Source organism: Amborella trichopoda, chromosome 8, assembly GCF_054954075.1.
Source record: "Amborella trichopoda isolate Santa Cruz 75 chromosome 8, AtrichopodaSantaCruz75HAP2 v2.0, whole genome shotgun sequence".
NCBI lineage: Eukaryota > Viridiplantae > Streptophyta > Magnoliopsida > Amborellales > Amborellaceae > Amborella > Amborella trichopoda.
The window spans coordinates 1,103,059-1,247,237 of NC_142343.1; the positions used below are offsets into that span (position 1 = coordinate 1,103,059).

Below are 144,179 nucleotides of genomic sequence, written 5' to 3' on the forward strand. Positions count from 1 at the left end.
ATAAATGACCATAATATATCTTTTCTGAATACGTTCTCTTAGCTAAGAGATGTTCATCTCAACCGTCGGATGTTTACAGTGGTCGGCTCAGGTGACATGTAGTTACTGTTGCTAAACTACATGCACCATTGCGTACAAACATTTAAAAACATATACATTATGTGCTTCCACTATTAGGTTGCTCTGCTACACACATGTGCATAGAGAAGAATGTCACATACAACGGGTGATCCACCATCCATCCTCGATAACAAACGACAGAGAAAACGAGTTTTAGTGTTGCATTTGGCTAGTTTCACAAATCAGCTTTAATTTTTCTTTATGCAAAATGATAGGTGATGCAGTACAGGCATTCGGAAACTTTCTCAGAGGAATTTGAATTTCCATCCCACTCATGAAAAAGCAAAATTTTGACGGCTTGGCGCCAATAGTTGAAAAGAATTTTACTGTCTGTATTGACTGCCATTTGTTAAGCTCCAATGTTATGTATGTATTGCAATAAAGGCGCTTGGGAAGTTTCGCATCGGCGACAATTATTCATTGCGTTAAGTTTCATTCGCACATGGCAACTTCCGGTCCGATTAGTTTTCAAGTTGCATTTCGACGAGAATTAGCTTTTCCCGAAGTAGGAACAATCCAGAAAAGCCAGTCTTTTAGTAGATAGATCTGATTGCACAGGAGTTTCTCCTAGCCCAAGGGGGGCCTTAGGGGCAACACACATAAGGCAGTGTCTTTGTAGGTGGATTTGATAGCATAAGGGTTGTCTAAATGCCAAACAGTGCCTTAGTTTCCAAACCTTTTCTTAGTTTCCAAACCTTTTGACTTTACAATGCTCATTGTACAATAAAGGCAAGAGGCCCAAAGGATCTACAATCTACAATAGAAATGTCCCAAAAGGAAATAAATCCCTAGTCTTTCTTATTGTAGGAAACTCCTACCAAAGGGAAGGGTAGAACCATCAATTCTTTTGATTTTGAAAAAGTATTTTATGAACTGAAGTATTAAACTTCAATTGTTGCTTCCACTTATTGTTCTCTTATATTTGAAATATCCCATCAAATGTTTAAAAAATGCTCCTCACTCATTTGAGTGCATAGGAGCTATATGAAGTGGGAAATTCTCCAATAGGAAAATAGTTCTGTTTTTGGACCATTCAAAAGTTTGGGTATTCAAATAATTTTTTAAGATAGCAACTGTTGAATTGGCAAATACTTAAGGGTGATTTTGGCAATTTTGAGCACAATAATAGTCGAGTTTGTATACAATGAGATCATGATGTTTCGTGTACAAAGATCACAAACATCTATAATCATCAAATGTAAAAGCAGACAATTAAGATGTGTCATTTCTTTACACAAAATTTGAGAATTTTTTCTTAATAAATTTTTAGGTCTTTGAATATGGTCAATAATACAGCCCCAGTTGGCCCATTTCATTTCTATCAGTTTAGGGTGATTGTGTTCATTTATACCAAAATAAACTATCTCATTATATCTATGTTACAACTCCCTACCAAGTATTTTACTTGCAAGGATCTTTAGCCATATCTACAAAATAAAATAAAATAAAATTAAAAGTCATTTTCATAGTAAAAAGGATTTAAGGCATCGATGGTATTTTAGTCATTTGGAGAAAAACCATTGATATAAATGAGCTTGCTGTTTTTAGGGCATCCAAGTCAATCACCCACCCATGCCTCTAGTATATCATGTCTATCTAAATAGGCTAATATTAGATACATTTTAATGAAAGCGTTATCTACATAAATCACTATTTATTCTCTAAACATATTTGCTTATCATGCAGCATAGCTTTTAAGTCTTCCTTGCATGTGTATGAAATAGCGGCTCCGACCAAACCTCAATTGTGTAAAGTTTATCCAAGGACTTGAATTGTTACCTATATTTGTAATTACTATTTTTAGGAACTGTTATACAATTCTACCATCAATAAATGAATATCATTATAGTTTTTTTTCAATTAATTGTGGTCATTTACACGAATTATGGTCCATCATTTTGCTTTATTAAATGCCTCAATGATGCCATAAATCCCCAGTATAGATAAACGAATACTACTTATTCAAAATATAATATCTGATCTCTTTCATTTATGCTACATGATCCTAAATAAAAAATAATTAAATGAGTTTCTAAGAGAGACAGTAATGCATATGATAATGTGTTAGTGAAATATTATTATCTCTTAGTGAAATTTTATTGTCTCCTTTATCTCAATTTTCCCAATGAAGAGTAGGTCCCCCAATGTGTATTTTTACAAAGTACACACTGTGTATGAGCATAACTAATGATGTGTGTTCCACGATGCTCCTATTGAGAGATAAATATGAAAAGTCTAAAATAGGGAAATTTATCCAAATAGCTAAAACAGTTAAACTATTTAATATTCTACGATATCTTTTGATTAAATTTCTAAACACCTATCAACACCCTCATGATCATGGATTGGAATAGTTTCAAAGGGGAAAAATAGTTGCTAGTGCAATAAGAAGATCTAATACCTCTTGTCGTGCGCGGAAGCTTTAAATCTGACAGGTTGAGTTTGGGCAAATAAAGTATAAAAAAAATAGAACATGCAACAAAAAAGAAAAATAAAGCATAAAAGAATATACAGGAAAAAAAAACAAACAGAATTTATGTGGTTCTTCACAGATGTGACTACATCCACAGGCGATGACGATCTACGTTTTTTCCACTAAATCAAAAAAAAAAAATTACAGGGCATTTAATTAAGAGAATTAAAAGCATAGAATTCAATCTCCTACAAATCATTTTTCTCTTTGCCATATTCTCTCTCTACCAGATATCCAAAGACTTTTATCTATTTTTTTGGTATATTTTTTCCCCTACAAAAGCTCAATATAGCGAGAAAAACAAACTCAAAGAACACCCACGTGATGGCCCCTATTTTTTCTGTTCTTTTTATTTCTCTATCTAAAGTACAATGTTATATAAAAAAGGAAACCCCAAAAAATAGGTAGGTGAGGCTCTATCTTTTCCTTAATTTTAGGGAAACTCAAATTTGACCATATCTATAAACCAACATGTCTATCCTAATCATATAAAGATAAGAAATATTGATCTCAAATACTATTTTATTCGTGAGATAATAGCTGCAGGTGATATATTATTACTGAAGATACTAAGAAGAATGTTACAGATATGTTGACAAAGTCAATTCCTGTTAAGTTTATGTGGCCTTTAAAGGTCTTATGAGTGTGTATTGAAATACTTTTATTATAGTGAAACATAAACTCAGTGGGAGTGTGGTCCCTCGAGGACCATACTAAGCAAATGATGTTTGCTTAATCCGGACTGTGCTTATTGATCTAAGCCAGTCGGTTGAAAAACCCAAGGTACCTGGGCATAAAGAATTAACCGAGACGGGTTTTGGGTTAGCCCTTGATGAGATCGGAGCTTATGCCTAGATGAGTGAGCCGAAAGACTATGTGACCCTTGTGTGTGATGGTATGCATACTGAGACGGGTCAAAACCTCATCCATGTTCTATCACACGGCATGCATATCGATAGATCATTCGGAAAAGCAAGATATCCACCTTTGGGTGAAGTGTATGCATGTGTGAGAGATACCCCTATGCGCCATAGAGTTGTGGTCGCATTAGGTCGTGGTGACCTTGACTCGTCTCTAGGGGAGGACCTGTAATCCACAAACTGGGATTGCGACCCCTTGAGTTATCGACCTGACTTTGGTGACCCGCTAATGAGTCCCTACTTGGACTGTAGGTCATGGGAAACGCTAGGTCGGTTCAATGAAGCTAATGTGGTCTATAGTCCACAGTTGAAGGTGGAGTACCCCATATTTACAGATTGAATTCCTAAAATCATATGGATCATTTTTTCATCATATTAATTTAATTGTGTTCATTTTATTATTGAAATGATTTTAGTTTTATTATTTGAATTTTTATGAATATCTCAATATTTTATTTATGATTTTTGGACTTATAAAAATACAGTTATTGATTTTACAAAATAATAAAAATTCAAATATATATAATTGTTTTATTTAAAACTATTTATAAAATTCCATGGGGGCTCAAAGTGCACATGGGCCCACCATGTAGCATGTGGGTGGGGGCTCCATGTGCCACGTAGGGGTGGCACGCCCTACCCTTTGGATTCTTGTTTTCTGTTGCTTTGTGTTCAAGATTTTAATATATGATAACTTTGATTTGTGGCATGTGGTCAAATCTTGGAAGGGAAATATTGATCATAGCTTATTTTGTTTTATAGCAAGTTTGCTTTAAAGAGACACAATCAATTTGAATAGATAGTAAAAATTGACCTTATCTTATTTATATTTGATAGTATTTATTTGCTTGACAATTTTTTACATATCCTTATGGAATATGTGAGATGGATCATGCAATTTTATGGAATGTATGATATTTATTTTATTTAAATATATTGATAGAAAACTTGTTTAAAGAAAGGGGGAATCACCTTTCATAATATTGATGGGCCATCTATGGAATGGATGGCTCAGATCTCTCACGCCACAAGTCACCTTGATCAATGGTCTAGATTCAATCTCATGAAAGAGGCAAACTATGGAAAAATCTTAAGAAACACTAAACCTAAATATTCACTATAACTAAGGGTGCTCTCTCCCATCTCTACACAACCACTCTCTCTCCTAGAGGGGCACGTCTCACTCTCTCATCCATATTTCTCTCTCTAACTTTCTCTCTCTCCAAAACCCTAGGTAGTACTCTGTCTCTCCTCGCTAGACTTAAGAGGAAACTAAGGGTTGGAAAAATTAGAGGGAAGTTTAAGTTAAATTTAGGGGTTAAGGTTTAGTAGAGATTTTAAGGGTTGTTACCTAGTTTGGCCGAAATCAACTATCCAGGTTTGGGATTGAAGCTAGATTGCTAATCCCGAGCCATTGGATGTGGTGACTCGGTGTGGGGTGTAAAAAGCCCGATTGAGGTAATCTCTGGCATTTTTTATTTTATTTGCTTGTTTTTTTATTTTATATTCTCAAACACAGTATTAGGTTGTATGAATGGCATCAAGTAGTTGAGATTTATTTTATTGATGTGTTATTTATTTTTGGAATTTCTATTGTTTGTAATAAGATCATCTATGAGTGATCTTGTTGCCAAAAATTCTAAGGGGTGATTATTATTAAAAAAAAAAAATTGTCTTTCCCCGGCAAAAGATCACATAGGTCCTTCTTTGAGTTCCATCACAGAAGCTCAAGCTATGTTTGGACTTAACTAGTGTGTTGCCAAGGTGAGCACCTATGGAGGCGTGTGGAGATGACGATAGATAATAATATCATGTAAAATTCAAGCCAATGTAGAGATTTGTTGATAATTTTTTTTTAATCCCTCAAGGATTGATTTTCTTTTTAAGTTGGGTTCACTATTTTTTATATAGTTATTATTATATACGATGATTATCTTTGGGTTAGTCCTTTTGGATTAAGATAGACATATAGGTCTATAAATAAAAATAAAGTTAAGTTTTCATAAAGTTTAAGGAAACAAGGAATCTCACTGGGTTTCTTTTCTGTATAACATTATATTTTTTATAGAGAAAAAAAGGGGAAAAAATAGGGGTCATCACGTTGGTACTTCTTGGGTTAGTTTTTCTTTCTATACTGGGGTTTTATAGGTTGAGAAAGTGCCAGAAAAACAGAAATTTTTTTGGCTGTTTTGTAGAGAGAAAATTGGTGCTTTTGGGTTAGTTTTCTTTCTACATTTAGGATCTTGTAGGTTGAGAAACTGCCAAAAAAATAAAAAAAAAAATTCTAGGTATGGGTCTAAATTTTGGACTAGAGTACTATTCCTGTGTAACTACGAGTCCGACTGAACCTGACTTGTACCCATAACATAGGGCATATGTGTCATTAGGAGCGTGCGACGTATTCATATTGTCACAATGTTGGCAACATTTACAGTATTGTTGGCAAAAAAAAAAAACTCATATGGTATATGATGGTAAAGAAAAAGGACCAAAAAAAAAAAGCTCATAGTCATAGGGTGGGTGGCAATGGATCTGACCAAACCCAAGACGCGACAGGTCCAAGTGTGAGTCCAAATTTTAGACTGGAATACTATTCGGGTTCGGTTCCGAGTCTGGGTCCAGCTAGACCCGACCCGTTGCCACCCTTACCCGATGAATATTTTGGTAAGGCTGGAGCATCATTATACTAATATTGAAAGAGAAGATTTTTCATACCAGTCGAGGAGGAAATCTAGGATACAGGAACCCAGGTTCCTTGGGAGGATTTCAATATATTAAAATTAATGTAGTCTTAGGGAAAAATCAGACCAAATGTTAAAAGGGAAGTATATAAAAATGCCGGAATTTAAAAAAATAAAGCTTTCTATGTTCTCCCTACAACATAGAAGTTTTATCCTCCACCTACCATCCTGCCATCCATTTTTTATCAAGAGAGCCACTCATCGTTTGATCTTAGATCCGACGCCTCGAAGTAAATTTTTTTTAGTTTTTTAATACAATTTTTCTGAATATGAAATTTGGTACGTGCCATCTTCTCGTTGGTACGCACCTGTAAAAAAATAAAAAATATTAACAATAATTTTTTGATAAAAAATAATGATCAAAATACCCCTTGAAACTTTTAGGGGTATTTTGGTCATTTTAGTTCATTGAAAATATGTTTTTTATATTTTTCGTTGGTGTGAGTTTAAAAAAAGAATGGACATCCAAAATTTGGTGTCAAAATAGTTTAGAGAAAAAAATTAAAAATAAAACAGTGTAAAGACGTGACATTGTGATTGGGGCAATCTTAGCCCTCCATCAAAAATGGACGGTTGGATAAAGAGGAGGATAGAACTTCTATGTTGTAGGGGGAACATAGAAAGCTTTCCCATTTAAAAATAGTCACGTGTGTTTCATATTTTACATTCAAGTCCTATTTTTTTTAGTGTTTATAGTCATACTTTTATTTTACTTTTTTATATATTTATATATATATTGGATTCATTATATTTTACAAATCCTACAATATTGGGTGATTTTGTTTAAGTGGAAGGCTCTAAAAAGGTAAGAGAAAAGCCCAAAAAAACGTGGATGGAAGTAATGAGAAAATGTATGGTGACCTATAGTTCGACTGAAGGTATGGCTATTGGTGGAGCAAAATGTTGGAACAAGTTTCGTGTAGCTGACTCCAAATAGTTGGGATAAAGCTCTAAAGATGATGATGATGATGATATCAGATTAAGCTCAAGATGTTCATACTTCTCACTATCACACACCTGTAAAATACATAAAACATATTTTGATAATAAAAAATCAAAAAATCGCCCTTTAAGATTCAATGGTATTTTAATTATTATTTTTAAATTATTTTTGTTGTATTTTCTACAAGTACTTGATGATGAGAAGCATGACCATGCTAAATTTAAGCATAATCTGATGTATAAACAATATATTAAAATAAAAATTCAATATACACTCTAAAAAATGGCTGTTGAGTATCAAAAAAAAAAAAAAATTCAATGAGGCTTTTATTTATTATTCAAAAGTATATATATATATATATATATATATATATATATATATATGGATTTGTCTAGAGTTAACAACCCCTCAATACAAATGTTCAAGTTAAAAGGGGTTGTGATGAGTGTATTTATCAAAACAATCATTACTTTTTTAATAAAAAATTATTTAAATAGGTAACTTTACTATTAAACAAGAGCAAATTTGAAATTTTTACAAAAGTACAATGATATTTTGGAAGTTAGTGTCTGAAACTTAATTTGTAGAATGCCCTTGTCTTTTAGTTAAAATTTCAATTTTACCCCTTATAGATATGACAAAAATATCCTTTATTTTGTAGTAATATTTACAAATTTACCCCTCAAAAGTAACTTTTTTTAAAAAATAGACAACAAAATTAAGAAATCCACCCTTCACAACTCTCTCTCTATATCTTGAACCTTTCTAATTTGATGGGTCGTGAAGTTTAGAATATCCATATATATATATATATATATATATATATATATATATATATATATATATATATATATATATATATATATATATATATATATATATAGGTGCGGTTTGTATAGAGTCGAGGTTTTAAATGATCAAAGTAAAGCCCACCTTCAAATAGTGTTGAGAATGTGGTTTCAATACTGGAAAACTTTGTAATAGCTTTAAAATATATTTTCATATTTAACTATAAAATTTAAAGCTTTAAAAATAGTATAAATCGAGTAGATCTATAAAATCTTGAAAATTAACAATCCAAAATATGTTACAAGATGCACTATTTTTAAAACTTGAAATCCATTTTTTTCTCATGCTCATGTATCTTGATGTCGAGATGATCAATTTGATAATATTTGGGCATCAAAACAACCACTTCTAGTAAATTTTTTGAAGTGGGTTCTAATTTAATCGTTTAGAGCTTCAGCTCTATATAAACTTTTTCATATACTAAAATGACGTCTGCATGAATAAAAACCTCAACATAGTGACTAGGGTGTGGGGCCACGTCAATTCCAACCCCTTTCCCAACTTCTGATAAGGTTGTTGGCATTCAAATTCACTCCAGGGGGATTGAGAGTGATGTTATAGAGCAATCCATTCCAAATAATAAGGTTCTTGATATCATATATTTAAAATGGAGAGAGAGAGAGAGAGTCGACTTTTGGAACATGAATTAGGACCCACTAAAAGCTAATTGGTCGACGTTCCATGCATGAGAAAGGATACAAATGACTTATTTTGGACTTACATATTATTCCAAGTTATTATAATAGGATTGTAGAGAATTTAATAAAAGGTGTGGTTTGTATAAAGTTGTGGCCCCAAATAATCAAAATAATTCAAATAGTTTCGAAATATGTTGTTTTAGAATTAAAAATCTTTATGATGGTATGGAAATTTACTTTTATCTTTGATTATAAAATTTAAAAAATTTAAAATAGTGTAGATTGAGTAGGTCTATTAACGTTTGAAAATCTTGAAAATTGAAAATGCATTACAAGATGCCCCATTTCTAAGATTTGAAATCTACTTTTTCTCGTGTGTATACATCTGGAGGCCAAGATGATCAATTTGAGGATTTTTTAGCCTCGAAACAACCGTCTTTTCGTGAATTTTTTATCTGCGCCTTAATTTAGCCTCACCCTTATATAAACTTTTTCCTTTAATAATTTACTAATAACTTTTTTACACAATAGTCATGAACACCTCAAATTGACCAACGTAAAATTTGGATCTCTCGGCACAAAATTTTTCTTTAAAAAAAAGAAACAAAAAGAAAATTAGACTTTAAATATGGTAAATAGCGCACCCTTAACCGTCCGATTTCGCATCTTAAAGCTAAATGTGACTGTAATACACAATTTCGCATCTTATCCGCACCCTAGTTTCTAATGCTAAATAATTTAAACGTCAGAAAGCTTCTCTAGGGGTGAGAATCAGGGCGCGCCCAAAAATATACCCCATGTGTCGGCTAAATCCAAATATAGGGACCAGTTAGTGGACCCAAGACGGTTCCAGGTCTATTTAACTAGAACTAACCTGTCTGGTTCCGGGTCCATCTCAAACCAAATCAAGTCGGGTCAGGGTTTGTCCGAGGCAACCCAATATACTACATAAAGGATATATGTTTATACATAATTATATATAAAATATACTTTATAGATAGACCCGGACTGTCCAGGTTATGTATAGTATATGTGATTATGCATTATTTTGTTTATTATAAAACAAATAAAATGCATTTTTATATAAAGACCCGGACCCGACTAGTCTAGGTCTGTCTCCTGGTCCAACTAGGACTCGTCAGATCGGGCCCTAGCTTCCCCCATATAAACGGGAGAAAATCTTCTCATTTATTCGAAGCGATAGAAGGATATAAAAAAAAGTCACAATGTGGGGTACCCCTTCTTTATCAGTAGTCGACTCAGGACATGTTTTCCTTATTCTTTTTAAACTTCTATCACACATTTTTCTTCCTCAGGAACTTGTTTTGTTTTTTCCTCTTATGTAAAAAATAAATAAATAAAATAAAAAATAACTTTCAAAAAGCTCTGGCATGTTGGCTTCACCTAGTTTGATGCCTAATGTCCATCAAATTCTGGCATTTTTATGCAAAAACTCTTTTTACTTGAATATTGAATATTTTCGTGAAAGTTTATCACACATCAGCCAGAGCACATGGATTTTATTTATTTTTTTCTTGTTTGTTGCCAAATGTCCAAAGAGTACGATAAAAATCAAATAAATTTTTTGGTCAAATTTTGAAAGGAAAAAAAATAAGCTATACAATTGTCATGCATGCATGGAGTACACAGCCAAGCGTTCGCTTTTAAGTAAGCCATACAATAGACATGCATGCGCACTGCAAACTGTTGGCCTTATTTTGTTTTTTGCCAAATGTCTATTGAATTTTGTCATTTATATCAATTATTTCGTTATTTAAATTTTGGCCAAATTATATGAGGGGAAAAGTATATCTCGTAAGTCGTAATGAAATAGCTTTCGACACGTGTAACTTTTTATTCATATGCATTTTATCCACAACGTGTATCTGGTGGCTGGATTGGTCACTAGCTGGACTGATCTGGATTGTTGTTTTGCAGAGGATCAAAATGGAATTGGCCCATAAAAGATAAATATTTTTATTTAAAAATTAAAATTAATAAATAAAATTGATAGGAATTGGGCAATTTGGCTGGGCCAAATTGTGCATATCCCTGATAGACTTGCCCGCTTCTCTAATAGTTATGTACATGTACCACTAAATCAGACCGATTTTCCAACTAAGAATTGGGTAGGTCCTTACTTAATTCTGATCTAGGTAAGTGATTTCCAATCTAAAGTTTTGCTTTTTCTAATCAATGGGTTTGCATAAAAATGACGTATGTCTGTTTAGTTATACACTAAGACACGACACCTCTGTAAAAATACATAAACATGTCTTCTTCTATAAGTCGATTTTAAAATTTACATTTTTAACATAGAATTTCATGCATTCAAGTACTCAATTTGAAGATGTTTATAGGATATACAGCTTTTAATCCACACATTTTCTAGATTAAGTAATTTAAACATCAATGTGGTGCCCAGGACTCTTGAGGAATTTTGCTTTTCTATTTAAGGTCGCTTTGGTACTTACATTATTTAGTGATTATTTTGATACTTCATGTAATTAGAGTTTTATTTAGTGATTATTTTGATACTTCATGTAATTAGAGTTATGGTTTGAGTAGGTTAATTAGCAATTTATAGTTGGGTGCAGTTGGCATACGGATGCATCCATGGGTGTAGAGGTAAGGTGCACATTAAAATTTTATCATGGTATATAATTTTGATGTAAAATGTTCTTAGGATTATCTCAAAATCTATTTTTATATCTACTTATAAAATTTTAAATTTCAAAAATTGTTAAAATTAAGTAGATCTATGAACATATGAAAATCTTGAAAATAGATGGTGTAGATAATATGTTGTAAAATACACTATTTCTTAGACTTAAAATCTTTTATTTTTCATAGTCATACATCTCGTTGTCGAGATGATCAATCAAAGGTTTTTTCAATATTAAAACTACTTTTTCCGATGGATTTTTAAGGGGCATCCGTAGTTCTACATTATAAGTTTGGGTGTGGTTCCAATGTCATCTTCTCCTGTGTTGGTTTTGGAGCATGATACTTGGCGTCAGCTCAATATCAACACGAACTTTTTAGTTACTGGGTCGTTTTCACCACCAATCTCTGATCGTTTTGGGCTCTCGAAATGAGTCCAGAGGGGGTGGCGCTTGTCTTAGTCACCGAATTTGAATACGATAGGTCCTAAAAAGATAGTGTTTAAATTACGTTCTAATGAAGAGGTCAATAGGGCTTTGACAAACAGATTTTGTAGGGTGAGAGGTAGCATGTTTTCCCTTGGAACGCATCGAATCACTCATCCTACATTCCTACGGAGAGGGTTTAGCTGAAGTTGGAGGGTCTGCCCCTGTCGGCGTAGAAGTTAGCTGTCATCAAAAGGGTAGTGGGGCTTTTTGGAGTGTTTCTTGAAATGGACTGGGATTATTTTCTGAGCCTGGTCTGCAAGTTTGTTCGAGTTAAGGTTGGGAAATGCCCTGGCATGATGTTCCCTAGGAGTATCTCCCTTTGTCTTGATGCCAGCTTTTTCTTTATTTCGATTACTGATGAGAAGGGTAATCGACCTGAATGCGGGCTCGTGAAGGAGTATCTTCCGTCGGTATCCCTTATCGGAAAACTTTATGTTTCGCCTGATTGTCTTCCCTCCATTAACTGCTCCAACCGTGAATCGTGTCTTAAAAATAGGAAATTCAAAAAGTAGGCAACACTGAAGGTTACTAAATGTTGGATTGAGGTGGGGCGTTTCCCGAATTCGATGGAGGGGTTCTGGCATGACGCAAGTCGGCAAGTTGCTTCCTCATCAACTCTGTTTAACGAGGAGAATTTTGCTAACCGTCGCGATGGTTATGCGCGGTCTTTAGCCACTTTTCGCAGTCCTGCGGGTGTTCCTAATCCATCTGCAAGGAAATCTTCCCAAGAGGATTCGCTAGCAATTTTTGCTCGTCCCAAGTTACACTTTCCCGAGATCCGCGAGGCAGACAGAATGCTCTGCGTGACGCGCATAAGTCGGTGGAGTACAAAGATAGAAAGTTGTTGCCTTCTCTCCATTCCGTACTGCGTCCTCAAGGGTTGCTTTAGAAGGATTCTTTGTCCCTGGTTCTTTTACTGTTGCTCCTTATCAGAGCAAAGGAACGTAGTGGGGGTGTTTCTTTGGTTCAGAGCTTTTTACTGGTGGTGGTGGCAGTGGTTCTACAACCTAAAATGCATCCCCTACCTACTAGTGTGACAACGATAAGTGGTCCAAGTGGATCTAGGACAAGATAGCTATTTCCTCTTTGGATGATGCTTCAAGCTTGGGGTTCGTGGTACCTGGCTCGGAGTCCAACGAAGCCTTGGATACTCTTTCGCCTCTGCCACTGTCGATGATTGTCTCGGCCACACCTCCTTTGGTAGATTTTTCGACTGTGAAGTTGCCGGACGATGGGATTTTGGAGGCTGGCCAGTCATTGAAATTCTCACTAATGTAGTCAACAAGTCACGTGATGGAGGAAGATTCTGTAAAGTTGGAGGCTCCTGTCATCGCAAAAATGATAGAGGATAAGGGTATGGAAGACATTCCTATCTCTGTGATAATGGAGGAGATTAAGGCTCGACGTATGTCCCGATTTACATACAAAAGAGATATGATTAGCGGTAACTTGCCAGATGACTTCAGGGGCGTTCCTAATGTTTTCGACTCACCAACGAAAGGGGTGGCGACGGCTAAAGGGATGACAAAAGTTAAAGAAGTGGTTGTCGGGAAGAAGATTAAGATACCAAGTATTAATGTTCATTCTTGGGCGAGAATTAGGGCTCGGGATTAGATCCATGCCCTGCTTGCAAAGCGATATTCTTTCATGATCCACCGGAGCCAACCAAGAATTCCTCCTCCTCCAATTCATCTGACGATGACTCAGAAGTGGCGATGTTCAAGGAGAGTGCAGCTCGTTGCGGTCCACTCGGACCAGGTTCCTCTTCTTCCTCTTTTCATTAATTTTAATGAATTTTATGTCTTGGAATGTTAGAGGATTGGGGCATCCAAATAGGAAAAGGATGTCAAATTTTGGTTTCAAAATTTAATCTTGGAGTTCTTATTTTGCAAGAGACAAAGCTGCCTAGCCCCAGTGTTTCTAGGGTGAGGGAAGTCTGGGGTAATAGTGCTATGGCTTTTTATGGTATCGATGTTGTTGGGACATCTGGTGGGCTTTGGATTTTGTGGGACCCTTTGGTGTTGGTTAACTTTGAGGTCATTGTAAGGGATCATTTTATTCTTCTAGGTTTTCAAGGGCCAAAAGCGAGGTTTTCTTGGGGGTTTTTTAATGTCTATGGTCCTTGCTTGTCTGCTCTAAAAACCCTTTTATTAATGATTTAGATTTCGTGATTCGTTCTTTTTCTTTTCCTGTGGTGATTTCAACCTAATTCGCTGGCCTAAGGAATGTTTATCATCCCCTCCTATAAATCTTGCGATGAGATTGTTCAATGGTTTTATTGTTAATAATTCTCTGGTGGATCTGCCTATTAGTGGTGCTAAGTTCACGTGGTCGAATAACGGTTTTTCTAATTTGGCGATGTCTAAATTAGACTGATTCCTAGTTTCACCAGAGTGGATTGAAGTTTTTCCTCTTTCCTCTGTCAAAGCTTTGCCTAGATCATTGCCCAATTCTATTGACCTCAGGTCGATTGGATGCTGGTCTAAGGCCTTTTTGGATGGAGGCAGGATAGTTGTTTAAAATAGAGGTTGTGGAGTTGATTAAAGAACCTGGGTCAATACAATTGTGGAAGGTACTGTTGATTATTAACTTCATAAAAAACTCTTAAATGTCAAACATAAATTGCTAGAATGGAAGAAAGAAAATTAGTTTAACATTAAGAGGAAGATTGAGGTTGCTCTTGCTGATTTAGAGATGGTAGATCTCAATGTTCAAGTCATTGGGATGTTGTCTGAGCAATCTGCGTTCGTTAAATGTCAAAAGTTGAAAGAATTGGAGGAATTACGGAGGTATGAAGAGGTTTATTGGCAACAAAGGTCATGTTCAAAATGGCTGAAGGTAGGGGATCTGAACATGAAATATTTTCACGCTATTGTCAATGCCAGAAGAAGGGAGAATGATATTTCTGGGTTGTCTTTTCCTAGGATAGATTATGAAAATGCTGATGCCATGAAAGGGGCAGCCATCAACCATTTCAATAAAGCATTCTTCAAAGAAGTTAATATGTCCCCTTCCTTTAGTAGAGTTCTTTTTAAGACTCTTTCGAGTGATTTAAGATCCACTTTGGAGCGGGACATTTCTTTGAAAGAATTACATAAGGCGGTATTTTCTATGCTTGAGGACAAAGCCCTAGGTCCAGATGGCTTCCTTTTGGCATTTTTCCATATGTTTTGGGATCTGGTAAAAGGGGAGCTGTTGGAGTTTGTTAGAGGCTTCATGATCATGGGCGATTTCTTTAAAGGGGTGAATTCGACTTTGTTGGCTCTGACTCCTAAGAAATCAGTGATTTCGAGCCTTTCTGATATTCATCCTATCAGTCTTCTAACCAACCTTTACAAAATTTTAGCGAAAGTACTGGTAGAGCGCTTGAAAATTGTCTTACCCATTTTGATCTCGGCTAATCAATCGACTTTTATCAAGGATAAGCATATTACAGATAGCATGTTTATTGCTCAAGAGTGTATCTCCAGAGTGCTGAGTAGGAAGCCTGGTATTCTGTTGAAGTTGGATATGGAAAAGGCATACGATCGGGTGGAATGGAGGATTTTGTTGGAAATTTTGAAATGTATGGGTTTTGGGGAAGGTGGCACAGTTAGATTTATGGTTGCCTTTCTGCCCATTTTTTTATGATATTCAAGGGTAGTCCTATCGGATTTTTCGTGCATCTAGAGGCCTCCATTAGGGGGATCCCCTTTCCGCTTTTCTATTTACTATCTATGCAGAATGCTTCAGTTTGATTTCTTAATGGATTTCTTGTGGGGTTCTAGCAGCGAGCATCGGGAGTTCCATTTGCTAAGATGGGATAGGGTTTGTACACCCAAAAAGGATGGTGGTCTGGGCATAAGGAAAATCAAATTGGTAAATCAAGCATTGTTGTGCAAATGGTGGTGGCGTAGTCTCCATCTTAAATACCATATTTGATACCAAGGACTCATTGCGAAATATGGCATTGGGCGTTTGAATGTCTAGCTCAGGAAAGGGGAAGGTAGGAAAACCTCTCAATTATGAAGTAACATTGCCAGTTGTAGACCAATTATTGTTGGTTACTGCAGATGGTCTCTGGGATGTAGGGATTCAAATTTGTTTTGGCATCACATATGGGCTATGGAATTTCCTCTTAAGTCTCTATTCCCAAAGTTGTTTGAAATTGTCGTGATGCCAGTTCAGAGAAGATGAGACAATTTGTCTTGGAATATTCATCTGGCTTATAACAGGCTCAACAATACTCGGCTTGTGCAATGGTGTGCATTGATGGAACTGCTTGATGAGGTCCATGTCGCTCCAAATGCAGTAGATGAGATGGTTTGGGTGTTGGAGAGTGATGGTATTTTCACTGTTATATCTTGCTACAATCTCCTTTTTAATGATCGATGGCGGTGGATTATCGCCAGATAGCCAAAGTTTGTAAATGGCCCATACCTCATAACGTTCAGGTCTTTATCTGGTTGGCCGCTAAGAATAAAATCTTAACCATCGACAATCTGTTCAAAAGAAGTAAGATTCTTCCTAATGTTTGCTTATTATGCCAAACTGATGGCGAATCGATTGCACACCTTTTGGTTCATTGCCTTTTTACAAATCAGATTTGGTACTAGCTTTTTGGTTTGGTCAACATCAGCCTCACTCTTCCTCCTGTGGTGGACGGGATTATCCCTCAACTATCTTTGCCTTATCTGCCTAAGGTTGGTAAAACCTTGTGGAACATAGCCAAATGGATTATTCTTTGGGAAGTTTGGAGAGAAAGAAACAGAAGAACTTTTGAGGGTGTCCCTTACATTGGACTGTTTGATTTATGCCATTAAAATGTCTATTTGGTCGTGGTTTTCTGTTTTAAGGAAAGGTGAGGAGTGTCTAAGATTGATGTGCTCTCAAATATTAGCAACCTTTTTCTGCTTGGGGTCAATAGTAGTCGTCCTAAATCTTTTTGGTTGCCACTTTTTGAGGGTACATTGAACCTTCACTTTGATGGTAGTTTCCTTGGTAATCCTGGAATTGCAGGCATAGGTGGCGGACTAAGATAAGGTGGTGGCAATGTTATCTTCTCTTATGCTGGTCCTATTGGGTGTGCTACTACAAACAGGGTTAAACTAAGTGTGTTATACCACGGTTTGAAGATCTTTAAGGAGAGAAACTGTGGGGATACTATCTGCATTGAAGGAGATTCTTTGAATGTAGTCAAGTGGTGCAATAAGGAGCAGTATATTTTATGGGATCTCCGTTCTCTTTGGTTACGAGTTATGGACTTATCTTTCTCCTTCACGGTCACTTTCGCTCATGTTTAACGTGAAGCTAATTCTTTGGTTGATAAATTGGCAATGGGGGGGTTCTCAGCTTTCTTCTTTGTTCATTTCTAACTCTATAATTGAATTTTTCTAGATTCTAATAAAAGTAGTAATATTTGTCAAAAAAAAAGAAGGTAGCATCCTTATATAACTTTTTCTTTTATATTTTGAGGGGCATTTTCTAAGTTCGTGAAAGTCATTTAATGATGATCAATTGATGATGGATATTAATTGTACGTCAGACTGGCAAGGGGATAGGCCTAGATCCAAACAACCTTGGTCCTAGCCCGAGAGTGGTCCACATGGGGAGGGCCCAGGCCTTACTGATGTAAAAAAATAAAACCAGAAAAAAATAAAAATAAAAGGTTGAGAGAATATACCCTCTCTCAAGGTCTGCAAGGGAATTCACCTCAAGGTTGAGATAATATACTATCTCTCAAGGTCTGCAGGGGAATCCATCCCAAAAATCTCTTCACAAGACCAAATTTTATTCAACTCATCAACTTTTTTTACAATGAAGGGAAACCTCCCTTTAAATAGACTAAAAAAATAAGATAAACATTAACAAGAAAAACTCTCTCTATACTTTTCCTATTTTATCTCTTCTTCCCTATTTTCTCTCTCTTCCCTTAACTTCACATACCATCCCCTTTTATCCAAAGCCTAAAAACTACTTTTTATTTAACCTTATCCTTTTACATTCCTAAACTAGCTCCCCTAATTTAACATTATCTATTTATATTCCTAAACTAACCTAATCCAATTGATCAATATGCACAAGATAAATTCGATAAATTCATGCTCACGTAATTATCCCTGCGCACCCTATTCCTAAAGAGATAAACAAAAGAATAATTAAAAATTAAAATAACTGTAATATTATTTGCGTCATTCTCCCCGGGTAAGGAGAAACTCGATCTCGAGCTCAAAAGTTGATGATGAAGTCCCACCATGAGTTCAAAAAGTTGTAACTGTGTTCCAAGAGTAATTGTTGAATACGAGCTTGGGCTAATTATTCCTAACCTGGAATGGGTCTAGCTCCAAAAAAACACCAAGTTCAACTGATGAACACGTTTAACCATGAAATTTTGAGAGATAGATTTTAATGTCAAAATCTCATGGTGGTTCTATAGGACGTGGTGGATATGGCGTCTCTATAGAACACGGCAGATCTAGCTTGTTAATTTCTTCTTCACGAGGAAGATTGTTCTCCAACCGCTGCATTTCTTCTTCACGAGGAAGATTGTTCTCCAACAGCGGCATTTCTTCTTCACGAGGAAGATTGTTCTCCAACCGCTGCATCTCTTGTTTCTTCTCACGTATTTTAGTTCAAACATCCTCTAGGATGTTAGAAAACTTTTCTATAGCTCGTTTCCAACGATCCCAAGCTTGTTCCCAACGATCATCCATAGCAAATCTAACTTGCTTTGATCTAACTTGGTTTTTGTATATCTAACTTCTCTAGATCTAACTCGCTTTCTAGATCTGACTAGCTCTGATACCAATTGATGTAAAAAAATAAAACCAAAAAAAAATAAAAATAAAATGTTGAGAGAATATACCCTCTCTCAAGGTCTGCAAGGGAATCCACCCCAAAATCTCTTCATGAGACTAAATTTTATTAACTCATCTACATTTTTACAATGAAGGAAAACCTCCCTTTAAATAGATTAAAAAATAAGATGAACATTAACAAAAAAACTCTCTCTACACTTTTCTTATTTTATCTCTTCTTCTATATTTTCTCTCTCTTCCCTTAACTTCACGTACCATCCCTTTTTATCCAAAGCCTAAAAACTATTTTTTATTTAACCTTATCCTTTTACATTCCTAAACTAGCTGCCCTAATTTAACCTTATCTATTTATACTCCTAAACTAATCCAATCCGATCAATATGCACAAGATAAATTCGATAAATTCATGCCCACCTAATTATCCCTACGCACCCTATTCTTGAAGAGATAAACAAAAGAATAATTAAAAATTAAAATAACCCTAATATTATTTGCATCACTTACCAGTCCAGATTGGGCCAAAGAGGTTCCAATCGTGGGCATGGCCAAGTAGAATCAAAAGGATAAAAAAAACAAAGGGTCAAGCTGGACCAAGCCAACTCTGTTGTGGCCCCAACCTTGTCCTGACCCTGCCCTCGACGCATAGAGGCCCGGCCCTCGAGCCACACTTTGTGGCTCATACCTCTTTTCTAGGGTTGGGTTACTAGGCCCATTGTCAACCTTCCATACCTATGCAACTACTCTTGGGTCTAATCCCTACCATCCATCATAAGTAATAATGGTAGATGTCCCTGTGGTGCTCCATATACTACTAAGTACTAACCATTGAGGAAAGGTATTTATTTATAAAGAATGTGGTTTATACAAGGAAGAAGTTTATATAGAGTCGAGGCTCTAAACAATCAAATTAGAGCCCACCTCAAAAATTCACTAGAAGAGGTTGTTTTGATGCCAAAATATCCTCAAATTGATCATCTCGACATCAAGATGCATGGACATGAGAAAAAAATAGATTTCAAGTTTTGGAAATAGTATATCTTGTAAAACATTTTTGGACCGTCAATTTCCAATATTTGCAAGTTTACATAGATCTGATTGATCTACTCTATTTTTTAAGCTTTAAATTTTATAATGAAATATATTTTAAGGCTGTCACAAAGATTTTTACTATTGAAGCACATTTCTCAACACTATTTGAAGGTGCTCTTTACTTTGATTGTTTAAAGCTTCGGCTCTATACAAACTGCACCTTTTATATAAGGGTGCAGTTTGCATAGAGGCTAGACTCTAAACAATCAAATTAGAGCCTACCTTCAAATAGTATCAAGAAATGTGGTTTCAATACTGGAATATTTTTTATAGTCCTAAAATATATTTTCATCTGCTTTATAAAGTTTAAAGCTTAAAAAATGGTGTAGATCGACATATCTATGACAACTTGAAAATCTTGAAAATTAATAGTCCAAAATGAGCATAACAAAGTACACTATTTCCAAAACTCGAAATCCATTTTTTTCTCGTATCCATGTATCTTGATGTCGAGATGATCAATTTGATGATATTTGGGCATCAAAACAACCTCTTCTAGTGAAATTTTTGAGGTAGGCTGTAATTTGATTGTTTAGAGCCTCACCTCTATATAAACTTTCCCTTTATATAATGTTCTAATCTTATTTGTAGAGGTGAGGTTGTAGTAACGTGCGCCATCCATGCTTAGTTAGACATTGTAGATTTGGCACATCAGAATAAAAAAAACGATATCTTTTTAAAATAGTGTCAAATTTATACCATTTGAATAAAATAGATGGTAGAGATACTGCAACCTTATTTCTACAAGCAAGACAACTATTTTATATTTAACATTTTCCATTTATAAAAGGAAAAGGGTTTGATAGGACTGCAGTTTTATTAAAATAAGTTAAGCATCACCTCAAAACTCATCAAAAATTGCAATTCAAGCATCGAAAACCTTTACATTGATCATCTTGGCTTCAACATTATGGTCGTGAAAAAAAATTAAGATTTCAAACTCTAAAAATAGTTCATATTTAAACAAATTTTCTAGACCATCATTTTCGCCTATTCTAGAAAGGATAAAGTCAATCACATTGCATATTTTTATTACGAGGTCATAATTATATCTAGCTGTTAGATAGGAAAATATATATTAGGAATTTAGTATTAGCCATACTTAAAGTCAAAAAACAATTATGAGATTTGTGACATATTCCTAAGTGCCCTTTTCACGTCCATCTGCTAGGATAGATTACTACATTCTTGTATTAAAGGTAAAATATTTATGTAAATATCTTTTATACTTTGTCCAATTTAGAAATTGTTTTCAATATTTCATATTTTATGCTCATGGCCCATTTTTTAAAGTATATATTGTATTTTATTTTATTTTTTTTAACGTATCGGATTAAGCTTAAATTTTAGATGTACATACTTTTCAATGTTATGCATTTAAAAATACAAAAATTAATTTTGTATGTATCTGATTAAGCTCAAATTTTGGATGTGCACACTTCTCAGTATTATGCATTTGAAAAAATATAAAAAAATAATTTTAAATGAATAAAATAACCAAACTCCCTTAAATTTGTATAGATATTTTACTCTTTTATTTTGAAAAAGGTTTATATAAAGTTGACATCTTATATTGTTGAAATAAGGTGCACTTAAAAAACTATAAGAAAAGATGTTTTGCTTTTAGAAAAAGATCTAATCAATTATCTTGATAGCATGATATATGGAAATAGAAAAAAAAAAAAAGGATTTCAAGTCCAAAAAATATTACATTTTGTACACATTATCTAGATCGCCATTTCAAGATTTTCATGCATTTATAATCTACTTGATTTGAGCTATTTTTGGAGTTTAAAATTTTATAATTAGAGATAAGAATAAATTCTTGAGCGGTCCTACAAATTTTTGATACCAAAATTGCATCTTATGACGGACATTGGAGGTGCGCATTACTTTGATTGTTTAACATTGTAACCTTATGCAAACCACATCATTTAATTATTTTCTGTACTTTTGACGGTTGTGTGATGGTAGGAAGTATGACAAATAAGATTTGGGCTCAATCCAATCCATTGAAATTTGATAAATTGCAAGGGCACATACACTATATTCCTTGGGGAACATAGTTTGCATTTACTCTCTCGGTCAAAAGACCAACGTGAGAGGATTTTTTTAATTTGAAATTTTGGGATCCATCTAGAGACAAATTGAAGTTTGATTTTTCTAATACTTAGATCTCACTTTCTAAGAATTGAATAATCTCTATTCAATCTTGGGACCTTATTTTTTCTAGTGTGCAAAAGTTGCAATTAATAAATTTTTTTATTGAGATTAATCTATAAGTTGAAGAGATTATACCTCCAAATTTTGAGATCCTAAAATTAATTCTACATAGGATTTTACCCTAGGGAGTAATAGATAATATACTCCCGAAGGGAGTATAACATGTTTTAAGCCAACTGACATACTAAAGACATTCTTAATATATATATATGAAGGTAACTTATAAAATATTGATGATATTTTAAAATTTCAAAAATTATTATTTTTGGGTAAATTATTAGTGGAGAAGGACCGTGTTTCATTAAATAAAACTAGATAAAGCGCAAATCATAATGTTTCAAAGAGAGATTGAAAGAAAGACAAAGAGAGAACAATGTAGAATCGATTGAAAGAACAATGTAGAGAGAGAGGAAGCACTTGCAGATTAAATCTTTGTTTAGAGTAAGAAGATGAAATGCTCTGACATTATGTAAAATTTCTAAAACGCTAGAGAGAGAAAGTGAACCCTCATTCGTTCATTCAAAGCCACGAACTACTATAATATAAAATAAATACTCTATACCAGTGTTTTAAAAAACGCCCAGTCGAACCGGACTCGCCCGGTTCGACTCGGAAAATAGTGAAAAGGGACCGGATCGCCCAAAAAATCGGAAATCGTCCGGTTCTAGAGAGAACCGGACGATTCTATACAGTGAATCGCCGATTCACTGTACGGAATCGGCTAGTCCGAACAGTGAATTGGCGATTCCATACGGTTTTTTTTTTTTTTTTTTTTTTTTTTTTTTTTTTTTTTTTTTTGGTAATCCATGATAGATTTTTTTGTAATACTTGATCGATTTTTTTGTAATCCATGATCGAATTGTTTTTGTTTTTTTGTAATCCATGATTGAATTTTTTGGTTTTTTGTAACCCATAATAGAATATTTTGCAATCCATGATCGAAATGTTTGTTTTCTTTTCTTGTAATCCATGATCGATTTTTTTGCTTTTTTTTTTTTTTTTGTAACCCATGATAGAATTTTTTGTAATCCATGATCGAATGTTTTGTAATACATGATCGAAATGTTTGTTTTTTTTTTGTAATCCATGATCGAAATGTTTGTTTTTTTTTTTGTAATCCATGATTGAATTTTTTGTTTTTTGCTTTTTTTGTAACCCATGATAGAGTTTTTTGTAATTCATGATTGAATTTTTTGTAATCCATGATCGAACTATTTTTTTCTTTTTTTGTAATCCACGATTGAATTTTTTGTTTTTTTTTGTTTGTTTTTTTTGTTTGTTTTTTTTTGTAATCCATGATCAAATTTTATGTAATCCATGATCGAATTTTATGTAATCCATGATTGAATTTTTTGAAAATTTGTGATTTTTTTTGTTTAATCCATGATCGAATTTTTTTTTGTAATCCATGATAGAATTTTTTAAACCATTGGTTTCAACCCTATCATAGGTCAATTGAGCCAATTTAAAAAAGTATTGGGAATATTTACGTAAATGTCAATTAAAGAAATAAAACCTACAAGATTGAAATACATTAAATTCTCTGAACTTCCTGAAAATTTCAATTCTAATTCTTGGATACATTTTTGCCATCCAAACTGATTTACATGAAAATTTCGAAACAACAAAGAAACCTGCGAGCCGTAAAACCGAAATTTCGACGGTCCGAAATTCTCCCAACTTTCGTTGGACAAATGAGATTTCGGTCAGGGAATAGTGAAGACTTTATGAGTCAAATTTTAGCCAAAGAAAACAGGAAAATGGAAATTAAGAAAAGTAAATGAATAAATTATGCAACTTTTTTTTTTCTTTGGTTTCTCTATATATACATCAAAAAATAAACTTTTTAAGATGAGCTAAATTTACCAAATCACCCATGAGAGATGAATAATTTAACACTTTTCTTTTGATTTCATTTCATTTCAAAATATTCATAGAAAAATACATAGTCTTGAGTTGAAATCGTTGCAAATGAGTAACATAGTAAATACTTCATCTCTAACGAATTCTTTCATAAATTTGCCTAAAAAACCTACCTGAACCATAGGGAGGCCATTAAGGGCCCAAATTTGGGGATTCCTTGGAACCTAGAAGTCTATAGAAGTTGAACTGTTGATACCAGGAAATAGTGTTAAAGAGTATTTGTTTGGAAGCCCTCGAATACAGAGATCAGACTTCACAATGATCCTAAATGGTTAGTGCTTGACGATTTACAACGCTACATCCTAAGCTCAATTTCTATCAAAGATAGGGTAATGCTACATCCTAGATTCAATTTCTACGAAAGATAGAAGTCCTCTCCCCATTGACTGCCAAAAAAAAAAAAGGAGAGACAGAAGAAAGACTATAATTAGTAAGAGATGACTTGATTAGAAAGAGGAAGAGTTAAGAGAGATAACGAACACAATGAAAGATGATTTAGAGAGAGACAAGAACACCATTAGAGACAAAGTTAGTAAAAATGATATATTTTAAGAGAGAATAGAATCAGCAATAGAAGGCCCACAGAGAGGTTAGAGAGGAGTTATAGTGAGAAAATGTGTAATTAGGGGGAGGAGTTCGAGAGAGAAAAGAAAAAAGAATAGAGACGAACCTCCTAAAAGCCTGGATAATTGAACTTCAATTACAATTCAGTAAGATGGTAGAGAGAAGCAATTTTTCAATCAATAAGAGAGAACTGATGCTTTTAGTCAAAATGGTATAGAGAGGGAAACTATTAAAAAAATCAAAATGGTGGAGAAAATGGTATAGAGAGTGAAACTATTAAAAAAATGAAAATGGTGGAGAGAGAAACTGTAAAAAAAGAGTATAAACAGAAAAGTAGTGTTTGTCAATTAAAATCATAATGGTAGAGAGAGCGCCAATATTTCCAATCAAATGTTGCCAGCAAAGAGCCTGTGATTAAGTGGCTCAAGCCTGTAGAAATGAGAGCTTTTTAATAAATCTAAATCTATTTTTGAGAGGATTTTTTGATGTAACTTTTAAAACCATGTAATCTTTAACACGAAGATTATGAATATGAAAAATAAATAAATTTTAAAAATTAAAAATAATAATTTATTTTAAAAAAACATTTGGACAGTTAATTTTTACTTTTTTATGAAAAAACTATTAATTTCTTCTTCTTTTTTTTTTTTTTTGATGAAATACCTACTTGCATCCATCTTAAATATGAATGCTTTATATTTTTGGACCGCATATGTAGTCATGTTGTCCGCCCGCATGAAACAATTTTCTAATTTTTTATAAATATGAAATTTGAAGCCCCTATTTTATTTTTTTTTTAACTCTTTTAGCTTAGACAAGTAAAGAGAGAGACAGAGAAAAATTGTTTCATTCGGGCTACAGACCGCATAACTATACGATCCAAAAAAAGTCACAGCATCGATCTTTAAAAAAATAGGTGTTTCATGTAAAAATAATAGAAACTAATGGTTCAAATATAATTTTTATAAAATTATTATTTAGGTTTTATGTTTTCATATTCATCATCTCTCCATGTTAAAAAGTACATGTCTTTAAAAATTAAAATCCAAAAATCCATCTAAAAAATAAAATCCAAAAAACCATCTAAAAAATAGATTTATTACGAGCCCACATTTCTAAGGCTTGACCGCATAGAAACCGGGTCCGATAAAAAATGGGCGAGCCTGTCCTTTCGGCATCCTTCCAAAAACGCGTCATTTCTTTTGACCCAACAAATTCCTCACATCACCTTAGTCTCTTTTCTTTGCAAAAAACCAAAACAGCATCAAACCCACTCTCTCTCTCACTAACTGTCAATTCATCTCTCTCTCTTTTTTTTCTTTTTTTCTTTTTAAAAATAAAGGGTAGCCTCTCTGTTTTTTACTCCTGTTCAAGTCCAATGCGTTTCATATTTCTGCTTGGAACCGTATCTGTCTCTCTCTGAATCAAAGTTAGTCAATTATTTCTCTTGAGAAGTTCTCAACGAATATCTCCCCTCCTGTTTATCTTACCTATCATATCTCTCAATCCATTACTGTACTCAGGTTCCAGGTTTCCCATTTTTTCTCTCTGCTAATCTTCTCTCTCTCTCCGTAACTGTTCTCAGGTTCCAAGTTTCCAATTTTCTCTCTCTGCCAATCTTCCCCACACGGCCTCCTTGCCAAACCAGTGGTCGGCCGGTCGGCCACAAACCCACCCCACCTCTATTTCAAGACTTTAAACTGAACCACTTCCAACTTCCAAAAGGTAGGAACTTTGTCTCTCCCTAAACAAGCGTCGTTCTATCTTCCTAATGTCCTCCCTGATATGGCCCTTTTGCTTCTCCATTCTCTCTCTAGCCATAGCCCAGGCCCCATGCCCAAAAAATCAGAGCACCCCACTTCTCCAGTTCAAGCAAGGCCTAATTATCTCTCCTCCAAGGCTTCAGTCATGGATACCCAACTCAGATTGTTGCAAATGGGAAGGCATAGCCTGCAACAATCTCACTGGCTTTGTCCAAAGACTTAATCTGTGCAGCTTAGGGCAACTGCCAATTTCTGGTAATATCAGTTTTTCTCTCTTCAATTTAACCCACCTTGAATACCTTGATCTGAGCTTTAATAACTTATCTTCCTCTTCTATACCTCCCTCAATTGGGCAGCTAAAAGGGTTGGTTTATCTCAACCTCTCCAATTCTGGTTTTTCCGGACAGATACCAAAGGAAATTTCAGAATTGATCTCACTTGTTCATCTTGACCTCTCCACCTCTCCGTTGTTTTCTTCTCTCTCTTCAACCCCATTGAAGCTCGAGGACCCAGACTTCAAAACCCTGGTTCAAAGCCTAAAGAGCTTGAAGGAGCTCAGGCTTGATCGTTTGAATCTTTCTTCCTCGAGTTCTCAATGGTGCCAAGCCTTAGCTTCGCTTCCTCGCCTTACTATTGTAAGCCTGCAGAGGTGCTCTCTATCTGGTCCCTTTGACGAGTCGCTCCAGAAACTTGTTTCTCTCTCTGAGATCCACCTGGATGGCAATTCTCTTGCTTCCACGATACCTGATTGGTTTGCGAGTTTCTCTAACTTGAAAGAGTTGCATCTGAGTTTATGCGATTTAAAGGGAGAATTCCCAGCTCAAATTTTCCAGCTTCAGAGACTTCAGATGCTAGATGTTTCCTACAACATACGCCTCTCCGGATATTTCCCATATTTTCCCCCCAATAGCCCAATTAAGAACCTGTTGGTCTCAAATACTAACTTCTCGGGCCCTTTGCCAGATTCCATTGGTAACCTGGGGTCTTTGATCCAATTAGAATTGAACAACTGCAGTTTCAATGGTTCAATCCCAGTTACTCTCTCTAACATCGCAGACCTGCTCAGTCTCGATCTCTCTTTTAACCAGCTAAGTGGTGGAATTCCTTCATTGGGTTCTCAGCGAATACAAGAGATCGATCTCTCTCACAATTTATTGACAGGCTCGATCCCAACATCTCTCGGTAAGCTTCGAAACTTAACGAGACTCAACCTCAAGAACAACCAGCTTATCGGTTCAATTCCTTCCTCTCTCTTCACTCTTCCATCTCTAAAAGTCCTAGACCTAAGCGAGAACGGCCTGGATACTTCTGTCCCTGATTTCCAAGCCCCTCAATCCAAGTTGGAAACCTTGGACCTCAGCGAAAATGGCTTAAATGGAGAGATCCCTGGTTCCATATTTTCTCTCTCTAACCTGAAAGTCCTGATTCTCTCCTCCAACAAGTTCAATGGCACCCTTCACCTTGAGTCATTCCTCCCAAAGAGTGTGAACCTTTCCAATCTAGACCTATCACGAAACAACTTAGTTATTGAATTCAGTTCTTTGAATAGCAGCAATGGCAATGAATCATTCCCTCACTTATCCACACTGAAATTGCGGTCATGCAACATAACCAAGTTCCCCGATTTCATTAAAACCCAAGAGAGATTAAAGTATTTGGACCTCTCTGATAACCTACTTGAAGGGGCAATACCCAACTGGTTATGGAAGTTGAGTCTCAATCAACTCAATCTTTCTAAAAACCAGCTCCAAGAACTAGGGCAACTGGCCAATCCCTCCTCCAGTTCCTTCACCCTTGACCTACATTCAAACCACTTTTCAGGTCCCCCCTCTCTCCCCTCAGCTGCCATTTTTTTGGACTACTCCAACAACCTTTTCAGCTCGAGCATCCCGGAAAGCATTGGCATTTACCTGAATTTCTCCATCTTTCTCTCACTTTCTCATAACAATCTTTCTGGAAAAATTCCTTCCTCTCTATGCAACAGCAAGAATCTGCAGGTCCTCGACCTTTCTCATAACAACCTCATTGGCTCGATTCCGGAGTGCCTCTTCGCAATAGACAGCCTGATCGTGCTGAACCTAAGGGAGAACATGCTGCAGGGCTCAATTCCAGATAGGTTCAGATCCAGCAGTGACCTTCGAACACTAAATTTCAATGGAAACCAGTTACAAGGTGAAGTCCCCCTTTCACTAAGCAAATGCAGCAACCTGGAGATACTTGACTTGGGTAACAACAATTTTTCTGGGACCTTTCCCTCGTCACTAGGTTCCTTAACCCACCTTCGAGTCCTGGTTCTGAGATCAAACCAGCTTCATGGACCCATTTCAGATACAGGGTCCCCTGGTTTCTATGCACTTCAAATCTTGGACCTATCAGGCAACAACTTCTCCGGGCCCATGCCTAAAGAATGCTTTCAAAACTGGAAGGCCATGCAAGAGGAGTCACAAACCAACTCAACCCAAATTCTACAATATGGGTTCCTCTATCTAAGCAGCTTGTATTATTTTGATATGGTCACAGTCACAATGAAAGGTCAGGATTTGGAGTTTCAGAAGATCTTGACAATCCTAACAGCCATTGATATTTCCAACAATGCATTCGAAGGGGTGATACCAAGCCAAATAGGAGGGCTCAAGGGCCTCCGTGTACTGAATATGTCAAGAAACACTCTGACGGGCCCTATACCTGATTCTATTGGAGACCTGAGACAGCTCGAATCCTTGGATCTTTCAAAGAACCATCTCTCAGGAAGCATACCCTTGGGGCTTAGCAAGCTTAGTTTCCTTTCAGTTCTAAACCTGTCTTGGAACAATCTCTCAGGAACGATACCCAAGGGATACCAGTTTCAAACCTTCAATGCTGCTTCTTTTGCCCATAACCCAGGGCTCTGTGGATATCCATTAGATGTGGCTTGTGGACAACAGCAGAAAAATAGCACAACTAATGAGGAGGCGAAGGCCACTTCATGGGAGTTTGTTTTGGGGGGTCTAGGATTTGGAATTGGAGGTGGTGTAGTGGGCAGGCTTCTAATGGCTTGGAAAGATGAGAGGCTATGGTATTTTGAGTGTGTGGATCGGGTTCTGGGTCGACTGATCTCAGAAATTGGACTAAATAGGATAGAAGCAGAGGAAGAAGGAGAAGATGGTGAGGAAAAGGAAGGAGTAGAAGAAGACAGCTTAGATCAAAGGTTTTGTGTTTTTTGCACTGGTCTGGATACCAGTAAGTGGAAAGCGGTGCACACGGAGTGCTCTTGCCGGGACAAGATGAATCCCATTGACCCCATCTGAGAGGCAAACATATGTTTTCTTTTGGAGAGTGTCAAAAACATACTTCCCTTGAAAAGCATGAATGAGAATCAATCAGTGCTCTAAACTGATGAGGTTGCTGGTCAGATTTGAACTAGCAGGTGGTGGGGCTCTTACTGTTTGAGCTGGTCTATACTGCTCTCTTCAGGTTGACTCATTGCTGATTCTGGACCAAGCATTTGATGAGGTGATTTATTTCATAGTTTGGAACACAGATGAAAATGAATCAGGTGGGTTGGATCAAAATACTCAAGATATGAGTAGAAAAATAGTGAAAATATATGTGCTCGTGGGGCCTATACTCCCAATCACTTTCAAGCAGAGTGCGATGGTCACACTTCCAACTGAAATGGATGACGATAGGGTTAAATATCTGGTACCGTATGTGAGAAGCTAGAATGAAGTGTCGAAAAGTCATTGTTACGATTTTCAATTTTTTCATTAGTTCACTTGCGCAATTCATGTATAGCCTTTGGTTATTTGTATATTTTGATTTATTGAGCAACTGTTAATGAAAGAATCAAAATTTCATACTCTTTTATCTCTGACTCCTGTGAAAGTTTAATTTAGCTAAAGTTAGAAGTAGATATGAATTTCTATGGATTTTTGTATCTCCGTTGAACAGTAGATAACAGTTAAGAATCAGGATTACAGAAGATGTACATAGCTCACTTGATGCAAGTGACAAAATTTCAGAGCCTCCTATCTAATTATACAAAGGATATTATACTATAGTCTAGCAGAAAATGCCACCCTGAGTTAAATTTCTAGACCATGCTTTCTGCTGTGAAAGAAAGTGGATAAGGTACAAGTATAAGAAGTCCCAGGAGAAGAACCGTCACACCAAGAGCTACATATTTGTCTTCTGGATCAGTGATCTCCTCTGATAAAGGAGCAATTGGCCCTCTCTGCAAGAAGAAAATCAGAGCAACCCAATAGAATGCGACATCATTGAATAATGCGGAGAAACCAAGAAGTGCAATAGAGACCCCAGTAATGCGAGACCACGGCTGCAAAATACAACAGTAAAGACCCCAGTTAATCTCTTCTCAATTTCACATATAAACAAGCCAGTATGCATACATCAGCAGTATTTTCTAGTTAATGAAAAGAAATAGGAACTATAGAAAATTAGGTCACCATTACCCATTGACATGATGGATGGCAATAGAGAGTAAGGCGACCAACCATTGGGGAGTGGGTCCTACTTTCTACCCAGGAACTGTCAATCATTTTTGTCGATCAGTCATGACCCTAAGCTTTCTATGGTCCATTGGTCTATAGTTTAACCAAAAACGTTCACAGACATATCCAAAAAGTTCCTACTGTAAAAAGTGTATGTATATAGAGAATGCATATGTAACATTTTTTTATAAATAACAGGGATGTAACAAGAAAAAATAACAATGGACCAAGATATTCCATAAGTACCTTTCTTCCCCATAATGCAAAGGCAATACGCCCACCATCTAGCTCCCCTGCAGGGATGCTGTTGATAGCATTAATGAGAAGCCCAGACCATGCCCATATCACTAGTGGGTTGATGGATAAAGGAGTACCTTCTTTTAGAACGTCCCCAAGAAGGAGTTTAGCTGCAAAATCATGCTATTTCAGAACCCAGAAAGCTTTCTTTCATCTCTGAACTTAACATCATGAAGAGTCCACAAATTCAGTACGCATTGCAGTTAATATTACAAAATCTCCCATGCAGCCTGAATCAGTCTTTGCTCGTTGCCTGACTTTATCTGATAAAAAGTTAATAACTATCTTTAACCCTATTGGCTGTGTTTTAAATATCAATATGATCCCAAGTAATACCTATTGCAGTAATATGCAGCAAGGTAAGAGGAATTTGGGGAACAAACTTATCTACTTAAGTCCCAACCTCATACAACTAGAGCCTGTGAGCACGTAGGTTAGTTACTAGATCGGGTTTACCACTTTTCTCCCTAATAACATCAACTACGCCCTTGCAAATGAGAAAACTCATAGAAAACCTTTTCCGTATCCAATTAACTTTCTGTTAAAGAAAAATTTAAATGAAATATGTTGAATACAATTAGCGAACTGAATACACTATCCATATCCCATAGGGTTTCTGTGTAATAAGCAAATCAACTACAACAACTAAGATACAGCATTTTCCTACGAAGCACATCAAATATAAGGATTCCAGAACACTTGTTCACTCTACAATAGCGCTTAGTAAACCTTTTCCATGGAGGTATAATTGATTCTGCTAAGTGTATATGTATATATTCTTTTGAGCAATTCAATGGGAACGTCAAAGCAAATGATGGTTCATTAAAGAAGAACAATGCTCAAACAGACCTCAGCCCCACATGATTAGAAGTTCATCAGAATTTAGAAATGAGACAGAGAGATGGAGAGAACAGGAATGGCGATGAAGCATGAGAAAAAAATGGGAAGAAAGAGAGATAATAATTTTAAAATGAAAAAACTAGGGAGGAGAGAGAGAGAGACAAAGGGAGAGGATGGGGGAGGGCAAAGAACATCATAAGAGAAGATGGAGGGAAAACGTGAGATAGTGGTATTGGGGGAGGCCAAAGTGTGTGTGTGTGAGAAAGAGAGAGACGATGGGGAGAGAAAGACCCCCAAATTCAAAGTTCCTCACTCTCAGTTTCTTATTTTTAAACAAAATATCTAAAATGCCCTTCTATGTAGGCTTTGGCTTCTAACAATATAGAGGCAATGACGGTTAAAATGTACTTCACAAATGATTTTAACTTGAACCTATGTTTTTTGTGGTTATTAAGTATAAAAAAACCATATAGATACATATATACATATATATACATATATATATATATATATATATAGGAAAATGCTGAGATTAGCCCACTAGCTCATATGAAAATATGAGCCCAACAGCTCAGATTGAATCTGGGTCGATCTGACGGTCATGACCTCATTTCGTGTTTGAATTTTAATTTGTTTTCTACAAATCCAAATAACTTGAAATTTTTAAGCGTTCATTCTTCTCATCAAGGCGCACCTAATAAAAATATTTGAAAAGTAATTCGCAAGAAATAAATTGACCAAAATACCCTCGAAACGTTTCAGAGGTATTTTGGTCAATTTATTTCTTGTAAATTATTTTTTTGATATTTTTATCCGATTGTCCTATTTTTGAATAACACATTCCTAAAATTTCAAGTTATTTGGATTTGTAGATAGAAAATTCAAATTCAAATACAAAATGAGATCATGACCATCAGATCGGCCTAGATTCAATATGGGCCATTGGGCTCATATGAACTCATATGTTTATTTGAGATAGTGGGATAATATCAACATTTTCCATATATATATATATATATATATGTGTGTGTGTGTGTGTGTGTGTGTGTGTGTGTGTGTGTGTGTGTGTGTGTGTGTGTGTGTGTGTGTGGTTTGTATAAGGCTGAGGCCCTAAACAATCAAAATAAGGCGCTCCTTCAAATAGCATCGAAAAATGTCGTTTCAGTACCAAAAATATTTATGATGGCCTGAAAATTTATTTTCATCTAAAATTGTAAAAATGAAAGCTTCAAAAATAGTGTAGATCAAGCAAATCTATGAACACTTAAAAAACTTGAAAATTGACGGTCTAGATAATGCATTACAAGATGCACTATTCCAAGACTTTAAGTCCATGTTTTTTTACATTCATGTATCTCAAGGTCGAGATGATCGGATTTGAGGGTTTTTCGGCATCAAAAAAAACTTTTTCTAGTGAATATTTGAGGTACGCCTTAATTTGATTGTTTAGGGCCTCAACCTTATATAAACGTTTTCCTTTATATATGGGTATGGTTTCTATAAGGTTGCAACCGTAAACAATCCATTTAAGGTGCACCTCCAAATTTGATCATCATATATAATTTTGGTGTAAAAAATTCTTAAGATTTTCTTAAAATTGCTTTTCATATCTAATTATAAAATTTGAAACTCTAAAAATGGATAAAATCAAGTAGATCCATAATAAACATATGAAATTCTTAAAAATGAACGGTCTCGATAATGTGTTGCAAGATGCATTATTTCTGGGACTCAAAATCTTTTTTTTTTTTCATATTTCTACATCTCAATGTCGAGATGATCAATTAGAGGGTTTTTCAACATTAAAACAACCTTTTCCGATAGACTTTTTAGGTGCATCTGTAATTCTACATTTTAAGGTTGCAACCTTATATAAACTTTTTCCTTTATAAATATATATATATATATATATATATATATATATATATATATCAAAAAAAAAGTAAAAGAATAAACCTTTTCATGGAACCCCTACCTCAACACCTTAGAATAAAATATCATTTTTATCTGGAACAGACTGATTCATAGACAACCTACAATCCATATTATCAGGACCAAACCAATCATCAAACTGGTGAGGGCACCAGTTCCATCCAAACTGGATCAGCTCATAGGTTAGAGATCTTAAACGTATAAAGATAATAATAATAAGAAAAAAGGGCCTAAAAACCAATCTGAACAAACAGGTTCAGCCAATTCGGTCACTCTAAACCGGCTGGTTCAGATCAATTTTGACCTGTTGCTAATTCAGTTGTCAAACTGGACCAGTTCCCTGTCCAACAGGCTGGGCCAGTTTGGTCTTAATTTCATTGTTTGAGACACATTGGAAGTAGGAAGAAGATCTCACCAATACCCCCAACAAGAAACGAATCATGGAATACTGTGGCATCGACGACAATACCAAAGCCATCACTTGGAGGGAGAACAAACCCCAATAGAAGAATTAAGAACCCAATTGAAAATCCAGCCAGAGGTCCAGCTGCCGCAATCTTCACCAGATCTTCTCGCTTAGACATGATGCTGATGATCCTTGTTATAGCACCAAAAGAACCTATCTGCAATCAAACCAAATCCATAGATATTTGGAAAGAGAAGAAAACTAATCAGTGCAACATATTTATATGGAAAATGGTTTCACGCGTCGTGTCCCACATATCTACATTTGCTCTCCTGCATTATAAAGCATCAATCTTAAAGATGGATGCGTATGGGTGGTTCATCTAAAAACAATTGACACTAACAGTCCAAATGTTTTATTCATAAATTTATTATTTTTATTTTTTAAATGTTTTATTCATAAATTTATTATTTTTATTTTAAAAATTTATTTATTTTTTCATATTCATGATCTCCATGTTAGAGATTACATGTCCTTATAAATTGGGTCCGAAAATCCATCTCAAAAATAGATTCAACCCATTTCTACATGGACTCATATAAACCATGTCCTATGTATATATATACATTATATGTCAAGTGTTTGCGAAAATTGATGGAGCACGGGACCAACCCGAGATCAAAGAAGAGATACCATGAGGCTGGTGATCGCAAAGCCCGGATTTTTCTTGCCCTTTTGAGAGAGAGAAGAAGAGTTCTGTGTTTACAGATAAACTCTGTATATCTTTCTTTCTTTTTTTGTTGCGTTCTTCCTCTCTCAGGCTTCCTATTTTATAGGGAGAAGAAAAGCTATCCGTTATACTTCTCAACAGGTCTCTGAGAAAGGGTCTTCCCTGATCTTAGGGATATCCATCTAACGTTCATATGGACGTTGGTTCATATCAACGTTGGATGTGATAAGCATAGGATTCCTTCCACAATTGTACGCCTTCCAGCCCAGGCAAAATCACGCTAGGCCTTATGGCCATACGTATTAACATCTCCCACTTGGCCATGACGACCGAGCGTAATAATCAGTCACATGCATACTCTCATTTTTTAGTATGACCTTTAAAAAAACTTCTTGTCATGAGGCTTTTCTCACGCTTTCGCGAATATGCCTCTCATAACAAATGTCCATCATGAGAATTTTCACGCTAATGCGGATTTATCACTCATAAAAAACTAACTTAAACATTTTTAAGTCCCATTAAACTAGTGTGCTTAGACAATAGACCCTTAGTCAATGGATCAGCGATCATATCTAATGATGGCAAGTAACTAATAGTTACTTCACCTTTCTCAACTGCATCCTGAATGGAGTAATATTGAACATCTATATGTCTTCCTTTGGAGCTATTTGCTCCACTTTGAATTAATTTAATTGCAGCTTGATTATCATAAAATATTTGGATCGGTCCGTCGATTATTTGCAGCTTCAAATTATCTATGAAGCGTTTTATCCAGATGGCTAAAGTACAAGCAGTGCTACATGCAATGTATTCTGCTTCCTGTGTGTACCTAACTACACACCCTTTGTTTCTTGTTAGACCAAGAAACAACTGCCCCTCCAAAGAGGAAAATATGCCCTGAGGTGGACTTACTATCATCCTTATCCTCAGCAAAATCTGCTTATGAATATTCTATAACTTCAAGCTTATCTGCTTGAAAGCACAATTTTAGATGCTTTGTTCCCTTAATGTACCTTAGAATTCTTTTTACTGCTTTTCAATGAGCTATGCCGGGATTACTTAGATATCTACTAACAAGTCCTACGGCATAACTCAAATCTAGTCTTGTACATCTTACTATATATATCAAGCTACCAATAGCTTGTGCATAGGGAACATTAGGCTTTCTTGTCCTTCTACTAGACAATCATTTCTAGACAACTTTACTCCTTTTTCAACAGGAGTAGACAATGGCTTACAATTTTCCACTTAAAATATTTTAAAAACAGAGTCAAGATATCTCTCTTGGCTCAAGCACAACATTTTTTATTTTCTATCTCTAGTTATTTTTATGCCTAGAACATAAGATGTTTCTGCCATATCTTTCATCTCAAATCGAGAAGAAAGCCATGACTTAAATTTATCAATCATTTCAAAGTCATTTCCAACTATCAGGATATCATCTACATATAATGAGACTATTGTGAATTTACTCTCACTCTTCAAGACATAAACATAGTGGTCCAATCTATTTACTTCATATTCCATCTGTAGGATGGCATCATGAAATGTTAAGTACCATTGTCTTGAAGATTCTTTTAAACCATATAAAGACTTATTTAATTTGTATACTTTATTTTCTTGACCTTAAATTGTGAAGCCCTCAGGTTGCTTCATGTAGATGGTTTCCTTTAGTTCACCATTCAAGAATGCAGTCTTTACATCCATTTGGTAAAGTTCTAGATCATAATATGTAATGATTGCCAAAATTATTCTAATGGATATAAACGTTGCAACTGGGGAATAAGTGTCGACATAGTCGACTCCCTTTCTTTGGGTAAAGCCCTTTGCTACTAACCTAGCTTTAAATTTATCAATTGATCCATCAGATTTTAATTTCTTTTTAAGTACCCATTTAGAACCTATAGGTTTCGTATCTGATGGAAAATCACATAGATCCCAAACTTTATTTTTCTCTATAGAATCTAATTCTTCTCTCATAGCATTAAGCCATTCTGGAGATTCTTGTGACTTCATAGCATCATTGAAATCAAAAGGGTCATAGATTTCATGTAGGTCAATAAGGTTGTCTGTCTCCTCACTCATATAGACATAGAAGTCATCAAGGGATGATGGAGGAGCCTTATACCTCTTTCGACCACTTAACATTGGGTTTGTGGGTACTTCAACATTATCATGCTGATCAGGGTTATCCATATCTACTATAGGTAGTGGTTCTAAGTCATTTAGGATATTAAGTGGATTATCATTATCCACTACATGTATGCTTTCTTCAATAAAATCTTCTAAGAACTCAGCATCTCTGCTTTCAATGAGTCTCGTACTCTATAATAAAATCGATATCCCTTTGATCCTTCGGGGTATCCTATAAAATTACAAACTAGAGTTTTCTTTTCTAACTTAGTTCTATGCTGATATGGAATTAGGACATGTGCAATCAATCCCCACTTCTTTAAGTTGGATAGACCAGGTTTTCTACCTGTCCACAATTCATAAGGGGTAGAATCAATTACCTTAGATGGGACCCTATTAAGAATATACATAGATGTGCTTATTGCTTCTCCCCAAAAGGTCTTGGGTAGATTGGCTTGAGCCATCATGGATCTAGTCATTTCTAAGAAGGTTCTATTACGTCTTTCAGCAATTCCATTTTGCTGTGGCGTATAAGGCATAGTATTATGTCTTTTAATACCATATTCTTGGCAACAAGTATTGAAAGCTTCGGATTTATATTCACCTCCCTATCAGTTCTAAGAACTTTGATGTTCCTATCCAATTGGTTTTCTATTTCCCTTTTATATATTTTGATTTTTTTAAAAGTTTCTGATTTTTGGTGGATTAAAAAAATGTATCCAAATCTAGAAAAATCATCACTAAAGGTGATGAAGTATGACATCCCTCTATGAGTTTTAATACTGAGCGGCCCACAAATGTCTGAGTGGACTACATTCAATAACTCATTAACTCTCTCCCTTTTATTGAATGATTTCCTAGTCATTTTTCTTAACAAGCAGTGCTGACAGGTTGGAAATTCCACATTACCTAGATTTGGAATAAGAACATCTTTTATTAACCTATTTATTTGTCTTTTCCTATGTGGTCAAGCCTAAGATGCCAAGTATATGCATCAACAACCATTACACAATTAATATAACCAAAATAAGACGAAATTTTATAATCAACTTGCTCATTTACATGAAGAAAGAATAAGTTGTGGTCATCAATTAAGTGTCCCCAAGCATAAATTTGTCCACGCTTTCTGATTGATACTTTCAATGATCGGAAGCAGACTTCAAAGCCCTTTCTTATAAGCAAGGGGAAAGATACAATATTTCGTCTCATACAAGGGGCAAAATATACATCAGTTAATACAATCGATTGTCCCTACATACGACCTACAAGTTCCTACACCTAATACATCAAAATAGGTGTTGTTCCCCATGTAGATGCGCTTCTCCCCGGTTTTTATTTCTTTAAAGTCCTCGAAGAGGCCTTTTGAGCTTGTGATGTGCCGATTAGCGCTTGAGTCCACCCACCATCCTTTGATATCGTGGTCTGCCAGCTGACACTCAGAGACCACACAAATAACTTCACGCCTCTTGCTTCCATTCCTACTATTCTTTGGATTTTGCGGGTTTCTATTTTGTGGGCAGCGGTTCTTGAAGTGACCTGGCCGACCACATAAGAAGCATTTTAGCGGTCCATGTTTAGTTTATTGGTTGTAGGGCTTAGTTCCTTTATTTTTTTAACCTATTGTTCCTCTTGTTAAACTTCCGTTAAAATTTCTGGTTATCAGGTTTATGTTGGATAATTTTAGGAGGTCCTTGAGCAAGCATGAGTTCACTCCTTTTATCTTTGTTCATGTGCTCTTGCTCTAAGGTTAGTTGCATAGGTAGGTCTCCTAATGTAAGAGATTTTGCATTCAACCTAAATGCAATTGTTACCATCCTTTATGAAGGTGGAAGACTATTTAAGATAGTAGAAACTTGCATGCGCTCGGAGACTTCATTCCCAGCAACGGATAAGTCTTTAGCCATAACGAGCATCTTGTTAACATGTTCCACTACATTATTACCCTCCTTCATCTTGAATGAATTATATTGCTCTAATAGCAATTGGAGGTATGTTTCAGAGGTTGAGTCATATTTAGTTTTTATTGCCTCTAGCATTTTCTTAGATGTTTCATGATGCTCGAAAACTTTAATAAGGTCATCTTGCATAAAAGTTAATATAAATGTTTTTGCTATGAGGTCATCTCCTAAAAAATTTTCTAGCCTTTCCTTTCTTCTTCAGTTGGTTTATCATCAACTTCTGGTGGATCTTCTCTTAGTACATATATTATTATCTTGGATGAGAAGATATTCCATCTTCCTCTTCCACATCCCAAAATTATTTCCATTCAATTTTTCAACTTTAGAAAGTTCAGCCATTACAATTCTACTGGCCATTTGTTAAGTTTTGTGTGAGCTTTCTAAGTTCTAAAGAAGCTAAACAAGGCACCAAAATTTAATATGTGGTCAATACTTGTACAAAGAGAGCTGCAATTATTTCATAAACAATATCAGTTATTAAGTAATGCCAAAAAAAATTGAAATAGGCAATCTCTCAATTTATAAGTAAGCACTACAATTATAATATAAAATTTCCCCTGTATATTATTTACTTGGGGTGCAAGAGCAATATCAAGGGAGCCCTTATAAAAATATCAAGTAGACAAATCAATTTCTATATCAGACCAAGTAAGTGCATCAAACATCAGCAATACTAAAATTGAGCAGAATAAGTCTTCTATAATCCCTTTTTTTTTTGTTAATAAAAATATCAGCAATATATAAGACAAGATATATGCTTAGAGTGACTATATCTCTGTAACAGATAATCCACCACAAAATATTTATCAAAGATGCGATATATGTGCGATTTAATGGGCGGGTTGCAATGACTTGCACGCAACTAATACATGAGGTTGGGGCCCACCAAAAATATTTTCAGCTCTCTTAGTTTAAAAAAAATGGGTGCTGCCCATCGTTTTATATTTCTGTAATCATAAGCAATCTCTTAAATATAGCTGCATGCAATAACGGAATTATCCTAAAAATATGGTTGCATGCAATATCGCAATATCCTAAAAAATATGGCTGCATGCAATATCGCAATATCCTAAAATATGGCTGCATGCAATATCGCAATATCCTAAAAAAATATGGCTGCATGCAATATAGCAATATCCTAAAAATATGGCTGCATGCAATATCTTTAAAAAAAATATTTCGTTGCCAACTAGATATTAGTTTGTTACCAACTAGATATTGATGGCAATTTTGGTTGCCTAGAAACAATGTAACAACAAGATTAGCAAGTGACACTACGTGCTTATCATAATGTAAGATATTTTGAGTATGAAGTCAAAAAAAAATAGCAATTCACTTTACGTGCTTATCAGAATAGCAAGCGCCTTTTACGCTTGCAAGATATTCTACGAGTATGAAGTCAAAAACAAAAAGAAAAAAGAACAGCAATGACATTCAGTGGAAATTCACTGCAATATTGCCAATAGGAGTTTACTGTTTTGTAAACACAGTAGGACTTTCCTAAAACAGAGACGATAATAGAGCAAAATTTGATGAAGGCCCTTATGTAGATGACCTTCCGAAAGGGATAATAACAGATAAATAAATAAATAAATAAAAGATCAAGGAAGGAACTCACGACTCAGGCACACGAGATAGAAAAAAAAAAGCCTAATTGAGATTGAGAAAATTACTATAGCACCAAGATCATCATAACAACCGCGCTCTGATATCAGTGTTAGCGAAAATTGATGGAGCACGGGGACCAACCCGAGATCAGAGAAGAAATGCCGTGAGGCTGGTGATCGCTGAGCCCGATTTCTCTTACCCTTTTGAGAGAGAGAAGAAGAGTTCTGTGTTTACAGATAAAACTCTGTCTATCTTTCTTTCTTTGTTTGTTGCGTTCTTCCTCTCTCAGGCTTCCCATTTTATAAGGAGAAGAAAAGCTATCTGTTATATTTCTCAATAGGTCTCTGAGAAAGGGTCTTCCTTGACGTTCATATGGACGTTGGTTCATGTGAATGTTGGATATAATAAGCATAGGATTCCTTCCACAATTGTAGGCCTTCCAGCCCAGGCAAAGTCACGCTAGGCCTTATGGCCATACGTGTTAACTACATTGAACGTGAATGAAAAGAAAGGAAAGATAATTAAAACAATTTGGGTATAGCTATTTCAATATTCCAGATTTGCACTTCTTCAAAAGATGAATATGTTCACTCACAAAAGTAGCAGCAATAAGTAATATAGCCATGATACAGCTTTCATCCTTTCACGTCCAATGATGATAAAATCCATATAAAAGCATCAAATGACTTAAATGCAGCATCACTGCACAAAACTGTAAAGTACATGAATTGCACCACACTGAAGATTCCCAAACTTTGGGTTTTTTTTTTTTTTTTTAATTGTTCTTGTGGGGTTATGCCTGTAAACCAGTTAGAATAATATAGGGTTCACATTCCAAGAGTTTAAAAAAGTATTTTTCATATCAGGATGCAATGATAATGCTCTAACAATGGATGCTATGTTCCTTGCATTAGTGAAAGTTTGTTTGCAGTCCACATTCTTGAGTCAATTAATTAGAACGAAAAATTTGCAAGAGTGACTTTCAATTTTGAAAACTACATGCACCAAGGTTTTGCCTAGTGTCACTCCTTAACAAAGGATAATTTTAGGTAGGTTGGCTGGGATTAGAACCTTGAAGCCTAAATCGTACTAGAAACGGTAGAATACAATTTGGAAACAAACTAACATACAATACGGACAATAAAATCTCACCTGCCAACTAGGAACAAAATAAGGTACTCCAAGCTTGGCTCCAACATATTTGGCTACTAAAAGGTGGCCAAGTTCATGTGCTGCTAGCACTCCAGCCGTGATAAGGGCTCCAGGAAGACCATCCTTCAACAATTGTAGATTATCAAAAGTTGACCTGAAATGTTAGAGTACTTGGTTGGACCCTAAGAAAAGTTAATTTTTTTCAAAATATTTGAAGTAAATAACTTTAAAAAAATGTACAATGTGCAGAAGCTAATAACTCAGGCATTATGAATAGAGTTTGTGTAGAAACCAGTGTTATAGGATTGGACCAACCATCGAACTGGTGGAGGATCTTGTTTGGTCGGGCCATTCAACCAAAGTGATTCACCAGTCAAATCAGCCAAGTTTTAAAAATAATTAAAATTTTAAATTAAAAACAAATAAAAAAAGGAAATATATAGAAAGAAATCCAGAAATATACTGGAAAATACTAAATATAGAAAACTTTAGGAACCACTAAGAATAATAAAATAATAAATAAAGTATTAAACAAGATTAGAATCCAAGAAGCCAAAGAAATACAATATAATCAAGTATACATAAAGCACTCCAGTAATTCATTACGCAATAAGCATTAAATTTGAAGGGCATTAAGCAAGCAAAGCAATTCATATCCAAACAGCTGTCTAAAGACAACAGAAGCAATATTTTTTCCTTTTTCCAAAAATTTAACAGCAGAGTAAAAGACAACAAAAATATTTTCCAGGAAGTTGGGAGGTTGAAACAGTCCAGAAAAGGTGGCTGGAATATCTCAACAATCCCCCAACCGCCTTCCCCACACACACCCCCCCCCCCCTTCCCCCATCTTTTTTTATCCCCTTCTCCTCAAATCTTTTCATGGACCACAGCATCCCTATTGATAATGCCTCAAAGGACAAAAGAACAAGGCCAAAATCGGCCAAAATTGCTGAAAAATCACCCAAAACAAAAACATTTCCACCCAGAAACACTGTACTAGCATTTTTGGACTCGCCCAAGTCCACTCGGACTCAAGCAACTCGGCCTTGCCCTAGTGGCAAGGCGAGTTAGGTGTCAAACTTGCCTGGCCCCAAAACCTCCAAAAATAAAAATATAAAAGTTAAATCGTTACAAAAAAAAAATTTGTTAGTAATATTTTTTTAAATGATTTTAATTTATTTTTATTTTTTTATGATTTGGGAACTTTTATATTTTTTTCTTTTTTCAAAATTTTTCTAAAATTTTCAAGTTATAAATCAATTTATTTTATCTCCTTTACTATTCTAATGCACTCTATCATCTCTTTTAACTTTTTTTCTGATTTGTAACTAATTTTTACATGGATCCGATTTCTATGCGGCCAAGCCCGCATATGTAGAAATGCGAGCCTCTTAATAAATCTATTTTTGAGATCGATTTTTTGACTTAATTTTTAAGGACATGTAATTTCTAACATGGAGATCATGAATATGAAAAAATAAATAAATTTTAAAAACTACTAATAATAATTCTAGCAAGAAAACATTTGGACCGTTAGTTTCTATTGCTTTAAATGGAACACCTACTTGCATCCATCTTAAAGATGGATGCATTACACTTTCTGGACCACATATGTAGAAATGCAGTCCAGCCCACATGAAATAATTTTTCTTTTTACACATTCCTTTTTTTAATTAGTTTTTTACAATTTCTTTTAGGGGTGCATGAATCAGCTGAATCAACTCAAATTCGGCTGAGTTACTCACCTCGGCCAAAGGCCGAGTACATTGGCCAAGGCGATTTCCTAACCAGCGCATCGTACATCAGGACCAGGCAGTCCAGTCTGGATTGGTCGAACCAACTGAGTCACCAGATGAAATGGATATTCTCCAACTCAATCCGCTTTGGTAGACATACTGGTCCAGAAACACCCACTCACCTGGTATACCCACCAGTTCCCAGTACGACTGAGCGGACCAGCAGGTCCGGTCAAGTCCTGATTATGCTGGTTAGGATCCATATGAAAGATATGATGATTATTTTCTTTCTTTCTTGGTGCATGAATATCCATTTTGTGAATTATGTATAAGCGCATTATCAAGAATGAAAAGTATATTATAATAAAAGGAATATGGAAAACCCTAGTTCGTTGGCTCACAACTGTCCATTGAAGTGATGGAAATTACTGGAGAGAGTGAGTGGCACCCGGACCCACCATTGCGATCATATCTTGTTCTGGTGGGTCGAACTCTCTCTGTGTAAGCCTTGATCGCTTCAACAGACATGGATAACCAAATGGAATATGGATTTCCATGATCCGCTGGATCATATTATGTTTCCCAGAGCAACAATTTGTATTCTGCTCTATATCAGTATGAGAACTGTTGCTTTAGTTCCTTCCTCTTTGGAACGTAAATATGTCTCAAATAATTATAGATGAAATGATAAATCATCCTATTCTGTCCAATTTACGGATGCAATTCTGTCAAAAATATTACAAGGAGAGAAATCACATACAGTAAGTTTGACTGCAGACCAGGCACGTTTCGGAGGAGTAAAGTGAAAATGGTGACTAAGCCAAATGCACCAGCAGCAAACCATTCCGGAACAGCTGCAAATAGAAGTGCACTTCTGATCACCGTTATTTAAAGAACAATTTTCTGGTACTCAGAAGCAAAAAAAAAAAAGATTGTGGAAAATATCAGGATGCGAACACCTGAAAAATTCATGCAGGTATTCCAGAACTTTGAAGTATCAGGGCAGAACTAGGACATGTCAATTTTTAAGTGATAATGTTAACCAAGTGATCAGTACCAAGGGCAAAAACATGCTCGTCCATAATATAAACATAAGACTGGGTAAAAAAATCAACTAATGAATATGGATTCAAGCATTGTCCTGATATGTCAGCACGTCACAGCAGATTGCCTAAGGTTCCTACAGATAACCTACACAAAAAGCAAAGAAGCAAAAGATGCCCTTTCCTAATATTTCAACTTCTGCACCCCCTGCTTGATTGCTGCATATATTCGAGGTATTGGCCTGATATTTTCTCAATTATAGTTGTTTTGTGCTCGTAATTTAGAGAAGTAACAGTTAATGCGAAATGAAACCCATTTATAATAAAAATCAAGCTTCAACAGAAATTTTTAATGCTTAAATTCAGTATTAACACACCCAACAAGAATTTTGAGTGTTTGTTAATAGTATTAAATTTGTGTATTTAGCCCCATGAAATTTCAAAAAATTCAAAGGATATGACAGGAAAAAAACACAATTACCTGTTGTCTCAGGCTGCAATGTTTCCTTGGGGACAACTACAGCCACTGGCTTATCATCCTCTGGATTTGCAAGGATGAAAAGCTTGTATTGATCCCCAAACCTATCCTGTGGTAAACATTTGCTACAAATTTACACAAAACTAAGACTATATAACTGAGTTTATTCATGGTTTATATTGTAAATCCAGAACTAAGAGCACCTGCATCCGTTTTGTTATCTTTTCATAGCTTCTAGCAGCTAGTCCTCGCAAGTTCCCTTTGAACAATACTCCACCCTGTTGGCAAAAGGAAAAATATTAAAGTTTGCAGTATTGGGGTTCTCTAGAGAAATTAGGAGGATAACCAACAATAATTTTTGGAAGACGATAATTTGAATAGTGAATAAACCTTGTGTTGTAGCCCAAAATACTACTCCTAAGTATTTAGACAAGAGAGATAAGCTTCAAGTTTACAAGAGGAACCGCAGAAGGGAAAAGGAGTCCTTGAATCTTTTTATGTCTTTTATTTATTTCTTAAGTTAGTTTATTCACTTAGGGGCATGAGTACTAATTTCTAGAGTCTTCTATGCTTTTGTATTCATTATCATAAATGGCCATGATTAGATTAGATGGATGGCCAGAATTAAGTCGTATTTAGGATTTTGCTTATTTAAGAGATGTACTCAAGTATAATTAAGAATCTTGTTATGGACTTTATTCATAACCCTAGAGCAGCCAGTGCTCCTTCTATCTCTAGTTTTTAAATCTTTCTCTAAATTTGGATCTTCCCTATCTTCTTCTTTGCTAAACCCTAGCTCCAAGTTGTTAGGCATGCGCCAACTTGGTGTCAGAGCTACTGTATCATGTACTGTAGCACAGTACTGTAGCATCGATTTTTGTGCCCTAGATCAGCGGCCATGCCCTCACGCAGATGAAAATGAGGAAACACGACAACCTTAGAAGAATTTGATGCTAGTTCACGAGAAAGAATTGTTGATCTGAGGAGATTGGTCGAAATCCTAGCTCTTTGTTTGGCACATATGGAAGCCCGATCTCATGAGTATGAGATCGACGCAGATGAAGAATTCGTAAATCCCTTCCATGATAAGCTCCAAGGAGAGAGGTAGTTGATCGTGCGGATAGGGATATAGGTGGTGGGAAATCAGTTTCAAGGTAGAGATTCCGAAGTGTTATAGAAATCCATTTGAGGACAAGCATGGAGAAACTTTGTTCTCATCAAATGGTTCTCAAGATCAGTGGGACTCACTGCTAGTCTTTGTGATGTAAATCACACCAAGGGGCTGACGTGAACAAGTTTCATTTCATTTCGTAATTAGCCCTGGGATGTCTCCATCATTTTCAAGATCTTTTGGTCACCGGGACCTAATCGTCATTTTCAGGATTTGTTTTAGTCACCGGGACAAATCTGCCATTGTTTCTTTGTTTTCAGCGTGGGGATGAGTTTGTCATTTTCTATTTGTTAGTTGGTCATTTTGGGATTTGTTAAGGTCTAGGGAATTGTTTGTAGAGATGAGCAAATTTATTGTGCGAAAGTTTCCATGAGTTTAAAAGTCAAAGATGTATAGTTTCAATACATGGGAATTGTATTGTATGAATGGGGACTTGTAATATGGGAATTGGGTTGCATGAAAGTTGATTTAATTTTATGGGGAATAGATATAGGGGCAGTTTAGTCATTTCATGATTTCGTTAGGGGTATTTTAGTCATTGTCTAGCTCCAGTGAATGGATTTGTATTTACAATGAAATCTTCTTCCTCCTCCTTGGTGTAGAGTTGGATAGTTTTGTTAATAATTTGAAATTTTGATAATGAAATTATCAAATTTCATTATGTAACAGTTAGATAGTTTTGTTAATAATTTGATAATGAAATCTTCTTCCTCCTCCTTGGTGTAGAGAGAGAGTGTGAGAGAGTTCCCATCCTTATTTACCTCAAGTACCTTGAGTTAGAAGGTCATCCTTGTGTACTGTGAGTACCTTGAGTGGCAAGATTTAGGGCTGAAGATGCCTTCCGCTTCATTCCTTTGATTGAGATCAAGGAAGCCCAGTCGTCATGCACAATCAACCTTGGGTCTCTAGTTTTCGGTGCCGGTTTTGCACCATTTGGTATCAGAGCAATTTCATTGGTGGAAGACACCATTTCTCTTCTATAGACAGCGATCGACAAGTTTTGTTGCTTAACTGAACTCAACCTAGTCGGTTGGCACCCAATTTTGCACCACTTTGACAAGTCCCTAGATGAAGATTTAGGTGTCGAGAAAAAGTAGGTGATCATAACTTTAATGGTGATCCAATCATCAATGAGGATCAAGAAGAAGATCTTACCCTTGGAGGGGATCATGTGGATGCTCCTTTCCTTGATGAAGAATTGGGTGAGAGTGCCAAACTTGCTCCCGAGATGTTCTAATTTCTTTGTCCTTAAAGGAATTAGTGAGAAAAATGATGATGTTGATGGAGGTCATGATAATGATGTTCTTTTTCGAGTTTTACCTGAATTTAGGGTGTCCCACAAGGTACACACCAAAGAGGTCAAGGTATTTTCCCCTGAACTCTCAGCTAGTGAGTTTAACAAAGGAGATGCTGACCAAAGGGTTGCTGAAATCATTCTCTTTGAGAGAATTCAGGATGAATCGTCGCTCTGCTTTGATGGAAGAACCAAATCTATTCCTTGTAATCTTCCCCCAAAACCTAGATCTAAGGGGCCTAATATTTGCATCTCGATCTAACCAAATTCAGCAAGAATGAGCCTCCGAGTTCAAAGCTTTTTTTGCATCCTAATAGAAGAGTTTTCCTCAAGTAGGATTATGATTGATAGTGTTGCGAACTTGCATGGCAGCAGTGGTAGTTTTCAATGTGCACAAACTTAATGGATGAGATGTCTATGAGAGGCACTATGACCGGGAAAACATTGATCTCTAGTTATTTTGAATTGTATATCTGTAAGGTTGAGTTACAATATTTCCAAGAGATGAAAAACTCAGGGTTTTGGTCTTCTCAATTTGTCCTTGCTAATATTGCTACATCAAAATGTAGTGAAAGATTAGAGAGTATGGAAACTGCTAAGCATATCCATGCTAAAGCTGGGAAATGTGGGTTTGACTGTAATCTTTGCACCGGCATTGCACTCTCATCAATGCATTGCAGGATTGACAATCTCCTTTCAGTGGATTCAATGCTCAATCTTACAAGTCATAGAGGCAAGATTTCCTACAAAATTATATTGAATGGATACCTCTGAGGACATATGATTAGAAGTGATTCAAGACTCTTCCCTCCTATGCTTGGTCATGGTTTTAGACCAAGTTGTTCTGAATATCATAAGTTGAACTAGCGCAAGATTGGACCATGTAAAGTAGGGAAGGAGATCAATAAAAATGCCTACAAATTGGAGCTTCTCAACCATATTTGCACTTCCGATGTTTTTAACGTCAAGAATCTACCTCCAACAACGAGCTGCCAAATTTGAGGACAAATTCTTTTGAAGGAGGAGTGATGCAGCCCAAAATACTACTCTCGAGTATCTAGACAAGAGAGATCTTGAAGTTTACAAGGGGAACCGCAGAAGGGCAAACATGTCATTGAATCTATATATAATTTTATGTCTTTTATTCATTTCTTGAGTCATTTTATGCACTTAAGGGCCTAAGTAGTAATTTCTAAAGTCTTTTATGTCTGTTTATTCACTTAAAGTCTTATATTATAAATGGACATGATTAGATTAGATGGATGGCCACGATTAAGTCTTAAGCCGTCCCAAGCCCCGGTAAAGGGAGTGAATTGTGTTAGGTAGGTAGCCAACATAAAACTTTACCAAAACTTTCCATAATGCTGAATCTACGTTATCTGCTTATATTAGGGCATTTCCCATAAGCAACGCGCCATATTGGAATCCGAGTAAATTGAGAAATGAGCAAGGGTTAACTAGGGCGTTCCCCAGAAGCAATGCGCCGCAGTACCGTCCGATTGCGGTGAAAACTAGTCAAGGGTTCCCACAGCATTCTGGACGAGCATAGGTAAAGACGCTAGTCCAAGAGAATAGGATTCATCTAGCCACATGGAATATAGGAACACTTACAGGTAAAAGTATGGAGTTAGTGGATACCATGAGACGAAGGAGAGTAAAATAAGCTTGTCTACGGGAAACAAAGTGGAAAAGGGAAAAAGCTAAGAAAATAGATGGGTATAAACTTTGGTATATAGGAAAGGATAATAATAGAAATGGCATAGGCATAATAGTTAAAAAAAATTTAAAAGATAAAGTAATTAACATCAAGAGAGTAGGTGATAGGCTCGCGTTAATTAAAATTATATTAGGGAAAGCGATAATTAATGTAATTAACGTTTATGCATCACTAAGTAGGACTAGAGGATAGAATTAATAGACAATTGTGGGAGGACATAGATGGACTAGTCCAAAACATACCAAATGAAAAGAGGACCTTTTTAGAAAGAGACTTAAGTGGTCATGTAGGGAAGGATAGTAGAGGATATAAAAGGATACATGGGGGGTATGGGTTTGGTGAAAGAAATGAGATGGATAAGGCTATTCTAGATTTTGCTATGACCTACGACCTATCAATAGCAAATACTTACTTTAAAAAGTGAGATGAACATTTAATAACCTATAAAAGTGGATCATATAAAAGCCAGATAGACTTTAGTTAAGAAGGTAGTTCAACCATTATGTAAAGACTGTAAGGTTATCCTAAGAGACAGTTTGATTGCGCAACATAGGCTCATGATTATGGACATCTGCATAAAGAGATGGAAGAGAAAGGGCGATCAATAGGTAACCAAGAACCAGGTGGTGGAATTTAAAAAAAGAAAAAATAGACTTATTTAGGAATAAATTAATTAAAAAAGAAAATAGAACTCTGAAAGTGAGGTCAATGTTATATGGAATGAAATGGCTGACTGTATTAAGAAAGTGGCAAAAGAAATTTTAGGAGAAACTAACAGGAAAAGAAATTCTAGTTAAGATGGTAGTTCTAGTTGAGAAACTTACTTTAAAAACTGAGATGAACATTTATTAACCTATAAAAGTTGATCATATAAAAGCCAGATAGACTTCTTCCTAGTTAAGAAGGTAGTTCGACCATTATTGCACAACATAGGCTCATGATTATGGATATCTGCATAAGAGATGGAAGAGAAAGGGTGATCAATAGGTAACCAAGAACCAGGTGGTGGAATTTAAAAAATGAAAAAATAGACTTATTTAGGAATAAATTAGTTAAATAAAGAAAATAGAACTCTGAACATGAGGTCAATGCTATATGGAATGAAATGGCTGATTGTATCAAGAAAGTGGCAAAAGAAATTTTAGGAGAAACTAACAGGAAAAGAAATTCGGATAAAGAAACTTAGTGGTGGAGTGATGAGGTTCAAAAGACTATTAACGAAAAACAATCATGTTATAAAACTTGGAAAGTGACAGAAATGATCAAAACTTAGAATAATGTAAAAATGCTAAAGAAATAATAAGTAAGGCTAAACTTAAGGCATATGATAATCTCTGAGATAAATTGAGAACAAGAAAAGCTCAAAAAGATGTCTACAAATCAACAAAAATGAGCGAGCAAAATGTACGGATCTAGACCTTATTATGCATTAAGAGTGAAAATAAAAAGGTCTTGGTGAAGGATGAAGAGGTCAATGAAAGGTGGAGAATTTTATTTTCAAATATTATTAAATGACGAAGACGAACACAATGGGACCACAATGATAGAAGAAACCGTTGGCATAAATGAGGGCAGAGATCATAGATACGTTCGTAAGATAAAGATGAAATGAAAGAAGCTTTAAAGATGATGAAGATAGGAAAGACTTTAGGACAAGATGGTATCCCAATAGAGGTTTGGAAGTGCATAGGGGAAATCGGCTTGACTGGCTAGCCAAGATGTTCAACAAGGCGTCGAGAACAAAGAAGATGTCAAATGAATGGAGGAAAAGTACTATGGTACCTATTTACAAGAATAAATGAGACATAGAATTGTGAGAATTATCAAGAGATCAAACTTATGAGCCACACTATGAAGCTGTGGGAAAGAGTGATTGAGCAACTACTAAGGCATAAAACGAGTGTACCAGAAAACCAATTCAGCTTTATGCCAGGGAGGTCAACAATTGAGGCTATTTTCCTACTTAAGCAACTGATTGAGAAGTTTAAGGTGAAGGAAAAAGACCTCCTCATGGTCTTTATTGATCTAGATAAGCTTATGATAGAGTACCTCGAGATTTAATTTAGTGAGTGTTGGAAAAAAAGAGTCTTCAAATACTATATCAAACTTGGTGAGATATATATATAAGGGAGCACTAACTAGTGTGCGAACAACTAGTGGAGAGACAAGTGAGTTTTTAGTGACAATAGGTTTACATCAGGGGTCAACATTGAGCTCATACCTCTTTGTCTTAATTATGGACGACTTAACTAGGCACTTATAATATGAGATATCGTCGTGTATGTTGTTCGCGAACGACATAGTTTTGATCTATAAGACCCAAAGCGGCATCTCCACAAGGTTTGAACTTTGAAGGGATGCTCGAGAATCTAAAAGTTTTAAAATTAGCCGGACAAAGACAAAGTACATGGAATGCAACTTTAGTAATAATGAGAGTAAAGATGAGGAAGTATTTAAGATCGACGGCCAAGAAATACGAAAAGAGCGCACTTTCAATATCTTAGGTCGATAATCCAAAAAAATGAAGATAACGAAGAAAATGTCGCACATAGAATTATAGCTAGTGGGTCAAATGGAGATGTGCAACTAGAGTTTTATGTGATTGCCGTATATCACTAAATCTAAAGGGGAAGGACAGTTGTGAAACCAGCTTTGCTTTATGGGGCGGATGTTGGATGGTCAAGAAACAATATGCCGATAAGATGATTGTAGCTAAAATGATGATGTCAAGATGGATGAGTGACAAGACAATAAGGGTTAGAATTCGAAATGAATACATTATGGAAAACTTAGGTGAGGCTCCAATAGGCGATAAGATGAGTGAATGTAGACTTAGGTGGGCCTAACCATGTGCAGCACAGACCCAATACAACACCTATTAAGAGGTGCAAGTTGATTCAAGTACAAAGCTCAAAAAGGGCAAGGGGTAGGCCCAAAAGGATGTGGTTGGAAGTAGTGAAATGGAGACTTATGGCCTCACTGAGGGTATAGCCCTTGATAGAACAGAATGGCGGACCAGGATTCGTGTAGTCGACCCCAAATAATTAGGAAAAGGCTCTGATAGTGATGGTGATGATGATGATGATGATGTATATCTATATGCATGAATGTATGTATGTATGTATGTAATAGATACATAAATGTATGTGCACATATACATATATATCGTTTCATCCTTGATTTTATATGTGTGTGTTTATATAGCGGAGTGATTTCATGCAACGGTTCTATACTAATATAATGAAACAATCTTCAAAAGCCATGTTAGAGCCACTTGTTTGACCCCAATTCTTAAATATACAATTTTTTCTTTATAATGAACGATCACAAAAAAAGTAAAATTTGAAAACACATTCTAGAAAGTGTTTTTATAGCCCAATTGATATAAGCCCGTTTGTTTTAGTGAGATGCTTAGATCTAGGCCTTAGAAGGATTTTTTTTTCCTTTCCAAATTTTTTAGATAGCTTTATTATCATTAGATTAACAATGTTAAAAAAGAAAAAAATGATTTTGAATTCTTTGAGGCCTAGATCTTGAAATTCACCAAACAAATGATCAAGATTCATTGCTAGAGAGCACTCATTAAATTGAATTTCATTTTTGTTAGGATTGATTATTAGGACAAAGTGTGTATGCAAAATTTAGGTCATACAAATGGCACAAAAATAGCCTTCTAGAAGTGTAGTTTCATTATATCACAATGACACAGTGACATGAAATCATCCCCCTACCCCAAACACTCACATACACACACATACTAGTGTGTGTGTGTGTGTGATCAAGAATGAAGCAATATCATATGACGGGATAATTACGATAGCAACTTTAGCGATATCACCACCAGCAATTACCTCACATCCTATCAAATTTGTTACAAATCAGTAGTTTTGTAACTCCTAGAACTTTGGTATTGTTCACTTATCATAAAAGAGGAACGAAAATTTGTCCATTATATTGACTAGCATCAGTACACTCCAAACTATACTTTTAAGAACAGATCCTGCACTACTCAAGATGCACTCATGCATGCACATGAGAAAGCATATCATAAACAAAAGCACAAGAACATTAATACAAACAAATTATCATTGGCGAAAACACAAGAATAAGTGTTGGATGCACATACATATGATATGCATGTCAATAAAATCAAATCATTCAAACCTTTCCCTATGGAAATTAGAAATCTCACCTCGTATGGTTCTTGGCTAGTGATAAAGAATGTATCAAAACCAAACACTTGATCCTTCAAAATATCAATAGATGCCTTTGGAATTCTGATGAGTTCACCAGGTGGCTAAAAGGTAGGGCCCAATGCCCCGAGCACCAAATGTATAGCAGCAAAAGAAGGGATGCACTTTAGTCTAATAAATAACGACGTTGACAATATATCTAATAGCTAAATTAGTATCAGCGCGCAACAAAAATATACTCTCATTTGCAAGATTATATAATTTCAAGATCCAAATCCATTGAAGAACAATACCTTCAGACCGGGTAGAGGGGAGCCACTTGCTACTTCTGAAGTTTCATTCATATCCTATAAGACATAGGTTATTTCCATGAGGCATCAATTGACATCGCGAAAGTCTTCATTGCACACATCTACCAATGGTTCAAATGCCTATTTTTATCATAATTTAAAGACGACATTGAACTCCACAGAACCAAATTACTTGTATAGTTGCTTGATCATTGACTTCCTCAGAGGTTTCCTCCCCTGGCTCTGAAGATTTTAGCAAATCCATGTCCGTGGGCTGAGTCTTATCCCACAAAAGGTTCAAACGAAAAACATGTCACTAGAAAATTAGACTATAATATTGGTTATAATACAGAGCAGGTAATTATATCAGTACACAATGAGAAACAATCATATGAATATTTATTGTCTGATCAAATTACAAGTTTGGCCATAATACCCAAAAAAAAATCAGAAAACTCAACTAAGAAAGTCAACTAGAAATTCCCAGTGGGAGAATTCAAGAATCAAATGGTACAAAGAAATTTTAATGTAAGTGTTACAATTTTCATCAAAAAATTTCTCAAAAAGGGATTGTCAAATCACAGTCAAACTCTTTCATAAGATATGTCAGTTGGAAAATTAGTGTGTTACCACTAATATAATGAACTTACTTCCCCAATGGAAGGTGGAGGACTAGGACCCCGATTATTTTGTTGAAAAGGATCCAAAGGAGGTGGCAGTTCCCCATCCTTAAATTGTTTGTTCCCCTGACAAACATGTTTAAGTTTGAAACTACGAATAAGAATGGACTCCATAAGCAACATCACAACGAGCAATTTAACTAAGTTACAGTAGGAAGATGAGAACTTACTTTAATCATAGATCAACATCACTAAACATAAGCAATCAGAATTTCAATTCACAATGGAAACTATCAACGTGAAGCACCATGATACATGTTGTGACAAGTAATAAACAACAGGTTTAGGTTACTTTCTCAAAAAAATAAACAACAGTATTAATTATAACGACTCATTCCTGTCAAATTTCCAAGCACCACAAATTTGTGATGGAGCACAAGGTATTCCAATTTTGGACTTCAGGTGTTCGTCTAATTATTTCACAGATTTTCCTTCAAGGTAATGTTTTCAAATTTTAAGGTGATAATGCCCATGCCTGTTCAAGAGATCTGCAAACAAGATTATTTATTTTGTCAATAACATTAAATATAACAATGTTAACAGTGATCTTAGTGGAAGACAATAGCTCTGAGATAATTAAGTATCAACCATGTGGAAACTTCATTGCCTGTTACAAAAGTAACGACATTTTGAGTAGTGCCTTAGAAGTCACAAACGCTATCATGGGTGACACAAGATATGCGATATCACAAAAATGGCAAGAACCACAGAATAAATGGACAAACCTAAATTTCTTTGGGACTCCAAAAATACACTCTTCAACTCTTGCAACAGGAATGTAGTCAATGCACCACTTGAAACAAGAGCTTCTTTCCCTTAGGGAAAAAATTTATATAACCCAACAAGCTTATTCTGCAGCATAAGCCACTTTGGAAAGCAGGTGTCCATTGGACCTCAAATTCTACATACATGTAGATTTCATCTAGGCAATCAAAAAAGTGCCCCAAAACATGGGGTTAAATGAGTCCACACTTTTCAGTAAATGGAGGCCTTCCATTTGGTTGACGGTTGATCTGAGATCTTTTTTCCTTTTCTTTTTTTTCTAGTCGTTTTTTCAAGAATCAAAGATGAGAAAATGTTCAACCGAAGAAAACCCATCTAGCCATGTGCTTTGGAGTCCGCTTATGCTGTAGCTGTAAACCAGTTGGCTTATAGAATCTTATTCCTTCTATCAGTGATGTTAAAATATGCTGCGTATTCCTTTCTCTTGCATTCACAACAGACAATTCTATACTATATCTTTTATTATTTAATACAAGGGATTGTCTACAAAGAGACCATTTATCTTTTGTACATGGAGGTCACAATCATTCCCACTCAATAGATGTCAAATTGGATGGGGTGGGGTGAGTCATGAAGTCCGAGAATTTTTTTGTGGAACTTTGTGTCTATTCAATGACACTCTTACAACCACCCATTTTGAAATTTAAGAGACAAAAATGATAGTGACCATGTACAAAAGAGCGATAGTCTCTTTGTAGACAATCCCTTAATACAATAAGTCAATCTCATCAAAAAATAAATTTAACTACAAATGTCAATATTCAGTCCAAAACAACAAGCACGGTTTCAACCAATTTCCAATACCCAACCCCTTCTATCAATATTAATACAAAACACCAATTATAAAAATATGATTAATTGGGGAGGTGAGTTTAACATGTGAAATTCAACAATCATAAATCAGAATTGTTATAACCAATTGCATCACAATTCCTCAAAATAAATGGAAGCAATTAAATCAATAAGTTACCCATTCACTTGTCCTTATCAAACAGTAAATAGTAAGGATGCTGAAAATAAGTTCAAAGCTCCAAACCCAATGCAGCACATATCAGGAAATATGACAAATACATATGTAATGATTTGACTGCCAGGCATCTTGATCAATTAACAAACGTGTTCCAGTGATTTCCTAGCAAATGAATAGCAGGCAAATAATCAACTAATCACCAGTCATTCCCTCTGTGGAAAGACCAGCTTGAACTCTACGCAATTTATTGAAAAATATATCAATGACACCGTACATTGTCGTTATTGCTTTCGGGCTCAGTTTCTGTTTCGGATGGCATCGCTCTAGTAGAAATCCTTTGCTTCCTTGACAATGGCACCCTGGTTCAAGACAATTACCATAAAAAAAACACATTCAAAGTTGAAGCTGCAAATTCCATATACTTGCAACTTATCTTCAACAAACCACAACCATTTCAAATGCACCATATGAGGCTATTTCTCGCTAGGCGTAAACAATTGAAAAGCCAAAAGTATCGATCGAATTCAAATATGAGAAATGTTACCTTGTGACTGGAATAGAGTTCGTATATGAGGAACACGCATGCATGTGCAAATTATCCTTTCTCTTCTCCCCGGAACAATTCAATGAAATCACAGAGCATAGAACCGACGGAAAAGCTCCATTGAACCAAGAAGCTCTCTGCCTAAAAATGAAAAAGCCTTCCCGTAAGGCCACTGTAGACTCCATTTCTGGAAGATAAGCCAAGCTTTAATGGCCAAATTCTTGTACCACCATAACAATTTCACAATAAAACTCTAAAACTTGGGTTTGGACCAAGACCAGAAGGAGCAGAAATTGAGTTTTAATGCACAAATTGTGAATGGAATTTTGCTGATAAAAACTCGAAAATTAGAGTTTGCAAAAGAAATTGGGGTTTTAATGGCGGCAAAAAATATGTTCGAATGTTGGGTTTCTATATTACTCACTCATTGCCTGAAACCTTGAATTATCCTTTAATATTATTTTTAGAATAAAAACAAAAATAATTATCCTTGATTTTATTTTTATGGAAATTTAGGAAAAACATTTTTCAATTTTTATTTCTTCAAACTTTAAAAAAAATAACTAAAAATAATTAATGAAAATAAGCAATAGATGAAATACTATTTACAAATGACTAAAATGATTTTTTTACAAGCAAAGGAAAAACCTTGAATTTATTTTGAAAATCTGATGTATGTTACTCAACTAAAATACATTAGATTTTCAAATTTTGAAGTATTCTTAGTCCGCCTTAAAATATAAATGTTAAACGTCATGTCCTAAAAATTTGAAGTAAGAGCAATATTATTATTTTTTTAAATTATGAAAAAATTCGGTACAAACGTAATACTATTGAAGTTTTGAACAATTTTTAACAATAACTCTTATTTTTATAGAAATACAGGAAAAACCTTTTTAAATTTTTCATTACTATAAAAACTGAGGAAAAATGGAAAATACAATCGCTTTTTCCTTTCACCTGTTCATCGACATTGGAGTCTCACTGAACCAGTCAGGGGAAATACTTCTTACATGGAAATATGGGCCGCTCAACCAATGATGATCTGACGCGTTTTAGCTCTGTAGCATGATCCCATGAGAGCACAATGTACAACAACTCCCGCTAACAAATGGGGAAATTAAGAGAAAGAATTAACAGTGGTTTTTATTTAGGGAAAAGTTTATATAAGGTTGGAACCTTAAAATGTAAAATTAAAGATGCATCTCAAAAATCCATCAAACAAGGTTGTTTTAATGCTGAAAAATCTTCTAATTGATCATCTTGACACCAAGATGTCCGAATATTAAAAAGAAAAAGATTTTGAGTCCCAAAAATAGTGCATCTTGCAACACATTATCTAGACCGTCCATTTTCAAGGCTTTCATATGTTTATAGATATGCTTGATTTTAACTATTTTTTAAATTTAAAATTTTATAATTAGAGATGAAAATATATTTTAAGATAGTCCTAAGAATTTTTTGCATCAAAATTATATGTTATAATAAAATTTAGAGGTATACCTTAATTGGATTGTTTAAGATTGCAACCTTATAGAAACCACACCCTTTTGTTCATCTGAAATTTTGAGTTCTATCCATACAAGATTATTTTCAAGATAGGGTTTTGAGTTTTTAAATACCTTAATTGTTGTCTAAAATTTGGACTTCTTGTTCCAAATTTTAGCCGAGGGAGCAAAGCCACAGTATGTCAAGCAAGAGTAGTAAATCACTATATAACTCATAATCAAAAAACCTTTACATCCATCATCTTGAACATTATGGTTGTCGATTCCAATTAGAATTTTAAATTCTAAAAATAGTATATATTATAATAAATTATCTAGACCCTCCATTTCATCCTAAAAATACATATTAGTAGAACTACAAGATCTTTATTATTTTTTAGTTTCAAATTTCACTGTTGATGTTAGAATGGAGATTTTCATTGCCTTTCCATACAAGGATTTGAGACGAGGCTGTTTTCATAAAACCTAAGCTTTATAGAAACCTCATCCTATACTTTAATACCATGTTGTCGGAGAGAAAAAAATTTATCCTGCAAAATTCGATGGCTTGAGGTAGCTCCACAAAGTTCAAAAAAATTCATTTTAAACTTTAAGCCCAATCAAGAGTGTGCCTTTGTCACCCTATAGCTAGAGGTGTCTCATTTTTCTGTATAAAATATGGAAAAAAAATTTCTATGATTAAGAATATGATCAAACGCATTACCTCAAGCAAAGACACTTATAAGCGATTATGATCTTCAACAAAAAATAAATGGTTCGCACTAATTTCTTTCTTCTTGAGTATTTGAATATACATATATATATATATATATTCCAAATATAGAAAAAAGGGATATGGTATACCTTCACATACAAATCATGCAACTAACAACGAATTTGATTAGACAAATAAATATTAATCACATACGAATAACATTTTTATTTGTCCCGTACCCAGTAGTATTGATCAGATAAATGGGTTTTATAATCACACATATACCGCTCAAAATTAATGGCTCCAAATCTCTAAATACATATAAATTATATGGAACAAGTTGAAAAGCTCTAAATTCATATCATGTTTTTCAAGTCCTTGACCGTTCAGAAAAATTATATTTTCTAAGGTTTGAATATGATTATTTGGATGATTCATCAAACATGCATGGTATTGGCATTACAAAAAGCAAGGCCCATTTCATTTCTAGCTCTACAGCTATCTAAGGAGTTCTTGAGACTTGAGACTTGAGACCCCTCTTTCTGTCTCTTGCTTAAAAGACGCGATGGTTCATCTCTTTCTCTCTCTCTATCTTTCCCTCTATTTCTTAAAAGATAAGATGGTCCATCTCTCTCTCTCTCATGTACAGTGCTAGAGGTCAGATTAATATTTGAATTACCTCTCTCTCAACAATATTCTTAAAAGACAACAACGACCCCAAATTGTAAACCCCACTTTCTCCAATCAATTCTTCAAATAAATATTCTCTCTCTCCATTGATTCCAACAGTCCAAGGAATCACGTGCAGGAAACCATACATTTCGTCAGTTTCATCCACCAAAGCCCTACAGAAACATAACCATTTCAAGACTAGAATATACATGAATTATAAAGATCCCAAACAGATGTATATGAACATCTTAAGCCTCAAATGTGTGTGTGAGAGTAAGAGAGAGAGAGAGATCCCATCTGTTTTTGTGCCTTCTATGGTACCCTTCGTCTGTTCCCAGCTTCTTGAGAGAACAACCTATACAAAATTGTCCTCCCACAAAGCATGGTTCTCTCCCATCCGCATCGATCATAGAAACACCAAAAATATGTACAAGAAGTTCCCTGATACAAAACCCTCCTTCCCATATCGCATGGTTTCTCTCCCATCACACATCAATAGAAAAACTCTGAGAAGATGTTCCTGAACATGTTAAGCCTCAAAATTTGAGAGAGAGAGAGTCTAGGTAACTTCATCTGACCCCACATCCCATCTTTTTTTGTGCCTTCTTCAATCCTCTTCCTCAACTCTCAGCCTTTTACAAGAACTTCCTGAATCCCTACCATGTGTGGTTTCTCTCTCATCGTAGTCCCTAACCCAGTAACGATTAGTGTCATGGTACCTATGCCTCCTCTGAGAATGCCTATGGCATCTCCTCGTGTGATCATGACTTCGATGGCTCCCAGGAATTTCTCTCTCTTCATATCTTCTCTTTCTTTCAGCACTGCTATCACTCCTCGCTATCTCTTCCCGAGTTCTGTCTCTTGTGCGATCACTTTCCCTCTCGTAGATAATCTTCCCTCTACAATACATTTGCTCTCTTCTAAAGAACTCATCTATAGTCTCTCCCTTTCTTTGTTGACCTGGTTTTTCAGTCTCAGAGTTCTCAGCCATCACTGTATCAGATTCAGTGCCTTCTCTCCCTGGAGAAGCAGATTCCATTGGTACAGGGTCTCTCAGCATGGGCTCCTGAACACTTGTGGCAAGAGTTTTGGGGCACCCAAGAAGAACTGAATCATGGTTCTCTCCATCAAATTCACCAATTTCCCTCTCAATCATATCCTTAGGTGTAGATTCTAGGAGCACTAGTGCCTCACTAGGAGAAACATGGGTTTTAGTCCCTTCATAACCCAAAACTGAAGTATGGGTAACAGATGCATTGAGTTTTCTTTCAATAGCAGGTTTTGTTGGAACAAAGCTATCCTCCTCATCGAGCCAACCATAACAAGGTGCTCTTCTCCGCACACCTCCACTTCGTGAATCATTGGTTTCTCTCTCTAAGTGACCAATTTCTCTCTCTCTATGCTCATTAACATTTCCTCTCACAAGCTGGTCAGTTTCTCTCTGTATTTGGTCAGTTACTCTCTTTATATGGTCAGTTCCCATCTCCACACTCGGTGAAATTGGACCAATTTTTCTCTCCACTCTTGGTGCAACTGGACCAATTCCTCTCTTCACTCTTGGTGCAATAGGACCAGTGTCTCTTTCTATACTTAGTGCACTTATATTGGTATGTTGGGTGTTGACTGTACCTTCCTTTTCGCAGAGAACCTCCTGGATGGCTGTGTTGGCATTTTCTGGTTCAGAAGGAGCTGCTATAGAGATGTGAACCCAATTGATACTATCAGTAAATATTTTCACTCTCTACACAGCAAACAGTAGATATCAATCAAAACTAGAGACCAAAACTTCGGCAAATCTTGGCCAATTCAAGCTAAATTTTGGTTTTGCTCATGGAAACGAAGTTTGCATATTACCCATTGTGACAAAATTCAGTTTTGGAAATTTTTCACTGATGATCAATCACAATACTTTCAAACTTTTGGGTTTTCTCAGGCAAATCCAAAAAACAATTAAAGAAAATAACAAGGGATAAAATCACAAAAAGTAGGAAAATTGTAAAAGAATTACGAGATATTTCAAAAAAAAATATTGTTTTCCCTGTACATTTTACTTTTTTTGGATAAAATTTCCCTATACAATTTAAGTTTCAATGAACTTTTTTCAAAATATACAGGAAATAACAAAATGTCAAATCCCACATATTTGAAAAGTATGTTTGTTTTTTATATTGAAATTTTAGAGAAATTTCCAAACAAAAAACAGGGAACATTTGTCACTCTGCGCATAAGTAACTTCCAGCCGGAATAAACTATAGCCCACCTTGTTCCTAAAACACAGTGCACCTTCTCAAATTGGAATCATTAAAGGAGCTATAATTCCACCACAGTTCCAAGTATTTTGCAGTTTAAATTTAGCAAAACTAAAAGCAACCCCTAAGAAAGTTAAAATAAAATAAAAAATTATTGCAGTGCAGTCAGAAATCCAACACTGAAACTTGGCGAGGAAGGAACCATTAATATTATATGAATAATGACATAAGAAAACTTAAGAGGAAGGAATCATTGATATTGTACAAATAATGACATGAGAAAACTTAAAAACAGAGACAGAGAGAGAGAGAGAGAGAGAGAGAGAGAGAGTTGCCAAAGTAACTAACCGGAAAATCTGGAAACGAAATATGGGAAGTATGCTAAATCAAATGGACGATACCATAGTCCACTAGTATCACCACTGTCCAATGAAATGAGGAAAAGTGATAGGGAGAGTGGATCCACCAAAACAGGAAACGACCCCAAAGGAGGGTCTTCCTCTCAGTGTCACAGCTCATCATTTCAACTGAACCGTAACCCCAATAGACTAGTGTTTCAATATTCAATTGGAATATAGTATAACTTGGCCAAAAAAAAATCGCCTGAAGAATCAGCAGCTTGCAGCTGATCAGATTGATTTTTCTTGTGGTTGTAAAAGGCTCACCATGTTTAATTTCTCCATCCTCTTCTTCACTTGCATCCTTCAAAACAAAAAAATCATGAATGTTTTACGCACCAAAAGTATTGATTAAATCTAATTCTACAACTTGATGTCAAAGCTCAAAGTTAATTCATAAAAAAAATGGATGTCAAAGCAATCCATAAAGTACCTCAAGCAACAGGACATCAAACAACTCAAAAAAAAGAAAGAAAAAACATCCATTTAATATGCATTTGGTACTGCAAATGAAGCGATCAGGGGTGATTATCATATCAAAATAAATTCAGCATAACAAGTGAAGTGACAGGTACGAGGCCCTCTTATCTGTCCTAATTTTTACCTCTAAGAACCTTAGCTGTTGCAAATTTCCATACGACTAGACTTACAAAAGAAATAAGATAAAATAAAAGGAATGCTAAAAGGTGATAAAAAACCCTTGATATTGGGAATAATTTCTTTTTTGAAAAATAAACTAATATTTGCTCTATAAATATTTTGGAATATATAAGGACAGTAAATTTCCTAAGATCAATTCTAAGCTTCCTTGTGGTCCAAATCTCTCCACCCCAAAACTAATCGGCTTTGATGCATTGATTGTGGGCACAATAAAACAAGCAAAGAGTAGTCAATAATTTGATGAAGGAATATTTCAATCAGTTCTGAAACAGATGCGTTCTTTATTTTCAAGATTCCAAACCAGTCAAATACAATTCTGCAAGCTATGCTTTCTGATCGGAAATCTCTGTTTGCAAGATTGTTAGGTTCAAAGAGAAGTTAATAAAGAGAGACAATTAAAATCACAATCTCAAATTAAGCAGGATAAATCTCTTAGTCTTCTCTTCTTCCCCCACAACTATGTTCAATATGTGATGAGAGAAAAAATAATGTATTCATTAAAACCAAAATAGGAATAAAAAAATGTTTGATGCATTATCAGGAAAGTCGCAGATAATTTGAGTGAATCTTATATGAGTAGTCTATTTAGTAACTTCCGAAACAATAATTGTTTGCATCATCATGACAAAAACATTGGCTTTTGATGAGCGTTATATGGTGCCAGTAACAGTTTTGAACTTCAAGGTATCCAAATTGCTAATCTCAAAACTGAATTAATTGTTAAAACTAAGATTCTCGTTCCAGCAAACTTCAAAAGAATTGGATCGAAAGGAAAAATGACCATATAGAATGAAAAACGTTGGTAAATGATTGCCCATTTATTGACTGTCTCATTTGTAGGACACTGTCCCCCCATGCGACATTTATGTTTGCCAGCAACTAATAAATGTGATGTACCAATATTCAAAAAAATAAACGTGAATGTACCACTATTCCAAAAAATAAATGTAAATGTACCAAAAATTTAAATTACATGGCAATAAATCGTATATTCAGATATGTAGTTAAAAATGTGTTGGTAGTCAACAGATCACCATTTGCCAGCTACTTATACATAGGGCATGTATTGAAAATATCACTCCCAGCATTGTTTTATGATTAGAAAGGAAAAGACCTCATGAGGTCCTTTTACTATTGTATTATTTACAATTATATGTGATGGGGCAATGAACCCCACTGGCAAATGAAGGATAAATCTAAAACATATCATTTCCTTTTCTAAACCCTAGAGGGTTTTCACTGGATATGTACGTCCATCTCAAAAAAAGTGTGCATGCAACAGAGCTTGCAAAGATATTCCCCCGAGTTTTCCGAGTTTTGTTATCCCATTAAACGACTGGTTCCCATTTTGAATCAGGAAACCAGACTTTGGTGGCATGGTAATATTGAACACACCTCAAACCCTATCGGTTTTTGTTCGAGTCCCAAAATCCTCATTACCGAGATGGATCAATGGACTTCTTTTCTACAATAGAAAAATCAACAATGTCTAATGTGTATTCTTTACCCATTTAGCCCACCATCTCCAGATCACTAACATGGAGAAACCTGTGTGAGTTGACTTATACTGTCAAAGGACTACTTTTCTAATTTCAACAGATATTTTAAAGATCCTTTCTGCACACTGTCATTGCCCCAGTTTTAAGTTTTAACCAAACATGTGCATCCTTTTGATCTAAGGATCAATGCCTTAGAGCCATCAGGATTAAGTCTCTTCAAGATATGAGTTTGCACTTCCCACGAGAGATATCTCTGCATTTTTCTTCTTAGAACTATTGTGGAATTTTGGGAGACGATTAAATTTTTTAACTAAAATTTCAGCACAGCCTGGCTTCCTTTGAAGCGTACAACATGCATTTTATTTCTCTCACAAGCCAATACATCTATTGGAAGTAAAGATCAATATACAAGTGTCTATACATTTCTCTTGACCAAGTTTAAGATGAAAATTTATGCTGGGTGGTCATGCATTCTAACACGTGCTAACAAGTATGAGTTCATTGAAGGTACAGTTGAACCTTAGAAGTCCCAGGCATGCATGAACATAAACTACTTCAAGAACAAGACACACCATATCCTCCTCTCTCTCTCTCTCTCTCTCTCTCTCTCTCTCTCTCAAACCATCATCATCCACCATTTCCTTGGGTGGTGATGACCAAATGGACAATGATTTTTCCATAGTCATTAGACTAATAACACACACATACATACATATGCACATGTTTCTATTACAAAGATCAATGTGTTTGCACACACACACAGAAGTTGTAGCACAATGCTCAATGTGTTTTGAGCATAGTTACCAGAAAAGGGAGCGAGGAAAGCTCCAGGATCGAAAACCGGAATGAGGAGCAGAGAGAGGCTTGAAAATCCATCATTGAGGGAATAAGTTACATATATCATGAAGTCAATGGATCAAGATCCCTAACATGAAGGGAGCAAATCCCAAACTGAATGGCATCGCAATCCGTCTAGCTTAGGATTGAGCCTTCAAATGTCACTTGTCCACAATATTCTACTCTGGGGGTGAATCCCATTTTATTTAAGCAAAGCTTCATTCCAAAAAATTACACATGAGGATCATCATCTTCATCATAATTAGAGCCTTTTCCCAACTATTTGAAATCGGCTGCACAACTCCTGGGTCCACTATTCTGCTCTATCAAGGATCATACCCTCAGTGAGGCTACAAGCCTCCATATCTTTTCTCACTATTCCAACGGTGTCTTTTTGGGCCTACCCCTTGCCCTCTTTGAGCTTTCGTATTGAACCAACTTGCCCCTCATAACGGTATTGTACTAGGTCTACTCTGCATATGGCCAGCCCACCTAAGTCTATTTTCTCTAATCTTATCAACTACTAGAGCCACACTTAAATTCTCCCAAATATAATCATTTCGAATCATGTCCCTTCTTGTCAAGCCACTCATCCATCTCAACATCCTCATCACATCTACACTCATCTTATGGGTATGATGTTTCTCAACCGCCCAATAAAGCAAAGCTGGTTTCACAATTTTCCTATAGAACTTCCCCTTCAGCTTCATTGATATGCGGCAATCACATAAAAATCTTGTTGCACATCTCCACCTTGCTCATCCTGCTCTAATTCTATGTGCAACATCTTCCTCAATCTTCCATTTTTCTAGATTATTGACCCAAGATATCGAAAGTGCGTTCTTTTTAGTATTCATGGCCATCAATCTTAACTATTTCCTCATCTCTACTCCCATTATTACTAACTTACATTCCATGTACTTTGTCTTTGTCCGCTGATTTTAAAACCTTTATTCAAGTGGATTCATTGAAAAAATTGAACACCTACTTGCATTGGTTTGCCTGCTTACACACCTAACCCCTTTTGGCACCAATCAGTTGGACTGGACGATTCCCCCTCGAATATCAATTGATGATTACATTTAAGAATGTTGTGACAGACTGTTTTCAAAAAGGAAATATTGTGATTAAATAAGCGTTCCTTTTGGGGAAAAAAGGGAAAGACATTGCTATATATAATTCTCAATAGATCTCCATTAAAGATTGCTAGGGGCTCTAGGACATATAAGTGAGAGACTCGTCAAATTTCCAAGCATACATGTTATTTCATTGCCTTATAATTTCATCACTCATAACTCCATCATCATCATCATCATTTTAGCCTTTTTCCAATTAATTGGGGTCGGCTACATGAATCTTGGTTCTTCATTCTGCTCTATTAAAGGTCATATCCTCAGTGAGGCTATAAGTCCCTATATCTTTTCGGACTACTTCCAACCATGTCCTTTTGGGCTTACCCCTTGCCCTTTTCAGTCCTTCTATTTGACCTATTCACTCCTCCTAACAGTTGTTGTACTTGATCGGTGCCACCCATGGCCAGCCCACCTAAGTCTACTCTCTCATTTTATCGCCTATTGATGCCACGTCTAAATTCTCTTGAATAGATTCATTGTGAATTTTATCCTTTCATGTCTTGCCACTCATCCATCTCAACATCCTCATCTCCGCTACACTCATTTTATCACCTATTGGTCTCACCGTTGTCCTATAGAACTTGCCCTTCAGCCACATTGGTATGCAGCGATCACATAAAATTCCAGTTGTACATCTCCACTTCATCCACCCAACTCTAATTCTGTGTGCGACATCTTCCTCGATCTCTCCATTTTCCTAGATTATCGACCCAAGATATCGAAAGTGCGGTCTTTTTTGTACTTTCTGGTTGTCAATCTTAAGTTCTTAACTACTTCCTCGTCTCTACTCCTATTATTACTAAATTTGCACTCTATATACTCTGTCTTAGTCCGACTAATTTTAAAACCTTTGGATTTTAAAGCATCCATCCAACGTTCTAACTTTGTGTTGATATCGTTTCGAGTCTCATCAATCAAAATTATGTCATCTGCAAACAACATGCACCACAGTACCTCATCATGTAGGTGCCTAGTTACGTTGTCCATAACTAAGACAAAGAGGTACAGGCTCAATGCTGACCCGATGTAAACCTATTGTCATTGAAAACGCACTCATTTCTCCACTAATTGTTTGTACACTAGTAACCACTCCATCGTATATAGTCGATGTAGTATCTAGAGACGCCTTTTTTTTCCAACACCGCCAATTAAATCTCAAGGTACTCTACCATAAGCATTCTCTAGATCAACAAAGACCATGTGGAGGTCTTTTCCCTTCGCCTTAAACTTCTCAATCAGTTGCCTAAGTAGGAAAATAGCTTCAGTTGTTGACCTTCCTGGCATAAAACCAAATTCATTTTCAGATACAATCATTTCATGTCTCAGTCGTTGCTCAATGGCTCTTTCCCAGAGCTTCATAGTGTGGCTCATAAGCTTTATATATATCTCCTTTGTTCTTGTAAATAGGTACCACAATGTTTTTTCTCCATTTGTTTGGCATTTTCATTGTTCTCAACACCTCGTTGAACAGCTTTGTCAACCAGTCAACGCCAATTTCCCCTATGCACTTCCAGAGCTCTATCGGATACCATCTAGTCCTAAAGCCTTTCCTATCTTCATCCTTTTCAAAGCTTCTTCCACTTCCGACATCCTAATCCTACGAATGTATCAATGACCTCCATCGCCACTTGTACCAACAGTCCCTTCTACTACTATGTTTCCATTTTGTTCGTCATTTAATAATTTTTTAAAATAGACTCTCCACCTTTCGTTGACCTCATCATCCTTTACCAAAACCCTTTGATCATCACTCTTAATGCATTTAATATGGTTTAGATCCCTACATTTTTTCTCTCTTATTTTTGCTAATTTGAAGATATCTTTTTCACCTTCTCTTGTTCTCAATTTATTATATAGATTATCATATGCCTTAAGTTTTGCTTTACTTACAATTTCTTTAGCATTTTTATATTCTTCTAAGTTTTGACCGTTTCTATTACACTGCCAAGTTTTATAACATGATCATTTTTCGCTAATGGCCTTTTGAACCTCATCATTCTACCACTAAGTTTCCTTATCGAGGTTTCTTGTCCCTCTAGATTCCCCTAAAACTTCTTTTGCCACTTTCTTGACACATTCAGCCATCTCATTCCATATTACATTGACAACATGTTCAAAGTTCCATTTTCCTTCTTCAACCCATAAGGTAACTCCAATAGAAGTCCTTCGAGAGATGGACAGGACCCAGTGAACTAGCCCCAAGGAAGTCAACCCTATTGATCGCGATCTTATTCCTCGATTAGAATTGCAACTCAACTATCTTGTTTATCTCCCTCCATTTTCTTCCTACTCTCTCCCTACACTCTCTTATTGCCCTTCTTTAAAACTAATCATTTGTAAAGTTGTAAACTAAAAAATATATACGAAATCAAGGCCTTTAAATATGTGTAGGTCATAAAAGTTTGGAGATCCACACACCATTCTATAAACCTGCACATGTGCTAGTGAAACTCACTCCCAAATGAGAAGATACTCGATTCCAAGTTCATCCAATTGCAGTTCCAATTACTCATGGAACCGTGGTTTTTGGCATAGGGATTTGGATACCATTAACCTGGGATCTTGTTCCTTGATTTCATGGATCAAGATCCCTAAACCAAGAAAACACAAGGAATCGAGATCCCATGTCTCAAAGTGCGGGATCGAGCTTTCAAACGCCCTAATGCACCAACTGGCTAAGGATGGGGCGGCTGCTCGTGAAGTGGATCCTTGAGTGCACGGGGACTGGAGTTTCTTACCTTGGTGCTTCTTATTTGTTCCTTTTTTGTGGTCTCGACTTTTTGGATCCACTATTCTCAGCTGTATAATTTTTGTACTTGGCATTTTTTATAAGCCCCACCCATTGTTTGTATAAGGGCTTCTTGGGTAAAGCCCATTTTTTGACGAGAAGTCCGGTCTGTGAGTTTTCTCGCTAACCTTTTGTAACTCCTCTTTTATTAATACAACAGTTAACAACTTCAAAAAAAAAAAAAAAAACAGAACATTCCAATTTGTGTGTGTTTGAGTACATCATCTTCCAATGGACAAATTTAAGCAAGGTCTAGTAGTAGCTCGATTTATTGCCATTATATTCTCATCAAGGTTAAATAGTTATAGAAAAGTCACATCACACATTTGAAAACACCAATAAAGTGCAAATTTTAAACCCTTGAGGATAAAGTTTGTACTAGTTAAGCACAAAATAGCTCTCGTGACACTTATTATAGACAAAACATTACTATACATATGGAAGAGGTTTTCAACAATCTGTGGATTTGGCACCACCAAGTTGTTTGACCAGTGTATGTTCACCTTAAATAAATGTTCATTGAGAAGGATAGGAAGGATACAGAGTATGAAATAATTTTATTCACAAAAATGACACATTAGCAGGAGCACAGAAAAGCAAGCACCAAAAGAATAGTTTATCACAGGCAACGATTGCTAGAAGATTCCATATAATCGTCCCACCTGAAATAGATTCATGCTCATATCCATAAGGGCACATGTAGACAATTGGAAACTTTCCAAATATATACATTCAATCACATCTGGAAAGAGAGTGTCCAGTAGTCCAACTTCCTAGAGTATGCCATACTCGAATGCCGAATCCAACACCATTCTCACTATCAGATGGATGAGAGGAATGACACAAGAACATTCACAAAGCTAACAAACTGTGGATGTAGCCATGGAGCATAGTACCCCATACTCCACTAGACTGGTGTCCAATACTCAGGTTTAGGAGTAGTGAGTCACTCAATTTGACTCACCTTTGGTAACTTCCAAGTTCTAAAACAAGTGGACTCAGTAGGGGTGAAAATGAGCAACTCTTGTAAAGACTCGCAAATTTTCCATAACTTGGGCGCAGTCCAAGTCCTAGATAAGCCCAAGTCTTATCTGAGCCCTGTATGAAACAATAAATATTCCAAGCAATATCTGAGACATTGGTGCATAAGAGGTCAGTCCACTTTGATATAGACCCACTCGAATCTCAAGTGAACTTTGAGTTCTCAAACCTTGCAAATGACTTTGGCATACTCTCACCTTTAGCAATAGAGGTGGGGACAAGAGTTGAAGGAATCATTGTCAAAGTACTAAACAGAAAGTTGATGAAAATATCGAATTCAGGAAAAAAAAACAATTCTAAGATAGGAATCATCCTCAATAAAACAGGATACATGCATAATGCAATCATAGATTGCATATTACAAAGAGGTGAAAAAACTCTTCTGCAATTGAAAACTGCAGAACGAACTTCAACTTTTAGCTTAGACCACCAAGCGGCAGTCATTTTTTCCTTCTTGCTGCATTCCCACATGATGGGGCGTCTAGGAGTTGTAATGCTGCCTCCTCCTCCTCAACCATCCATCCCACCCCCCGATCCTCCCAGCCTCTTCTAGTATTTCCCTTGTGAAGACCAAGGCAAGTTTTATCATCAATGCCTCAAGAAACACAAGGATATACGACTGAAAACAAACCTCCCATATTCAAACATTGAGATTATCTCATTCATAGCATTCCTACATACTCCAATGAAACACTGCATGTTACCACTATAATATACCGTCTTCCTTTAAAGCTATTTCTCCCACTCAAGGGATATTTGAAAGGAACTATGTTTAAAAAATTATTCAACTACTTTTTAATGATTTGTCTGCTTAAACATCCTTGCTCAAAATGTTGATTACTTTCCCATACATGAAATAATTGTGTTTGAATTGACCATTGTTCAATATTCTAAACATTTCAGCATAATTTAAATGGTTTGGCACATTTACTCTAACCTCCCAATGTTACAATTATTCTTCCAAAATGAAACTTTGAATCCAATTTCCAAGTAACCAGAACTTTACATGCAACATGTTACTTTTAAGGTCCATAATGGAGCAATCAAACCTGCAGCCAAGGGAGCAACAACAGAAGCCCCAAACCACAATGAGGATGATCTTATAAGGCCACAATATGTATCTGAACATGCATTGAGTAATGATTATAATCATAAAAATATTATCTCGAGTGAAAAGAGAAAAAAAGAAATTGACATTTTCAAAAAGAAAAAGGATTTCCCATATAAAATTCCAAACATAACAATAAATGAGAGGCAAATTTCCTAACCCAAACAAGTACCAAATTCTCACCAAAAAGCAGCACTACGCAATCTCAGCACTGGGCGACATCAAGGCTGTAGAGAAACACTAAAAAGAAAAGTGCACAGCAATATGGCATCTTGCTTGCTACTCTAAACATGCATTAAAGCACATGAATCAAAACCCTCATATTGCATAACACCAAGAAAAATCAGCCAAAAATATATAACGAATATAAAACATGCATATTGCATAACACCAAGAAAAATCAGCCAAAAATATATAACGAATATAAAACATGCAAACCCTTCAGAAATCCCAACCCAACCCTCAAGATGTACATAGAAATGCCTTAAAACATTAAGAAAATAAAACCCAGTATAAAATAACAAAATTGAAAAGATGGGTTACCTTTGGTAAACACTTTTCTTGATCCTCCAATATAGTATCAATAAGCAGCCTATATGATGCTTCTTCGATGAACAGCCACCCTGAATCCCCGCCGTAAACCTAAGAAACAACCAAAATTCGAAAACTCCAATATATCATTCTCAAACTAAAACTACCACTCAAAAAGAAATGCACACAAAAATAACTACGAAAAATCCATAGAAACCTAACTTTCATTCAAAAAATTAAGAGAAATATACCATTTTCTTTTTTAAGAGAAAGATGCCATTAAGAGAAAGATACCTTTAGAAGTTTATTTACAGTGCAGGTTATAGTGGACTTAGAAAACCCAAATGGAAGCAGTGCATCAATGGCTGCATCGACCCTCCTCGATCCCGACTACACAAAAAATATTCAGATAAATGGTAATTAGAAAAAAATAACCCACTAAGAGAAAAGTAAAGATAAAATGACAGACGTAATAGAAAGAAACAACCCAGAAGAACAGAAGTAAGAATGTAACTCAGGAAAACAAAAAACCAAGAATGAGAAGTGACAGGAGAAGAGCGAAGGTTTCAGAAAATGAAAAATAACATGGTCTTGTTCATTTACCCTTGAACTTCTTCTGTTTCGGGTCATTGCATAAATGGATTCTAAGAAGTGGAAACCAGTAGGGTTTTAGCTCCGTTTGCAGTCACAAGTTTAGAGAGAGAAAGAGGAACAATTTTAGAGAGAGAGGGAGGGAAAAGGGAATCTGCGCCAATTTTCGAACGGAATTACAGTCACATAAAAGTATGAGCTAAGTATTAAGGACTTGATACGACACGCGTTTAGAAACTGCGACACTTATTTTCCAACCTTTTTCCTGATATCACGACAAAATTACTTCTACTTAAAATACCCAATTTGCTCCTCTTTTCAATGGTTCCATGGTAACAAAAATGCGATTTTTAAAAAAAATTACAAATAACCCTCGAGGCTATACTTTTTATTCAAGTTACCTCAACTAAATTTCTAACTTTCTACCCCAAATTATATAGCAAATACCCCAATTAAAAATAAATAAATAAATAAAATCCAAACTACTCTCTCATACTTTTACCCACGCCTCTCTCCCTCTTTCCCACGAAAAAACGATCTGGCCTATTTTTAGGATTGTCCGACAGTATAATGCCGATCCAATAAATAATAGTGACGGTTCGACAGTAGGTACAAAGAATGGTCTAGCACTACAGAGAAACAGTCTGATAACAGGCCCATGCGGTCCAGTAACAGGCCCATGCGGTCCAGTAACATGCCCAAAGTGTTATCCAGCAATATCAAATAGCGGTCCAGCATTTTTTTTAGTTTAATGGGTCAAGCAATGTCAAAAAACGGTCCGACAACTATATAAGCTCGCGTAGATGTCCAGCTAAAATTAAATTTTTATATACAAATGAGGGTATTTTTATCAAATAAATATACTTTTTTTCACTTTGGAGGGAGGATACGTGCTAGAAAAGTGTATTTTAGGGAGAAAAAAATTTTGGTTGAGGTAACTTGCACAAACAGTCTAGTGTTATATGTTATTTATAGTTTTCCCTTTTTTGAGAGAGAACATATAAATGTGATGTTAACACCAATACTATTTTTTTTTTATACTAGAGAGGCACGGTCGCTCTTAACTATGCATAAAATTTGGTAGATAAAAGTATTTTATAGAATTTGATAAAAAAAAATTTCAAAAGTATGGTGCATTTCGAATCTGGCTAAAAGATGCATTCTAGTGCTAAAAACTCTTATGATGGCCTTAAAATCTATTTTTATATCTAATTATGAAACTTGGACCTCACAAATAGTGTAGATCGACCAAATCTATATATTGCTTAAATTTTTGAAAAATAGATGGTCTAGATAATGTGTTACAATTTATTTTTTAGGAATTCAAATTTTTTTCTTCAAGTCCCTATATCTCAATATCGAGATGATCAATTGTAAGGCTTTTAAATGTCGAAGCGGCTTTTATGGGTCGGTGTTGATGTACAACTTACTTCAATAGTGTAAGGTTAACAGCTTATTTAAAAGGTGTTTGAAGTACAACTTACTTCAATAGTACAAGGTTAACACCTTATACAAATGTTTTCCAAAGTAATTATCCTTAAGATGATGTTTCTATACGGTGTCAACCCTGCACTATTGAAGTAAGCCACATTTTAAAACTATGCTGCAAAATATAGTTTTGGTCTATGGAAGTTTTGCAATGGCATGAAATCTATTGTTACCCCTAACCATGAAATAAAAAGCTCAAAAAACAATGTAGATCAAGTAGGTCTGTGAACAGTTCAAATTTTTCAAAACAAAGATAATACATTACAAGATGCATTATTTACAGGCCTTAAAAATTTTAATACGTTCGAATAGGTTTTTGATTTATGTGCCGTGTATTTGAAGAATGAGAAGTTATCTGCTCCAATTTAAGCAACCAAAGGTAATTAAATTGAGTCGTGCCTAGTTCGTATAAGGGAAATTGTTTTGTTTGGTTATGATTTTTTAAAACATTCTTCTCAAATATCATTAAAAAAATAAAAATAAAAAGTAGTTATGATGTTGAACAACCTATATATCAATAATATCGACTTTGATAACCATGGATCTAAAAAATAAAAAGATTTTAACCCCTAACAATGATATTTCTTGTGACACAATTTTCGATAACTTTTAGTTTTAAGAGTTCACAAATTTGTCATATCCGCACCATTTTTTCGAGTTTCAGAGTCTAGCCAGCTTCAGGAATATATTTGCACGGAATTATAGTATTGGCACTTTGCAATGAGTTATTGAGGTGTGGAGTTATTGAGGTGTGGCTTTAACAAACTTCATAAAATCACATTGAATCGTTATGTAAATAAAAAGCCTTAAAAATGTGATTTTAATTGGAAAAAAGTTTATATGATGTTGTGACCTTATTTATGCACTAATCAACATTATCAAAAAAAAATTGCAGTTTAAATTTGGCACAATCTTAAACAATACCTTACTTTTTTACACTATTTTAAAATACTTGTCAAATTTACACCATCAAACTAAAATAGATTATGTAGAACATTTTCCATCTAACTAAAATAGATTATGTAAAACATTGCAACCTTATATTTTCTAATAAGAAGATTGTCACTTTATGCATATTGTACCCTTTTAACAATACATATACATTGTACCCTTTTAACAATGCAAAAATATGTACCAAATTTACAGGTGAGGTTTATATAAGGTGTTGACCTTAAACAATCGAAATAAGACACCTGTAAAATTTGCCAAAACATGCATTTTTGGTGATGAAATCTTTGTGATGATTTTAAAATCTATTTATGATCATCTAAAGTTAAAAAACTACTGCAAATCAAACAGATATATAAACACTTGATAATCTTATAAATAGATGGTCTACATATGTTATAAGACATGCTATTTTAAAAACTTTAAATCAAATTATTCTTTCATATCCACACACATTAGAGTAGAGATGATAAAATTTAGGGGTTTTTACATCAAAATAGCATTTATTGTGTTTTTTGAGGTGTCCCTCATTCCCTTACTAACGACACCTTATATAAACTTTTTCTTTATTTATTGTACTTTTACATCACCACCTCAATGCCTTCCTCCAAAATCGTCAAGGACTTAAAAAAGTAAAATAAATGGTGTAAAAACTTCGAAATATGATCTATTAGACATGTTTTTTATGAGTCACACGACTCATATTTAGGAATGAGTCCCCTCTTAATAAATTATATAATTGACATGGATATTTGATCAATTTTATTTTTAGATCAATTTCCTTTTTATGAAGATGCAATCCATGACGTGAAGAACATCAATATGTAAGAAAATAAATATTAAAAACTACAAATATTAATTTATGAATAAAATAGGGACAATTGCAAACCCCGAGACTTTTGCGCACTTTACCCCCACCCACTTTTCCTATCAACTTCTCACAAAAAATAATGTTTTCTAGCCAATACCCCTTATACACAATAGTTTTTTTTTTGACGAAAATACCCTTCCGTCATGTAACAAACCATTTTAGATCCCAATAAAAAAAACGCTCGACCACACTTGTACAAGACTGGACTGCTCACTTCAAAACGCTGGACTGCTACTTCAAAACGTCGGACTGCCCCTTCAAAATGCTGGATTGCCAATACCTGACTGGCCATTCAAAATGCCAGATCGCCGACACCTGAGCATCCCTTCAAAATGCCGGACTCCAACTTCAAAATGGTGGACCACCCATTATAGCAAAAAATAATAATAATCGTCGGACCGCCACGACCATTCCAGCAAAAATAATCGCCTAACTGCCTGTTCAAAATGTCGGACCGTCGTCTCCAATGAAAATATTTTGTTATGTGAGGGAAGAGTATTTTCGTCCAAAAACAAATAAACTTTTTTCCAGGGTTATTTGCTAGGAAAAGCCGGGTGGGGTAAAGTGTCAATTTTGGAGGGTTTTTTGCAATTTACCGAAAAAAAATGCTTACACAAGTGGTTTTAAATTTTGAGATTAGATATTATGAGACCATATTTGGTTTTAAATTTTGAGATTAGATATTATGAGACCATATTTGGTTTTAAATTTTGAGATTAGATATTATGAGACCATATTTGGTTTTAAATTTTGAGATTAGATATTATGAGACCATATTTAGTACGAAGAAATCACAAATCACTTTTCACCACTAGATATGAAATTCAATAGATTAATGTGTGTCACATTGTTTGTAACATTTAATTTTAGACTTTGTACCAAATCGATGATTATAACTATCGGTAGCTATTGCGACCTCTTGGTATCATTACATCCATCTCCTAATTTTGTTGGGAAAAAAAGTACTAATTTTGTTGGGGAAAAAGTTTATATAGAGTCGAGGTTACCTCAAAATTTTTATTAGAAGAGGTTATTTTGATGTTCAAATATCCTCAAATTGACATCTCGACATCAAGATTTATGAACATAACAAAACAATGAATTTCAAGTTTTTGAAATAGTGCATCTTGTAATACATTTGTGGATCGACCATTTTCAAATATTTATAGATCTCCTTGATATACACTATTTTAAAGCTTTAAATTTTGCAACTAAAAATAAAAACATATTTTAAAGCTATCACTTTCATTGTCCAGGGCCTCGACCCCATTTGCATGCACACGTATGTTTAATGACTTAGGGGTCGCAAATATAGGAATGCGCCGCCACACCAATTTTCCTTCTCTAGGTATCTGTAAGATTCAAATTAATTTCAGTTTCGCTGTTCCCTGTCGATGCCATTGAAGCTCTTGCATGTATGGTGGTCCTTCTGAAGCAGCCTCTCTGTATAACCCCAGTTTTTTAGGGTTTACGTGTATCTTTGTGTTTTTCCCGCTTTTTATCTCTCTCTCCGGAACTTCAAAGGAAAATCTTATATCTTGGAACACCTCTGGCTTCTTTTAATGGAGCCTTATTGATATTTTGGGTTTCATTTGCTCGGAAATATGTGGGCTCGTCTTAAGGTTTTTCGCTCGGACGCTCTGAGATATTCTAACAAGAGTCGTGGGTCTGCATGGAATGTGGCTTCTTTCCACTACTTAGATGTTCCAAAGAAGAAGGGCAAGGTTGGCCCACTTCAGGTGCTTCTGTTTTTCCTTCTTTTATTATGTTCAAGTGCTTTGCTTATGCAAATTTATTGCCATGATTTGTTGATGTTATATAATGCAGGATTCATTGTTGAATCAAACTTTCACTTTAGTGCTGCTTTTGCTAACTAAAGCTTCGGACTTTCTTGATGGGGTCCTTCATTTTCATTTTTTCGTTTCTCCCTCTCTCTGTCATTGCAAAATTTTCAGATTCTTGTATTAGTTCCAGAGTGGGTTTTTTTGATAAGTAAAACATTGAAATAGTTCGCAATTATCATGCTTGGTTGCAGGAGAGGAGGATGGTGGATAGATCTACGCTTTGGGTAAAAGGAGGAGAAGGGGGAAAGGGGTGTTGGAGCTATCGACGAAGCCGCCATGATCGCCGAGGAAAACCTGATGGTACTCTCTAATTCTGCATATGTTAGCATAAGTTGAATATTGCTCCCTTGTTTTTCTTTTTCTGGCTATTTGCTCATTTTGTATCACAGTAATAATTCGAGGGTAGTTTTGATATACGCCAAAATTGAGATGGAATTATTGATGTCTGTTTTTATGTACTGCAGTTGTTGATTAAGATTGGGATCACTCTTCATGTATGTTAATGGTGGTGGTGTGTCTGAGTTTCTGCCTTTCTGGATATTTGCTCCTTTCGTTTCACACAGTAATAATTTGAGGGTGATTATGATACACAACAATCAAATTAAGATTTTGATATATGTTTTCATGCACTTCAATTGTAGACTGAGTTTGGGAGGACTCTTCATGTATGCTAATGGAGGTTGTTCCTTTTAACTATTCTAAGTTATATTCTTTTAGGAAATAGATAACTTTAGGGGAACATAAAGAGATTATGGATTGAATAATTCCCTTTCTGGATATATAAGTATTTTTAGGATGGAAATGATTACATGATTTACAAATGGTACATGAATAGTCCTATTTGTGTGGGTAATGAGCCGATATTAACAACAAGATATGTACCAGTAACCTCAAATGGCATTGTATACCATAGGACATTAATACCATATACCTTTGGAACAAGGAGGTTACAATCACTTATAGCCATCAAATGTGAAATCTGATAGTGTACATGTATCACAAATTTTTTTTCCCGTTGAACTTTGAGCTTGGTTAATAAAACAGACCTTGCCACTCAATTTCACATCCAATGGTCAAGATTAATTGTGACCTCTGTGTACCAAATAATAATGGTCCTATTGTATATTCTACCCTAAATTTCTTCAGTCGGCTTAATCGTTGTGAACTTTATAGAAAGCTCAGTGGATATATTTGCTGTTAGCTGATTACCAAAAATATTGGGAGCTTTTTCGTTTCCCTACTATAACTTCTCTATGAATGAAATGATTACGTATCTGTATGCACTCTGAGATAAAATAAATTCTGATGCAATGCTCGGTCATTACTTTTTCATGGGATCAGTAGTTTCTCAGATGAGCATGAATATAGATACGACAAGATGTAACTCCGCCATTGCCACTCCCAAGCTTGGATGAGAAAGGAGGAGGGTTGTGTTAGGTTGGTAGCCAACGAAAACTTTTGTCACATCCCTATTATGAATAGCTGACTCCAAATAGTTGGGATAAGGCTCGAATGATGATGATAATTATGATAGATAAAGCAAGAGCAAGACCCATAATAGAGGTTACTTTGGCACAAAGATTTAGGCAGCAGCCATATGAAACAACGATGTTCTTCAGTTTCCAATAGGAAGGAAAAGATTAGAGCGAGTCTCAATGATTGTAATGTCCCTAAGCTATATGCATTTGGGTGTACCAATGTCATGGAAACATTTATATTGCAACAAATTATTGAAAATACATACATGCTCTTAGCTGTTGTTTATAAGTGGGAAAATATCCTCTAAGTATAGTTTTGTGTATTCAAACCCAACATCCACTGTATGTACATTCCCATAGATGGTGGGGGATAGACTTCTGCTCACTTTTATGTCTTCCCATTTTATTATATGGGAATAATTGTTCATCTCCATTGTTGGAGGATAAGTGTAGATGATGGATGTTGGGTTTGAGTACCCAATGCCATACTCGTACCGATTATTTTGTATGTCCCTTGTGCATATAGGTAGTGGCATTATGCATAAACATTAAACTCAGTAATGTTTAGGCCTTCTACTTTGGGTTGTTTTGTGTATATGTGAGATTATGCTAACATAGTAAAATTCTGTAGTTTATTGTCTCTTTTTGCCTTTTTATGTTCTTTCGAGGTTATGGGGATTTTCTTGGATTTTTCTAGGTGTAGGAGTGAGTAGACTGACTTCAAAATCCTAGCTAATACCTTTTTGGTGTTATTATAGGTGGCAATGGTGGAAGAGGAGGAGATGTGATTCTTGAATGTTCTCCGGCTATCTGGGACCTAAGCAACTTACAACACCATCTGGTATGCAACTCCATTTCTATAGCCTTTCTTCAATTACTCATCATCTGTAATACACTTTGCTTGACGAGAAGCCAGAGGGGAATTTATCTTTTAAAAAACTATAAAATTAAATGATAAGTTGATATTGTGGTCTCCTCTCTGGAGAGACCATGGTTAGAGGAATTTGACAATCATTTCACCCTTATCTCATTGGTTTGAGATGAGGGCAAATGATATTTCTCGTGAGTGGTTCATTTTTGCTCATAAATCATGTCTTTAACAGAATGCTAAGAGGGGGGGCAATGGATTATCCAAGAACAAAGTGGGAAGCCGAGGGGCCGACAAGGTCATAAGCCCTAAGTCATTACAATATCTATGGATTTTCTCACAAACTTGTTCTTATTTATCCCTTATTATGACTTGTATGTCAATTAAATAGCATTGTTTTTCCTCGTTTGCCACCAAATGGCAGGTTGCTCAAGTACCAGTGGGTACAGTTATTCATCTTGTTAGGGGATCACTTCCGTCTTTGGAAGAAAGCATTCAGAGTCCAACTCGGAGTCCTGATCTGGCACCATGGGAACTCCCTGGTGCTGTTGGCGTTGAAACAGATATTCACACTCATACAGTGGAATCCAAAAAGGAAAAGCACTATAGTAAGTCGTTGAATGTTGATCAAATTTCAACAGCCAATGAACTGGAGTCAAAAACTGATGAGGAAGAATGCTTTTCTAGAATTTCAAAGGGGCTCCATGAACTCAGTTTCAAATCTGATGAGGGAGAGGACTTTCCTAAAATATCGAAGGAAATCAATGGACTTGACTTGAAAGCTGATGAGGAAGAATATTGTTCTTACTCTGAGGAAGACGTTGAGAATGATGATGAGGAGGTTCAATCAGATTACATGGAAATGTCTTCTGAAGAGGAGGAAGCCATACAATATTCGGTGGCGGAGTTTACGAAACCTGGGCAACGAATAGTTGTTGCTCAAGGAGGAGAAGGTGGTTGGGGCAACACATCTTTTGTGAAAGTTTCTAAGAGAACCAAAACCACTAGACATGAGGATGTTCACCCTATTAATGAGATTTCAGATGAGGAGATCTCATCATCAGAACCTAATTGTGAAGGTCAACCAGGTTCAGAGGCCCATCTTATATTGGAGCTTAAAAGCATTGCTGATGTTGGCCTTGTAGGCATGCCAAATGCTGGTAAAAGCACACTTTTAGGGGCCATATCGAGAGCCAAGCCGAGAGTAGGCCACTATGCCTTCACCACACTAAGACCCAACATAGGAAACCTTCACTATGAGGACTACTTCTCTGTCAGTGTTGCCGATATCCCTGGACTCATAAAGGGGGCTCATGAAAACCGGGGGCTTGGCCATGCCTTTCTTAGACACATTGAGCGCACCAAAGTTATTGCCTACGTGGTTGATTTATCAGCGGCTTTGGATGGGAGAAAGGGAATTCCACCATGGGAGCAATTAAGAGATTTGGTGATGGAGCTTGAGAGTCATCAGCCAGGCTTATCAGATCGTCCTTCCCTTATTGTTGCCAATAAAATTGATGAAGATGGTACTGACTGTGTGCTTGAAGAATTGAAAGGAAGAGTGAAGACAGTTCCCATATATCCAATTTGTGCAGTTTTGCAAGAGGGGATAACTGAGCTAAAAACTGGGCTTAGAAAGCTAGTTAATGGGGAAGAAGTGCAGAGGCTCGAATTATCGGCTATTATGGTCGACTAGGCTTCTTCTCTCTTGAATGGGTTCATTATGTGGTATGTTGGTAGGCTCATGTTTTGGCTTGATAAAGTGTGCTGTCCAATGGACTATGGTTTATGGCATGCCAATGCTAAGTTTGTCATCGATTCCCACTAATGGATGGTTTGGATTAACCTTAAGTTGAATGTCCCTATGGCCTCTGCTTCTGTTAATTGACCACCATCCATCAGTCTGAAAGAATGGTGGATGTTGCTTTTAGGTACTATACTTTACAGTCCATTTTATGATGGTATACTTGCTTTGGGCCTGATACTTATTAATGCATCAAATTGTCCAATAAACTATTGGCAGTTGAGTACAACAATTGTCTGCTCAGTTTCCTTAAGTCAACATGCAAAAGAAATTTCATATTGGCCAAACTATGGTCCTTGAATATTTTGGACGCTTTTAAGCTGATGGTAACTTTCAATATCCGAAGGAAGTTAGAGGAGAGGTTCGTTTTGTAATTTTCATATCGATTAATGGCTTACTTTCGAGTGTCAAGTGATGATCTCGAGTTATGTCATGCATCCATTCGAAAAGATGAACTTGTACACTTCTTTGAATTTTCGAGTTCTATGTTACATATCTTTGCAGTTTGACTTATAGTCCCCCATGGAGGAAAAAACTGGTCAGCTTTCACATTCGAGTATGTATTCCTGTAAGTGAAGTTTTGTTCTTTTATCATCCAGTTAGAAGTATTGATTCACCATAAAAAATACTCTAAAAAGAAAAAGTATAAGAAATATGCATTGATCAAGCATTTGACTTTGAGATGTCCATTTTCTTTGTAATCTGGATTTTTGATGCTTTAACCTATTGGGATTATATACTTGAATTGTTTGTCGATCAATGTATTATTTGTTTCAATAATCTTGTTGATAATTAAATTCTTTAGGTTGTTCGGTGTTTCTTATGCTTCATTTAGGATCAGAATTTGGTGGCGACAACAACCCATTGTTGTCAGTGCCTTATTGCATCTGTACAGTAGAAAAAGAAGGTAGGAAGCCCTTTTTAAGTAGTGTGCATGGCAGCACAAATGAGAACAGGTGTTGGCATACCAACACCATTGCCTGCCAACACCATCTCATGCATATGGCGCCAGATTCCATTATTGAAGCCTTTCACGAAACCAGCCTTAGTAAAGGATGGTTTGTTTTGGTACATAAGCGTTTTGAACTTCTTTTGAATTAGTTAGCTTGTAGAGTCTTTTCCTTATTCCTTATAATCCTAACCAATAAGAATTGGGGTTTTCCATTAATCTTGTGCCTGTTTTGTGTGCTTTTGCAAATTAATAAGGGCAATAACATGTGAAGCCAATAACATCAGAGAGCACCACTGGTGCTCTGCTAGTTGGGGTTTGATCTGTTTGCTCAGATTAGAAAGTGATATGCACATTTTGCTGAATGACGCCCAACACCAATTGTCCATATGTACATCAACAAGCTATGAACTTAACTGTTCCTGCTGAGTAAACGTGACCATTCACTGTCGTTGGATAAAATAGACATTGGATGTTGGGTTTAAGTATGCTATTTCATACTCATATGCAGTATGGAATGTTTTCCATTTTTTCTTTTCTTTCGGTTAGTTTCAGAATTGGATTCTTCCATTGTAAAGAATGCCATACACTAATAATACTTGTTACATCCATCATTCAGTTCAATATGAGAATGGTGGAGATAACTGTTCTTAATTTTCAAAAGAAAAATTATCGTTCTTAATGGAGTATATTCCAATGTTGTCAGATTCGCTTCGGAGTCTTTTTCTGTTTGGTGAGAAAATGAAGCAATTCTGTGCTTCGGTCGATTCAGGGGAAGACTTCGGATTTTTTTTAAAATTTAATCTAAATAAATTAGATATTTATATATAAAATATATAAAAATAATGGAAAATTTTAAAATAAAAAATAAAAAAAAAATTTAAAAAAAAAGAAAAGAAAAAGAAAACATACTTTTATATAGGTATTTCTTTTCTGACCAAAGCAGCTCGAAGCTTCGGCCGAAGTAGACCCGAATCTGACCGAAGCGAGCACCACGCTTCTTTTCGCTTTGGTTTATGCTTAAAATCCGAAGGCTTTGGCCAAAGCGAAGCAAATTTGATGTGCAAGAGATTTGGTATATTCATTTCAGTATACCATTAGTGTATTTACCTCACCTTTAAACCTTGGTTCCCAGTTCCTATCTGCAGTTTGCAGGTTGTGGAGCGTGATGTGCAAGAGCTTTTAAGACTGTGGAAATGTGTGGGAAACTCACATTCCCATTTCTCTCAAGCAGGTGAAATTCCTTCCTATAGAGAAAAAAACGGGTTCCCTTTAGACATATTCTGGCTAAAATTATTCGGTTTTGGGGTATGCTGGGCAAATGTCTTCCTGCTTAACTATTTCACTTTTAGTTGAACCAAGGAATTGTTTTTGCTGTTAGTTCAATTCTTTTTTACCCAGGTGAACTCCCAGCTTACAAATCAGGGTTTTGCTAATTTCCAAAATTTGTATTGGATTACCAACCTTGAACAACTTTTAAATAATAATAATAATAATAATAAAAAGAACTTGAAAAAGAATTTGCAGCAGATTGTATGTTTCAGCCAAAGCTGACCTCTGAAAGGCACGGTAAGGCCCTTCAAGAGGCAACTTCTAGATGGTCATTCCTCTTTGCAAAGCCCTCTTGGTCTTCGAAAACTATCTTGCTTGCCTGCAAAAACAATTTACTTTTACCTTTACATGAAGGGATGCGACACTGAAGATTTTGATAATATTCCTCCACACATTCTGCTAAATAAATAAGAAATTTCCCCATTGCTTTTATAGTGATTCATGTTGAATGTTGCTCACCATGCTTGTCATGCGCTATTTTGTCTATTGCATTCAGGTAATCCGATAATAATATGATAGTTTATGCAATTATCGTGTGTTCCTGGTCTTTTGTTTTTTTAGTCGTAATACTTGAAGCATAAAGCTCCAATAGTTATTTTCCTCAGATTCCACTTGTGCGTCCAAATAATCACAAACATGATAGTTTATTTTTATTTTAAAAAAATCACACGCATGTAGTTAAACTGTTCTGCCAGTATTGAGCCATCATGTCCAATGTTTCTTGTTGATGAGTATAACATGTCAAATTTGCCAATATTGCTGCCCTTGTCCACAACTTGGGAGATCTGCTTTGTTTAGAGCATTTCCTCCTGAATTGAATTTTCTCGGTTAATATTTTATGGTCTTTTTCTTTCTTAATACATCTCCATTTTCTACGTACACCTTTGCGCTTATAGCTTGGCAGGACAATGGCATTTAAACCTCCTCAAACGCAAGATCAGGCCTAATTTTTGTCCCAAATTTATTAGAAAAACCAAAAAGACATTCCAAATCCAGCTGAACTCGGTTAACTTATTTTCATTTTCAGCTGATTTCTGATTATATATGGAGATTTCAACCAATACAGGAAGTAAGTAAAATTTAATAACAAGTATTAGAATTCTATTGAAGGAAAAGTTTCTGTTTTTGTTCGATCATGACAGCATTCTAGAGAGATCATATCAAATAAACTGATGCCTTTCTGATCTCTGTGTTTCTTTGTTACAGTTTCAGCTGAATAATTGTTTGTTTTCCTCTCCCTGCAAAAATGTCCTGGTGAACCATATTTATTGAATATATCATTTCCATGGATGTGGATGCTATGAAAGAAACCAGGGCTCCTATGCTGGAACAATGAGGTAACTACGCCCCCAAACATGTTTTCCTATCGAGAAATAACAGAACCTTGCACATACTTCTACACAGGATTAGAGTAAAGAAATGACCTGATGATACTGAGAAATAAAAGAAGGTAACCTGAAAATTGAAGGTATGCATAAAAAGGTGCAAAGGAAAGAAAATAGAATTCAATGGGACTATGCTATAGCAACAGTCTATGGAAAAAAATTTCCTTTTTCTTTTCTTGGGACAGGCATTGACCAGTAGGGGCCGGCCAAGGCAGAGTTATAGTGCACATGAGATACATATAGTTGCAAAATTTCTAATACTAGAAGTAAATGAGGGAAATTTTTTCCATGCTATTCTATTTTCTAATGAATTTTTCTTTTAAAATTGGTATTTTGTATTCTTTGTGAGAATGCATTTTATCTTCGTTTCGCTCGTGTGTCCTAAGGAAAAACCCACTATAAGTACTAACGTTCAATAAAAGAAAAACCACTCTAAGTACTATAAATACTTACCATGGAGAGAAATCCATGCATAGTAAATATACTATAGAATCCATGCATAAAAATTCATAATAACTCACAAATAAAATGGAACCTTAGAAAGATTTAGTGAGAATATTATTTAAAAATATGAACTAGAGAGAAGAAACATGAGTATCTAAATTAATTGGAAACTTGCAAAAATCGATTACTACTGAAATAACAATTCCAACCAAAAGTTATTCCCACAATAAAACATTTATATGCAAGAAAGGAGGAATTCGAAGTAGGAATATTTTGGGGGGACTAAATAATAGATAAAATTAAATAAATTGTTGTAAAGGTAGTATTTTACAACTCAGGAAAAAGAGTAGATATCCCTTTTGAAGTTGGCTGTATTTCTAGGTCCCTAAACCTGAAACCTACAATCTGAACCTCAGTAGAATAATGTAACGTAGCCTAAGAGGCCATTAGTGACTATACCAGTGTAATAAAACCTCAGAGTATCCTCACCTATAGTTTCAATACCCTACAACCATAGACTATAGTTTCTAGAAACCCTTAGGAGGCATCTAGTAGGAATCCTAAAACCATTATGATTATCCAGAATCAATTTAGGAACTCAGATGAAAAGGAATTGTCTTGGATCCAAATTGCGCAAGAAATCCATGTAGAATGCGTCAGACCAATATAGGAATAATGTGGCCTGCAAAACTAGGTGAGATGCATAAGCTCACATCAAGGGTGTCATAGATCCAGGACGCAATCGCTGCGGATCCGATGGCTATGTGTTGGAAGTTTCTGGAATGAATAGGTAGACCTTTTCCGGGCATAAAGAAGCAATTCATAGAAGTTCATAAGAGTTCAAGTGAGGACCTAAGTTCTTGAGTTTAGGAGAAACCGTAGAGTAAAAGCACTGGTAATGGCAAATCTAGGGCTTATGGAGTTCTTTATCACTGTTACATGGTTGAAATTCTAACCGAGTATTCAACTTTTTTTTTTTGCAATTTTTTTGCAAATATTTAAAAGTTAACAAGACTTTGTAACATATTTATTGCATCACATTTGAAATTCATTGAATCATAAATTTTAATTTGGACAATGACATGGTCATGATACGAGTACAACATGGAGACATACCAAGAAAAGTCCCATGTCTTTAATTCATATACTACAGAATTTAAAATGTCATAATTAAACCACAAAAAAATGCCATATATGAACAAGAAACCTATCCACATATATACATGATTTATGTAGTATAGGGCTTATACAACTATAAGGATGAAATTTTTTACCATTTGCAAAGGAAAAAGTTATAAGAATGAACCATAGAGAACCTTTAAAAGAGAGATATATTACAGAAAGAGCGAAGGAGCCCCATGTTTACAAATAGGGCTGAATGACACGAAGGACATGTTACCTCAACAACCTGAACCAGAGAGAGAGAGTGTGTGTGTATGTGTTTTAAAAAATAACAAAGAGGGTTGAAGAGAGAGAGAGAGAGAGAGAGAGAGAGAGAGAGAGAGAGGAGGGGGGGGGGTAAATATTTACAAAGAGGGCTGGATAACATGTGGTATAGTGCTTGAGTTGCTAGGCATATCAAATACTAGTCCTCTTTCTCTTTTTGCATCAAACTTTAATACCTCATTTTTGATGTCTTGCAAATTGTTGAGGACATCTCTCATGTCCATCCTCCCCATTGGTGACTCTAATGAACAAGAAAGCCCAATATCCATAATCTCCACTATGCATGGCAGCTTTTCATTTGGCCTCTCTGATCGCCTGTTTGTGCCACCAACTTCTAACAATTTTGCATTGACAATTTCCATCACTTGATGAGGATACGCTTTGTTCACGAACTCACGAAGGTTCATTCCATTTATAAACATATCATCAGTGGGCTTCTTGCCTGTGAACATCTCCAATAATAGAATCCCAAAGCTATAAACATCTCCCTTAGTAGATGCATTAACATCGAAACTATACTCTGCAACAACAACATTTTAACTGAATTAGACAACCACAATAAATAAAATAAAGAAAATATGGAAACATGAAAACTTGCAAGAATGATTTGAGGCAAAGTGATGTTAGATAGAAAACATAGCTTGGGTGCCATTGAAAGCGATGTTGTTGATACCTGGAGGGATGTAACCGATTGATCCCTTGAGTCCGAGTGTACTATCTGGTGTTCCGATGGAGCAACTGGAGAAAGGATTCTCGCCAAGCCAAAGTCACCAACATGTGCAGTTATATCTTCGTCTAGAAGATTGTTACTAGGTTTTAGATTACAATGCACAATTGGTGATGGACAATCATGATGTAGATATTCCATGGCATATGCTACATCTATCGCTATGCTTAATCTCTGCATGAGATTCAAATTCAAATGTCGACTTTGGTTCTCTCTAACCATAAGAGAAGGGCTTGGTGGGTGGAGCCACTTGTGCAAGCTTCCATGGCACAGAAATTCTAATATTAGAGCTTTGCAGTCATTACCTTGGAGACCACGGGTAATGCAACAAGTGATTAGCTTGACAAGGTTCCGGTGTCGGATTCCTCTAAGAGCTTTGCATTCGGCTGTGAAACTCTTGAAATCTCTGTGATGTTTAAGATGGAGAACCTTTATTGCTACGACCATCCCATCTTTAAGAGTTCCCTTGTAAATAGAGCCAAAACTGCTTAAACCGATCAAATTTGTAGAATCAAAACCGTTGGTGGCAAGAGAGAGTTCTTGGTAAGAGACTTTTCTGTATTCCCTTTTGAAAGGCATTTTATTTCCCAGTTTTTTTCTTCGAATTAGTACGATTGTTGCCCCAAGTATAATTGCTAAGATAGGCAAGATGACGGCTAGAATACACTTGATGATTTATGTCTGTGCTGGATCTTTTGGAAAGATTAGATGGGGCAAACAGGAAAAGTTCATAATCCTTGGACCCCCACAGAGCTTGTTGTTTCCTCGGATATCAAGTGAATTACTATTTAAGAGTATCCCTTCTTTTGGAATCCCTCCTTCGAATTCATTGAAGGATAGATTTAATCTTTCTAGATTCCAAAAGCGCAATAGAAATTTTGAGATATTTCCGGAGAGGTGATTGCTAGAGATGTCAAGGTTTTTGATTGATTTCAGGTTATTAAATGATTCTGGAATTTGGCCTTGCAAATTGTTATGAGAGAGATCCAAAGCCTCTAGAGATTCAATATTACCTATTGACTTCGGAATGGGACCTTCCAATGAATTCCTGCCCATGCGAATGCTTTCAAGAAGGTATAAATCGTTAAATGAATCTGGAATAATTTCTGAAAGCTTGTTCTCAGATATGTCAATTTTAGAAAGTTGGATGGCAAGCAGCGAAGCAGGTATGGTTATATTAATCTTGTTTTGGGAGAGGTCCAAGTGAGAAAGACAGGAACAATTTCCAAAACTCGATGGGATTCCACCATATAATTTGTTCCTTGATAAATCTAAATATTCCAAAAGATGAAGTCGTCCTATTGTTGAGGGAATGCTTCCATTTAAGTAGTTGTGATCCAAACACAATTATGTCAAGTTCACAAGCTTTCCAATCTTTGGCGGAATGGTTCCACTTAAGTTGTGATCCAATCGTAAGTACCTCAACTGCACAAGCTTTCCAATCTCCTTTGGAATGCTTCCAACCACACTATTATGAGATGCATCCAAATAACTTAATGACGACATGTTGTAAATTGAGGGGTACTATTATGAGATGCATCCAAATAACTTAATGACGACATGTTGTAAATTGAGGGGTGGATACTACCACTTGAATTATTTACTCTCAGACGCAAAATCTCAAGTCTCTTCAGATGGCTCAACTCTTTGGGTATCTCCCCGGTTAGAGAGTTATAAGGGAGGAAAAGCGAGTTTAGAGGTGAAAGGTTTCCAAGAGAAGGTGGGATGTTTCCTTCTGCATTAATATTTGAAAGATGAAGATGTTGTAGGTTTGGTAAGTTACCTATTTCCATGGGTAAGGCTCAATTCATCTTGTTTCCGGAGATGTCCAGATATACAAGAGTCGTGCAATTTCCCAAACTCCATGGGATTTTACCAGACAAAATATTATATGACAAATCCAACGATTTTAAGCACTGCAGTTGTCCAATTGCTGCCAGAATATTCCCTACTAAGTTGTTGACTCTCAAATCCAACTCTTCCATGCTCACAAGGTTTCCGATTTCGAATGGGAGGCTTCCTTCAATGACATTTGAGCTCAGGTCAAGACTCTTCATGAGAGATAAACGTCCAATCCCCCTTGGGATGTTTTATGAAAGTTGTTACTATGGAGGTGGAGGGAGGTTAGAGAGGAGAGATTACCAATGTGAGGGCTGATGGTGCCACTCAAGATAGAATTACTAAGATCCCAGTGCTGCTACTCTCTCATTTTGCTCATCGCATGTAACTCCTCGCCAATCGCACACACGAACACTTCGATTCCACGAGTCAAACACCCCATCTGGATCATGGCTTAGGTAGAGAGAGAATTGATCCTTCGAAAGATTGAAGGTGGTGGAAGGTGCCTCCAAAGAGAGAGAGGGGTAAATGTTTACAAAGAGGGCTGAATAACAATAGGTACACTGCTCGAGCTGCTGAGTATATCACATAATAATCCTCTCTCTCTATCGCTCTTTGCATTCAATTTTATTATCTCATTTCTGATGTTCTGTAAATGTTTTAGAACATCTCTCATATCCATCCTCTCCTTTGGTGATTCTAATGTACAAGAAAGCCCAATTCCCATAATTGCTATTAAACATGGTTGCATTTCATTTAGCCTCTCTGGTCCCTTGTCTGTGGCACCAACTTTTAATAATCTTATATCAACAATTTCCATCACTTGATGAGGATATGCTCTGTTCACAAATTCATGGAGATTTGTTCCATTTGTAAACATCTCATCAGTGGGCTTCTTTGCGGTGAACATCTCCAACAATAGAATCCCAAAGCTATAAACATCTCCCTTGGTCGCCAGGATTCCGAGCTGTCCAAAATGAAACTCGTCAAATTTTAGAACACTAGATGAGATGTAAGTGAAGATTTCTATATTTATTGTCTTCTCTTATTGCTCATTTTTTGTTCAAGGGATTGTATATTATGAGACCATTTATCTTTGTTACAAGAAGGTCACAATTACTCTTAGCCATTAGATGACTTGTGTGTATCACAAAGTTCGAGAATTTCTTTTTGAACTTTGAGTGCAGAGTGCATACAATAACATTCTTACAACCACTCGATTTGAAATCTGACGGACAAGAGTATTCGTGACCTCCTTGTACACAAAGTAAACAGTCACTTTGTGTACTTTCCTTTGTTTAATGCTAAGATTGGTGCTTTATTTAAAGGAAAAAGTTTATATGTTTGCAACCTTAAAATGTAGAATTACAGATGCACTTAAAAATCCATCGAAAAAGGTTGTTTTAAAAAACCTCTAATTGATCATCTTGACATCGAGATGTATGAACGTGAAAAAAAAAAAGGATTTGAGTCCCAAAAATAGTGCATCTTGCAATACATTATCTAGACTGTCCATTTTCAAGATTTTCATATGTTTATAGATCTACTTAATTTTAACCATTTTTTGAGTTTAAAATTTTATAATTAGATATGAAACTAGATTTTGAGATAATCTTAAGAATTTTTTTCACAAAAATTACAAGTTCTGATAAAATTTGGAGGTGTGCCTTAAATGGATTGTTTAAGGTTGCAACCTTATAGAAACCACACCCTTATCTAAATCTCACTAATTTAGATATAGTTCATGTGTTCTATTGGTCGTGCTTTGGCTTTTGATAGTAAACATGAACAAATTTAATGAAGAGTATTCTAAAGTACTTAAAAATTATAGGGAAAACTTACTATATTTCCCCACCTGTATGGATATATTTCCTACATCTCCCATCTCCCTGCTATTCGATCTGAATGGATGGTTGGGATGACTTCAGCCATAATGTCACAAGTGAGGCACTAACTATATGATCTAGATTTGATGTCATAGAGTATTTTATTTTTAGTTTTTTTTTCTACTAATCATATGAAGATGAAATTTGGTACGTCTCATCATCTCAACAAAACACACTTTGAAAAAATGACCAAAATACTTTTAAAAATTTTAGGGGTATTTTGGTCATTTTATTTTATTGGGAATAGTTTTTTATATTTTTTCAGGTGCGAGTTTAAGAGAGGAGTGGACACCCCAAATTCAATGTCAATATATTTTTCAGAATTTTTTTTAAAAAGATTGTGTATAGGCATGACATTGTGATTGGGGCCATCTCTATTGTCCATTCTGAACGGACGGCTGGGAGATGGGGACATAGGAAAAATATATATAGGTGGCGAAGTATATTAAGTTTTCCAAACAATGTATATTCATAAGCACTTATGGTTTGAATAAGGGTATGATCCTCTTGATAGAGCGGTTATTGTTTAGAAGGAATTTTAATATGTATAGCACTCTCTCTCATTGTTTAGAACAAATCCTTTTCATCTATCTTATTGTTTTGAAGCAAGTTTATAATAATTGCTTTTGTAGCTCAACGATTTTCCCAAGGGACCTGTGGAGGAGGAGACAAAAGAGTTGGAGAATGAGGAAGGCCTTCTCAGGATGAGATTGGTCCCCAAATCCAATGGGGAAGAGGATGCCCTAAAACGTAAACTGGTGGAAGTGAAGTGAAGAACAGGTTGAAGGACATGGCATTGAAACTCACATTGCAAAGAGAACTAAACAAAGTGTTGATTGAATACCTAAAGAAGGCCATGGACTCGAATGCAATCTTCCAAGGGTGAAAGGGTATCAAACTAACCATTACTTTGAAATTATAGCATAAAATTGTTTACTTTGAGTACAAAAGGATGACGACCACCTCTAGTCATCTAATTAGAGGGCTGCACTCGGGGTTATACTATTAGTGATGCTCAAAATCTAATAAATTTTCTTTTGTGAAACTTTATGCAGAGAAATGATATACACCAGCTATCCGATTTTAAATCGGACGGCTTGAGGTGTATGTGACTTTTGTGTTCGCAAGGTCACATGTGTTTCAACTTTTTAGATTCAAAATTTTGCCAAAATTTGAATCTTTTTGGGACATGGTATGCTCTAGCATTACATAAACACATGTAGCATCAAATTTTAAAGAAAATTTATTAGAAATTATTTTAGGGACATGCAACCTAGTCTGGATCTTGTATTGGTTGTTGCTCGTACCCTAGTTATTGAAACATAATTAGCTCACATCTAGACCATCCATTTCTATAATGGATGGCCAAACCAATAAGAACATGCTAAGTTGGGATTATAGTGGCATTATCATCCATGGCTATCCGTTTTAGAAATAGATGATTATGATGATGCCATGTACCATTCATAAAATATAGGGAAATTTTTTATACATCTCATTTTTCAACTCTTTAAGATTTTACCATTTCTCTACTATTCCTGCTCCAAATTACGTGTATTTTGATGGGCATTTTGAAATGAAATTAGAATATATGGGTAAAATGTTAAAATAATCAATATCTTAAATGTATTTTGATAAATTTCCCTAAAATATAATGCATAGTATCATGTGTTTGCTTGTCTATGTCTTTATTTATTTTTACTGCTCAATTATCGCATTTTAAGTTTTTAGTCTAATTTGTTAGCGTTGTTTTCTCTTATTTAAAATTGTAGAAATGGAAGATGTGAAGAATATGGAGCATGAAGGTCACCAAGAAGAAGAATGTTGAATTAAGGAGGAAATTTATTTGTTTTGATTGATCTCACTGTAATGAAAGTAAACATGGCAGGATGATTCTTAATTGCCTTTTCTCTTTTGAATTGGTGAAGCATTATTTAGGTCATTTAATGAGATGATTATTTCACTCATTCCCAAAGGTTTTACATCTTTATAAGCTTTTTTTTACGATGGGTCTTCTTGCTTGTTCGATTTTGTGGTGACATGGACTTAATTTTGGGGAAACATTATTCTCTTTTACCCTTAAATATTTGTATTTTATATTTATACTCATCTTTTTTTTCCAAGATTCCCTTCATTTTGGACTTTAAAGGTCTAAAAGTGAACAATTTCAGATCGAAGTCATGATGAATACTTTAATTTTGAACCTGCAAGTTATGAACTGAAATACGAAAATTAACTTCGACTTTAAAGATCCAAGGTTATACTTCGAATCATGAGGAGCCGAAGTTAAAATTTTCGTTGGACCTTAAAGGTCGTAAGTGGTAAAAAATTATTGACTTTGGACCTTGAATATATGGATATCAAAACTTTTAACTTAACTTTAGATCTTGAAGATTGAAAATCGAGAATTTTTTTACCACTTTGGACCTCAAGGTCTGAAGTGGGGGAATTTTTGAAAGAAATGAAAAAGAAAAAGAAAGAAAGAAAAAAAAAGGGTCTGTACCTAAAATGTAAAACTTTAGGGGGAGAACTGTACTAACAGAAAAAAGGAAAGGAAGCTTATAAGTGTAGAGAGGGAAAATTGTAGCGAGGTTTTGTGAGAAATTGAGTTTGTATCTAGTTTTCTCAACTAAGAGTCATTTTGTCAGTTATTTCTATTGTATAATTAAAAAAAATCAGTGATCATCTTCGTCTATGAATGTGATCATATCTATGATGTATTACATAAAATGTTGGTGTTTTTTTTTAATTTTTGAATTATTTATTTCTTGTTCTAATTTCTTACTTGTTGCCGTGTTTTGCTCGTTCTTTATTTTGCCAAAAAAAGCAACCAAGTAGGTTTTAGATCTTCTATGCATGACGGTCTTTTTCTTGATTATTAAAATGTATTTTTTTCTTATCTTTTTATGGGTTTGTGTTCAATTCCATCTTTTTAGTATGATGCTTCTATGCACAACGATCTTTTTCTTGATCACTAAACTGTGTCTCTTATCTTTGTATAGGTTTGAGTTCAATTCTATCTTTTCCGTGTGATTTGGGACTGCCCAACGCACCCAAAACAAGTGAGCAGTAATTTAAAACCCATCGATTCAGATCGTGGAATCGCCGATGTAGATTATGAATTAGCCAAAACATAATCGATTTCACATTTCAGAGTATCGAAACACTAAAGTAAACAATAACTGGTATGAGAAATTTAATATCCATGTGTCACTTGGTCTTTCACTAGAATCCTTCAAAGGTTTTCTTTCGCTATGGTTATTGCTTCACTGACAGGCTCCTCTCAAACTTTCCCAATTGATTGCCCTCATAAAACTCCCGAATTTCCTAAGAATGAAGCTTAATTTTCTCTTCATCAAACCATTCTTGAAGTCCCGATCATCAATTGAAGTCTTGGGTATTTAAGCTCTATGCTTTGAGCTCTTCAAATTTATGTTCGAACCTCGGGTTCCTAGACTTAAAAACCAATTTGTTGATTGTTTATTATTTGATTGTTTATTAGGGCATGTTTAGTACGTATAAAAATATTATGTGAAAGTATTTTCACATAAAAGAACTCCCTCATGTGATCAGGGGTGGGAATCACACCAATTGACTGCCGATTAGTGTGAAAAAATAAGTCTAAAAAATTTTCCACAACTAATCACATGAGGGAAGTATTTCATGTGAAGATGCTTCCATGACAATATTGTCTCGCATACCGAACATGCCCTTAGTGTCAGTTTTCATGTTGCATGAGTCAATTAATTTTGAACTAAGCCCAAAGACGCGATCATTTTAAGAATTCAAGTGGGTTTTTAAGTTGAAAAAGTCAATTAGTTCTTAATTAAGCCTCATATCTTCATTAAGAGCAAAAATAAAAAGTCATTTTGTGTTTATAGGGGTGAAGATGGAGGATGGATAGGGAAGAAAGAACCTTAGATGGTGGGGCCCATGGATCAATCAAAGAAAAAACGAAGTTCTAAGCTATGTAACATAGACATGATTGTATGGTGTCCATAGGGTGCACCTATAGACTACGTATATGAGGGCCACATTTATCACTTCAAAACTTATATTGTTCTTGTTAGGCGGAATATTACTATCGAATAACTTTTAACATCACCTAATATCTCATCTTCTCTTTAGTTTAAATAATAGATAGATGTATCATGTCTGAAAAGCCAACTCTAAAGTTGGTATTTTTAACACTTGAATCCAAGTAAATACTTACACATTTGGCTGGTAGAATAGTGACTTTCTTAAGAGAGAGATCCTTGTAAATACTAACACATATTGGCCGGTAAAATAATGCCTTTCTTGAGAAAGAGAGAATTTGGTGTAAGAAAAGTTTTTTTTTATGAGTCATCCGGTGCAAGCGACCATTGACCCACAAAAAAATGGACATGGCATAAAGTGGCCCAGATAAAAATGTAACATAAACAGTGCAAAAAGAGTTCCCGGCAGGAGGGTGTATTTTAGATTTGAATTTGGTTTTTTCATGTTCATGATCACGTTGGCCTAGATCATGAATCTTTAAAAAATTGGGTAAAAAGTCTATCTTAAACATGTTTTTTAGAGAAGAGACACATATATACATATGAGTTGACTCATAAAAACCTCATCCTTTGGTGTAAAAGGGTTATTGTGGTTCTAAAAGTAAGAAAAAGCCCCATGAGGTGTTTCGGTGAGATAAATAGGGGGTTGTTTGGATTTACTCCTTATGATAATTAATTGTTTTCATAAAATTATCATGATAATGAATTATCTGTCGTTTATTAGTATCTCTCGTAACAAATTTTGACATAAACATCTAGGCAATATTACATGAAAAGTTATTTTTTTGAAAAAATGATTTTACTATATTCAAAGTAATTTAAAAAAAAAACATAATTTAGCAAAAAAAAACTACAAAAACTGAAAATGAGAGAAAAAGTTGAATAATGACATAATATTATTTATAGTACAAGATTTATGTACATCAGATAATAAAATAATAATATAGCAAAGTATATTAATTTCAGATCTTTTACGAACCTACTCTTGATGACATTAATTGTCATCGAAACACGTACAAGAGTAAAGGCGTAAATAATACTACCAAAAGCTCTGTGGTTTCTTAGTAGGAAAAAGTTGATATAAGGGTGGCCTATGGTCGATGGAGGGTAGTAGACTATATTTTTGGACGGCCGATCATGTATTTTTACGAGGTCCGGCTGGACCTCCTATACGCGCATTGCTCTTGTCATTTTTACCTCTCCGATATTCGAAATTTCGAAATTCTTTCTCCCCTACTTTATATATGACACGATTTCCAAAATGTTCAACAGTACGATTTTTTCTCGTTCTTTCCAATTCGTTTGTTGACCCCTGGCTTGGGATCTTTAGGGCAATTTTTTTCAGGGTTTTCAATTCAATCGTAGCATTCCTGGGGTTTCTTTCTTCTCTGTGAATTTTTCTTGGGTTTTTCTCTCTTTCTTGAGTTTTTGCAGTGTCTTGCCGTTTTGTTAGGGCCTTTAAACGAGCTTTTTCCTTTAATGGCATCTTCTAGTGCTTCATCCTACCGGGACAGAACCTTTGAGTTCCATTCTTTGTCGGAGAGATTGAAGAAATCCAGCGATTTGTCCGGAAATAGGTCAGGCATAGAACCAGAGGCCTCTTCTTCTACCATATCATCTCAATCTGATTTCAATAAGAGGGCATCGAGGATCGGGCTTGGAATTCATGAGGCTTCTCAGAAGATTGGGAGGCTAGCAAAATGTGAGTGTTTGTGTTGGATTAGTGTTCCATTTGAGCTGTGATTTCATGATACTTTTAGTTTAATTTGTTCGTTTTGGATAATGGAATTGTGATATCATTGGGATTATTTTTCTGTATGTGATTTAGTTGTGATATGTAAAAACATCCATCCATTTGGAGGGCAAATTTAGTAATGCTTGTTATCAAAAAGTCATATTTATTGTGATTTTATCATGAATAAAATGGTTGTCTGATAATATTTTTCAATTTACTGCGAGGATGAAGATTACCGTGATAAATTAGTTATTGCGACTGTTATCACAGCTATGTATGATGTGTTATTTTCATAATGCATGTTTTGTTGAGCATGAAGCATGAGTTCCGAAAAAAATTTGTCCATTTTTTTCCCCTAATTCCTTCTATATTTGGAAGAAGATATCCTCCAGAAATATAACCTATCAGTATTGGTAAACTCAGTGAGTCCGACTGTGACTCGCCTGAGTCAGACTGCTAAATCTGGAACCCGACACATGAGAACCGGCTATCTGGTCACAACCTGAGTCCTTTTCTTTTACACTGGAACCTACTAAGAAACCCGACTGATAATATACCCTGACATTTATTACCTAGACCACAAATTAGGTTATCCATTATGCTGCAATTTAGATGGTGTTGAATGCAACATTTATTTTTATTGAAATGGTGTAATTAATTTCTCTTTGAAAAAGTGACCATTATACAAGAATGTGTTTTTTAAACTCGACATATAAATTGTTTGGCAAATTATCATGACTGAAAAGTAAGGTTGAGGCCTGGATCCTCTGGCACTAGAAATCTTTGTTTAGCTTCGCATTCTGATGTATAAACAGAATGGGAAATTATAGATGTTCTTTTAAGGCTTTCTTTTTTCTTCATTTTTTTTATAGATGAAATGCACTTTCTGTTTGTCTTGATTTTGTGCCAATCTAATCAGTTGATTGCTAGGTAGTTTTCATGCTTTGGTTTTCTTGATTGAACTTCAAACTAGTAAAAAGCTCCGATTAATTCAAATTTATATTAACAATTCACTAGGGGTGAGTTTGGGTGGACGCCTTATTCTTGAGTAGATGGTGTTCTTGAGTATTTTTAATCAAGACCTAAAGAAAAAACTGGTTTTGTTTTTAACTTTGAAAGTGAATTGTGGTGTGCCTCGGTCTTTTTCAAATAAAAGGTTAAGAAATGGGGCTTACTCATGGGTAGGATGGAACGGACCGAATCATCATCATCGTCATTATTAGAGCCCCATTCAAACTATTTGGGATCAGCTACATGAATCTTGTTCCCCCATTCTCCTCGATCAAGGGCCGTACTCTCAGTAATACTTTTAGTCCCTATATCTTTTCTCACTACTTCCATCTGTGGCCTTTTTTACTTTCCCCTTACCCTTTTGGAGCCTTCCACTTGAACCAAAAATATTGGGCTACGCTGCACATGACCTGCCCACCTAAGTTTACTTTCCCTATCTTATTGCTTATTGAAGCCACACCTAAGTTCTTTCGAATGTATTCATTTCGAATTCTATCCCTTCTTGTCTTGCTACTCATCCATTTCAACATCCTCATCTCAACTACACTCACCCTATGGGTATATTGTTTCTTGACCGCCCAACATTGCTTCCCATAAAGCAAGGCTGATCTCACAGTTGTCCTTTAGAACTTCCCCTTCAACTTCATTGGTATGCGATGATCGCATAAAACTCTGGATGCACATCTCCACTTCGCCCACCCAGCTCTAATTTTGTGCGATATCTTCTTCAAGCTCTCTATTTTCTTGGATTATCGACCCAAATTATCGAAAAAGCTCTCTTTTAGGTATTTCTTAGGCCCTGGAGCAGACCAAATGTCTTAGTAATCATGAGAAGACTCTTTACTCAGCTACAATATGTTAATCTTTATGAAAGGTTTCTTAATCTTCAAGGGATTGTAAAACTTGTGTACATCTTGTTTTCATTGATGAAAATTGATGAAAGCATTGATACTAAAGTCCGTTATTTTTTTGGAGAAGGTTAAAAAAGGCTTAGCCTTATGGAAAAAGTATAGCCTTACCTTAGAACTCACTGATAATTGTAGTTCCAGCATTGGAAACCTTCAATTCGGTAATATCAACCTTGACCATTATGGTTGTGAAAACAAATTCAGCTTTCAAGGCCTAAAACTAGTGTATATTGCAACACATTATCTAGACCGTCCATTTTCAAGTATTCATGGATCTACCAAATTTGTACTTTTTTTTAGCAAAAAAATTTATAATCGGTGGCAGAAATAGATTTTAGGGCCATCATTTGGATTTCCCATACCCGAAGTACTTTCTGGATGAGGTTTTGAGGTGAAGCTTTACTTTTTTTCATAAGGAACTGCATCCTTATTTGCGTAGATATGTTAGAATTCATTAAGAAAGATGCTAAACTCTATTAATTTCTTAATTTTAATTTCCATGAGGAGAAAAATTTTTGTTCGAAGGTTGTTTAACAACATACTATTCCTATGAAGAAATAAGTATGAATTCTTTTCAAACTTGATATAATCCTTTATTTCTGTTTTCCTCCATGTCTTCGATTGTTATAGTTTCATCTGTAGTCAGCTTTGAGTATTTATGGTGAGAAATAGGTTTACTTGTTGTATGTTACTGCCTATTAGACAGTTACATGTGTTTCCAGGGGGTTCCAAAATCCAAGGTTACTACCATCTTGGGTGAAACTTCTAGGTAATACTAACTTACTTTTCTGCTTCTCGGTGCTATTTGTTTCTTGGTTTGCAGTGGCAAAAAGGTCATCTATTTTTGACGATCCAGTTGAAGAGATACAAGAACTCACTGCTTTTATAAAAAATGACATCCAAGCATTAAATATTGCTGTTTCAGACTTGCAAGCTCTTCAAAACTCTGAAATTGCAGATGGTAATTTTTCAAATGATAGAGTTGGTCATTCAACCACTATTGTTGATGATTTGAAGAATAGACTTATGGGAACTACAAAAGAGTTTAAAGATGTTTTGACTACAAGGACAGAGGTGCATTTTTTTTAATTTTGCAGATTGTTTTTGATGTCTTTCCATTTAATGCGCTCTTACTAGGCTAAATATTTGTTTGTATAGAATATTAAAGCCCACGAAAATAGGAAGCAAATCTTCTCGGCAAATGCATTGAGAGAGAATCCGTTTACTCAACAATCAAAGTCAGTTTCTGAACCTCCTCCATGGTCAAATTTATCTAATGCATCTGGAAATTTACCAGCTCCTATGTAAGTTGCTTCCTATAAAATTCCTGAAATCTGTTTGTCCTTATTTGGTTCACTGTAGTTGGTTATTTTGTGACGGTAGTTAAACGATCCAAATTTCATGTACATATAAATTATGAGGGTGATAGCTAAGGTGACATTATAATTAAGGAACAGTGGTGCCTTGCCCTTAGTTGCGTTAGCACATGGTGGACTTGTTTTCCATACGTGCAAATTGTTGGCCTTTTGTCTTCAATTGTCTGTACCTGCTCTTATGAATCACCTTATTACTTCCAAGTTTTAGCTATTTACCCACTCCACCTTTAAGGTATCTCTGTTAGGCACTAAGTAGCTCATTTTATAATGAGGGACCTTCTCCTTTTGCTGCACTGTGAATTTTGCATCCTCGACTTCATGAGGATGAATGATCGGATGGATGTTTTTGTTTTGCTACATATGCTAGGTTATTTCACAATCCTCCAGTCTTGTATACATGTCTTTGAAGCTCAATTCACCACTGGGTTGAGTTTCACTTAGATGAGGGAGTCAACTTTCTTAAATAACCCAAGAAATTCGTATACCCGTGTAACATAAATAATTTTTTGAAACATGTTTGCAGAATGCATGTTGAGATATCAGCACTAACAGATATTGCAGGGTTGATGGTTGTAGTGGTGGTTTCTATTTCAAAAGCATATTTAGGATTGTTTTTGTGTATGATTGTTGCTTTGGTAGTGCTATTGATATGATAATTTGAGGTTCCCTTGGTGGTTGGCCTTATGGAACAGCCAATTGCTTTTGGTGATGGTGGTGGATTTGATTTTTTTTCTTGGAGGCAAGTGGACATAGGTGCAATCTCTCTTATTAATGTCATTTCTAGGTTTCAAAACTTTTCTTGTCCCTATTTTAGATGGCCATCTCAGTTATGAAGAAACTGGAAAGTTTGACGCAAGAGTTCTGTAACAATCCTAAACTTTCATTTAAAAAAAAAAAAAAAAAAAGGAAGAAAAGAAACTTTCAATAAGTGATGGTCCATATAAGCATGATGGTCCTTAGGGACCATCACTACTTGTCAAAAGCTTTTACCTTCATTTGGTTTAAGCTTTTGCTGCCTTGCCGCGTCCTTTAGTGGACGTGGTTTTCAGGTGTTAAAGGCGGTCGATTACGCGACACCTCATACATGAGATGGAGGCGTTTTAAAGAAATTAAATAGGAAGAAAGATAAGATGTCGCCTAACAACTCCTTTCTCGCGCTCCCTCTTACAAACACAGTGAGCTCCTCTCTCTAGCCGAATTTTTATCAAAAGCTCCTTCTCAAATATTTTAGGTAAGTGACTTCATTATCTTGAAAAATAATCCGTTCTTTTTAAAAATGAAATGAAATAATTACTTTTGCTTATTATCATGAATTTTAGGCCCGATAAATTTTATGCTCAAGCGACCTTATTATTTTGAAAAATAATATTTTTAATAAAATTGTGATATTTTATCTATATTAGAAATTTTAAATGCTGTAAATTCTTAGAAATAAATTTGATATTTCTGCTTTTAGTAAAATTGTAAGATTTCTTTTTACTGTTTTTGAATATTTAGACATTGTAAAATTCATGCGTAAATGACTGCCTTATTATTTGAAAACTGATATTTTTGCATTTGATTATAGCATTGTCTGTGAAATGTTTATTTGCAAATTGGCAATTATGTTAAAATGTCTTTACGAACTGCTACCTTTCTAAATTTGAGCCCAAAATATTTGACTGGGTATTTTTGAAATGTTATTGAAAGTGACTGTTATTAATGGTTTCAGTGAAATTCATATTAATAATTTCAGTGATATGTTGAGTACATGATATTGCTGCTTTCGAATGTTTAAAGAGATTTAGAAATACTTTAAGTATGCAAGTGGACTCATCCGGTTCGCTGGTGAGGTATAAGTGGACCTATCCGGTACGTCGGTAGGGATTAAGTGGACTCATCCGGTACGTCGGTGAGGTATAAGTGGACCTGTAGGGATTAAGTGGACTTATCTGGGACGCCGATAGGGATTAAGTGGACCCATCAGGACGCTGATGGGGTATATATGTGACCTATTTGGGACGTCAGTAGGGTATTTTGTGAAATCTTTTGAATTATGCACTGACGTTAAAATGTTATATGCATTTCAATTATTCGAATTATACTTAATTTTGCATTTTTGAAAGTGAAACTGTTGATGCATTTCTGTTAATAGATCTCCTTTTTGAAAATATTGATATCTTTCAACCATGATTATTTTTAGGATTATGATGATCACTTACTGAGTAGTCAAACTCATCAGATTATGGTAAACATTTTTTTCAGGATAACTGCGGTTTCATTTTGAGTGTTCGTCAAGATCAACTCTGGAAGATATTGTAGTTGTGCTTAAACTTTCTTTTGTTACTTTGTAAGAATTCGCCATTATAAATTTGTCCTAAAAAGAGATGTATATATGTTTTGACTGTCACATCTCAGGAATATCAGTATTGTAAATTCTTGGGGCGTGACAAGCTCATTTGGGATGGAGGAGAGGAGTTTTGGATCCTTTTGGGTCAGGTGAAGGTGTCAGACTAAAGAGAATGTGGAACTAGGCAAGAGGGGTTGGATGAAATTAATAAGGCTTTATTGGTTTGGTCATTGATGGGACGGGAGTATCGGGGAGGACATGGGGAATCTTTATTGTGGACTATTGTCTGATGTTTTGGGAATCTTGGGATGAGTAGGTGATTGAGTGGCAAATGACCGGCAAGCTGGACTTAGTTTCCAAGATTTCCAAAGGTGCAAATGATGGGGAAGGTGTTACTTAGGGGCCATGGTTCAGGATGCATGGCTTGAGCTTCTCGAGACTATTTTCCCTGCAATTGATAGTGGGGTTGGTTATGCTCTGAGTGTGGATGTACATGCATGAGAGAGAGAGAGAGAGAGAGAGAGAGAGAGAGAATATTTAATAATGATCTTTCAGTTGTTAATTTAAAGGTCGTACTTTTTTCCTGCTTCATGAGAGGAAGAGAGGTTCAATAGTTGAAAATGATGTTTCAAATGTTGGATTAAAGGTGGTACTTTTTCAACTTCCAAAGGTGGATATGGATCTGGGAGTCGCATATCATCTTTCCTGTCAATTCCCTCAATATGCCCTCTGTGGCACTAGGGACTTACATGTTAGTGTTAAAAGGTGGTGATTATGCAACATCTGCTTGTTCAATGTTCATTTAGAGGCCAGGAAACAGGCTTGGGTCAAGACGGTACAGACTAGGTTTTCATAACCCAACGTCTCAAGTTCCAGTCCTATGTAACCTTGTCAGAAAAAAAAAAAGTTCATTTAGAGGCCAGAAAAGAGTTTTGGGAGTGTTTTATAGGTAAAATTGGGAGTTCAAAAGAGGGTTTGGAAGCATTTTCTTGGCTAATTCGGGACTACATCAGCAGTTGAGTCTATTTTAATCTTCTTTAGTTTTTGAATAGCAAACCTTTCTTGGAGTGCAGTTTGTTGGGCTTCTTTAAGGAGAGAATTTAGGGTGATGGTTGGAAGGGACAAAAAGGTTGGAGCACACAATTAGATGATAAATGATTCCTCATGAGCCTTAACTGGGGAGGTGCTTAAAGGGAATAGGGTAGAGAACCCATGTAATAATGTAGGACTCTAGTGGCTATGGGAACCCCTAGTTGGGACTCTGGTGATTTGGTTGGGGTTCTAAAGCTTAGCCTCGATGGCTGCTCTTGTCTCAATAGGGGTCCTGCATGGGCCTGGGGATTAATCAAGGATAAGTTGTACGTAAATGAAAAGCTTTTATTGGGATAGGGGTAGGGGACGTTGGTGGTGGTTGCAAGGGCAAATTTATGTGTCCCAAATTCTATGTTCTCTGGGCCCTGGATGGTAAAAGGTGATTCAATTTGATGATTCAATTTGATAACAGGTTAGTAATAACCCCTAGCTCCTAGAGGATAACAAACATCACTGAATAGATTTTTGTGATTGTCGGCAATGTGGAGATATTCCTTTATGTGCATGGAGGTGTTGTTGAGTGATGCGTTGACCCACAGTGGGGTTTCTACTCTCTATAATGGATGCAACTGTATAGATATTTTACATCCTCAATGTCATATAACAGGTTAGAATAACCCCTGGTTCCTGTTGGATTACAAACTTTACTGAATAATTTTTTGAGACAGTTAAGCCTTCCATCATGTGCACAGACGTTGTTAAGTTGGTTGGTGGATTGAGCGACAATGGGGTTTCTACTCCCCACAATGACTGCAGTTGTGTTGTATAGTTTTTCTCCTCAGGGTCATATCCGTACTATTTTGAGCTTTATGTACAATTTTGTTCTTTCATCTATAAAGTTTATCTAAAGAAATAAAAAAATAGGTGAATTGTACAAATTGAAAATTTCCAAAAAATAAAAAAAAAAAAAATCCTGAAATTGAATAAAAAAAAAAAAAATGAAACTTGAGATTTGTGAACATGCATTACTTGAACATGCATTTCTTGTTGTTTGTTTGTTCATGTTGTTGTTAAAATAAAAAAGAGATTTATGAACATGCATTTTGAATCAGCATATATTCTGATTTTATGTACTTCGATAGAATATTTAAAAAAGACAATGTATGATTCTTGTGAATTTATAAAAAGTGAGGATGGTGTATTTTTTGTGACAATTTGCAATGCTTGAACCTGACATTCAAATTTAGTGTCTTACCACTAGACCAAAGGCTAATTCCTAATGAAGATATTCATTTTATCTATTTGTTGATCCCAAGATTTAAGTCATTTCCTGTAAGTACTAAAATTAAGAGTTTAGTTGTTTTCTTTGGCATAAGTAAGAGTTTAGTTTATTTCTTTGGCATAAGCAAGCATTATCCTTTTAAAGACCTCATTACCTTGTTTGCGATTTGAAATTTCTATGGCCGAACTTGTCATTTGTAGTGCACATTGTTTTAAAAAACAGCCTGCCTAGCGCCTAGGTGGGGCCCTAGGTCACCTCGTCTAGGCCTGTGCGGGCATATTCAGGGTGCCAATCCCTAGGCACCCATCCAGGTGGGCTACTGCCCAGGCAGGCTAGGCGGGTGCCAGTCTGCCAGAAGGTAGTACTGGTCTGGCACTCAAGAACTGGCGCTAGTTTGGTGGAAAAAAATTAGCCCTTGAAGGGCATTTTGGGTCTTTTGACCCATCAAGTGGGAAAAAGGTTTATTTGGGGTTATTCTAAACCCCAGAGCTAAAAATTAAAAAATAAATTCAATCCCAACTACAAACACCCAAAAATTGTTTTTCTCTTCTTTCTTCTTCTTCTTCCTTTTTTTTTTTTTTTCAAATTTTTTGAATAAAAAACAATTGTAAAGTTTGAATAATCATCCAAAAGCTTTTGTAATCTTATTGGGAGTGCTAGTGAGGGTATTAGAGGATTTTTTGGTGAAAAACATAAAAATTTCTCTCCTCTTTCTTTTCTTTTGCATTTCATCTGATCTTTAATATTGCATCATTTTGTATTGGTCTTATTGGAAACTTTGATTCTATGTCTATGAGTGATTGTATGCCACTAATATGTTACATGGATTTATCGACAAGAGTCTCATACCCGTGTCAAACACTTATGGACACACGCATGGTACGGATTCTTCTGGATTCTTCATATTCAAGAGCACTAGAAATTGCTGTTTTTGATATCAATCACATAAATGGAATTAGAATTTATTTAATTCTAGCCTTGCATTCATTAGCAAGCACTAGATTCTTTTTTTATGAATTGAAGAAAAGAAGAACTTGCTATTTCTTTTCATACTTTGCATTCAATGACAAATAAATAAAAAAATATAGCCGAATCCTAGTTTTGGGGCTCGAAGAATCGGATACCCCATACCCATGTCCTACATTGACACAGATACCAGTACCCATGCAACATAGGCCACTTTGGAGTATGAGAGTTGGAGACTAATACACTATAGACTTGTTTAAGGTCCACTAAATTTCAATGATTTGAAGTTTTGAACATGTTTCAACATTTCTTTTTTTGAAGATGTTAGCCTTTCAGATTTATAGGTGCATGGAATCAGATAGAGCATGTTTCAACTTTCATGGTGTATATTTGCATAAGGGAAAGTATAGGATGGGACCATTTACCTTTGATACAAGGTGGTCACATTAATCTTGACCAACCAATTTCAATTATTCCATTGACCAAGCTCAAACTTCAAAAGAAATTTTCTTGAACTTTGACACATCTAAGCTATCAAATTTCACATCAAAGGGTTGTAAGGAATTGTGACCACCTTGTATCAAAAGTAAATGGTCTCACTGTATACAATCCTTTTCCATAAAAAGTCAGTCAAAATATATATAAATGCAAAAAAATACAAAATTGACATAAATATCTGCATATTTATGCATTTGGACTGCACATATGTGCATATTTCTGAAAATTTGTCATCTTACGGCACCTGAGGTTCCACTTGCCTGCCTAGCTTGCTAGGCACCCTATGCCAGGCCGGCTGCCTAGGGAAAAAAAGAAGAAAATGGCAGACTGTGTCAAATGTTTTGGTATTTAATAGAGCTTTATTTTTGGATGATTTCACTTCTGTATTTTATGTTGGGCAATTTCTTCGACTCAATTAATTGAAGCTCCACTCAACCTGCCAGGCTTGTGCACATGTTATCATGGGCTTGTTTTATATAAATTAAAAGGAGCTTGTTGTAGAATAGCACAGGGGGAGGGGGGAGGGGGAGGGGGGAGGGGGTCCCACAAAGTTTTAGAAGTTTCAATGGAAGTTTCATCTGAAATAATCATTTAGGTGATGATACTAATTGGATCTGTTTGATGCAACATTATTATGTATTTTTCAATTTTTTTTCTCTTCGAATGTAATCATTCAGGAATCAATATTATGTTAATTCAGGAATTAATGTCATGCTGTTGCTGTAGTGTAATTATACAGTTCTATATTTCATAATTTAAAATCAAATCATAGTGCTTTTGACCATGAACTTAGGTCTCAGCTGAGATGCTTTATTTTGAAGTATTACGTATGACTGTTATATATCGCAAATAATTTGAAATGGCTTGTTGCTACATTATATACATGCAACTGCTAAATAGACAGTATGAGTTAATTTTTTAATTTTTTAAGCATTTCAAGATATTTCTGTGCTTTTTCAACTTTCTTTTGATTGCATAAAAAACATATGCTGGCCATGGAGATGTCCAATGTTTTATATTTTATGTTCTTTCAGAATACTATATATTGGCATGGCTGGATCTCACTCTGCTCATTGGTCTGCCTTGCAGGGCCAATGGTGCTTCAACCAGTAATCAACTTAGGTGTGTCTTCTCTTCTATATTGTTCTATATGGTTCTAACACATTTCCTTCCCAAAGAACTTGATTTGGGTAAAGTTTGAAACTGTAAGACATACTGTTCTTTTGGTAGTTTCCTTTGATGAATCAAGTAATTTGCTATAGGTGGATGCAAAATGGATTTGAATGATCAGCGATGGAAATTGCTACTAACATCATTCTATAACTGGCTTCTGATTGCAAAACTGTGATTACAAAATCATGTATAAGCACGGGTCTGGTATACATTTTCAAAGAAAATGAGGCTCATGTCACTCAAGCAGCCTTGAGCCTCTGTTGAGGATTGAGCACCAAGGTCTTGTGAGATGGGTGGCCTCTATCGTTCAAGAAGCATATGCCTTGAGACGTAGGCCTTAGAGTTAGACAAGCACCATTGGCTTAAGCATCTGCATCAATCAAGATGTAACCTTGACATTTTATTCTTTATTATATATTATTTGGAAAAAAAATTATATAATATTGCAATCTTATTTGTAGAAGTAAGGTTGCAATAGTCTATACTATTCATTTTATTTGGATCGTGTAGATTTAACACTATCCTACAAGTAAGATTGCAATCTTATATAAACTGCACCCATATTATTTTCCTTTTTGACCCTCATTCCAATTCAATTGTAGCATCACTCAATTGAACACAAATAAATCCTTCAATGGTATTCTAAACATACATGAAGATGGAGAGAACATGCCTTTCTTGATGGGTGAGGAAAGTGGGGAGGAGCCAACCAAAGGTTGATAGCCTATGCTAGTTGCTGGAGCAGGGTTACATCAGGCTAAAGGAGTGACATGTAGGGCAAATCTATGGAACTACTGCTGCATGGTTGAGAGACAATAAGTTACTATCCAGATGGGAACTTATCCATTAATGTGAATGTTGAAGCTCATATAGTGCAACATGGCAATGAAAGTTGCTATGTTTCCTCGTTATCGCCGTGGAGCAATCTTGAGAGATGATGTGAGTGGTTTGGAAAACTTACAGATACTTTTAGGAGTGGGAACAGTGCATAAGGATAGAGATTTTGGAGAATGACCGATAAGGGCTTGGTTCCATTGTCTAACATCACTGGAGCATGGATATACTTATAGGAGGGCAGGTTGGAGTTAATGTCAACGGATGTTCAGGTTGGCGGGTATGGAGAGGAACGCCTGGAAAGTAGTAAGGGAATTTGCATAGAATGCAACAATTCTGAATTTGTCTGGATGTTTCCCTCATTGTGATTAGGGGTGACAACGGGTTGTATCGGGGCCAGATCCAAATCCGAATAGTATATATCGGATCGGGTCCAAACTTGATCCTGGATATTCAAATCTGGATCCAAATAGTATACATTGGTTTCGGATCCTAATCGGATCTGAATCGTATACATCAGATCTAGATTCAGGTTCGGATCTGGATGATATCTATACTATTTTTTAAAAAAATTATATATATAAAATAAAAATTTACTATTTAAAAAAAAAGGGTTGGATCCAGATTTGGATCCGGGTCAAATCCGGATCCGATCCACCTGCACCCCTAATCCGATCCGGATTTTAATTCATCTTTGACTTTTGGATCCGGATCTGGATTTCAGATTCAAATTTTGGGTCCATACCCGGATCCGAATAGGGCTTGAAATCCGGGTTTCAGATTCGGATCGGGTCAATTCTCACCGCTAATTGTGATCTCTTTCTTATGCAATAAAGCCCTTTTATCACCAGTCAAATGTCGACATACTCCCCCAACCAAAAGAATTAATTAAAAGTCGTAAAATGTGCATATTTCTTCTACTTTATTGTGTTCTGATGCATTACTACTTGGATAATTTTTCACCATGTCTCATACACTGTTGTGCTGTCTATATTTTTATAATTGCACTAATACGTTGCTTCTATCAGTAAATATGCATTTTCTTATAAATATACATTTTCCCTGACACAACCATAAGCATGCATTGAACCTTTGCCATTTCAGGCGAAGGTTGACTGGGGACACCCCACCATCCCACCATATGGAAATGCAAATGTTACAACAGACAGTTCCACGACAAGAAAATTATATGCAGAATAGGGCAGTTGCTCTCCAGAATGTGGAATCTACAATTTCAGAATTGGGCGGCATATTCACGCAGTTGGCAACTATGGTGGCACAGCAAGGGGAGCTGGCTATAAGGTTTTCTTTTCTTTATCTTAGTTGTCTTCTCTTGTGATAGTGTATTGTATCTTATTGTATAGCTATACTTCTTTCCAACCTAGAGAACCCTTTTAATTGATAAAGGAGTTGAACCTTTATATATATATATATATACCATCCCCGAATTGTGCAACTGGTTCCATGGCCTAAAACACTATGATAGGAGAACTTGTTTGATCTCAAGACTCTCAAGTCATCTGTAATTATATCCAAGATCAATCTAAAAAATAAGAAATACTTCAATCAATTCCACGTCCAAGATTGACTGAATTGTCCCTTTCATGTACGATCAGATCAAGACATAATGTGGGGATGGAGTCCCCTACCTGTGGTAGGAATCATAGTTACCAGGAACAGGAACGTGAGGAGTTCCGGGAATGGGAATGCAAGCACGGATCGAGTCTATCTCGAAGTTCCCTAGATGGCGGAGCGAGCTCCGCACATGGTCTAGGAAAGGGAACAAGTTGGATGTCTTCTAGGGAGCGCATTTCTATATGGACGGGAGCAGGTTCCCTACCATAAGGGATCGCATTGTGCTGTTCTTAGAATCGGAGTTTCCGGAGTTCACTATTTCAAGTATATTGTAAATTGGGAGCGAGTTCCATTTTTTGCTATGTTAATAATGGGCTCTTGGGTGGATAGAGGGAGAGAGAGTGGGGGGAATGGATAGAGGAGTGAAATACTATGGGTTATGCATCTTTTCTACCAAGGTTGTGCTCTAATCAACCCTAATCCCCAAGAATGTGATCCCAAACATGAATATAAAGATATGGTTGTATTTCTTTTTCTTTTTCTCTTCCTTTGCCAATAGGATTAAAGTGATTAACTTTAGAAGATTGGCGAGAAAAGTCATTGAGCATTTAAGATGGTGTGATTTCTTAGTGTTTGGGGCTGCAGGTCCTTGAACCTTATTTGGATTCATTTTGCTTACACATGAACAGCATACATGCCACAACCAATGGCCATCCACCCATTGTCATCCTTTCATGTATCACCCAAGCTGATAGACGTCCACATAAAGATGGTACACAGTAACACTGAAACAACCTGATCAGTTCAGTATTACAATACAATTATAGTTTACAATGGGTTACAATGTGCAACCCATTCCGACTGTACTTGGAGACTTGTACATAATATTACCTTATTTCATTAGAAATGCACCATTAACCGATTGTGCAACTCATCAACAAATTGTGTAACACATCCTTTTTATTGTAATGAAGTGTATTGAGCGTGACCTCACTTCACAATAAAGTTGCAACACGGCTAACTTTTGAACCTCCTTTTAATCTTGTCCCTAGTCTAGTTGCCTTTCTTTAAAATTGGACACAAATGTCATTGCAAAATGCGTGTGTTGTAGAAAATTTGAGGAAAACCGAATACTATACACGAATAAAATAAACTTTATAGGTGCATCTCACTCCCATGGTATAGGGTACTCGGTTCTTGGTATGATGGAATTGTGGTTCCGAATGATATTGAGGCCATGATCTTGGGCATATGGATCTGGATCCCGCTTGCTAGGACCTCGTTCCCAGATAATAGGAATCATGTTCCCATAACTCTAGATACGGGATCCAAATAAGCAAGGAAGCGCTTGGAATCGAGATCCAGTCACTCGGAGCGCAAGATCGAGATTCGCGAGATCGAGATTCCTAGGCGGAAGCGGACCCCTACATGGGACTCAAGACATCACATTATGGGATGGAACTCAAGACATCACGTTGTGGCCCCCCGCCACCTGACCACCTAGCCGCGAGCCCATTTCTGACCTAGGATTCTACAAGCTCTCTCTCTCTCTCTCTCTCTATATATATATATATATATATATATATATATATATATATTATTTTTATTTTATTTTTTTCTGATAGATCATATGTTGAAGTAAATAAATGATTTGAAAAACTTCAGACTATAGTAATCCCCTTAACTAAGGGGTTTGCCCGTTCGACCAAATATACAATTTGGTCACATTTGGTCCCCCCAAGACAACCAAATTCACATCCTTGACAAAATATGGAAATATTTTTAGTTTTAATTTCAACTCGGAAAGGGATATCCATGCTCCAATTTTATCCATAGCCCATTAAAAGCATTTATATTTCTGCTGACACTGCTTTGAGTCTCTTTGCGATTTTTAGTCTTCTATGTGGACCAACAAATCAATTATGTTGCAGGATAGATGATAATGTGGATGAGTCACTCTCTAATGTGGAAGGAGCCCGGAGCTCTCTTTTGAAGCATTTAAATTCAATATCTTCAAACAGGTGGCTTCTAATCAAGATATTTGCTGTCCTCATCTTTTTCATGTTGCTGTTTGTGTTCTTTGTGCTATGACTCTATGAAGCATGAAGCAAATGTTTCATCTACATTCTATGTATATTTCCTGCATAGTGAGGTGGGTTTCTTGCACTATCTCACAAACCCTGTCACTCCTGAGAGGCTGGTGGGGCCCACCTTTCTTTTCTCATTGAAGAGTCGGCTGGATGAATGGTCCTGATTTATAGTGAATAAACTCATTGCGGACAATATGTTCCTCCACCCAATTTTTCTTGCTCTATAAGATGGAATTATAATATGTATAAATCTCTATATCTTGACTTTGGTTTCATTTTGTAATAGCATCTTTGGGGACATTGAACTGCAATTGCTAAGAAATCCCAATTCTTGTTCTTGTGTTTATTAACTTCAATATGAACAATATGATTGTGTACCTCATCACTTGTTTCTTCCACTTTATCATGTTCCTTCAGTTTTGGCTGGCTCAAAGCTGACATGACACAATCCATGATCTTTTTTAAGGAAACATTCCTAGAGCTCGCACTAACTTCCAAATTTCAATTTGTAATCTCTAGATTTACACGAAAATGATACTTCCCAATTGAGTCACCATTGCTCTTGAAATTATTCTCGAACTGGTATACATCTTTTAGAAGGGCAAGTTAGAGATTTGAACCCAAAATGCACTTGCAGAAGTCAACAGCTAAATGCTATTGGGGTAAAACAATTGGGCTTTAACACACACATAGCACTTACATCTAAGGCACTCAGGGAGTTCCATGACACTAGGTTTAGGAGCTTGATCCTTATAACATTCGGTAGGGCAAGTAGGAACTTGAACCTAAAATTTGAGTGATGTGCTTTCTTGCAACGACACTTTGGAGTTTTCCTTAGTGCTTATTATTTTTCGGTTGCCTAAATGGTGTTTGACCTAGGCAGGAATGTGGATCCAAACCCAAAACCTAAATGTTGATTTTGAGAGCTCTGAACTCTAGGGTGTTTTGCACTGGACTTGTACATGTCTCCTTTGTTATGATATTCTCGGGAATCAAATCAAAGACCCCACGCGTTTTGAATCGATTGATGAGAGTTGCTCCCATACTTATGACATTTTCTTAATTATTGCCCAGAGTCTACTTGTTGTGGCAGGTTAATATAGCATGTTGAACCCTGAAATTGACTTAAACCTACATAACATACCACCTAGTTTGACAGTCCTAAGTTAAGTCTTGTACCCAAAAGCCCGCCTAAATCTACATTTATTTTGTTAGGTATGCGAAGGGTTTGGGCCCTTGACCTTAGAACTGGGGCCAAGAAGCTTCATTGTCCACATCATTAGGATCAAACACTTGGCCCTAAGAATAGAGGTAGCTCCACCACTAAATTTAGGTCACAATCAGTATTTGGGTAAGATGTCGATGAGCTGAGACTGATGGCTGGCATAGCAATCTCTGCATAATTTTTTTTTTTTTAGCTCAGTGAGTGATCTTTTTACAGTGCTTCTATTTCTAGATATCCCAGTGATCTCTTTACCATATTCCTTTTTCAGGGCATCTTAGTAGTATACTAGTATCTTGCAAAATTTCTCTATCTGGCCATCGTAGACTCTTATCATGATCTCTACACCTGGTATTGGTCCACACCAGTGCTGGTGCGAGCCTGGCATGGGAACCTAGAGTTCCAGACCAGGCCTGGACCGAGTAAAGGCTCGTGAGAGTTCTTCTTCCCGCACGAGAAATTAGCCTTACGAAACCTTACAAAACTATACAGTAGCATGAAGCAGACTACTTTGTGGAATGGAGGGTCTGGATATCTTGGGTTATATGCATTTGCTCAGACCTTGGCCATTCATATTCAAGCCATAAATCATGACCATCCATACTTAAATGAATCCAGATCGAAGCAACTAATAAATGGATTCTTTTCGCATTTCAGTCCCCACAAATCATTTATTATGGTGCAGATGAGCTTTTGGGCTAACAACTTTGATGAAGTACATGTTGCTTCTCGTTTGAATCTGGACCGTCCATGTGCGTGCATGCTTGGGTCCAGCTGTGTTAGGCTTGCATACTCTTACTGTTTTGTGGGAAACCATGAAAGGACATCTTTCTTGGGGAGATTAATTTCAAGAGAGATTGTGAGAATTGTAAAGGGATAGCTAGACAATTGGAACTTGAAATGAGTGTCTGTGCCTGTTTCTCTTGATCATGACGCCCTTGACTATTTTGGGGCCTCTCTCTCTCTCTCGCCCCCCCTTTTTTTTTTTTTAAGGTGTCAATGGGTGGTGTCAGCAGGATTGGAAACTACAACGTGGTTACTAAGTGTGGGGGTGCTACTACTACGACCCAGACCCTTTCCTGCTCTCTCTCTCCCCATTTACATGAGCATCTCTCTCTCTCCCCCATTTACATGAGTCTCTCTCTCTCTTCATTTACGTGCGCCAATTTTTTCAACTGTGAATACTCGGGCTCCATTTCTTGGCTAAGGACCAAATGCTAGCCTGTGCACGAAAGTCTTTACCAAGCGACATCTCTCACCATCGAGTATATCTCTCACATCCTCTAAATTTTGTCTCTCTAAATTTCACGTCTCCATAATCAGTCTCTTATCTAATGGAATGAACTAAAACACAAAAACCATCTCTTTACTCTCTAAAGCTTTTGTAAGGCATTCACTCTCAAACAGGGTTTCGAAACCTGGAATTGGGGTTTGGGATCATGCACTTAAATTGTATCGAAGGCCGAACTGGTGAAAAATCGGCTGAAAAATAATAAAAAGTAAAATCAGGGGCACTGGTGTGGAGAGAACTTGGATTGCCCACCCACCGAATCTTATTCCGATCATGAATTGGAATTCCATATCACTCGGTTTTTGAAACACTGTTCCTGGATAGTCACTTTAGACCATTCCAGCTCAATGAGAGTAACTATGCAACCATACAGCCTCGAGCTTCCCTTAAATTCAAACGACCTACCCGCCTTCAACGATCGGGATCTCACTGCTTGAGGCCCCTGTTTTACATTGTATCACGACCGTCAATTCAACCCAAACGCATCTTATTTCGTCCGTACAAATGTTGAATACCTGGTCCGGCCGTACGGGGTGGGCACCATGCTCACTAGTGGTCCCTTATCAATGCGGATGTTCCTAGCCTTTCGACGATCAAGGCATCACAATTGTCACCCCCGCGATGGATCCCAGCCGTTCGTTTAGATGGATGCACCTCATCTAGGCCGGATACATGGCTCAGCCTGACCATCCATACAATGTGGGTCCCATATTTGGTAATGCACCCTTCTCAATGTGGATGTCACCATGGTGGGGCTCACAACCCAGCTGGCCATCCGACCTTTTTGTCAAAAGTTGGTGCACAAATTAATTGCTTTCACCGCGTGGAAAATTAATAATATGTTGAATAAAAAAAGGAGTTCGAATCCAATAATTCGAGAAATCAAAAAAAAAAAGATGCTTTTTTTAGAGCACGTGCCCAATGTACGGCTCAGAATGACAAGATCTATGGAGATCTCAGTGAAGGGGCCTAGTGCTAAGAGTAAGAGAGAAGAACAAAAAGATGCTTCTTTTTTGATATTTTAAATTTCGACGAAATTTCGGGTAAACTTTCGGCTAAAGCCGTACTTAGATTCCCAAGAAGACTGCAAAAAACCCCCGAAAATGTGGCTGATTTCTGGTACCAAATTTGAATGACTAGCAGAATTTTAAATAAATACCTTATATTTTGCCCTTTTTCGATTTTAAAATAAGAAATAATGTTTTTTTTTTGGTTGTATACAAGATAAGTTCATATCAGCGGCCTAAGGTTTATGGAACGGGAAAAGTATACATAGAGCCATCGCTCTAAACCATCAAATTAGAGCCTACCTCAAAATTTTCATCAGATGAGGTTGTTTTGATTCGCAAATATCATTAAATTGATCATCTCCACATCAAGATGCATGGACATAAGGAAAAAAAAATGGATTGAAGTTTTGAAAATAGTGCATCTTTTAACACATTTTTGAACCGTCAATTTTCAAGTTTTCATATATTTGCTCGATTTACATTATTTTTGAAGCTTTAAGTTTTATAACTAAATATAAAAATAGAACTTAAGAATATCACAAAACTTTCCAGCGATGAAACTATATTTCTCGACACTATTTGAAGGTGGGTGTTAATTTGACTTTTTAGAGCCTTGGCTCTAGACAAACTGCACCCTCATAGAAATATTTTCATCATTAATCATCAGATTTTAGATCCGGGTCGGTTGAGGATGTGATATTGTTTGGCCACAAAGTCCAACACTCTCATGTATTGGATTTCTTATCCATTAGTTAAAAGTGATGATGACGTTCTTGTACTAAAAATATATAGTCTCATAATATACAAGTCCGAGGCCTATCGCCGCATTTTAAATCCCGAGGTTTATTGCCGCATTTTTTATCTCTGCACTTTTCAAAAGTGATTAAAATTTTGCTGATCTGGCTATAGGTGCATTGAGCCGGGAAGCTCGAGATTCCGGACCAAAACCCCTGAATGGGTCTCCTAGTTTTCCATTTTCTTTTATTCTTTTGTGATCTTTTTACCCAAACTCACTAATGAATTGCGAGGACTAGGATCTTTTTAACCAAATTAAATAATGATTTAGATTTTTTTATTGGTTTAGAAAACATAGATTGGGTGTTGACTCGAGCACTCGTTCATCCGAGTCGACTTGAAATTCTTGAGCTGGCTCATCGACTCTATGTGAGTTGGCCTAAAAGATGAAAAGAGGAAAAAATTGTGAAACAAAGTAGCGAGGATTTGAGAATGATCTCTACAATAAACTAGGCAGCCCTAGGTGCTCAAGATTCGAGCAAACTCGAACGATTCTACATAGACTCGTTGAATGTTTTGAGTTTTGACTATCTCCCCCTAAAAAAGCCTTAGCAATCTATATTATCTATCTTTTGACTCTCTCCCCAAAAAAATCCTTAGCAATCTATATATTATCTAAGGCACCGGAGGACATTGAGTTAAATTTCCTCCAAAATTCTGCCTATATCTGTACGTGTGTGGGGGGCCAGGTGTGTCGACTCGGTGGTGGGCCGGGGATGAGGTATGGCACGTGACAAGCACGATTGGCCCTTTTAGAATGTCTGTCTTGGCAACAAAACCCAATGAAAACCATAACTCCCTCTTTCTCTCTCTAGAGTCTCTCTCCACCTCTTTTTCTCTCTATCTCTATCATATTGACAAATACATCAATCAGATGAACGGTTGAGATAGGCCTAGGGGCCTGGACTCTTCTCAAATCTCCACCATCCAAAGACAAAAAGCAAGAGAATAGGAAGAAGTTGCACGTACTATAATATAATATTGATGAGCATTGGTGGTAGGGGCCTTAAACACAACTGGAATTTTCTCCTTTTTTTTTCCTCATTTTCTCTTAGGATGTAAACTCCTAAGTCATAACAATGTAGAATTTATAGGCCAATTCATCAAGAGGGCAACATGGGTGTCTCTCTCTAAGATGGACTAGTCAAAAAATTTGAAGTTCCCACCGTCACCCCTCTTTTTATGTGAAAAAATTTCAAAATAATAAATCTCTCTAGACACTCAAATAATAATAATAATAATAATAATAATCTCTCTTTTTATGTGATTTTAAAATAATAAATCTCTCTCGATATTGAAATAATAATAATAATAATAATCTCTCTTTTTATGTGATTTCAAAATAATAAATCTCTTTCGACACTAAAATAATAATAATAATAATAATAATAATCTCTCTCTCATTCGAGAGAGATGAGAGAGAAAATCCACTTGAGTAAGAGTCTCCCCCTTAAAAGGGTGGTCGGGTAATATCCCACTGCCAGTGCCAAATCCCTCCTCTATCTCTCTCTCTTTCTCTCTGTCCGAACGGTTAAAGGGGATAACTAGTGTTTTAAAGTCCAATAATAGTTTATCTTGATAAGGAATTGGTCAGAACCAAATTGGCACTAAAATGGTATGGGTCCCGGCTTGGTTCCCCAATAAAATCTTTTTTTTTTATTTTTTAAGCTATTTAATGTTTTTTGTGGTCACTGCTAACTAAATCCCCACCTCATAAACTTCTATTTAAGTTTTTATTTTATTTATTTTATTTTAAATTTTTTTATCTCCGATCTAAACGATTCAATAACCATCCATATGGTCGATCTACCTAAGCCATATTGGGGTTGAAGGTAGACGATATGCCCCACCGATCCATTTTTTTTAAATATTGGTTACAGCTATGATATCCCCCACACATCCAGAGGACCTCTTCTTTTTGTCAAAGGTTAACACCAATCTAGCATGACATTCTTGTATGCATGTCTCTCTCTCTCTCTAGAGAGAGAAATTTTCGAGTATCAGCCTCAAACTTGTGGATATTGCCTATTCTTAATTCTAAGATAGAAGAGAAATTTCCGAATGTCATTTCTAACATATGAAACTGCAAAAAATAAAACTGTTACTTTGGTACACAAAGGTCACAAACACCCCAAGGAGTTGGGAAGTTCAGGCGTATAAGGTTCGAGAAAATTTTGTTTAGACAACAAACATAGTGAATAAAACAACCCAAATGTCCAAACTGAGGATTAAACTTTACTATTTTCAGCACTAAAGGTTATTGTGACATTTTTGTACTAAATGCTCTTGTTGTAAACTTTTTAACAAAAATTAATGAATTAGTCCAAATAATATTTGTCAAAAAATTGAGTCATGCAAAGACAAGAAGACGAAAAGAGACGTCTATCTATTTGATTTAGTTATTCAATTGAACAAATGACTCACTATTGGTGCAGATAGCAACAATCATTTCATCGGACTTGCATATTTTTTCTTTTCTAATAGATTTACATGTTTCATTTATAAAAATTGTTTGATATAGTGAGTAATAGGTTCTAGTTGTATGATGTTCAATGTCTTTGAGTAAGGGAGGAAGAGAAATGAGACTTATTCCAGTTCAGTTGGAGTAGACCAAACTCCAATTTTTGATGTTTCAAGTAAACATACCACAGTGGGCAAGATAACCCTTGTAAGTCGTCCATACAAACGGTCCGTGAGGTGGTTTTCTTGAGCACTCACCTTTAAGGTTTTAAAATGTCTAATTTAGCTCTACCATGATTACTTCAATAAAAAAAACATATCACTCAAGTGGTTTAGAACCCACAACAAGTTTAAACCTGTTTGAGTTCCTTGAGTTAAAATACAAATATGGCTTCACTCAAGTGGTTTGGAACCCAGAACAAGTTTACATCGGCTCGAGTTTCTTCAGTTAAAATACAATTATGCTCTCACTTCTTATGGGTTCCAAACCAATAATGATAAAATTTAACTTTGAAATTAGTTGTTATTGATTTGGAATCTAGGGCATTATCATACATAGCTTGTCCTATATGTCCTGCATCAAATTAAGGTAATACCTTCCCTTGCTTTACCCGCAACAAAGGTTTAAACTTTGAAATGACATGGGGATTTGTCATTTGTTTCAAGTTCTAATATAGAAATAGAGGGAAAGAAAATATTAAAAAAACCAAAAAAATAAAATGAAAATAAAAGAATGAGAGATTGTGCTCTCTCTATGTGTAAGGAAGCTCACTCTAAAAGCTCCTTTTACAAAATCAAAAATAAATTCTTTTGTTTTTTTTTTTTCTATTCTCTTTTTTTTTTGCCACATGTATATTTTTACAACAAAAACTTTAAAATCTTGCACCTTAAGAAATACTAACCGTATTTAAATATTATTCATTCGTCTATTTAAAAGTAAACTTAACAGTCTACTAAAAAATATATACATACCTTAACATATAACCTTGATCCCAATTTTAGTATCTTGAATTAATTAATAAAATAAAAAATAAAAAAACTCACTGCATAATTCTCCTAGAGGAGAAACTCAACTTTTGAATAGTTGGTGATGAAATCCCATCAAATACCCCTTCAATAGACCAATTAATGAAACACCTTGTATGCAACTTGTAGTGGAACTTTAAGATGCCGAACACAACTCTTATTCTCTTTAGAGCTTGATCCATCCCATAAGTGAAACTTGGGACTGGATCTATGGGATTGCAAGCATTGTCTTTTCAGTGAATGAAATTTTATAGTTGTTGGAACTGCTAATTAATGTCAACAATCTCTCCTCAAAGTTTGTGGATCTAAACTCCAATACCTTCCCTAGCTTAATTTATACTCTCCATAACTTGTCCCTTCACACCCTCCATACTTCATGACATCATATCTTTGATCCTAAGAGTGCAATAGGAAAATTACAAACAAACCTCAAGACTACACTTTTTATGTAACTTATCCCCAACACTGTCTACGTGCACTCCGGCAGTAGATCATACGGTCCGACACTGTGTAAGTGCGCTACGACAGTGGAATCTGGAGTCACAGTGCTTCGACACTGTGTATGTATGCTCCGGCAGTAGATGATGCGCTCCGGCACTATGTAAATGTGCTCCAGTAATGCAACACTCTGGAGTCACAACGCTCCGACATTGTTTATGTGCGCTCCAGCAGTGGATCATTCGCTCCGGCATTATGTAAGCACGCTCCGGTAGTGTAATCTGGAGTCAAAACGCTCCAGCACTATGTATGTGTGCTCCAGCAATGGATCATGCGCTCCGATAATATGGTGGTTCGCTCCGACAATGAACTCCGAAAGTCAATGTCAAATTTGGCCAAATTGATTTCTGTGTACGGGAAGGGCATTTCTATCTAAAAAAATGAACTTTTTCCCTTGGGGGGAGTATTTGTATAGAAAGTGCGTTTTTTAGAAAAAAAAATGAGAGAAAAAATTTAGGTTGGGGGTAAGTTGTATAGAAAGTATGGTCTTGAGGGTTTTTTGTAATTTTTTCAAAAAATAAATAAATCAAACAAATAAAACAAAAATAAATTATTAAAGTACATAATATATCTAATATTGTTCTAGCACTATAAAATAAGGTTGATCTCTATGCAAATCACTATACTCATAACTTTTCATCTCTCTCCTAAAACTCCTATAGGAGGCATGCCCCACTCAAAGCAATCTCTATCTCCATTGTTTAATACCGAGTTTCGAATCTAACGACTATGGGGATTGTGACATTTTTCCCACGGAAGATAAACAGTCTTAAAGTATATTGTTCGTTAGTGATTTTATGAGAAGTTACATGAAGATGAGGCTGAGAGATATTTAACTAGCATTGTTTCTTATTTTGGTCATTGTAAATCAAAATTAGACATTTAACCACTTTATATTTTATGAGGTGGTCTTCACGACTTTATATTTTTCCCAAGATCAATATGGGCATGTAAATGACCCACTTATTTAGAGAGAGAAAGTAGGCGTTAAACTTTGAAAAAATTCCCTCATTTCCATAACAAGTAATCAATACTCAATATATATAAATATCTAAGATGCATGAATCTAAATGCTCCTTCTTTAGGTTAGGTTGCGAATGACAAATTTCTTCTCCTAGGTTTGGTTGCCAATACAAATTTCACATGCCCTCATGATCTTCTCTCTCTCCATAGAAATTTTACATGGCCGCATTACTTTCTCTCTCTATATCAATCTCTCTAACTCCTTGGCCTCATTACTTTCTCTCTCTATATCAATCTCTCTAACTCCTCTAGGTTAGATTGCCAATGAAAAATTTAACATGGCCTCATAACCTCCTCTCTCTCTCTCTCTTAATTTTCATCTCTCTTAATTTCCATCCACCCATGGCCGTGCTCCCTCTCTCTCATCCCACCAGTGACCCAAGCCGACACACCCGCTCAGACCAAGGCCCAGGTCCAGGCCTACACAGCATTCAATATTTATGAACCTCTCTCTCTCTCTTAACCTATGTCTAGGTTTAAGGGGCTTTTCCAATGAAAATACAAGGGCCCCGCCACCCACCACCCCTTCGCGTGTGGTTGCACTCCTTTGACCACAGAAGGGAGAGAGAGATGGTGCATGGTGTCCACACGATCCACACACACACAAATGGGGTCTTATCGTGGCTTGCTGGAACCCCCCATGAAACCGACCTAAATATCCAGGTCTTATCTCCAAGATTGAGATATATTGAGGTAGAGAGAGAGAGAAAGAGTCAATATGAAGGTTGACACTCTCTCTCTCTATATATACAAAGAGGTATATTTGTAGTGAGACCGAGAGAGAATCATGATCATGGTTGATTTTTTTCTCTCTCTTTAGACAACGATCTGCCATTAATCCCTCTTTAGCAGACCGCAGGGAGACAGCTCCTGCATCTCTCCCTCTCAGTGTGAGCAAGTGCTGTGAAAGGTGGGTTTTGATGGCGTGGCAGCCTAAAAGTTTGAATTTGTGATTCGAGAACCGTCAATGACTATGATCAAGCTTTGTACAAGAGCCATGAAATCTTTTTTTTCTTTGCCATGAAGTCATTTTGTGATGATATTTTGGCATTTGAATCAAAACATAAAAATGATCTCAGTTTTTTAACTTTAAGATGAGTTTGGTTTCCAAATCTTAGCATATATGTGCCAGTGATACGCGTTTCATAATTTTTTGGCACGTATAGATACACCGACCATAGAAGATAAATGGTATTGGTGTAAGATATCTTGGAAACTTAAACTATCTTTTATAAACCCTTCTTTTTGATATCATACTATAAAAATAATTAATATCAACTAAAATCCACACCCTCAATTTAATTGTAGTGGGGATGTATTGTCATTTTGAATTCATACTATAACAATAATTAATGTCAACTAAAATCCACACCCTCAATCTAATTGATGTGGGGATGTATCGCCACTTAGAGACCAATTCCAATATTCCACTTTTTATGCTCGTATTTGTGTCAGAAGTGGGTGCACGTATGCATGCATGTGTAGCATTCGTTAGTATTGGGATGTAATTTATTTCATTGACCAGGCTCAAAGTTTACAATAAGTTTTTTTCAATTTTGTGACACACCCAAACTATCAGATTTCACATTGAATGGTTGTATACAATTGTGACCTCCTTGTACCAAATGTTTGAATTTGTGCAAGAAAGTAACACATATGTTTGTTTTTATAACATGGGATAATACGATGCATTTGAGAAGTGGCTACTATTTACTCAACTTATTCTATTATTTTGTTCTTGGTTGAAGAGAGCATTTGTGTATAGATGAAGTTTCTACGGGGCCTAGGTTTTATGAAAGCAAAATAAAATCTCACCTCAAATCCTCTCTTAAAACCATTATTAGCCTAACATGGGTTTCAACATCTTGAAATTTAAGGCATGTAATGTCTTTCTACTATTAGATTAGCGTCCATCGGAGATTATTCTAATCATATTATTCTTTGAAGCCACCTCTCTCTCTCTCTCCTACTATTAGTTTGGTGTAATTAGTAGACTCTCTCTCTCTAGTCCTAATATTAGTTTAGTGTCACTAGGAGACTCTCTCTCTAGTTCCTAATATTAGTTTAGTGTCATTAGGGGATTCTTCAAGTTAGTTATGAAGTTAGTTATTCTTTATCTTTAAAACCATCTCTCTCTCTCTCTGCAAAACAAAGGCTTCCTTCTATTAGTCTCTCTCTCTACCTTGCATACAATCGCATGGCTTGCTCTCTCACATCCCTAATACAATGTGCAAATATAGAATATACAAATCAAACTTGCATTGTTCTAGAGAGAGAGAGAGAGAGATTTGGGACAGGAATTGACCAAGCTGACAATGTGTTGGGGTGGCTTGCACCCAAAGCTATGTCCAGTTTAAACGCATAGTAAAGACCCAAAACCCAAGGAACTTTTTAAGCAAAAAGCAAACAGAGAGGAACATCTAGGGAAAAGAGCATACATATTGGGGGTCTTCTTAGGTATCCCTGTTTCCCCTTCATCTATGGCCGCCATGCCTTAATTCAGACAAGAAAAGGCCACCCCCTCTTTCCCACATGACTTGTACCCCTCAATGCAACTCTCTGACATGCCCTCTCTCTCTCTCTCTCTCTCTAGCAATTATGAGAGTCCATAGACTCTCTCTTTCTCATAAAATAGTAAAATAGTAGAAACAATCTGCAACTTTTCTTTCTCTCTCTCTCTGGTGCAGTTATGATAGTTCCACAATCAATCTCTCTTTCTCTCTCATAAAATAGTAGAATAGTAACTTAAACTCTTTCTCTCTCTCCTCTCTCTCTCTCTCTCTCTTGAAATGGTTGAATAGTAGAAAAGTACCCATAACTTCATACCTCAGAGTTCAAACTAAAGGTGACTTTGTCCTACATTAAAGGAAAGCCAAAGAAACAAAAAAATATGAAAAATTATATTCTTGGTATCTTACTTTTTTAATTCATTCCAAGTTTCCATTAGCCGATAAATACGTTTATGAATTTTAGAATTTAGGTCAAAGGCATTTTGCCCACAAGTTATCATAAAAGACAAGAAAAAACCCCTATCGAACGGAACTCCCCTAAAACATGGAACGCCATAGTACCTTTCTCTTTGAGGCAATCCAACCACAAAGTGCCAAAAAGAAAAAAATTCAAAATATTACATGCTCCCTCGGGTACATGCTTCTTCTTGTAAAAAACTAGGACTATTATTAGGATTCAAATTTTGGAGATGTACCTCCTCGACCTAGTGCAAAAGGAAAAGAATGCAATTCATATGCATTATATATTGATAACATTCTAAGATCAAAACCAAAAAGCTGCGCAATTTTTGGATGGCTTTTAGAAACTCAATGTTATAACTTTTTCCTAAAAAAATAGTCGCCTAACGATTGTATAATGGGAAATTATTTCATGTGCTGTCCAGAAAAGTGTAAAGCATCTATCTTAAAGATGGATGCAAAACAATGGAAACTAACAGTCCAAATATTTTTTCACTAGAATTATTATTTATTCATATTCATAATCTCCTTGTAAGATATTATGTCCTTAAAAATTCAATCTTAAAATCTATTTCAAAAATAGATTTATTAAGAAGCCCGCATTTCTACATATACGGGATTGGCCATATAGAATCAGGGTCCTTGTAAAATAGATCTCAAAATTTTGAATAAAAATAATCAAATAAGTTAACAAGAGTTGGAATTATTTAACATTTACCCATATGTTTTATATTTTTAAATTTAATTGCAAAATACCCATGGAAAAAAAAAGATAGAGGTGGGAAATGGGTCGGGTCGATCGTGGACCTGACAGATCCATCAAACCATGTCTAGGTCTGGACCTAGATATTGGAACCGATGAATCGAATCTAGGTTCACTCAACCATGACCTGAACCAAGTCAATCTAGGTCCCAATCTAGCTTAAATTATGCCGGGTCGAGTATGGTGTGAGTTGGTATCAACTCGACCCCTCGAAGTCGACCCAGACTCGACCCAATTGATCCCAACCAAACACATGATCTTGAGTTCGACTATAGTTGCAAATGGGCAATATGTTAAATAATACATCTCCTATGAGTATTTTTCCATTTCTCAAAAACAAAAAGTGTCTTTTACGTGAGGGAGTAAGTGTATATTAGGAGCTTGCTACATGCGCTAAACCTATACTAAGTTTCCATGTGTTAGAAGCATGTGGCCTTTCTTACAAGGGAAAAGTTTATATAGAGCTGAGGCTCTAAATAATCAAATTTGAGCCTATATCAAAAATTTCATTAGAAGATGTTGTTTTGATGCCCAAATATCTTCAAATTGATCATATCGACATCACGATGTGTGGACATGAAAAAAAAATGGATTTCAAGTTTTAGAAATAATGTATTTTGTAACATATTTTTGCACCGTCAAGTTCAAGATTTCAAGTTTTCATAGATCTATCGATATACACTATTTTTCAAGCTTTAAGCTTTATAAATAACGACGAAACTCTATTTTAAGGCTCAAATATTTTCAGTATTGAAACCACATTTCTTAACACTATTTGAAGGTAGGCTCTAATTTGATTGTTTAGAACCTAGGCTCACCCTTCTTACAGAGGTACATTGGAAAGGGTAGCCTCATTTCTTCATCCTTTCTCCTATCACATGACCAAATCACTTCAACCTCTTAACTGCTCTCTCTCAAGCTAAGTCAACTTCCCATGTTTACACTGCACCATTTTATTTCTATTTATTTTTGTACTCTTTAATTTTTAAATAATATGACGCCCATTTTTTATTATATATATATATATTTTTTGATAAATTATTATAAACATTTTTTATTATCTCCAATCTCCAAGGTGAATTCTCATGAGCTGAACATCAGAAAAAAAATTATTAATTTTTTTAGTAGTTTAGTTTGGCCAGCCAATTTGTTTCACACATGATATCAAAAAAATTAAAATCCAATGATGTCATGTAATTTCAACTGAAATGTTTAAAAATGCAGATACATCCAATCAGGCTTGGACAGCTTCTAGACACATCAATTGTGTGAGACACAAACTAAGGTTTTTAATGAAAACTTTGGATGGTGTATCCATAGTTTTAAGACCCATATTGATAGAGTGGATCATTCAACCACAAATATGTGTCATATCATTGGATCGGTAATTTAAATCTGGTTTGGATCAATCCAAATAAGTGATATAATAAATATTTAAAATAAAATAAATATTAAAATAATAATTTATTTAGTGGAGATTTAAAAGAGATCTAAAATACATTAAATAAGTTTAAAAAATATACAAATATAGAAAGGGAGATTTTAGGAGAACGACGTCTAGTTCTATACATTGGTTCAATCTCAATCGATTCCCATCAAAACGGACAATCTGGACAAAAAATCGTAAGAATTAAATCACTTGATGTACCAAAAACCCAAAAATATTTTCTTAGGTAATCGTCTAAGATCTAACTTCTAAACATAAACACATGGTGTGAAAGCAAGGCTTCAAATATTTATTATTTAATTTTTTTGGAAACTTAAAAGGGTTAAATACACAAAGATTTTTCTTCAGAGATGTGATAATTAATCGCCTTTGGAAATGGAGATGAATTGAAATCGAAACTAATCAACTCGGATCCCAACAAAGGAGTTCCGTAAGTCAACTATGCCATGATAGCGGCCAAAATTTCTTTTCATTCCTTTTTTATTAAATATGAGAGTGGTGATTTAATAAATGTTTATTAGTACTAATAGATCATTAATTAAGGTTAACGGGAATTATGAAATGTGGGTTTCACGAGGTCTAGGGTTTCGGGCATTGGACGAAATTTCGGATTCGCTTTCACATAAAGATATCAACTACTTTCTCTTTTTCTCATTATTGAAATTTTTGCCCAAATTTAAATTTTTTAGTAAAATAAAATATAAAAAATAAAATTTGCATATAAAAATTAATATTTTTAAAAAGAATAATGATCCTATGAGTCCTTTCTACACCCATGTGTGTAGGACTCCAAATGATCACCATTAAATTTGGCACAGCTCTTTATAAAAATCAAGTCTCACACCCATGTGATAATTTTTCTAGAGATCTATGTCAAATTTAATAGTGATCTTTTAAGATCCGACACACAAAGATATAGAAAGGCCTCATAGGGTCATTATTCTTTTAAAAATAACCGATATATTTTATATACTTTTTCTTTATATGTTGGTAAAGTGCTAGTATTTGATAAGGCTACATCTCAAGTTCAATTTCCGACACTAAACTGTCGGGAAAAAAGAAAAAGAAAAAGTATACAGTGGGATCATGTATATTTGGTACATAGAGATTACAATTAATCTTGATTATTGCAGGTGAAATCAGGCGTCAATATTTATTCTATTGATTAGGTCCAAAATTCAAAATAAAGTTTTTGAACTCTACGACACCCAAGCTGTCAAATTTCATGTCTAATAGTTATAAATAATTGTGATCTACTTGTATAAAAGGTAAATAGATTTATAATATATTTTTCGAAAGTATAAATATTTAAATTTTACATTTTTTATTGGGTTCAAGCAAATTTTAGCTTAAAATAATAAAATTCATAAGATATTCTTCCGAATTAAGATACTAAATTGGGTACATGGCTGAATAATGGGTAAATCTCACTTTTTCTTTAAACGGTCACTTTTCACAAGATTTGTGAAAGCACAAATTTTAGTCCAATTTTTGGTGAATTTTAAACCCACGGATTTTTTTTTTTTTTCTTTTATTTATTGGAGAGCGGCAATGCGATGGTAAAAAATATCGAACACTTTAGGCACAAAAGGCACAAAATTTACTTTTCCCATTATTTATTTCCTTTGGTATGAATTATCTTAAATATATTTATGAATAATAAAAATCATTTTATATTGCATCATAATGGCGTCATGCCATGGTCATGGGGATGAGGTCGTTGAGATATGAATGCATCGAGAATAAGATGAGAAAGGCCTTTATTTACTTTCTTAGATTTTTGGGATATTCTCCTATAAATGTTATTTTTTTATGAGATTTTGGGATATATAGGGCTAAGGAATAATAACAAATAAGTCAAAGAACTCAGATATGGGAATAGACATGATTTGTTACACTTGCTGGAGCAAATTGTCTATTGTCCCCTCAGGTAAGGCCCAAGCTATGAGTATTTCCAGGAACTCAAATTTTAATGATGTAATCTCTTGAAAATAGCAACTAAAAATTCAATTTTTCTTAAGGGTGAGATTTATATGAAGCGTCAACTTTAAAATAATCAAAGTAAGGCATACTTTAAAACTATGATGAAAGATGTAGTTTTAGTGTCCAAAAGCCTTGCAATGACATTAAAATTTATTATTACTCCTAGTTATAAAATTTAAAGCTCCAAAAATAATGTAAATCGAGCATATCTTTTTTAAAATAGATAGTCCAAATAAAGCGTTACAACATAGCTATTTTCATAAATTGAAATCTTTTCTTATTTCAAAACCATATATCTCGAGGTCGAGGGGACAGCTTAAGGGGTTTCAACATCAAACTAACCTTTTTTGGTAGGTTTTTTATGTGCGCTTTATTTTTTGGCACCTTATATAAACTTTTTCCTTTTCTAAAAGCACATCATATAATGTTTTTTAGTGGATCCCAAAATTTCAAATAAGAAAAGTAGCTCTTTTGTACATGGAACCTCGTCTGAAGGAGTAAGTGTATTGTATGCTCCTGTGGACCGAATAATATGCACTCGAGAAACATGAGTAAACAAAACAGCTTTTATTCTAATTTTTAAATGTCTGAATATTCATTTTATCAAACATGCCCTTAGATTGGAATGCTAAGAAATCTTTTATTCTGATTTTTAAATATCTGAATATTCGTAATCCTGTTTTATCATGCCCATAGATTGGAAGAGAATATTAGTGGTGACGTATTTTGAATCATTTGTGGATAAATGCATGGTTTAAAAGTTTAGATCCTAAGTGATCCAAATTTCACTGATTTGACCCTTTTTTTTTATATATATTTTGTCTATGTTATTGTGCTGGAAAGATGGAATCATAGGCCTACAACGGATGAGGTTTACATAAGGTTGCAGTGTAGAAGTAGGCCATGCTTCGAAATGTTGTTTGGATATATAATTTCAGTCTTAGAAAACCTTACGATGGCCTAAAAATTTGTATTTGATTCTATTTATAAATTGAAATTATAAAAAAGGTTCAAATGGAGCGGATCACTAGAAATTTTGAAAAAAAACAAACGTTCTAGATAACTTACTACAATATGCATTATTTTTTACATATCTATGTACATCTCAAGGTTGAAATGATCCATTAAAAGGATTTTCAACCTCAAAGCACTCTTTTCTATTAGATGTTTGAGGTGCACCATATTTCTATAGTATAAGCTTACAATCTTATATTAACTATTTCTGCCTACAAAAAGGTGAAAATTAAAATGTATAAATTTCAGAGTAGGCTGAAAGTTTCAAATATATTCCCAAATGTAGAAACATGAGAGGGAGAAAACATATCGAATATGATTATTTGAAAATTACCAACAAATTAAAACGTGTACCGGTTCATTCAAGGCATTTGGAAATCATTTAAATTATAATAAAAAATGAATATTCTTTTTATTCTTGAAAATCTTTTATTTTGGAATTTGATGAACCGCCTCCCATGTCTCTTCCTCCCCAGCCCCTCCCCAAAAAAAATATCCTGTAAATGGTTTCCCAATTTATTAGGAAACACACTCTCTCTCTAAAATCTAGTGTTTTAAAACTTGGATTAGTGGGGCAGATTGTTCATTGGCAGATCTGTATTAGATAGTTGGATTGATTATGGTGACAATCATCTAACAAAATATTTAAAATTTGAATTTAAATAGGACTTCATGGGGTGAAAATTTTAAGGGGACCCAAGAAAATATTAGATAAGTTTTAATATATTATATATATAATGGGTATTTTAGGGGGGTGGGGAGGGGACTGGGCTCAGACCCCTACAATCTCAAAAACAAGTTCGGTCCCAACTGATTCCCATCTGAATCGACAATCTAGATTGGAAATCACTATGTTTTTTAACACTGCTCAAAACAGTTTTATAACTTTTCAAAAATAAGAAAATTGAGTTACAAGCGATCCAGATTGGAAATCACCATGGTTTTAAATACGGGAAAGGTTTCTATACTTCCCCTACAGATCTATGCTTCTCCTACCATCCAGCCGTCCGATTTTGATCAAGAGAGCCACTCACCGTTTGATTTTAGTTATGACGTCTCAAAGTATTTTAGTTTTTTTATAAAAACTTTATGAATATGAAATTTTATATGTGTCATCTTCTCATTGAGGCGCACCTATAAAAAATATTAAAAATATTTTTTCGATAAAATATAATGATCGAAATACCCCTTGAATCTTTCAAGCGTATTTTGGTCATTTTATTTTATTGAAAATAATATTTTTATATTTTCGCTAGTGCGAGTTTAATAGAAGATTGGACTTACAAAATTTGGTCTCCAAATAGTTTATATATAAAAAAACAAAAAGAAAGTTGTGTAGAGACGTGACATTATGATTTGGGCAATCTTAGCCCTCTATTCAGAATGGATGGTTGGATAAAGGGAAGTATATAAGTTTTATGTTGTAGAAAAATATAGAAAGCTCGTCTTTTAAACACAGCTCAAAACAGTTTTATACTTATTGAATTAAAAAAAATGAGTTTTCTCCAAAGTATTTCTAGGTCTCTCCAAGGTGACCTCTTTCTATTTTTTAGTTTTTGCTCTCTCTCTCTCTCTCTAACCCCTTCTCTCTCTCTCTATCCTCCTAAAGGGAGTGTTGAGTGGGGGCATAAACTATCAAGTATCAAATGCCACCGTTGTAAAAGGCATTTCCCGTCTCGTGTGCCTTCCTTATGACCCCACCACCCCTCCCCCTCCCCCTCCCCCTCTCTTAGAGATTCCAATCTCAACTCACCCAACCCTTTCAAGAATTCGGCTTTCTCTCTTCTCGATTTGACCCTTTAAATATCCAAACAATATTATTTATAAAAATAAAATAAAGTAACTAAAAGAGTGACAAACCATGAGCTTTGATAAACAAGATATGGACATCTGAGATTGAGAGATAGGGAGAAAGCTTTGCAAATTGAGAAATAATATTAATGTGATGCCCTTACTTCCTCAGGATCACACTGTACACTTGCTCCCACGGACAAATAAGCTACTCATAAGGATCTTTCTATTATGGAAATTTGGTAACTTAGAATCATCATAGTATTTGAAAAAGATAATAGAGAAATAGAGAAAAATATTTAAACACTCAGGTCCAGCCATTTAACGCAAATCCAAAAGTCCTCTAAATGGGACACACCATTGTTCATTTTTTTGGGTTGCAAATTTTTTTCTGTCAAATTCTAGCGTTTACAAATTTTTTTTTTCCTTTTTCCTTTTTATCTTTTAGGTTAGCTCTAGATTTAGGAGGTTAGTTCCCTCGAACATACGGTTCGAAAAATACTTCTAAATAGGATTTTCTAATTCCACAATATGCTCCCTCAGGAGCATATAATCTTTTGGCAACAGTATACTGACAATGAGAGCAAAGTAGAGAGAGAGATTTGGACATTGGAAATTAAGGTAGACCCATTTTTGTATCCCACTTCCCCCTTTAAAAGGACTCTTTTCCCCCTTTTTTTTTTTTTTTTTTTTTTTTTTTAAGGTATATAGTTTAAAAATGGTCTTTAAAGTGGACTAGTAAAGGACTGAAAAGATGCCCTTTGGGCCTTATCCATGAGTAAAAGAAAAGGCAGCACCCACGAACATATTCTTTAGTGCCTTAGGAGTCAAAATCGAGCCACTAATCATTAGGCCCCCACTAAACCTTAGAAAAATGTTTTCACAATAAAAACAATAAAAATTACAAATCATCACATGAAAGGCCCCAAAGGATTGAAACCCAAACCAAACTCTCCTCCCTATTTGTCCGATCCCTTTCCACTATTTCTCTCCTTTGGCCCCTTTCAGAATTACTATTTTACCCCTCAAATGAGTGGAATCAAATGGGCATCCCAAAGTCTAATGCCAAACTCTTTCCATATTACTTACCCAAACAACAAACTTTCCATCTCTGTCTAAATTAGATTGATCTTTTTTTTTTCTCCCAATTGATTGATTTTTGTTTTTGGATAATTCAAAAGTTGGAATTGAATTTGGGATGTAGCATTCGTCAACATATAATGAGTGAAGTCTGAAACTGATTCCCATTATGGTTGTGAGAAAATGCCTACTATATCCCCTAAATTGAGTCGGATAGGGGGAGATCACCCCATCGGGCTGTTAGGATCCTACAAAGGTGTTTTCATACACGGCCAGAAAAACGAAAGCCTTGATTTTCAGAGAAAGTAAAACCCCACCTCAAAACCCTATCGAAAGTTGTTATTTTGGCATTAAAAACTTTAATTATAACTTGAAAATTTATTTTTTCCCTGGATTATGAAATTTGAATATTGAAAAACGATGCAGATCTGGCAAATTAGTTAATACTTGGCAATTAATGGTTCAGATAATAATCACAAAATACATCATTTTTAGGGCTTAAATTTAAATTTTTTAAATATCCATACTTGTCAAAATCAAAATGATGGATGCTTTTTTAAAACCCATATTCGTAATTGTCAAGATCGAGATGATCAGTTACATTGCTATTTTTAAAGTTGAAACTACATTTTTTTGCAGGATTTTCAGGTAAAAACTTTATTTTTTTACTTTTAAAGCACAAGCCCTGTGCGAACTACATCCTTTTAATTAACCTAGTTTTCATAAACCCAATTTAACAATTCAAACTATCGTTAGCGCAAATATAAGCGAGGAAAGCCGGTGTCGAGAAAACGCTCAACACCCACATTTTTCGAGACCGTAGAAATGCAAAACACGGGTTCTATTCAACTACTGGTTCTATGAAAATCTTGGTATCCCAATAATTTTTTCTACCCCATTCCCTATATTATTTTTCTAAAATATATTATAATCTACCGTTCTCCTTTTCCTGTGCACAAAAGAAATTGATAGAAAGTACAGCCTAGGTCATCATATGAAGAGGTATCATTTCTGATTGGGGTGGTTCGGTAGGGTTGGGAAGGAAGGGGGGATAACTAATGCAATAATTGGAGAAATCAATGTTCATAAATGATAAAGCGGTCATTTTTACAAAAAATAAAGGGCAATTAGAGGGGTTCATGGACCTTTACAGTAGAGAGAGAGAGAAAGTTCATTGGATCTATACAATAAAGAGAAGCATAGAGGAGGGTTTAGGGGGTACTTAGGCATGGTGTTTTAGAAAAGGTTGGGGCCTTTAGTCATTCACTAATTCTAAAGTTAAAGGCAGAGAGAGAGAGAGAGAGAGAGATTTCTAAACTTCCATGGGGAAGAGAGAGACTTCAAAGGGAGAGAGAAAGAGATTTCCAAACTTCTAAACAGTGTTCGGATGAATGACTCTGGACGAGTATCGGCCCATGCCCGAGCCGAGTATTTGACATGAGTTCGAGAAACTCAACCCTTGAGCAAGTACTGTAACAGCAAAAACCTATTAAAAGAATTTCAACAAATATAAAAAATTTAAAAATAAAAAATACATGTTTAAAGTCATATTAAACAAAACACATCTAAACGAGGTTAAAAAAGTAACAACAAAATAGATTTTGAATATGTGATTGGAGGTATTTTTTAAATAACAAAAATATAGGAAAATATAACTATAAGTATTTATAGCCCTAATACTTTACAATCTTTGTAAAACTAATAGAATACATACATAAAAAATTGTTTTATGCGAGCTTGACCGTATTTCTATGATAGGCAATCCATAGGTATAAAGCATCCATGTTAAAGATGGATGCAAAAAGGTCGTCCATCTAAAACCAAGTGTAAATAATGGTCAAAATATTTTATTGATATAATTATTATTTTTAGTTTTCAATTTTTATTTATTTTTCATATTCATTATCTCCATGTTAAAGATTATATACTCTCTAAAAATTAAGATCAAATTATATTTAAAATATATATTTATTGCCAAACCTATATTTTTACAATATGCGTACTGGCCGCATAGAAACCATATCTCCTACATGCATATAAGAATAATTTTATATACAACTGAGGTTCTAAACAATCAAATTAGAGCCCATGTAAAAAATATCATTAGAAGAGGATTTTTTATGCCTAACTATCGTCAAATTGATCTTCTCGACATCAAGATGCATAGATATGAGAGAAAAATAGATTTCAAGTTTTAAAAATAATACATCTTGTAACGTATTTTTTTACTATTAATCTTCAAGTTTTCATAGGTACGCTCGATCTATATTATTTTTTAAGCTTTAAAATTTCTAATTTAAGATGAAAATATATGTTAAGGCGATCACAAAGATTTTCAATATTGAAATCATATTTCTCGATACTATTTGAAGGTGCGATTTAAATCACATTTCTCGATATTTCTCGACAAATCACACCCAAAATATATATGCTACAAATAAATTTCTGACTTTTAAAATTTTTTTAACTTTTTTGAAGATCCCACGTTGGACTCTCAGCTGGAGATCGGCCACTCCCGATCCCAAGTGACTCAGCTGAGTCCGAGAGCTGGCTCAGCCAATTTTTAAAACAGTACATGTAGAGCATAAACAGATCTGCCCTTCTAAGAGAGGGAGTTCCAGCCTCCAGACGAGCGTAAAGGTACTGTTTTAAAGAGGGAGGGGAGCGGAGCGGAGAGAAGAGAGAGAGAGTGTATCCTCCTAGAAGAAGAGGAAAGAGAAAATGTAGAGAGAGAGAGAGAGAGGAGAGGGGGGTCAAAAGAGGCTGAGCTGGGGGCTGAGTGGGGGGAAGTCTGGGGCCGCCTCCGCCGCACCCACCCGACATATCCCCTTTCAACGGGAAAACGTGGCCTCCTCTGTAAGGAATTATAGTAGCACCTTATTCATATTATCTTATTAATTTTATCACCTTACTCACATTATTTTATTCATATAAGCACCTTACTTATATTGATTTTATATTCACATTACACCTGACTTATATTAATCTATTTGTATTTTATAACTAAACTCACTTATAATAATAATCACATCGCCCTATCTTCCTATGGTCTACGTTTACTTGTATAGTAATTTCAAATGTTTAAACTTTAAAGGGTCGCTTTTATTTCTTAGCCATAAAGAGGGAGGGGAGGGGAGCAGGGGAGCGGAGCGGCGGCTCGAGCCGCCTGTCTGCACAATAAATAATGAAGGCATGCGAGGGGCGGAGCGGCGGCTCGAGCCGCCTGTCTGCACAATAAATAATGAAGGCATGCGAGGGGCGGGGCGGGGCGGGGCGGCGCGGCTTGAGTTGACAGGTTATCGTGCGCCGCCGGTAAAGGGGAAGAGAGAGAGTGGGCTTTGGCATTTGGGTTGGGCTGGTGGGCCACGGACCACGCGCTTGATACGGCGACAGGTTGGGGGTTGAATTTCGATGGAAAATCAGTGGGGGATTTTAGAGAGAGAGAGAGACAGATATCTTACTTCTTAGTTAGAGATAGAGAGGGCGGGGGACATGAAAAGAGGGATGGACGTGTGGATGTTGAGTATTTTTGGCATGGTTTGCAGATGGTGGCGATCTTCAAAAGAAATACAGCTCCTGCAAAATGTGGTTTTTAGGCTCATGGATATTTTCACTAAAACTCTAAGCTTTGTATAAGGTATCACCTTTAAACAATCACCGTAAAGTGCACCTCAAAATCTTATTAAAACATGTATTTTCGGCCGTCAAATCTCTTATTATGGCCCGAGTGTATTTTTGGCCTCTTTCATCAAATTGAAAGTTACAAAACTTGTGCAAATCTAGCAAATTTACGAACAATTCAAAATCTTAAAAATAATCCATCTAGATAATTTGTTCCAAGATGTAATATTTTTAAGGTTTAAAATTCATTTTTTCTTTCGTAACCATACATACATATGGAGGTCAAGATGATCAACTGGAGAATTTTCTAGTGATGAAACAACATTCTTTAATGGGTTTCTAAGGTGCATCTTATTTGTATAATATACTATTGACTACCTTATATAAACTTTTTCTTTTAATTAATGATTTCAAATAAGTTCATCATTTTTTACATTTCACTTTTATTGAATTTTTTTTTTTTCACAATATCTCTCCTCCTTGCAATTTTTGGGAGCAATACAGTAACGATTGGTCTATTATGTCATCTATGCAAGGAACTAATGTTATCTGGACCTAAATACTTTCTGATCGGCTTGATTCCTTAGTCTCGATATCAATTATGGAAAACTTTTATTCCTCACAGTAAGAGGTGTTGAATTATTAGCTATGGACCAATTAGTTCTTTATAATGAGTTGTTTGGGATTAATAGTTTTGGAACTCTTTGGTTACTTTCAATAGTAGTTTTGAATTGATAAAACTACAAAAAAAAAAAAAACCTTTATACAAGGTTGCATCCTTAATTAAAGAAATAAGGTTAGCAATAAGTACTAGTAATTACTACTATCGATTTTATTTGTACCTTAAAAGATGTTCCACTTGTTTATCTTTTATATTTTAAGCTAGAAAATTACCTGTTTTATTTTTATGGACGCATGTCAATCTTTCTCTCTTTGGAATCTGTAGTTATGAATATGGAAATTGAAAAAGGTAATTACGAAAAACTAAAACTTTTAAAAAAGGATGCGTCCTTAAAATGCAACCCTTAGCAAATTTAAAGTAAAAAGAGGACATGCTCTATTTTTATGACATGCGTCATTCCCTCTCTCTTTTGAATTTGTTGTTATGAATTTTGAAATTGAAAAATATAATTATGAAAAACTAAAACCTTTAAAAAAGGGTGCGTCCCTAAATTACTTTTATATCTTGCGTAACGTGTCATACAAGTGATTGTGCTCTCTCTTTAAAACGGTAAGTTTATTTTCTTTTTCTTTTTGTTACTCCACATTAATTTTACTGTTATTTTTGCTGTTTAATGATTTTGATTATGAAAATTAATGTTAGATGTAACTATTATAACAAAATAAATTATAATATAAGGAGAACAAAAATATATAGATTGGTTAACAATATTATGAAAAACACTACGCAACGCTTATAGGCGAAAATGAACAGTGATTTCGCGCACTTCCATCGCCGTCTAAAGTTCATCGCGCGGTCACGATTGTTTGTTAGTGTTTTATTTTTCATTTTTTTTCTATAAATCAGAATGACCTGAAATTTGGAACTTGTATTCATTAAAAATAGGGGAATCTTCGAAAAATATATAAAAAAATATTTTACATGAAAAAATTAACCAAAATACTCCCAAAACTTTTCGGGGGTATTTTAGTCAAATATTTTTTACAGATAATTATTTTTATATTTTTATTAGATGCGTCTCAGTAAGATGTACATACCCTCCAAATTTTAGGTCATTCTAATTTATAAAAAGAAATGAAAAATAAAACACTATCGAATAATCGTGACCGCACGATGAAACTTGGACGGGGATGAGAGTAGGCGAAATCACTCTTCATTTTCACTTAAAAGTGTCAGGAAGACTTTTTTCAATATTGTTATCTAATTTAAAAATATGATTTTTGCTTCATGTACACCTCCAACGCGATAATTCTATTAAGTTATTGGTGCGAATAACATTACAATTACAAAAAAAAAAGATGTTATCATTTATTTAATCATTAAATAATGATATCAGCATTATTTTTAATGTCAATTTCAAATATTCTGTTATAATACATGAAAGCAATATATAGTAAGAGTATAAAATCCTTTTTATTTGCTATCATAAATTTGAATAATGAAGAGTCAAAGGAATAAAACTAAAAAAGAAATGATCGTAAGGAACGATTCAATAAAAAAGAGAATAAGTAACAACTTAGGTTCATAGAAATAACTGGTGAAAATAGCGAAATAGAATAATGAATTGTAAACGATTCAATAAAAAGGAGAAAAAACAACAACCTACGTTCATAGAAATGATTAGTGAAAATGGAAAAATAAAGTCCATGTATGATAAAAAATATAGCAAAAAAAATCTTTGCTGCAATGAAAGGAAGAAAATTATATTATAGCAACATTATCATTAGTTTTAATAGCAATAATATCTCATTATTGTCTTTAATAGAATATGCTTTGTTGTATTGAAATCAAATTAGTAACTATAATTAAATTAGTAAGTGAAAAAAATCTATATTTTACTTTATTCATTTATGTTTTTTGTATTTATCAGGTCACATGTTCTATTTTTATAATTTCTTAGAATAATATTTACTTATAAGTAAACATAGGTTTAATATCATAATTAAAAATAATATCAGTTATTTTTTAAAAAAATAAAATTGAAAATAGAAAATAAAATAATAGAAAAGGATTACCTAAGTTATTAATAAATTAATATAATAATTATGTACTTATGTTATTAAATGTACAGAATAAAAAGATAAGTCGTTATCTACTTTCTTTTTTGAATTTTCAGTGAAAAAATTATCTACTAAAAAAATATGTAAAACATAAACATTAATTTCCATTGATGACGCAAATAGAATGCAAATGAGCAGGCTCATATCTCATGTACATTTATGTATTTTTATTCGTTATTCTAGAATTTTAAATAATATTTATTTATAAGTAAATAAATTATTTATTAATTATTTTAAATTGAAATTTAATTTCAATTTAAAATAAAAAAGAAATGAAAAAATAACACAAAAATAAAAAAAGATAATTCTCTCTATGGTTTTCTTTTTTGCATTTATAGTTTCTCTATTTTTTTAAATAGTACATACTTATAAGTAAATAATACATTTACTAATATAAGTAAAAATAATTTTATTTATATTAATGAATTATATAATTGAATATTTTTTTTAAAAAAATCATGATAATAATTAACCGTAAATGCAAAATAAAGATGTTAAAATTATTTTTTAAAAATAATTACCTCAAAATGCAAGTCACAAATAGAATTATTCTCATATTTGGAAGTTTATGTTATACGTTTTTGCATTTTTATTTTTTAAAATTATTTAGAATAATATTTATATTATTATCTAATAGAAGCCTCTATTTAATGATGGATCCAACAAATTCTCTTGCTTTCTACAACTCTCTATAATCAAATATGGCTGTTTAAGAATAACAATTTATTTTAATGACTAATATTTAGTACATATGCAATGCATGTGCATATCACTAGTATTATTTTAAGGGCAAGCATTTTATGCTTCCCCTACAGCATAAAACTTATATGCTTCCCCTTCTCCAACCGTCCATTCTGAATGGATGGTTAAGATTGCGCCAATCACAATGTCACGTCTCTACGCTAGTTTATTTTAATATTTTTTCTATAAACTATTTTGACACCAAACTTTGGATGTCCAATCCTCTATTAAACTCGCACTAGCAAAAAATATATATAAAAAAATACTTCCAGTAAAACAAAATAACCAAAATACCCCTGAAAGCTCCAAAGGGTATTTTGATCATTATATTTTATCGAAAATATATTTTTAATATTTTTTTAAGGTGAACCCAAATGAGAAGATGACACGTACTAATTTTCATATTCATAAAATTTGTATTAAAAAAAACTAAAAATAAAATACTTTGAAATGTCGGATTTAAGATCAAACGGTGAGTGGCTCTCTTGATCAAAATTGGATGGCTGGATGGTAGGGAAAGCATAGATCCTCTATGTTATAGGGAAAGTATAGAAACCTTACCCTTATCCTTAAAAGATGAGTCAAATCAATACCCTTTAATTAAGCCAAAAGATTTCCTATTCCTGTAGGAGTATACTATGGATCGACTTTCTCAGGTAAAACTAATACTAGGAATATCCTGTAGACCCTAAATTTTGGGATGTTCTCTTTATAATCCAGCGAACTACATTAAAGATAAAAAATAATAATTTTCACTCTCTATGTGCCTAAGATGGCATCCCACACCGGAACAATACAATTTATGGAGGGAATGATTTAGATATTCAATAACTCAAAATCTTAATTTTTCTTTCAAAATAGTCAATTCTCAAGTAAGTATTTTGCCCCGAGGGAATAAATATATAGTATGCTTCAAGGGAAAATAATATTCACATTATTTAATTAATGAAAATGGTTTGATAGGGCTTAGCTCTATCAAAAATAAGTAAAGCCTCACCTCATAACTCATCGATCATTGTAATTCAAATGTTGAAAAACATTTAACTTCGTCATCTCAGCTTCGTCAGCTCAACTTGAACATTATGATTGTGAAAAAGTTCGGGATTTCAAATTTTAAAAATAGTTTATGTTGCAACAAATCATCTAAACCGTTCATTTAATAAATGATGAAGTTTCTATAGGGCCTATGCCTCATGAAAACAAAATAAAACCTCACCTAAAATCCTCATCTAGAAAGCACTGTCGGCATCAGAAATCACCTTAATGACTCTAAAATCAATTTCCAATACCGACAATAAATTTTAAAACTAAAAAATGGTACAGATTTTACATATATGTGAACACTTATTTTTGGGACGAAATGAACAATCTAAATGATTTGTTACAATATACATTATTTTTATAATTTGAAATCTTTTTTTTTTTTTTTTCACGACCATGTTCAAGTTGGATGATTGATTTAAATGTTTTTCAACACTTGAATTACAATTTTCGATCAGTTATGAGGTTAGGCTTTATTTATTATGATAAAGGGTTGTAACCATAGTCAGCATGTCGCCGATTTAATCTCAATTTTTTTTTTAAATCGGCACTTTTTCTAAAAACCATTTAATCTAGGACTTTTTCAATAGATCGGTAAAAATGCATGATCTTTTCAGGAAGAAGTCTAAAAAGCGACATTTTCAAATTTTGAAAAACTCGTTTCAAAAAAACTTTTCTATTAATATACTCTGATTTACTTTTATTTTTGGAAAGTTCAATATCTTTTTTTTGCTTTATAAAATTTCTATTTCTAATTTATTTCTATTCTCCCGAAACTTTCTCTAGTTGTCAGTGTATTTTTTTGGGTGGTTATGGGTATAACATAGTTAGCAAGCATGGGTAGACTATTTCTTTCTAGAAAGATGAAAATTGAATTCATCTACCCAATACTTATCTTGACGAACATGAACATAATAGATAACCATCTTATGATTTAGATATGGGTGCAGTTTGTATAGAGCCGAGGTTTTAAACAATCAAATTGGAGCCTATCTTCAACTCGAGAAAAGTTGTTTTAGTATTAGAAATCTTTGTGAAAGCCTTAAAATATATTTTTATATTTAATTATAAAATTTAAAGCTTAAAAAATAGTGTAGATCAATGACAACTTGAAAATCTTGAAAATTAATGGTCCAAAAACACGCTACAAGATGCACAATTTTCAAAACTTGAAATCTATTTTTTTCTCATATATATACTTTTTGATGTCGAGATGATCAATTTAAAGATATTTGGGCATCAAAACAGTGAAATTTTTGAGGTGGGCTCTAATTTGATGGTTTAGAGCTTCGACTTTGTATAAACTTTTCCCTTTAGATATAGGGAGGCCGTTTTTATACTGAGTAATATATAGATAGTGTGAAAGCATTACTCCTCACTACGATCAACTTTTTTTCTTTTTTTTTTTTCTGATTTTTTTAGCTTAGTCCGATATATTCGCGATTTCTTTACATGAAGTATTTTTGCCTATCCATATTGTTTACCTGATTTCTCTATCCGACTTTTTTAAATAAAAACGAGTAGTTTTTGATTCCATGGTAAGCCGATTTATTCATAATCCCCGAATTGCTAACTATGGTTGTAGCCCTATCAAACCATTTTCCTTGACTAAAATAGACAGTGTAGAACATTAATAGGGTTGAGAATTTACCCAATCCGGATCCGAAACCCAAATTTGGAACCTATACAGATCCAGGTATAGATTTGGATTTGGATCCAAAATTTAGATCCGAATATAATGTGTCGGATCCGAGTATAGCCCATAGTTAGCAAGTCGCCGATTTAATCGCGACTTTTTCAATAGATCGGTAAAAATACGTGATCTTTTCAAGAAGAAGTTTAAACGTGATTTTTTCAAAATTTGAAAAAATCGTTTCAAAAAATCTTTCCTATTAATATACTCTGATTTGTTTTTGGAAAGTTCAATATCTTTGTCCTGTTTTATGGAATTTTTATTTCTATTCCATCGAAACTTTATCTGGTACTCTGCTATGGATATGGTGCGTATTTTTTGGGGTAGTTATGAGTAAACCATAGTTAGCAAGTATAGGGTAGACAATTTCTTTCTAAAAAGATAAAAATTGAATTCATGTACCCAATACTTATCTTGACGAATAATCATTTTATGATTTAAGATATATCACATTGAATATTTGAAATTTATATTTATAGGGAGCTCATTTATATATATATATATAATTTTATTTATTAATTGGAAAATTGTTTCATACAGGTTGGACCACAATTTTACAATACGCGGTCTAGAGTTATAAAACATCCATCTTAAAAATGGATGCAAATAGGTGGTCCATCTAAAAACAATTATAACTAACGGTCCAAATGTTTTTTTAAAATAAAAATTATTTCTAGTTTTCAAAGAAAAAAAATCATATTAATGATCTCCATGTTAGAGATTATATATTGACTAAAAATTAGGATCAAGTTATATTAAAATATATATTTATTTCCAAGCCTGCATTACTGGTTGCATAAAACCCTGTCCTTATTAATTTATATAATATAAATAATTATTTTAACTTTTATATAATTATATTTTAACTTTATAATATACAAAATTGGAACTGATCCGAATTCGGATTTGGATCCAAATCCTCAGATCTAGATCTAAAGCTGAATATATTATGGATCCGATGAATAGTTTTCGGATCTAAAGCAGGATCTAGGTGATAAATCCTCAAACCCTAAACTTACCGAAGAATAAATAAAAATTAGAGTTTAAATTTTAAAATATGAAGGTCATTTTCTAATACCATTGGACCATTACAAGCAACATCAGCATAAATTTCCCCTGGAATCGTCTCTCTTAATCATATTTGAAATTGGACGTATCATGAAAACTGACACTGTGAAACAGACCCTCCTCTCTCACTCTCTCTCTCTCTCTCTCTCTTGCAAGTTGCAAGTTGTAATCCTTTCATTTTGAAAATCGATCTACCTTCTCAGTAGATTTAGAAAATTGATATTTCTCTCTCTTTAAGATTTTGAAAACTCTTAAACTATGTCAAATGTGATGGATCTGGGTAGGAGGTTTCAATCCTTGGACATTTTGTTACGCCCTTCAGGTTCTAAGTCCTAACCTCCAAGCTAGGAAAGAGCCAAGACTCATGAAAAATAAGGATTTTATTATTTTTTATAGT

General features: G+C 35.2%; 7 protein-coding genes across 31 annotated transcripts; 4 read left to right on the forward strand and 3 right to left on the reverse strand.

The window, feature by feature from the left end:
- The first annotated feature begins 25,065 nt into the window (after positions 1–25,065).
- On the forward strand, positions 25,066–30,039 carry LOC18437904 (receptor-like protein 7). Its single transcript, XM_006848102.4, has one exon. It carries the CDS (start codon positions 26,204–26,206, stop codon positions 29,480–29,482), a length of 3,279 nt encoding a protein of 1,092 aa, XP_006848165.1. The 5' UTR covers positions 25,066–26,203; the 3' UTR covers positions 29,483–30,039.
- Positions 30,040–30,093: 54 nt separating this feature from the next.
- EGY2 (ethylene-dependent gravitropism-deficient and yellow-green-like 2) lies at positions 30,094–57,779 on the reverse strand. Of its 19 annotated transcripts, none has more exons than XR_016060241.1 (15): positions 57,601–57,778; positions 56,641–56,781; positions 56,371–56,455; positions 54,314–54,409; positions 53,857–53,943; positions 53,667–53,720; positions 53,373–53,477; positions 45,202–45,276; positions 45,002–45,107; positions 44,238–44,331; positions 41,742–41,895; positions 34,170–34,377; positions 31,060–31,245; positions 30,932–30,989; positions 30,094–30,510 (listed from the first exon to the last, which is right to left on the reverse strand). XR_016060241.1 is itself a non-coding variant. In XM_088873151.1 (15 exons), exons 1-15 carry the CDS (start codon positions 57,612–57,614, stop codon positions 30,268–30,270), a joined length of 1,542 nt encoding a protein of 513 aa, XP_088729277.1. In that variant the 5' UTR covers positions 57,615–57,778; the 3' UTR covers positions 30,094–30,267. The 19 variants fall into 19 exon arrangements, 15 of the variants coding, with proteins under 15 accessions (XP_088729277.1, XP_088729282.1, XP_088729274.1 ...); XR_016060239.1 differs by having other exon boundaries at positions 30,932–30,978; positions 56,641–56,827; positions 57,601–57,775; XR_016060238.1 differs by having other exon boundaries at positions 56,641–56,827; positions 57,601–57,775.
- A 1,798-nt stretch (positions 57,780–59,577) lies between these two features.
- Positions 59,578–72,527, reverse strand: LOC18437902 (Nucleolar histone methyltransferase-related protein). Of its 2 annotated transcripts, none has more exons than XM_020669572.2 (5): positions 72,362–72,527; positions 72,053–72,148; positions 71,771–71,869; positions 62,429–62,465; positions 59,578–61,203 (listed from the first exon to the last, which is right to left on the reverse strand). In XM_020669572.2, the coding sequence occupies exons 1-5, from the start codon at positions 72,386–72,388 to the stop codon at positions 60,122–60,124; spliced, it is 1,341 nt and encodes a 446-aa protein (XP_020525231.1). In that variant the 5' UTR covers positions 72,389–72,527; the 3' UTR covers positions 59,578–60,121. The 2 variants fall into 2 exon arrangements, with proteins under 2 accessions (XP_020525231.1, XP_011624743.1); XM_011626441.3 differs by having other exon boundaries at positions 59,578–61,206.
- A 4,271-nt stretch (positions 72,528–76,798) lies between these two features.
- Positions 76,799–82,159, forward strand: LOC148780689 (GTP-binding protein Obg/CgtA). 2 transcript variants are annotated; one of them, XM_006848099.4, is made up of 5 exons: positions 76,799–77,395; positions 77,692–77,800; positions 79,737–79,819; positions 80,082–80,144; positions 80,271–82,159. In XM_006848099.4, exons 1-5 carry the CDS (start codon positions 77,261–77,263, stop codon positions 81,540–81,542), a joined length of 1,662 nt encoding a protein of 553 aa, XP_006848162.1. In that variant the 5' UTR covers positions 76,799–77,260; the 3' UTR covers positions 81,543–82,159. The 2 variants fall into 2 exon arrangements, with proteins under 2 accessions (XP_006848162.1, XP_088729284.1); XM_088873158.1 differs by lacking the exon at positions 80,082–80,144 and having other exon boundaries at positions 76,918–77,395.
- LOC18437901 (uncharacterized) lies at positions 81,637–93,625 on the forward strand. Its single transcript, XM_088873159.1, has 7 exons — positions 81,637–81,777; positions 81,870–82,011; positions 82,155–82,218; positions 84,959–85,000; positions 85,138–85,268; positions 92,291–92,548; positions 93,431–93,625. The coding sequence occupies exons 1-5, from the start codon at positions 81,765–81,767 to the stop codon at positions 85,201–85,203; spliced, it is 327 nt and encodes a 108-aa protein (XP_088729285.1). The 5' UTR covers positions 81,637–81,764; the 3' UTR covers positions 85,204–85,268; positions 92,291–92,548; positions 93,431–93,625.
- Positions 85,275–90,682, reverse strand: LOC18437900 (uncharacterized). The gene is given in 6 exon segments (XM_088873753.1): positions 85,275–87,726; positions 87,801–88,568; positions 88,653–89,204; positions 90,040–90,121; positions 90,123–90,316; positions 90,481–90,682. Coding segments are annotated over 6 exon segments (2,238 nt in total). The 3' UTR covers positions 85,275–87,286.
- A 3,523-nt stretch (positions 93,626–97,148) lies between the features above and the next one.
- Positions 97,149–112,850, forward strand: SYP31 (syntaxin of plants 31). Of its 5 annotated transcripts, none has more exons than XR_016060242.1 (6): positions 97,149–97,397; positions 100,173–100,423; positions 100,508–100,653; positions 107,867–107,954; positions 109,944–110,141; positions 112,346–112,850. XR_016060242.1 is itself a non-coding variant. In XM_011626440.3 (6 exons), the coding sequence occupies exons 1-6, from the start codon at positions 97,175–97,177 to the stop codon at positions 112,503–112,505; spliced, it is 1,011 nt and encodes a 336-aa protein (XP_011624742.1). In that variant the 5' UTR covers positions 97,149–97,174; the 3' UTR covers positions 112,506–112,850. The 5 variants fall into 5 exon arrangements, 4 of the variants coding, with proteins under 4 accessions (XP_011624742.1, XP_020525171.1, XP_020525169.1 ...); XM_011626440.3 differs by having other exon boundaries at positions 107,922–107,954; XM_020669512.2 differs by having other exon boundaries at positions 107,922–107,954; positions 112,351–112,850.
- Positions 112,851–144,179: the final 31,329 nt, after the last annotated feature.

Excerpts from the sequence above, each read along its gene's own strand:
- LOC18437904 (XM_006848102.4), top strand. The coding sequence starts at position 26,204 with ATGTCCTCCCTGATATGGCCCTTTTGCTTCTCCATTCTCTCTCTAGCC.
- EGY2 (XM_011626443.3), bottom strand. The coding sequence starts at position 56,825 with ATGGAGTCTACAGTGGCCTTACGGGAAGGCTTTTTCATTTTTAGGCAG. Across the intron at positions 56,456-56,640 it reads AACTCTATTCCAGTCACAAG|GGTGCCATTGTCAAGGAAGC; the intron begins GTAACATTTCTC and ends GTCTTGAACCAG. Across the intron at positions 45,277-53,372 it reads CTAGCCAAGAACCATACGAG|GGTGGAGTATTGTTCAAAGG; the intron begins GTGAGATTTCTA and ends TTTTGCCAACAG.
- LOC18437902 (XM_011626441.3), bottom strand. The coding sequence starts at position 72,388 with ATGACCCGAAACAGAAGAAGTTCAAGG. Across the intron at positions 71,870-72,052 it reads CTGTAAATAAACTTCTAAAG|GTTTACGGCGGGGATTCAGG; the intron begins GTATCTTTCTCT and ends GTTGTTTCTTAG. Across the intron at positions 62,466-71,770 it reads AAGAAAAGTGTTTACCAAAG|GATGCAAGTGAAGAAGAGGA; the intron begins GTAACCCATCTT and ends TTTGTTTTGAAG.
- LOC148780689 (XM_006848099.4), top strand. The coding sequence starts at position 77,261 with ATGTGGGCTCGTCTTAAGGTTTTTCGCTCGGACGCTCTGAGATATTCT. Across the intron at positions 77,396-77,691 it reads GCAAGGTTGGCCCACTTCAG|GAGAGGAGGATGGTGGATAG; the intron begins GTGCTTCTGTTT and ends GCTTGGTTGCAG. Across the intron at positions 77,801-79,736 it reads TCGCCGAGGAAAACCTGATG|GTGGCAATGGTGGAAGAGGA; the intron begins GTACTCTCTAAT and ends GTGTTATTATAG.
- LOC18437901 (XM_088873159.1), top strand. Across the intron at positions 82,012-82,154 it reads CGAAGGAAGTTAGAGGAGAG|TTTGACTTATAGTCCCCCAT; the intron begins GTTCGTTTTGTA and ends ATATCTTTGCAG. Across the intron at positions 85,001-85,137 it reads GATTTCAACCAATACAGGAA|TTTCAGCTGAATAATTGTTT; the intron begins GTAAGTAAAATT and ends TCTTTGTTACAG.
- SYP31 (XM_011626440.3), top strand. The coding sequence starts at position 97,175 with ATGGCATCTTCTAGTGCTTCATCCTACCGGGACAGAACCTTTGAGTTC. Across the intron at positions 97,398-100,172 it reads GATTGGGAGGCTAGCAAAAT|TGGCAAAAAGGTCATCTATT; the intron begins GTGAGTGTTTGT and ends CTTGGTTTGCAG. Across the intron at positions 100,424-100,507 it reads TTTTGACTACAAGGACAGAG|AATATTAAAGCCCACGAAAA; the intron begins GTGCATTTTTTT and ends TTGTTTGTATAG.